The sequence below is a fragment of the Xyrauchen texanus genome, chromosome 24 (assembly GCF_025860055.1).
Source record: "Xyrauchen texanus isolate HMW12.3.18 chromosome 24, RBS_HiC_50CHRs, whole genome shotgun sequence".
Lineage (NCBI taxonomy): Eukaryota > Metazoa > Chordata > Actinopteri > Cypriniformes > Catostomidae > Xyrauchen > Xyrauchen texanus.
This window is the reverse complement of record NC_068299.1, coordinates 7,743,360-7,887,538: the sequence shown is the minus strand read 5'-3', so window position 1 is coordinate 7,887,538 and position 144,179 is coordinate 7,743,360. Positions and strand designations below refer to the sequence as shown.

Here is a 144,179-nt window from a genome sequence, read left to right as displayed (position 1 = left end):
TGTAACATTTGTTCATTCAAAGTGGAAAATGCCCTTTTGCATCACTACTTACTTTATGAATGTACAAAAATATGTACCTGTCTGTTATGTGCCATTGCATGTGTGGCGCTCACTGTTGTGGCATTAAGTATAAACAGAGTTGGGCCATGTATTAAAAGTCTTGGCCTTCAGTGTGATTCATGCCATAAGGAAAACACAGTTTCACAATGAATAACATTGTCATGAGCGTCATATATTATGTCGCAGCTAACTAATAATAACAACTGACATTTTAAAAACACGTCCACGCACGAAAGCCAGAACTTGAAATGACACTTAATGCTCAAGCAAAACTAATTTTAACTGCATGACTGTTTTGTGAAATGAACGTCTCTCGAACAGACATTCAAAAATCATAATTTTCCATATGAATCTACCAAGGAGGTCTTGGTAAATGTATTAATGCATTCAGTTCCCAGATATTTTGAACTGCAACGCTCCTGTTAGCTTAGCAGGGGTTTGACTCTCATTAGAGATGTCTCCTAGCAACCCAACTGATAAACAATACTGCAGCGCTAGCATTTGTGCTTCAGGTGTACGATTATCAAAAGAGATTATAATGTTTTATACACCTGTTTCTGCAGGCGTTTGTTAAACAAGCTTTAATATCATGTAACAAACAAACTCATTTATCGATATTAATTAATAAACTGAATGTTTATCACTTTCTTTGTATATGTCCCGGAGTGTCGACATTTGTTTGAGTGACATCATGCCCCTGCATCTCGGCGAAATCGGAATTGAGAATTTCTGCACGAGCCTACAAATTGTAATTCTGATTTGAATATGCATTTCATTGCACTTTTCCGAGTAGGAAGTTTTAAAATCTGACTTTCTGAGTTGAATGGAACGCAGCACTACTTTTCAAAACTTGATCAGACACTGAATGCTCAACCAAGCCTAATTTACACTTAGAAAACACCTGAATGCAATAAGCACTTACCAATTTACTTGAAGTGAAAATCAGTCCTGCTTTCCAGTTTAATTAATCAGTCATCATGCAGAATATTTTGTGTTTTTAAATCCATAAGGATATCTGTCTCAATGATGATTGTGGCATCAATGAATACATTCTGACTGGATAAACTTTTCATTTCTCTCTATTTGTTTGTAGATTAATCAAGAGTGGAAAGTGATTAAAAATACATAGGAAAAAGGTAATTGATAATGAAATGATGAAAAATATGTATTTATTTATTTAATGTTAGGCAAGCAGAGAAGGCTTTGCTGGAACTCAGAATTCACCACTGAGTATAAACAATATAGAGAGAATTCGGCATAGCCAACGAAAAACAAATGCTATGACAGGATGTGCCCTTGAATCTGCTGATTCATGTAAAGCTATATAAAAACATTTTTTATTTTTTTATTTCTTAGCAGTCATGTTTATAGTTTCCAATGCCATTTTGCTAACTTTGGAAAGTAAAACTTTTACAAAGGTCATATAATGTTTAGCTGTCATCAACAGGCCCAGCCGGAACATACAGATTTGTTTCCCCATTCTGCGCTGTTTGGTACAGAACTAATGAAACATGGACAAAAATCTTTCACAAAAACACATTTATTGATTATGGAGACTAGTCACTATACAATGGATCATTGTATACAATGAGCAGAAAACTAAGAGTACAGGTAGCTGAATGAAACCTGAAAAGGTATATTTATTCACAGTTAACATCAGTTGTTGACATTGACATAACATTACTGTAACATCCACTACAGAACAGTAACAAGAGTTTTACATCATGTTGTAGTTGCTGGAATGATTTAGTATCACTTTTCCAGTTATATCTATCCTGGCTGGCCGAGTGATTTTAAACAATATGTTGGACAAACTGGAGAAGACACATATGTCATCCCTGAGGGTACAGAAAATTACATATAAGAGCTTAAACTCTCAACTGCTCCATAAGAAAAGTTCATAATAGCACCAAAAGTAAACTTAGAACTATGAAGTAAAATCAATTTATGCACCATGAATAATAAAAGCATACAGTGACATTATGTAAGTAATAAATAGAAGCACTTGTAAAAGGTAAATGGTTCAAGAGTATGCTAGAGTTATGTGGCAGGAGTAACTGTACACAATGTAGGGATGGGTTACTGTGATCTTAAAAATGGCATTAAAAAAGTAGTGTTGATATTAAAGGAAAGGGAAAGGGCATAAAACCAATCTGGACAAATAAAAGTTTTGATAAAAATCAACAGATTACTATTTAAACAGATTGATGAAGAAATATACTCTAACATGAGAATTTGGGATTAACAGTATAGGAACAAATTATGGATCAGTTCATAATATGCACAATAACTTCTGTTATACATGTCGTTTACTGTGCAAATAATTGCATATATAAATAAATCCTAAACACATACAGGATGAAAATTATAATGTTATTTTCACTATTTATTGGCAAAGAATGCAACAAGTGTTCACAACTTTTAGAATATATTCAATACTCTAACTCAAGAGACAACTTTTGGTTTGCCAAAGTTAGATTTTAATTAATCTTAAAATACTGCAGTAAGAACTGTATATGGTGATTGGCATTAAAATGACAGTCATCATATAGTTTTCCCAGCATCTAGTAAAAAAAAATCAAATTATATTTTTCAGGACAATTGTTGCAACATTGTAATAACCTTTAAATAATAATTATAATAATAAGTACAAGCTAGAATGAGCAACAAAAACCATTCAACCACAATTCAAATCGGCAATACGTTTAATTAATATATAAACAGTAAACCATTTAAAAAGCGTTTATTTATACTACCAGTTATGAAACTAATAAATCGCTCACCCAGAAAATGTGTTGAACAATGTATTAAATAAATTAATCTTCAGCATATACAACATCCTTTGTTATCCTTTAGGATTGAGGAAAATCACTGACAAATTAAGAAATGGTCTATCGAAAAAGGCAAGCAAGTACAAATACCTGAACATGTCAGTAAACAAACAAACACACACAAGTGTTGATACATGGTAGTGACTCACTTATTTCTACCAGAATACTGACAGTCCATCAATAAAGTGCTTAACTCAATTAAAATAACTGAAATTAGATATAACACTCAAAAATTAACAGAAAAAAACAACCAAACAAACAAACACACGTCATTTGGATCTTACTATAATCACATTGGTAATATCAAAGTCTTTTCACTCAGAACACACCAATCTTCAATATGCTTTGGTAAGTATAATTCAAATTAGTTACAAATTCAACATTTATACTGAGGCATTAGTTATATAACAACTTGTCAGGAAATAAATATATGGGTACATGTATGAAAAATGTGTTATTTTCTAATGCTAGTTTCAAGGTCATCAGAACAAAAAAAAAATTCAATTACATGATAAACTCACAACAATTCCCTTTCAAGAAAAACATAATTTAGTAAAATAAAAACAATGCCCCTAACAGTTAATCAGCGGATAATAACACATATTATTTCAGTTGATTTACAAAAAGCTGTTAGACTAACACCATGTCCTAACCAGGCTTGATACGTCAATTTCTGTTCACGATGAACACAAAACGATTTCACAGTTATGAGGAGAGGATAACTTGATTATGGACCAATCAGATTTCACTGTGGGCGGGGCTACACTGTGTGATGCTGCAGACCACATGACTGAAAAAACGATTACCATAAGACTCGTGGTCATGGCTGGTTAGGACAAAAACTTAGATTTACATAGAAGAGAAAGATTTTATCTCTCATTAGCTTATCAAACATTTTTGTGGCCTGGTTAGGACACATGTAAATTCAATGCCGTAGAGCCAACCAGCGGTTTGAAATCTCTTCCACAGTGGTGCTACTGGTCGACCGTTCTGAGATCAGTTAGGAAAATCTTTCTTTTTCAACCAGTTTATTGTCCAATAAGCGGCATTTCAAGAACCATTTAAAGGGTTCATTCACTCAAAAATGAAAATTCTGTTATTTACCCTAATATTGTTCAGCCTCAGTCAACATTCACTGACATAGTATTGGCAAAAGATACAATGAAAGTGAATGGTGACTGAGGTTGTCAATGCCTAACATCTCCTTTTGTAAGGAAAAATAAATCATACAGTAAATGTTTGGAACAAGATGAGAGTGAGTAAATGATGACAGAAATTTCATTTTTGGGTAAACTATTGCTTTAAGATCCTCTCACCTCTTTTTAATAGGTTCAAATAAAGTTGTTACTGATTTGACGCTGATGCTCAAACATATCTTCAGTTTCAGCGCTATAGGAGTCACCTGTGAAGGCAGAATATATCAGACAGGGAATGTAGAGTATTGGCATGCTTGAGCATGTATGCTTATTGTAGTTGATTTATTGTTATAAGGATAATACCTGCATGGCAGCCATACATATACACTCTGTGTCCATCATATCTGCACCGGCAACGCATGGCATTGTTCATAAAGTCTGATTCAGCCATGTCCAGGGACGGATTTACCTCAACCTGACAAAATACACAAAAATGTATATGAGCCATTCTCTAGTGGTCCATAAACTAAGATCTAATCTAAGCTAATGCAACATCCACACAGAGAGACCTTTGGTTTATTTAACTACTCAAGTTAAAGCTAAAGGGTGTAATTATCGTGCCAATAGTGTCAACAAATAGAACTTCAAAAATCGTGGTAATTTCATGACAAGGATGTGGATCTTATAAGGAAATCTAATGCAATAATTTTGCTCATCAAACTATTTTACAAATTGGGTCCACCTAACCAGCCTCCCATGTTAAAGTTATGTAATAGCAATATAATCATTTATTAGTATGAAAAGTTGCTGTTTATGCAGAATATAAGGGTTAAAAATATGTCTTTGAGAGAGCTACCTTATTCTATGAAAATTTTAAAAATCACTGGAGCAGATGTCGTTATTATTATTGTTTTGTTTTTGCATTTTTAATGACAGTGTGCAACTTTACCTCTGGACAGTGGAGTTCTGGGTCTGTCTGACCATATGTTTAAGCGAGAAAGTGCCTGTTGGGAGTGAATTCCTCTGAAACTAATTGACCATGTCTAATAGAGGGGGATACAGCATGCTGTACTCTTCCAGCAGGAAATGCTTAGCATTGGGTTATTTTTGGTAATTGAAATAGCTCAAGCAAAGGGCAGCATATTCTCCTGGATTATGAAGTAGCCCATATAGTGGTCCCAAAAATTATGTTTAAAATGACAAATGTTAGATTTACTGTTTAAAGGTGTCCCATAAGGGAATACGGGACCAAAATACGGGACATCCTAGTTAATAAAGGACAGTTGGCAATCCTAAGTTGGACTATAATGAAAGATTTTAGACTTGACTTTGACTCTACGTCAGAGCCTTGCAAATTGGTCTGTCAATTAGTTTGATCATTTGTAATAATTTTCAAGTGCCAATTCTTAAGCTTAAAATCCCAAACACTTTTTTGGGGCCACTGAAGATGGATCATTTACACAGAAATCTGCCCCAGTGCTGAATGACAGCACTGTGTCTTTGCTCGGATGGGTTGGCATGAGCTAGCTGGCATGTTGACATTGCGCTATATGGAGACATAGAGGATCAGCAGGAAACTCTGACCTTTAAGTATCGCCATGGCTCCCTGCTGTGCCATACATAGCTGCAGCCTGATGCCGTTTTGTAATATGCATCTGCCAAGCATGCCTAAAATACATGCAAATCTATCATGTCGAGCAAATAAATCTTGAAAATGGTCAAGGCACATAGGTACACTGTAATTAAAACAAAGCTTCACATCAGCCTATATTTTACAACTGGGATGTATAAATAGCCTCTTGATTGGCCCATAAAGCGGCTCTTTGATAGGCTGCTTCAAGATGTGAAACGCAGCTGCGGAAGTGTCCCTTGAGTTTGCAGTGCCCAAAGTGATTTGGAAGATTAACACCTTCCAAAGTTAATGACAGAGAAAAAATGGCTAAACAGCATCCTGAAAGGAATATCTACTCTTTAGAGAGTTACAGCATTATTAGATGTTATTTAAGGAATTGCGATAAATGCTTTGTGCTGTGACTACCATGAAGGTGGCAAAATTGACATCTTCTATAGTTCAGACACTCTATATGGTTAAAAAGTATGTGGACACCTGACCTCGACACACCCATATGTGATGGCTAAAGGAATATTCTGGGTTCAAATCAAATTAAGCTCAATCAACAGCATTTGTGGCATAATGTTAAATACCACAAAAAAACCCTCCTTTTCTTTAAAAAAAAGCAAAAATCTTGGTTGCAGTGAATTTTTCACTGATTAAATTTTAATATGATTAAAATACAAGATGTAAACAATATGCATGTAAACATGATTTTAGTGTGATAAAATCACTTACCAGCCATTTCTATGTAAAGTCATAGCCAATTTTGCAATTTCGTTGTCATGACAATGTAATGTCATCAAACCTTAAACCCTAAAATTACAGTAAATATTACAATTTAAACAACTTTAATTAGTGTAAGTGCTTTTATAATATTAAAAGCTTCACATCGCTGCCTTTAAACCCGCTAAAAATTGGCCCATTGACTTTCATTGCAAGTACCTCATTGTAAAATAAATTTTTGAGGGACAAGTCAAAATAAATGTTTCTGGTAATCAACATTATTGCTGATTAAGCTTAACTTGTATTGAACCCAGAATATTCATTTAAGCATTTATTTTCAAGTGAATTAATAGGAAGTTGGTACAGTATAACAGCTTACACTTTTCTAGGAAGGCTTTCCACTAGATGTTGGAATGTGTGGGGACTGTAAAATTGTTAAAGGCGTTTCAGTGGTATTTTGCTCTAAGTTTGTGCAGGCAAGTTCTTCCACACAAGACAGTGTTGCATTGAAGGTTTTTTTATGCTCCATTCTACTGAAAATGTTTTTCTAAGGAGATTGCATGTCATTATTCTTGATTGTATGCACCGGTTAGTAACTGAAATGCCAAACCCACAGTATGCCATAGTTTTGGCCATATAGTGTATTTCGAATCACCTCATAAAAAATAAAACAAACACCTGCATGATGTAGTCTCCAGGTCTAACATCAGTGATGTCTATCCACTGGCAGTCGATATCATGGCGGTACGTGTCCCAGCAACCCACCGAAATCCCTTGATCTCCATAATTGTAACATGAAAAGCGTTTGTGAAGTCCTGATAAAAAAGACATATGGTTCAGTGTATTTGAACTCAAATCATGGATGTCTAAGTCTTTACATATTGTAACTGGTCATTTACCATCAGGACAGTAAGAGTCCTCTAGACAGAAACTGGCTTTGTGTCCTTCAGCCACCCGACTTCCGTTGAGGGTCAGGAGGTCATAATGTGTAAACACTTCAATGCTGTGATAATGCCTGAATAAACAATATTACAATCAATTAATGTTCATAATTCAGATAAAGTTATTTAATTAATTAGTGATTACTAATGTAAGCATCACTATTAATATTGTGTGTAACTCACCACACCGTTGGTGTCACTGATACAAGTTATGCCTCAAATTGTGGCTTGTTTAGGAGACATGTGCTATCAGACTTATGATTACCACTTGGTGGATGGTAAAATGGGGGAAAACATCCTTTAAAGTCTATTGCTATACTCAACCTGATCCTATACTTAGACTCAAGCCACATATAGGGATCATAAAATCATTGTGATTGAGGGTGGACTCTTTTGACTTGGGCCGGTAAGCAACCACCAAGAGCATACTAGCAAATGCATAGCCAGCAACATGCTAAAAAACACTCAGAATACCTTTGCAACCGCATAGCAACACCTTGACAATGTACTGCCCAGTTTTGCACAGGCAAGCACCACTTACATTTTCTATGCAATAAGTAAAAATTTAGTTCAGAGATGTCATATTTCATGCTGGCTGGTGAACATGAGAAGAACAGAAGATCACTATGGACCGCTGCCTAATGACCTCACTGCTCCTACATGAAGGTGTTGGCTGCCATGGTGACGCCCTGTGCCGGAAGTTGTTGTTATGCTGACGAGGTTACGCTTGCAGGCCTGTTTACTTAGCTCATGTGAATGGACGGCTTTCAAACACCAACCTCGTTGGTGTTGTTTTAAGAGATTAATAAAACAGATTGGCCCCTGAACACGCAGATCCCACATTTCTCCACAACTGCTCACCTTGTTCCCACAGAATGGCTTAGCAATCATATTCAGAAAACACGTAAAGGGAGTGGAGGTGGTCAAAGCAGCTAATTAATTTAGGGAGACGAAAGCAAGATTTCTGACAAGGCATGACATGTTTCATAAACAGGGGTCTATGTTCCATTTTTTGCATAATAAAATGACTGACTGGAGTGAATGTGTCTAAAGAAATTTAAGTACTAATTCCACAAATATTCTAATATTTTTGAATGGAGGTGGAATGTCTGGGTCATTCCTGTTGTGTGTAGTACCTTTTGAATTATAACAAAATAAATATGCTGTGGAAGCTCAGGTACTTAAAGGAATAGTTCACCCAAAAATGAAAATTATCTCATGATTTACTCACCCTCATGCAATCCCAGATGTGTATAACTTTCTTTCTTCTGCAGAACACAAATTAAGATTTTTAGAAGAATATTTAAACTCTGTAGGTCCATACAATGCAAGTGAATGGGTGACAAAATTTAGAAGCTCCAAAAATTACATACAGGTAGTTTAAAAGTAATCCATATGACTCCAGTGGTTAAATCCATATTTTCTGGACGGTCAAGTGGCGCCATGCAGGAGTCGGGCGTGTGGGTGGTGGGCTCTATGCACTTTGTTAGTTTTTGATGCGTTTTGTGTCATGGGCGGGTGGGATTCGGTGCACCCTGTTACATGGCTATTCAGTGGGGGCGGTGTGTCAAGGAGTTCGAGCTCCTCAGGCTCTGGAGACATTGGGAGATGCTTGAGTGCTCGGGCTGGTGCCCCGGGCTGGGTCGTGGACAGGAGACTCAGTTTGGGCAGTCCTAGGAGTGGGGAGGGCCGAGATATGGTGGGGTTCCTGGACGGGCTTGTCCCAGGTCTGCTCGGTGTGGCAGGCCATGGGCTGGGGGTCAAGCGGGATCACGAGGTTCCGGCTCAGGGATCTGCTGGGGGGGACGGGTCCTGATCAATTCTGGTCAGGTTTCAGGGATCATCTGATGGAGATCTTGTGTTACATGGGGTGGGGGGCTTTCTTGGATGAGCCACGGCATTTTATGGTTCCCAGACTTTGCGGGTTTGGCGGAAGGGAGGCGTGGTCGATTCGGGAAGTGTGGGGGACTCTTGCATCAGCGGAGGGTCGCTTTAGCACTGATGTTCCCGGTCGGGTTGAGAATGGGTACCAAGGATGGCCATAAAACATTTGCATGCCCGCAGCAAGCATTGTCCTTTATAAAGTCAATGACTAAGTCATTGTGTGATGCAGCCGGGCAGACATGGCTCGCTGGACATTCGCTTGACTGTCCGAGGAAACTTGGCACCTTTTTTTTTTTTTTTTTGTTGGTCTGCCTAGCTGCTGGAGTTTGTTTGGTGGTATAACACTCCTTCGGGACATTATGTGGATGAATCTGCATGTTCGTTGTGCTTATGCCTCCTATTGGGTTGAGTCTATTTTATGGAATATTTCTTGCAAATCATTAGAGTGATTAGGGCATGTGTTAAACTCATGTAACAGCCAGCTCATTGAACATTCGTTTGACTGTCTGAGGAAACTGAATGGACTTTTTATTTTTAATGCTGGTTCCGATGGTGGCTGGAATTTGTTTTGTGGAGGCGGTGCACCTTTGGGACGGTTATGTGGATCGATCTGCACCTTCTGTGTGCTTCATATTGGCTGGAGTTGTTCTATAGATTGTTTTCTGTTGTGTGGTTCTATCTCGCAGAATTTGTGTAGAGTCGTCGGACTTAGGCAGTCTGGCTGCAGGGTTGTCGTGGGACCTGATTGAAATGGAGATAAAGTGCTGTTTTGTCACGGACGATGTAGTTTTAGCTGTTCAGGGCAAGACGGTTGTGTTTTGGATTGGGGATGGGGCAGGGAAGCTTTTGGCAGGATGTGTGGAGTGGGGGGTTTCTGCCATTCCCTCAGTGAAATCTGCTGGTGGTGGGATGTTTGCCTCGGCCATTGATATTAATGGTGCTTTTAAAGAGTTCTGTCTTGATTTTTGTGGTTCTGCGTCTTCGTCTGCTGGTGAGGACTTTGGAGACTTTGTAGAGCCGATTTGGAGCTGTGGCACGGGCCCGGATTGGTCTGATTTTTGTGGGGGACAAGGATCCGGGTGGGTTTTGTTCGGGGCAACAGGTCTTCTGGTGGCAATGGGCCGGTGTTTTGGCAGGTGGTCGGGCTCCGATCTCTGCAGTCTTGCTTTGTGCCGGGAAGCCATTTGGTGTGGTGGAATGGGATTGTCTTTTTGGAATTTTGGAGATGTGTGGATTTGGGGGTACATTTTTTGGATGGATTGGGCTGCTGTTGGTCTGGGTCCAGGGCTTTGGCTCTGGCAGCATGCTGCCCAGTGTTGGCTTTCCAGCCGGGCACTATCCAGTGGCCCAAACAAACAAATTTGTCTGGTTTGGTTGGATATGATTTTGACCCCTTGATGGGGGGTTCAAGAGAGTTGGTGACATGGCGAGGTCCTTCATTTGGAGTGGTGGGCATCCTAGATTTAATTTTAGTGGCCTTGGTGGCTTGTATGGGAGTGGAGTGTTGAGATCTTTTGGGAATTTGGTTAGGCATTTTGGGATTCCCGGATCTCAGTTCTGTTGGTATTTGCAGCTGTGCCACCTGCTCTGTATTGTTTTTGGGGGTGGCACACGTGCTCTGGGTGAGGTGATTGCTGCTTTTGGAAAAGGTTGTGAGTTATCGGTGTGTTGCTCCCTGCTGGTTAGGAGTCTACAGGACAGAGCTTCGACTTCTCTCAAGAGATTTTGGGAGGGGGATTTGGATTTGGTGTTGGAGGAGGGAGTGTGGGCTAGGATTCTAAAAAATGTCAGGTATGGGTCTGGAGATGCCAGACTGTGTTTTGGGTAATGGGGTGGTCATAGATTTGGGGGATAAGCATATAAAAAATTGGGATCTGACCAGTATCATGATTGGCAGACAAATTATTTTAAGGGGATGGAAGTCGGTAGGAGTGCCATAATTTCCGGAGTGGTGTGCGGAGATTGGGAGGGTGGCAGCTTTCGAGGAGGTGGCAAGTAGAAGGCTGGGGTTTGGGGGCTTGTTTGTTAAGAAATGGGGTAATTATTTAGCGTTATTGGAGGACTCTCGGGGAGGGGATGGGGAGCGAGAAGTTTAGTTTAATGATGTGTGTTTATTATAATTTTTTTTTTTTGTGTATTATATGTGACCACAGGGGTGTTCCTTGGGGGTAAGGGTGGGGTTGATGATTGGGGAGAGATATTAGTAGGGGTTAAAAGTTCAATGTTGATTCGATGTGTATGTGTTGTGTTTTTCTCTGTTGTGTATTTTTTGAGTCAATACAGATTTTAATTTGAAAAAAATCCATATTTTCTGAAGCGATATGAAAGGTGATTTTTGATAGAAATTATTCTTCCTGTCCAGTAGGGGGCATATGCATAATAACACAAGAAGAAGAGAGTGAAAGTTAAAGTGGAGGCTTATTGAGCAGGGAGAATTTATAGTAAAATTGGACTTAAATATTGATCTGTTTCTCACCCACACTTATCAAAACACTTCTGGAAACTTTGATTTAACCACTAGAATGATATGGATAACTTGTATGCTGACTTGTGTTATTTGGAGCTTCAAAATTCTGGCACCCATTCACTAGCATGGTATGGACCAAAAGAGTTGAGAAATGCTTCTAAAAATATTAATTTGTGTTCTTCTGAAGAAAGAAAGTCACACACATCTGGGATGGCATCAGGGTGAGTAAATGATGAGAGAACATAAATTTTTGGGTGCACTATTCTTTTAAACTTTATTCATTATAACTTATTTGCACAATGGCAAGATACTTAACAGGATAACTAACAGGATTGAAATAAAAAGCTAAAGTTAGCCATAGCACAGTGAGGAATTGACAAATAGGGTGTCCTCTTTAATTATTTTTTAACTATCTTTTGAATTTTTGACAGTATCATACAGATTTCTTTAATGTTATAAAATAGGATGAAATGTGGGGGCTATAAATGGATAACCAATTAAAACAGTACCCTACCCCATTTTAGTTTAATTTTCTTTGAACTATTTAGATTACAGAAAGGAAAAATTAAGAATCACCAGTTATAGTTCCTAATAAACTGCCAGTTTTTCATTTTAATTCTTGTTATATAATTATTAATTATTTTTCATTCCAGCAAAAAGAAAAATCTCACCTATGGCACTGGTGCCAGGTCCAGGACTCTCTTGATGCACGGGGACGGAAGTCGGCTCTGCCCAAGTTCATTATACGGGAGGAGAAACGCAGAAGACGACGGTGACCATGCGGCCAGTTCATACGGCTGGCAGAAGAGGAGAGACAGTTCTCCTCATGTGCACAGGTGAGTAAATGCAGAGGTCTGTCTTCAAGGTAAGCGCTCTCCTGCACGAGCTGAGCATCCAACACCAGGTCAGGTGCCGCTAAAGATAGGATGTTGGTTTATTCATTTTGATCTTTTAGTGCAGATAAAACTTTAATGTGCATCAGATGGAATCATTCAAATCACATACTTTCTGAACAGGTGACGCCAGCTGCTTTAGCCCCGCCTCCACGTGGACAGTGGACGTAACGATTACGACGACACTGCTGGATGGAGATTTCTGTTCCAACACAGTGAGTGCCACTCAACAACACTTCCTCTGCTGCAGGGTCCCCTTGCCAATAATATGTGTCCTATACACAGGCCCAAGCATATGTAATAAGCACTCACTTTTTTACACTGCAATGAGCCATAATGTCCAGATCAGATTTTTATGATTATAACAAGTAGTTTGTGTTAGTTTGTGTACAGACAGGATTGTTTTCTTTACTACTGTACATTGTAGTAATGGTAATGAGATGTCTTTACAATACAGTAATGAGAATTAGGGAGAAATATACAGTACTTACTTGCCATGAAAATAATGTAACAATTCTTAGTGGTCCTTAAATAGATGTAATTTTCTAGTGTTTTTTTTTTTTAATATTTGTTTTCTTTTTAATATATATATATATATATATATATATATATATATATATATATATATATATATATATATATATATATATATATATATATATATATATATATTTTTTTTATTAAGTATTCAACTATTGATATTTTGAATTTGTTGTCTACTTAAATTTTTTTAGTTAAAAAAATGTGCACAAAAAATACCAAAGGTACCTGTCATTCTGTCTGAAAATGCACAGTTTACCGTTAACATATCCCACCCCTTCACCTCTACAAAACAACTATTGTATAAAACTAATGTTGCCCAGAAATATCATGTGCCCAAAACATTCACAGGTAGCTCTCAAACACACTCAGGAGGCAACCAAAGCAAATAAAACAAGAGACATATTAAGGCGGTGTTCCTGGAAAACACAACATTCTACAGAAGTCTCACCTGATGGGCACGAGCGGCAAACCCAAAGCCCAGCTGCCTGCACAATACCATGGCTTCATTTAATCCCCAGTTCTCACTGCAAACCGTCCCCCATCGCTTTCTGCCCCCCACCTCCATAAGCACCTCCACACGACCCTCACCTGGATCCCTGCCCCCTGCCAACCGCACCTGAAACACAAACACGGTTACAGAAGAGAAAACCAAACATACAATGGCACCAAAATGTACTTGTGCTCCTTTGGACAATTAAGTCTGAATGATATTGCATTAGATAGTGAAATATGGTGACAATCAAGTGGTATCTGCAAACATATGATGCTAGACCTTTTGTAATGAATATACAGAGCATAATACTAATTGATCAAATATTTTATAATTCTAATACATTTGCATACATTTTAAAGTGTGTCTTAAGTCTATTTTGGGGCCTGTATACAGTCTATGACTGACTGATTAGAACTATTCCATAGGAATTATGCTGTATCTGTAGAGGTTGTTGAAAGTAAAGTGTTGGGGAGTAGTTAACAAGAAGTACTTAACTACATTTTTCAGTAGCTTGACAGCAGTTAAGCTATTTTAATAGTGCAGCTTTTCCAGTAACAAGCTGCATTTTCAGTAGTTTGGAGCTGTAGCGTCACTAAATGCTACATTTGTTACATAGTACTGTATTGTAAATGGAGGAATGAAGCCAAGGGAGTAATCAAACATAATCAACTCAATTGTCCAATCTCTCATATGTAGCTCTGGGAAAACAAAATAATTTAACTAAATCAGTTATTTCGGTCATGTAAATGAACCCAATTTCTTTTTATTTAGTGTTTGGAACTCTAATTCATTTAACTGAGTCCGATAGTTTCCAATAGTTTCGGTACCCTAAGATCGGCGACTGTATGCCGACGCGCTGACCTGCAGCATTCTTATCATTGTTTGCAGTGGTTTCAATGGGTTTACCTTTCCACCTGGCACAATTGAAAGCATGTTGTATCAGCTGCAAGGGAGAATAGGGTTCACAGCCAGGCAGTAACAACGTTTGAATAATCAATGACGAGTATGATTCGGAGGTTTCACTTTTCCCTCTAACATTCCATTTTTACTCCACTAATGGTTAAGGTAATGTTTGGATTTGGGTTGGGGGATAGAATATATATATATTATTAGAATATATATATTATGTGTGTGTGTGTTTGTTTGTTTCGAAATTTCGGTCACCGTATACCGATTTTGCCAAAAGAAAAGTCGGTCTACTCTTTCCGTTTTCTCTGTGAGATCAGGTTGGCCATGCATAGCCTTATTTTTAAAGTTAAATATTTAGTGCTCTGCTGTTTATCACTACATTTATATTCTAGGTATTTTCTAGTTTATTAGTGTATATTTATAAATGTATGCTCAATTTAATAATGTCACCCTATTTGTTAAACTCTTACGAAATTTAACAATGGTTTTTCAGCGAGTGCTGACGCTGAATACGATCCCTGGAGTCATGAGTTCGAAACCAGGGTGTGCTGAGTGACTCAAACCAGATCTCCTAAGCAACCAAATTAGCCCGGTTGCTAGGGAGGGTAGAGTCACTTGGGATAACCTCCTCGTGGTCATGATTAAGTGGTTCTCGCTCTCAATGGGATGTGTGGTAAGTCGCGCGTGGATCACGGAGAGTAGCATGAGCCTCCACATGCTGTGAGTCTCCACTATGTCATGCACAGTGAGCCACTTAAGACTTGTCCTCTGCCAGCCAGATTAAGGTGAGTAACTGTGCCACCACAAGGGCATACTAAGTAGAGGAAATTGGGCATTCCAAAATTGGGGAGAAAAGGGGATTAAAATAAATAAATAAATATAAAAAACTATGTTACTGTAGTAGTACTGTAGTAAATATAACTGTAGTAACCATGGTTAATTTTTTTATTACAATAGTTTTACTACAAATACCAGACATTTTCACTTAGGGGTGTACTCACTTTTGTTGCCAGCGGTTTATACATTAATGGCTGTGTGTTGAGTTATTTTGAGGGGACAGCAAATTTACACTGTTATACAAGCTGTACACTCACTTTTCATTGTAGCAAAGTGTCATTTCTTCAGTGTTGTCACATGAAAAGATATAATCAAATATTTACAAAAATGTGAGGGGTGTACTCACTTTTGTGAGATACTGTGTATATATATATATATATATATATATATATATATATATATATATATATATATATATATATATATACACACACACACACACACTCACCTAAAGGATTATTAGGAACACCTGTTCAATTTCTCATTAATGCAATTATCTAATCAACCAATCACATGGCAGTTTCTTCAATGCATTTAGGGGTGTGGTCCTGGTCAAGACAATCTCCTGAACTCCAAACTGAATGTCAGAATGGGAAAGAAAGGTGATTTAAGCAATTTTGAGCGTGGCATGGTTGTTGGTGCCAGACGGGCCGGTCTGAGTATTTCACAATCTGCTCAGTTACTGGGATTTTCACGCACAACCATTTCTAGGGTTTACAAAGAATGGTGTGAAAAGGGAAAAAACATCCAGTATGCGGCAGTCCTGTGGGCAAAAATGCCTTGCTGATGCTAGAGGTCAGAGGAGAATGGGCCGACTGATTCAAGCTGATAGAAGAGCAACTTTGCCTGAAATAACCACTCGTTACAACCGAGGTATGCAGCAAAGCATTTGTGAAGCCACAACACGCACAACCTTGAGGCGGATTGGCTACAACAGCAGAAGACCCCACCGGGTACCACTCATCTCCACTACAAATAGGAAAAAGAGGCTACAATTTGCAAGAGCTCACCAAAATTGGACAGTTGAAGACTGGAAAAATGTTGCCTGGTCTGATGAGTCTCGATTTCTGTTGAGACATTCAGATGGTAGAGTCAGAATTTGGCGTAAACAGAATGAGAACATGGATCCATCATGCCTTGTTACCACTGTGCAGGCTGGTGGTGGTGGTGTAATGGTGTGGGGGATGTTTTCTTGGCACACTTTAGGCCCCTTAGTGCCAATTGGGCATCGTTTAAATGCCACGGCCTACCTGAGCATTGTTTCTGACCATGTCCATCCCCTGATGGCTAATTCCAGCAGGATAATGCACCATGTCACAAAGCTCGAATCATTTCAAATTGGTTTCTTGAACATGACAATGAGTTCACTGTACTAAAATGGCCCCCACAATCACCAGATCTCAACCCAATAGAGCATCTTTGGGATGTGGTGGAACGGGAGCTTCGTGCCCTGGATGTGCATCCCACAAATCTCCATCAACTGCAAGATGCTATCCTATCAATATGCTTTCAGCACCTTGTTGAACGTAGAATTAAGGCAGTTCTGAAGGCGAAAGGGGGTCAAATACAGTATTAGTATGGTGTTCCTAATAATCCTTTAGGTGAGTATATATATATATATATATAATTATTATTATTATTATTATTATTATTGTTCAAGAAGCTTCAATGTAGACAGTTACTTAAGGTTAGTAGCTTTGAGTGTAGCAAACTACTTCGTTATGAGTAACTTGTAGCTTTGAAAGTGCTACAACACTAGAAAGTGCATGTGTATTTGTCACAGCATTTAGAATTACACCAGAATAGCAGGTGGTCTTTTGCTCACCGTGGTCTCCAAGCCTGTCTTAGGGACATTGCATTTAACAGAAGCATCCCTGTTGTGTTTGAATTTCCAGGGAGGGACTTCCTGGAAAAAACAATCTAAAATGGAACGCTCTGTGCCTGTGCACTGCACTGAGTTCATATGGATCAGCCCTGTACCTGTAAAACAAACATAAAGACAATGTCAAAGGGGCTTCCCAAGTTAAAAGTCTTCAAAACAAAAACAAAATCTACTCTGCCTGTTTGAGTACTTTACATCTTGGGTACCATAAAATACACTAGACACTTTTTAAATGACCCTGAGCTTACTAGACCCTTGAAAATATTTCTGACTGATCCAACTTTAGTAACTGTTCCTGACTGATTATACTGTGAATTCGGCAACAGTAGGTCCAAAGTTTCCAAAGTTGTTGAACTTATGAGGACGTATGAGCTGCAGTTTCCAGGTGTAATGTCCACAGAAGGGTGCCAAAAGCAAGTTTTTAAGCAAGCAATGCAGTCAACAGGAAGGCATATTTTGTCAACCATACTCCCTAATCAAACCCAATTTCAAAACCCACCCATCCTGTAAAATACACCCCTGGAGGGCTATCCCGTATTTTCAACTTTGAAGGTGGCAGCATTATCGTGCTCATCGTTGATTAGGTGAACGCGATTACTTCCTGGCTTCAATGGGACAAAAAGCTGGTGTTTCTATGGCTGCTTGCGCAACATGCTATCAGTTGCCTCGCAGGAAAAGGTAATTGCATTTGGTATTGATGCAATAATGTGTGATGGGAAATGTTGCATGTCAGTAACTCGGTAGAATGGGGATGATGTCAGGGTACCGTCACATTCGATAGCATCATGATATTTTCTTGTGTGATCATTTTGTCTGTCCAGCATATTGTCAGAAAAAGGTGAAAGTGGTTTCTACATAAATCACTCTGGTGTTTAATGTGAAAGCAGAATTCCTCTCCTCTTATGGTCAGACAGCTATGTGGGCCACACATGAGTCTGATTAGAATCAGAGGTGTGCATTGTGTGCATGAAATCACTGTCATCACTGTCTTGGAGTTCACTGGAGATAAGGAGAGCACAACTTTCTAACAGCTGTCACAGATCATTTCCCTCTTTGTTTCTTTGTACTGTAAAGACATTGCTTCGATTCACTCTCATTTGGCTGTGAAAACTGATGGCAACACGTGAGCAGTGTGCTAAACATTCTGCTATTAATGTGAAATCCACTTCACCCAGCATAAATAAACCAGATCAGCTTTCTTCCTATCTGACGTACATTCTAGGGAAACTCAGAGTAAATTAAGTCGAAAGCTGCTTGAACTACATGCTGTGGAAAAACAGTGATTATGTGCTATTACAGTGCATTTGGCTAAGTTTAGTGCATAAAGTCTTACTGATTAAAAAGACCATTTTCTACCACTGAAACCTAGACCAACTGTTTAGTTTCTGAAACAAAAATGTTAGCCACTGCAGACAAACACAGCACCCTTTTTGGCCCCAGTTCTCAGAAGCAGATCGGGAAACCCTGAGAGTTAATGTGCTTACATTTCCTCCTCATAGAGAAAATTACATATAATCAAGGACATAAGCAGAAGATTAGGGGGGACCAAAATTAACATTTTAAGAATAAGTCATTGGAAAACCTATTGATCGGCCACTGATCTGAATACTGGATAGGACGTGTACCCCTCAATGTCTATGGTGGTTAGAGAGAATAGAATATTATATTATAAATAAATAATATTATATTTTTAATATATATTTATATATTTTTATAAATAAAATGGAAATACACATTTGTTTGAGACTGAAAAGAAAAACAAAACTATTGTTCCTTTAAGTCCACCAACTGACGTTGATGATATGATTATCAAAAAGCAAAACTTTTAATCATTGTGCCATTTGCTTCCGTATAAAAAAATCTTAATCATGTCAAATCTTAATCAAGTGAAATCAGAAGAAATTAAGTAGAGTTTATGACTATCACAAGTTTAAAAGGCAAGTAAGTAACAGAGAAATTGAAGTTTAAGTATTCCAAAAGTGGCTAATGGAAAGGGAGTGTTTTTGGGAACAGTTTCACTAGACTGTGGTTTTTGGCAAATGGACATTTTCTTCTCTCTAAAATTAAACAACATATACTGTATATCCTGCATTAATAGTGTTTTTCTTTCATGGGATGACTATAATCCCTATTTTAGGAGCGGATTAAATGACTATATATGTAATATTTCATTCAGCCAAGTGCAATGTCAGCATCAGTTTGAAGACAGAGGGCAAGCTTTGGAAACAGAGTCTGCACTCTGGATCTTTATATTGTATGTTGGTAGAAATTTGCTTCTATATACATTCTCAAAGAGCGTGACTTGAAATGCCTTGTCTATTGAGCTTCACTGAGGTGAAGCCAGATTTTCCTCAGTGATACAGCATTTAAGCACATCTCAAGACAAGAAGTCATCTGACTTTCATCTTACTGGGAGGTCAGGCTTAGAGGATGCTTCAAAAGAATGTTGTATTGGCCCTTAAAAAAGATCTGCATTGTCGTACAGAACACGTGCCAAATGCATGATCAGACTGGATAAATCATAGCTGCTTCTGAATTCACAGACTTTTAGAGTATGTACTGAATTTCATAAAGAACTTACTTCAAGTCCATTAATGAATCACATTCGTTAAGTACACAGGTGTCATTTGACTCATATATTCTTTGACCTACGACATACTACCAACAACTGCGAAAATAACTGTATTTAATTTGTGAAACAAAATGGAACCACGATAAACCACTTTCTTGGCTTCTTTAGCAACTAAATTTTGAAAGAGATGCCCAAAACATAGTTCTGTATATTGATTTTGACGATTCCTCTGGTCACGTGGCTTTATGGGATAGCAAATGAATCTCAGCAGATGCAGTAGGTCGTCTGGGTATTGTTTGCCTACTGTATCTACCTTTTTGGCAATCCTGCTTTTTACATATTTTATATACTGCATTTTGCATGCTGTGTAACAGGGAAGTATGCATGTTCGCACATGGAGCAATATCTTAACAGTAAATTCACAGAGGATGTAAATAGTGCCTCCCTAAACAGGCTTGTGAATTCATATGTTTTTAATGGCAGTGCAATGAATGCTGTACAGACACCATTAATCAGGATCACGTCTAAATGTGGTGACCAAAGACGGGTGCATGTCAACAGACTTCCTATTTTAACTTTCTGTCTGAAACAGTCCGGCTCTTTTCTGTAAACGAAATGCTATTCGTATGCTTTTCCCACTCAAAATCAGTTTTTGTGGCCTTGGCTGTACCAGGAAAATTATACATGACAATAAAATGACTAAAGACTTCTATATTATGGAAGGGTGGAAGCTTTGATCTTAAGTATTCCTACCACTTCTACAATCAAACTACTGGATCTAAATAACAACTAATGGAAACACTTTACACAGTATTCACTGATAAACTGAATGGTAATTTCAGCTGATGAAAGTAGGCACCTTCTGTTTGACAGCTGCTGCCTCCAAAAATATGAACCAGATTTTCTTCAATAGAAGAAGTTTTTTTTTTAACCTCAAAAGACAACCTCGATAGTGGTTCTCAACTGGTGGATTGTTACTAATGATAAAAAGATCACCCCTTCAGTGCCCTCTGGAGTGAGTTATTTTTGCACGTGACTCTGCACAGCCAGTAGAGGTGGGTGTAGGGGAGTATTTTTTATATATATTGTAATTTAATTTTTTATTTCTTGTCATAAGAAAATACTATGTATAATATAGTAAACATGTGAACAAATGTGTTATGTCTAATGTACTGTATTTGTTTAATTTATTTCATTTTTAAATATGTAAAAACAAATAACAACAAATCATATCAGCAGTCCGGTTTGCCTATATGCACTGCACTTTGCTGCGTGTATTGGATAATCATGCTTAATCAGCATGTTTGCACTGTGAGTTTTAAACTGTTATCGTGGTGCTTTTATGATAGTTTGGCGGTCTGTTTCAGAAAACAAACATATTATATGCCAGAAAAGACTGTTTGAGTTGCTGTTTGTGTGAATTAAAACCACATCTGCACCTAATAAGTAGACATGGCTGTGTGCATGGGAAGATCGCATTTTTATATGATGGCTGTGCATATACAAGCTGTGAACTGTTATCGTGGTATTTATCATTGGATGTATTTATATAAAATAAACGTATTCTGTGGTTTTAAAGACTGTATGAGTAACTTTTTGAGCGAATATAAATTACAGACTCTATGATGGCGAGAAAGCTGATTTGAATCTGGCAGCTTGTAATGTAGCTGGCTGTTGCAGAAATACATATGTGTGACACTACATATGTGGGGCCCATTATTAAGTGTTGGCATGTATGAAAGGGTTAATCGGCTGATATTTTGATAGTTTTGGTATTGGCTTATAACGTCTCAGTTACATGAAGTGTAACCCTGGTTACCTGAGTAGGAACAAGATGCAGAATAATTGCATTGGGACACACCCTGAGTGTCACATGGTCTGATGGCAGTGTGTTATACAATCACGGCAATTTATTGGCACTTATGCAATGCCCCTAGGGAGCTACATCCCGGGCAGATTTTTTGTCCTTCAATTAATGATTTTTTTCATTCTTGTTCCAGCAATTCACATCGAAGTGAGGATTATTAATCCTACCTTTTGACTAGCGAACATATAAGGACGTCATTTCTACAGCGTAAATTTTAGAGCAATTTTAATGTGTTTTTTTCCAAACATTACAAGGGTCCGATGGGGACATCTGTGCATTTTGAGGCTCGCAATCAAAATGTCCCAATGCGAGCGAATATGCAGCTCGAGTTCCTACGAAAGGAAAACATGTATGTGTAAAGGGAGCCAGCTGGTACATGAGCGGGTTGAGCAGGACCGATTACAGTGGTGCCGTGACCCGGATGGGAGTGAGGTTTAAGGGGTTGAGTGTAATGGGAGCCAGCTGATACGTGCTAGCTGTGTGGTATGTATAAACCTCACTCCCCAGGCGCACTATTTTTCACACCTTTGAAAAAAAAAAAAAAACGGTAGCTTTATTTTACAGTACTGTTCTAGATTTTCGTACTATATAATACAACAAATTTAGTAATTACTAGGGATGTGCCCAAAGCAGAATACCTTATTTGGAAAGGCATGAATAATGACTTAAAATCGAATAATGGATTAATCCGAATTATATACAAAAATATATACAGTATGTATCCAAGAGGCACAATAATAAAGCGACATTAAAAAAACACATAAAAACTTACAAAGATTTATGAATCTGTGCATCCAATATTTCTAAAGTGTAAGCCTTATGAATGAAAATGTGCAGGTTGTGATTTCAGATTGGATGGGCGCTCCAATCTGAACTCCATTTGTGGTCTCTGTTAATTGTGCGCATTTGGAGCTTATCAAGTGTATAACTAAGATATGACATTATATACACTTTCCACTTCTTGAAATATCTGTTAATGTATCACACATTTCACACGGAACGATGTTAAATTCCTGACCTTAAGTGATGATTTCCCGTCGGAGCTCGTCTATTCGTATTTTAATGTTGACCACATTTATGTCTACCTCTTTATCAAAAAAAAAAAAAATGCTCCATAACGGTTTAAATGCTCCTGTGGTGATTGGGGCATGGCCGAGTGATGTCTGTGGAGAGCAAGGCCACGAAAGGAGAAACAGTAAGGATTGGCACCTGTGGGAAATTATCTCTAACAGCTGTCTGTGATTGCAGTGAGAGCTGAGAGGGATATAAAAGAGCAGTCCATTCTGCCGGAGGGGAGAGAGAGACACACAGCAGAGTGCTCTTTGTGTTTTGTGTTGTGCTGAAAAGCAAACTTTGTGTTAGATGAGAAAGTGTGTAAAATAAAAGACTTGTGTTGAACATTTACCTGGCCCTCGCTTCCTCCTTGAGAAGAAAGTCAGAGAACTTGTCACGGCTCCATAAATTATTCATTTATTAGGATTATTCCTCCTTATGTAAAACAAAGAAATAGCCTCTGTCTTTTTTTATTCTTCTTTAAACCGTGCTACCTCTGGTAAGGTGCTATATAAATGAACACTATTATTATTATTACTACTATTTAACTAAATAATGGTGTCTTATCATAAAACAACCTGATAGATTTACGGGACTTTCACCTGTTTGTAGGCTATATCGATTTTATTTTTATTACTTTTAATGTTTGTATTTATTACTCATTGCAAATATGTGTGATGAAATTTCACATTTTGCTTGACACATCTTGCCTCCAGAATAATGTTGTTATACATGCACAGACAAACGTAAATTCAGTTTCATGCAGATATTAATATCAGAAATACCAGTAAAAAGCACAGTTAACAACATATTCCACAGTTAATGTAGCCTACGAATGCAGCTTCATCTGGTAAGAAAAAAAGAATAAATATAATAATTCTTAAATAATTGTTGTATAATAATAATAATCATAAGATTATTATTATTATTATTATTATTATTAGGCTATTATTATGAAAATTTGTATTTTATTAATAGAAACTATAAATGTAAGAGTTACATTTAAAAATGGACATTTAATTTAGTAATGACGCACTTCCGGTATAAGCCTGTCCACACCTGGTTCTATCCGAATACAGAGATAGATACAGATAATTTTGTCATATTAACAGATACAGATAAATATAGATAATGGCTTTGCTGCACACCCCTAGTAATTACTAGGTACTTACACTGAATCTAACCTGAGCCTTAACCCATATTAATTACATGTAGTTACCTAATATTATTCAGTACTTTATTGGGTAAGTACACTGTAAGTATACTGAAAGTACACGTACTGTAAAATAAAGTGCAACCAAAAACCCATATCGGTCAACCACTAGTTGTAACATAAAAATTGGTCTTGACAGTAGGGAGAATACTCTATGCTAAATGCAAATAATAAAATGCAACTAACCATATAATCAGTGTTGTATAAAGTATCCATTTGTCATTCTTGGGTAAAAGTAAAGATACCTTCATGGAAATTGACTTAAGATAAAGTAGCTCATGAGAAAACGACTTAAGTACAAGTATTAAAGTAACTGATATTAAATTAACTTAAATATCAAAATGCATGTAAACTGCATAAATTACAGAACAGTTCATTAAACCCATGGCAACTTATTTGATTGGTGGTGCTCATCATTTACTCACCCATATATAGTTATACAATTGTATAACTAAAGAGTCAGTTTTCCTATTCAGCCCATGAACAGGCATATACAGTTCATGGTAATAGTAATACATTTTAATTTTGGTTTTAAGAATGTTTACCTGAATTTGATAAAACTAGTCCTGAAGAAAAACTAGTTGAGAGAAACTGAACTCCTGCATATGCATTTGATACCTAAAATGCAGCTCCTGAATTTCAAGTCTTTATACTCTCATTCGGGTCATTACTGGTGCAGTACAGCCCATTTCTGAAAATACAGTAATTTACATTGTAACAACAATGTAAATGCTTAAAAGTCTTTGGCCTCACCTTGACCTGCTTCATTGGAGCAACAAAGGATCACAGGTCAGTTCAAAACCTCCCACAGAAGTCAAAACTGACCCCTTAAATCATCATTAGCCATAAATCAACTTTTTATCCTTTCACTTTTTTTGCATCAATATTTTGTTTTTACCTGACAAAACCACCATCTATGAATTACACCTCATCTGCACTACAGTAGCTGTTTCATCAGCGCAAGATCAGGAAGCCTTCAATAAACTGCTACTCTCATTGTTTCTCTTTGGCAGTGTAATTATCCCATACTGTCAGAGTGGGCATGTGCAGCTATGAATACTGGTCAGTGGAGAGCCTCATCTCTCTCTCAGCCAAAGTAAACTCACATTCAGTGTGTATTTGAACTGAACTGTGAACACAGAATGTACAGGGAAAGTTCCTCTGCTTAAAGCATTGTCACAGCCACAGAATGCATGTTTTGCACCTGGAGAGTGTGTGAAAAAAGATAATCATATGACAAAAGCAGGGATGTAGAAAAAATTATAACTGAGGGGGACATGTCCCCCCACTTTTAGAAACAACTAAACCCCAGGGTCATTCCTACAAAACTTTTGAAAAATAAAACACTTTAACGAATATCTTCATGTTTCATCATTAAAGGGACATGTTAAAGGTTTTATATTAAACTATTTTATATATTTATATATTTATATTTTCAAGCCAGTTCTCTCCTCCTCCTTTCCCTTTAAAGCCCTTTACAGTGTATTAGTCATACTGTTCAAGCTAAATGACCAAAAATAAATAAATTCAGATGTCCATCTAGTTAAATGGGCTGCATTAGCGTGTAAAATAACAGGATGGACATTCAGTCGATAAATTAGCCACCATATGGACTGTAATTGATATCTAACAAACCTATTTTGAAACTTACATTGAATCATTTTAATGTACAAACAGAGTTACAAACTTCAAATAACTAAAAATAATTTTGCAGAACGGCTGATGTTCACCTCCACACTTGAGTGTGGATGTTTTCCTTTATTTTAAGATGTCATTTCATATATCTTCAATGAAATTTAATTGTATCATGACATAACAGTGTGGACAATAAATCAAGAAACTCACAAAAAACCCTCCACTATCAGTGATAGAATAGAAATCCAATGATTTAGCACAAATTTTGTCAAAGATGTTTGACGTGCAGTTTTTGGGACGAGGAAATGACACAGTGCAATAGTTGAAAAGTATTTCAGTTATTCAAAATGTAACGTTTAAGCCAACAAAAGTGTGAAACTTTTTAAATAAAGTAATCGGGTGAAATTAAACAATGTAAATACCACATTATAAATGCCACCGAATCTTATGTCATCCTATACATCAGAGGTGCTCATTAGATCAATCGCAAGAGAACCATTGGTCCAGCTCGATAACAGGTCAAAAGGGAAAGAAGACAGAGAGAATATGTATAGAGAATTGTCAAATTTCACTACCAACTATGCATATACTGTAGCGTATTTGTGTACGATAGATCTTTTTATAATAACATGAAAAAGATCTCATTCCATAGACCTGGTATGCATCTAAACAATGAAATTGTTATTGTAATTGATATTTGATACCAACATTAAGACATTTTTTGTTGTTGTTTTTATTTGATTCTTTGGTTCTGGCTGATTGGAACAATGTTTAAAATGTTTGACAGTCATTAAATGATATGATATTTATTTTGTTTAATATGAACTTTTTAATTAATATGTTGCTTCTACATTTTAGTTCTAATTTTGAAAGTTCTGTCATAAAAAACGCTGATGTTTCTTTAAAGTTCAGCTGATATGTTTTCTTTCAAATTATTTAGCATATTCTTAAAAACATAAAACCTTTTCTAAAAATGTTTTTTTAAAACTGTCATATTGTAAAGAGAGGCTGTTCCTACGTTCTTGGATAAAATCATTTAAAACATCTATGTCAGCTTGTGTATTCAGCTGCATACAAGCATATCCAAGAGATAAGCATGCCTTCCAAATGCTTCTCTTGAATCTCCTGGATATCTTCAGTGTGGCAAACTCAGCATGAACTTAATCATCTGCATTGTTATGTCACCTTCTTCTCAAAAATGAATATGCTTTTATTGAAATTGAATGGTGTTTTTGTCCTTTTGGTGCATAACAGCAGTGGTCAAAATGTATCTCTATGAACGGCCTATAAGCTATCAATAGTCTTTAAAAATACTCCCTTTGTATTTAGTGGAATAAATAACAGTATCCGGGTTTGGAGCACCATAACTGTGAGAAGATAATCACAGAATATACTTTTTTGGGTGAACTATACCTTTAAGTTCAAACTATCTCTCACCTTGACCCATGTACGCCCCAGTAAGAGCCTCTTTGGCAGTGCCAAATCCCAGCTCTCTACACACCACGCTGGCTGAGATACGGTCCCACAGGTGGTCAACCACAGTTCCCCACTTTCCCTCACGCAGAACCTCGACTCTGCCCTCCCCTAGACGTGGCCCTGCCTTCAAACGCACAGACAGCTATAAGAGAAGAAATCACAAACAGGCAAGTTTTAAAGGTTATAATGATTTCATCACTGCACTTCATGGCTTGTCAACTTAAATTTGGAGGCCTAAATATCTTTCAAAATATCTTTTGGGATAAAATGTATATATTAGACTGAATCTTTATTAATAGGCAGATGCTATTTGCACCCTGGTGCAAATAATGGTAGATTACACCCATATTTAAATGCTAACATACATTATATGGGCATCACTACAGTGTGTTTATTGTGTTTATTTAGAGTACCAGAGACACAATACATTAACCCCTACCCATAAACCTAACCTAAACCTTAAATCAGAAAAAAAAAGGTTCATTTTTGGGTGGGGGGAGGGGGGTACATTTACCATAACCACAAAATTAACCATGGTTACTATATACCACCATATTACTCTGCATGGTTAATTGCATTAAAATTATGGTTTCTGCCAAAAACATGGTTGCTACAATATTAGTAGGCATAATACAGTGATGCAATCTACACACAAGCGATGCCGAGCTTTGGGATCAAGAGCAAGAGACAGACACTGCCTCCAGATCAAACTCTTCCCTGCACTCCTCGACATTCACCGTGACCAAATCACTGCGATGAAATCAACATTTATATACATTTTTATCTATTAGTTTAAGAAGTATTAAAGGAAATATTAACAGTGGAAACAGGAAATCGAATGGGAAAAAGAGTGGGATAAAACATGGATTCGAACCGAGGTTGCAAGGATAAGAGTACACACACCCCATGACACCTATTGTTTAGTTTGTCATATATTTTTGTGGTTCCACAATATTGTTGGGGTGCAAATAGCTGCACTGTGTGCTATACACTGATGATATTTATAGCAGGGTGCAAACCTCACAAAAAAAAAATCTAAAATACATAAATTGTTCTCTTTTTGTGTTTTAAGTGTTACCTTCACAGGGTGAGGGGCCTGGGGTTGCCCAGAGGACATACGAGCAAACTGGGGTCCTGGTACACAGCGGGCCACAGCATGACGTCCATTCATACAGGGGGTGGGGCTTCGGTGGATTGACAGCTGGGCATGACACTCAGCCAGACTGGGCTCTGTGCCCAGACAATGAATTTTTTCAACCCAGAATCCCTTCTTTTTAGCCATTTGACTCAATCTAGGAGACAAAGAGAGTCAGCAAGAGTCAGTGTAGGTCACACCTTTAAGATTGTTAGTACTTCAAGAAATACACTATACACCATTTATGTAACATAAACACTAATGTATATTTAGCTGGTGGGTTGTAAAGAAACAACACAGGATACAAAAATAATTTTGGGCGGTTTTATTCTGATGGCTGTTTCTATAAAAGGAAAAAGACAGCAGTCAGTAGGGCCATATATAAAAAAGAATAAAGAAAATAATAAAAAAAAAATGAAATATGATGCAATGACATACAAAAAATTAAACACAAAAATGAAATATGGTTCAACGATTTGCAAGTCCAGTTAGAGACCAGTTCCTACATGTGCAGAAAATGTGCTCAAAAGTCACACATGCTATCCATATGCATCCCAGAAATTCTTAAATTATCAACAAAACTGGGAGCTCTCTTGTGCAATACATGTTCTCACGTCCTAACCAGCACTTATACAACACAAGAGTGTACTGGAAAGCGAGTGTCGCAAAACTCTGGTTATTAAAGGGGCTCCAATTTATGACTAGTGAAATTACATGCAGTTTATCCATTGGCTACATATAAGTATGGAAGGAGAAATATACTTGTGTGCCCCATCGATCAGAGTCACCTATTCCATAGTTTTTATTATTACATAAATGAACTGAAAGAAAGGGGAACTGATTTTACCTGGTAGTTGAATCCTTGACTTTTTTATCCCATATTTTTCTGTAAAAGAAGAAGTGAACAGCATTTTTAAAAAGTTGAAAAAAATACACTTTATTAAGCTATTCACCCAGACAAACTTGCAAAAATAATATTACATTGGTAATGGTATTAATATAAATGTACATAAATTACAACATGAGGTCTTGTCTTAAGTAGTGAGAATAAAAACTTGTTGTTCCAGGTCTTGAGTGGCTCATTATCATCTTTATTTCAGGATAAATCAACAGTCAAAAACGTTATGTATACACTCTGAAAATATTTATTGTGAGGCTTGATTGAGTTTAAATGTGACAGAGTTAAAAAATAGCATTGCTATTATGCTATAATAAAAATGTATTGCACAGACATAAACATCAAAGCACATACTGTACACAAATGTTTTAAATTTAATCGACCACTAAATGGCTTTCCAAAATATTGATTCTATAAACAGATTTTTTCACTGGCATGAACTCACAGCTGACTGGAGCACTGAGGAAAGCAAGAGAAAGAAAGAGAGAGAGAGAGATCCATCTGTCCACGAGAGCATCTACAGCTAATGCACTTGTAAACATAGTGACACATTATATTTTCACAGTCTTCATCATTTGCCTAAGTAAGTGTGTGTAATTTGTTCTGATGCTAAATAACTTTTTTCAATCACATCTTAAGGTTGTTAGACAACTAAGTAAGCCATTAGTAGGTTGATTTCCCAAAAGGTATAAACACTGTGGCTCTGATATCAAAACATTGCAATTTTTGTTTGAGCCCAGTTGCCCAGCACATTAATTGAGCTGGGAGGATTCAGGAAACCTGCTTGAAAACAGTTCTTATTTTTGCAGTTGCATTTGGTGCCATTAGTGCCACATGCTTCACCTTTAAATAAGGACTAAAATGAAATACAAAATTGAAAGTGTAAATGAAATTTATAAAATAGAATGAGCATTTTCTTCTCTCCTGATTTGTCTAAAGAAATGAAACTGAAGGAAGTATAGTCAACAGAAAAGATACCAAAACCAAATGTTGTGTGGGATTTCCAGTTTAATTGCCTAAATATTCACAATGTTTCTACCATATGACACTCTGTACCTCTCTAGTAACTCTCTACCACTTCAGAACTCCAGTATTTTTGTCATATTTTTGGTATCTAAGCATCCTTAAAACAAGAAAAAACATTATTGAGAATCAGAATGATTTTAATATATTTCGTTTTCTTTAAAAAAATAAATAAAAAAAAAACATAATTACGTAGGGTTTATCCATAAAGAAAAAACTACTTGCCCTTTTTTCCCTACCCAATTGGAAAATAGTTTTTCCTTCTTATCAGCATACCCCCAACCCCCCAACCCCCCAATATATTTTTGGATTTTGCTTCTACACATCCTTAAAACAAGCTGACAAGTTGAATATTTGTATCAGTTTTATACACTTTTATACAGATGGCTTGAAGAAATGGTCAGAAAGATGGGCAGAAGTGTCCATAACTGCTTTTTAGTTTTTTTAAGTTTGTTCTGACAGTACCTGAAAATACTAAATACCCACCTGCTCATGTAATTAGACCTAGAGTTCCACTCTTGGTTTTCTGCTGAACCAAGAAAATGTAATGATAGAAAAGGCTGGTCTGTGTGGAGACAACAATCATGCCACTGTTTTAAGCATTAGTCATTACACAAATATCCACAGTCTTTTTTCTCTTACAGTAGATCTCAGTCAACATCCTGGTTAAGCATTTATTTAAGCAACGAGGGGACCAACAAGGATGTTGATCCAAGAAAAACATTTACTACGTGCTAATCACGGTTAGCATTTCACATCATATCTGCTACTTATTGCATATTTGTATCATTGCTGGAATGCTGTATTGACCCATTAGCAGTGAGGAACGGAACTATTCACATTTATAAAAAAAGAAAATGTATAACATTATATATAAAATGTATTTTAAATATAATAATTACTATTACTATTTCCTATATTTTATGCTCATCATATACTCTGATTATAGCCAAATCTGTTGTCTTTGATTAGAAGAAAAACTATCTTGTCTGCTCTTGTACAATTTATGTGAAACAAAATCTCTCACACCAGACCAGACCACACAAAACATGTCAGTAAGTGTTGCTCCAACATCTTAAACTTGATCAGATTTGATGAGTAATGTGCTCCACTTTCATTGGACTAAAAATAAGAAGTTTATACCCTGCCAATAAATGGCATTGTGGTTTGCAAATATCACAGCACAAAACCCATAAATATTATGGAGGATGATTGTTCTTTCTATTGGTAGTCTTGATTGAAGCACTGCTTAGTGCAAACAGATTCTAAGAAGTTAAATTACTATACAACATTTTTCAGACATTAGTCTTAAGAGAATTGAGCCTGATTGTAGCTTAAATCTTAAAATTTCCTTGGTGACACAGACAGAGTGTGTCCTGCTGACATAGCAGCCAAGGGGGTGCAGCTATAATTGTAATCTTTCCTTCCCTTAGTCGCCAGAAATGTGGAAATCTTCTGAGAGGCCCAAAATTTTATTAAAGCATCTTCAGTGGAGGATCCAGCAGAGTGCATGAGTGGGCGCAAGAGGAATCATTCTTAAGTACATCTGCCAAGTCTGATGCTCTGTGGAGCCTTTACAATATGCATGTATGTCATGGTGAGGTCAGGTGCTGGGCGAGCTCACTGATGAGAAGGAGACAAATGGAGATTCCCTGGATAGTAAGCCACAAAAGCCGTGGCCAGCTATAAAAGCTCTCATTTAGTTCAAACATCATCTTCATGTCACTGTTTGTGGCATGTATTTGAATCATGCATAAGCAAAAGCTTGCAGCTGCACCTGTGACCTCAAGATTAGAGTAGAAACCCTGAGATAACATTAACCTGTCATCAGTCTTATCTGCTGGGTGAGAAAGTATTTTTTCAAATAAGCTAGAGTCCTGTCAATTCAAATGGCCACAAAAAGAAGTTGCACTAGGCTCAAGCACATTTACCCAGACACACAATTCTGGTACGGTAGACAAAGATCACAGAGCAGAGAATGAGCAAGAGCCACGTATAACACGTATAGCGCACGCTCCAAAACAAACTAAAACTAAAAAAGCTTGAGGACCGTAGACCCATAAAATTAAGGTGGTGCTTTTTATAACAAGCACATGGTTCAGCATGCCAGCATACCCTAAACTCGTTCAGATGGTGGGAGTAAAATAGCTGTGCTGTGAGTGTGGTTACTCAAATATACCTCTGAACCGCAGCCTCCACTAAGAGGAGCAAAATAAGGCAAAGATGAAAAGGAAGTGACAAATTAAACAGAAAAGAAAGTAGTAGCCCTTTCTATTCATTTACTATATCTAGGGTGGCCAGACTTCCCATTTTCCCCAGGACAGTCCCGTATTTAAGCGCTTTTTCTAGTGTCTAGACTTATTCTGAAAAATGTTTGTTTTGTCACGTATTTCCCCTCTCCTAACATTTCTCTATTGCCTATGTGGATTTCTCAGTCACGTGAGTATTCTTATCAAAGGAATCCAAGGATACGGCTTGTAAAACCAATAAAATCACACCATGTTATTTGAAGTACATGACTGGATTAAACTGTCCAATCTTAATCCCCTATCGATAGACGTCCAGTTAGTGAACTGATTGAAGAGTCAGTTTGAAAGAGCAGAGAGATGAAATTGCAGCTGGAAAAATGTAAGGGAAACATGTCTGTACATTTAAAGAGGATCTTCAAAAAGAGTGCACATTTCTAAAAAAGGAGTCACAGGCAGAGCCTAGTAAAGTGCAGCGTTGTATAAAGTATCCATTTGTCATACCTCAGTAAAAGTTAAGATACCTACATGGAAATTGACTCCAGTAAAAGTTAAAGTAGTTCATGAGAAAACGACTTAAGTAAAATTAAGTAATGTATCAAAAGTACAAGTAAATTGCTTAAATTAAGGAACAGTTCATTAAACCCATTGCAACTTATTTGATTGGTGGTGCTCATCATTTACTCACCCTCAGTCATGCCATTCCAGATGTGTATAACTTTCTTTCATCTACAGAACACATACAAAGATTTTCTGAAGAATATTTCAGCTCTATAGGTCAATTCAATGCAAGTGAATGGTGGACAGATATTTCAAGCTACAAAAAGCACATTAAGGGAGAATAAAGTTATCTATACTACTACAGTGGTTAAATCCATGTCCTCTGAAGCAATTTAGTTGGTTCTGGGTGAAAACAAACCAAATTGTAACTCATTTTCACTGTATATCTTGCCATTGCAATCTCCAGGCATGAAAATGATTTCAAGCTTTACTTCACTTTCTAGTGCTTGACGTATGCGCAGAGCCCTAGATGGCGCTATAGGAAGTATAATCGAGCTTGAAATCATGATCGTGCCTAGAGATTGCAATGTCAAGATTTATAGTCGAAAAAGGAGTAATATTTTGGTCTATTCTCACCCAAAACCAATTGGATCTGTTCAGAAGACATTGGTGAAACCACTGGAGTCTTATGGATTACTCTTATGCTGCATTTATGTGCTTTTTGGAGCTTTAAAGGTCTGGCCACCATTCACTTACATTTAATTGACCTTCATAACAGCGATATTCTTCTGAAAAACTTTTCTTGTTCGTGTTCTGCAGAATTTGTTTTTAAGTCATACACATCTTGGATCAAATGAGGGTGAGAAATTATGAGCAAATTTTCATTTTTAAATGAACTATCCCTTTAATGGCACATTCAAGTCACATCAGAAAAATCATATTTATGGGATGAGTGTAAATAAACACCACAGTCCATAAAAATTGGAACATTAAAGGAGGGCGCTGAGTCATATTAGTGACCAGAACAGAGTCTTGTGGGGGTGGGCTCACCCAGAACACCCTGAAAACTGCATAGCAATGTGCTGAAATGCAGTAGGGATGGACAATACCACTTATTTTCTTTTCGATCTGATACCAAGTACTTTTAAGCCAGTATCGATACCAATACTGATACCTCTAATAAATTACATGTTTACTAATTCTTTGGATAAAATTAGTAACTTTATATATATATATATATATATATATATATATATATATATATATATATATATATATATATATATACACTTATAGGCCTAATCAGATAAAATGATTATGCTGCTTTGTTTACCTTTTAAAAATTAGTAAGTATAAGCAACATATAAAACCACAAAATTAACCATAGATATTATTATATGGCTACTATTACTAAAACCAAGTTACAATATGGACACTACAGTAATGCTGTATTAAAACCATGGTTTCTTGTATCAAAACATTGCTTACTGCCAAAAAAAAAAAAACATGGTTAATATAGATGTGGTTACTAGTCATTGTTAATACAATATCACTACAGTAAATCCATGGGTAGTTTTCATAAGGGTATCATTTATTAATGAGGATTAAATATAATTATCAATGTTTTAACAACTCTGAATTTAAATAAGCCTGTAAAAATAGTCACACATGCCCATTATAATACATGTCACGTGTAGCATCTGGACCAATCAGACATACAATTATTCATTATTTAATGAATAAGCCAAAAGATGTCTCAAGACTGTATCAAGCAAAGGTCCAAGTAGTTATGTCTGCTCCCCCACTGATCATTATCAAGCCTTTACACAGTCTTTGCTGCCACTGGACCAGCAAAGAGTGGACCCCCAGTGACATTCCAAGTGGGGGAAGTAAGCTGCATGCTAGAAAAACGAATGCAGAAACATTGATTCACTTCTTTCCCACATAAGAAATGGACTCAAAGCCCAGAACGACAGAATTTTCTTCATTAAAATATAGACAAACTGTCAATAATTTCACATGTATATCCCCAGGACATTGTGTATAGGATCATTACACTTTTAAAGATATTTTGACTGTGGTATATTTTGATAAATAATCTCATCCCTGTTTCAAAAAGATTTTTCTTCAAAGCTACTGTATATGTGTAGTATGATTGTCAATAAGCCATCAGAATACTATTACTCCAATAAGAGAATTTATCACAATTCTCTTATTAAAGCTAATTCCCTACAGTAGAAATTGTGAGCTGAAACAATGAGACATTGTATTACGATCTAGTTATTTGTCATTTATCTAAATTACAACGGTTGTCAAACGCGACTGATTCCATCAAAAATGTCCTTATGTAGTAATGTAGAAATAGGACCATTTAATTTAATTCCTAGCTCACACATACTGTTTCCCCTACAAATAATGGTAATATACATGACACTTTAACCCGTGCAGTGTATATTTATCATACCAAATTCGCTACATACATTGATGTAAGAATTTGGGTACATTAACTGATTACTGTTTATTTGTGCATTGTGGAACACACTGTCATTCATCGATGAAACTGTTTTCATTACTGTTGACCCAGAACACAAATCAATGGTGTTGGTTGCTATGGTGACAAAGGTTCATGGGAAGTCCTAAAGAGACTCTTCCGGGGCTGTTTGCTGCACATGCGCACCCTGCCGATGCCATATTGTAAACACAGTACAGCTAAGCTAATAGCATAACACAACAGTTTAGCAGTTTTTTGTCTTCCCCAGATGAGACAGACGACGGAACACATAATCTGGCGAGCGCTTATTTTGTGATTTTGATTCAGATTCGTGATTCTCAAACGAATCATTCAGACCACGTTTTGAATCTATTTTGTTCAGTTCAAAGGAATAACATTTAATAGATTCGACTCAAATGGTTATTTCAATGAATCACACATCACTATCTCTGATCTGCATGTATTATTGCACATACAGCTGTTCCGCACCGACATTGCATTGCTCATACAAAAAAGCATGTGGATGCTGCTAAAAGTAAGTGTGCTACACCAAGTGTTAGCAATATTTTTTGTGAATCATTGTTCAGAATCTGACAAGGTGCATGAAAGTGAAGGACTTTTTTCTTTTCATTCTGTTGTGCACGGCCATAGTTTTCGGTCGGCTGACTGCAATGCGAAATTGATCAAGAAATTGTACGATCCGAAATGTTCTCATGTTTTCTCTCTCTTGGTCCAGCTCTTTAAAGAATACTACACATTTTCAATGGTCTGTTGGCCACAGATGATGTTGTCCTCTTTATTGTTAGTAAGCACTCTTAATACAACCTTATAATTTGGGCACAATCTGAATAATTGGTTAAGAGTTAATGATTAATCGTTGCAATAATCAATTAATAGTTCAATAATCATTCTAATAATCATCCGATTAATCGATCATCTAAATAATTGTTAGTTGCAGCCCTAAAGTGCACACAGAGAAAAACTGCTGCCAGCAAAAAGTACAAAGTGATAACAGTTATAGATGCGGATGCACCCTCTACTTCACACTGATCTGCGCGCCTACGTAAGGACATCAATTTCATTTTTGCTGGGAGGGGGCTGTATAATTTTCCACAAGCAGAAATCTGGTCATCCAGCTATATCTAATTCAAACCAGATAGATAGATAGATAGATAGATAGATAGATAGATAGATAGATAGATAGATAGATAGATAGATAGATAGATAGATAGATAGATAGATAGATAGATAGATAGATAGATAGATAGATAGACCCAACAACTAACAGCGAAACATGACATAGATAGATAGATAGATAGATAGATAGATAGATAGATAGATAGATAGATAGATAGATAGATAGATAGATAGATAGATAGATAGATAGATAGATAGATAGATAGATAGATAGATAGATAGATAGACCCAACAACTAACAGCGAAACATGACATAGATAGATAGATAGATAGATAGATAGATAGATAGATAGATAGATAGATAGATAGATAGATAGATAGATAGATAGATAGATAGATAGATAGATAGATAGATAGATAGATAGATAGATAGATAGATAGATAGACCCAACAACTAACAGCGAAACATGACATAGATAGATAGATAGATAGATAGATAGATAGATAGATAGATAGATAGATAGATAGATAGATAGATAGATAGATAGATAGATAGATCCAACAACTAACAGCGAAACATGACATAGATAGATAGATAGATAGATAGATAGATAGATAGATAGATAGATAGATAGATAGATAGATAGATAGATAGATAGACCCAACAACTAACAGCGAAACATGACATAGATAGACAGACAGACAGACAGACAGACAGACCAAACAACGATAGATAGATAGACAGACAGACAGACAGACAGACAGACAGACAGACAGACAGACCAAACAACAAAACATAGATAGATAGATAGATAGATAGATAGATAGATAGATAGATAGATAGATAGATAGATAGATAGATAGATAGATAGATAGATAGATAGATAGATAGATAGATAGATAGACCAAACAACGATAGATAGATAGACAGATAGATAGACAGACAGACAGACAGACCAAACAACAAAACATAGATAGATAGATAGATAGATAGATAGATAGATAGATAGATAGATAGATAGATAGATAGATAGATAGATAGATAGATAGATAGATAGACCCAACAACTAACAGCGAAACATGACATAGATAGATAGATAGATAGATAGATAGATAGATAGATAGATAGATAGATAGATAGATAGATAGATAGATAGATAGATAGATAGATAGATAGATAGATAGATAGATAGATAGACAGACCAAACAACGATAGATAGATAGACAGACAGACAGACAGACAGACAGACAGACAGACAGACAGACAGACAGACAGACCAAACAACAAAACATAGATAGATAGATAGATAGATAGATAGATAGATAGATAGATAGATAGATAGATAGATAGATAGATAGATAGATAGATAGATCCAACAACTAACAGCGAAACATGACATAGATAGATAGATAGATAGATAGATAGACAGACAGACAGACAGACAGACAGACAGACAGACAGACCAAACAATGATAGATAGACAGACAGACAGACAGACAGACAGACAGACCAAACAACAAAACATAGATAGATAGATAGATAGATAGATAGATAGATAGATAGATAGATAGATAGATAGATAGATAGATAGATAGATAGATAGATAGATAGATAGATAGACCCAACAACTAACAGCGAAACATGACATAGATAGATAGATAGATAGATAGATAGATAGATAGATAGATAGACAGACAGACAGACAGACAGACCAAACAACGATAGATAGATAGATTGATTGATTGATTGATTGATAGATAGATAGATAGATAGATAGATAGATAGATAGATAGATAGATAGATAGATAGATAGATAGATAGATAGATAGATAGATAGATAGATAGATAGATAGATAGATAGATAGATAGATAGATAGATAGATAGATAGATAGATAGATAGATAAATAGATAGATAGATAGATAGATAGATAGATAGACCCAACAACTAACAGCGAAACATGACATAGATAGATAGATAGATAGATAGATAGATAGATAGATAGATAGACAGACAGACAGACAGACAGACAGACCAAACAACGATAGATAGATAGATAGATAGATAGATAGATAGATAGATAGATAGATAGATAGATAGATAGATAGATAGATAGATAGACAGACAGACAGACAGACAGACAGACAGACAGACAGACAGATCAAACAACAAAACATAGATAGATAGATAGATAGATAGATAGATAGATAGATAGATAGATAGATAGATAGATAGATAGATAGATAGATAGATAGATAGATAGATAGATAGATAGATAGATAGATAGACAGACAGACAGACAGACAGACAGCAATCTGCTCTTTACCTATTTAAAAGATGCATGTACATATCATGCAGTTGTTGATTGTGCTCCTTAGGTGACCAAGATAACATTACAAGTTGGTTTGGAATACTATTTTTAGGGAAAATATTCTGTGAGGTGGCAGGACAATGTCAAGGGTGGTAATGTCGATAAAACCATTTAACAAGATGAAACTCTCTCCAACAACAGAAACTTTGAAGGTTTTAAACTGATGTCTCTCTACAATAACAATCAGCAGAAATACTAGACTTTTCACTTAGACCTAACCATGTGAGAATAAACTGTTCATTTCGGTAAAGCTGTGGTCCAGATAGCATCAGTAGGTTTGAAAGACCTTTTAATCATTGCTTAAGTGCTCAGGTTTGTGAAAGGTGCCTGTAGAAAAGAGATAAGGGAAACAGAAATGCTATTCCAGCAAATAGAGTAGGTCAATCTTTCACTTTCTCCCTCATACAGAGAAAAATATCTTTCTGTTCTTAGGTATGAACTTTTACATACACTGTACTGAAGATATGATTCTGGTGAATGTCATGCTCATAAAATCTGGTATGGTCAACAAACAATCTCCAAAAAAAGTCTAAGAATGAGATGAGTCACTGAAGAACAGGTACCCCATTCTTTATATTTGCACACTGATTTCAATAAAAACAATGAGTATGGAGTGTTATTTTCATCCATTTAAACATCCCTCTAGCAAGTGTAAAGGAGTAGCTAGTAAAAAGCTGGTGTTTGTAGGGATTGCAGCACCATATTTTGGAATGATGATATGCCAATACTCATGTCTTGTATTGTTGTATCATCTGTTTCAGTTTGATCCATCCCTAAACAGCATGTAAATACAAACAAATATATTTACAATGGAATTACAGACACGTTTAGTCTAAGTGTGCAGTTCTTGGCCAGAATAAGCTGCAGAGTGGAATAAACTTCATGGCACAAATCAAAAGTCTATCTACAGGTGCATCCCAAACCGCACACTTCTGAACAATTCTACATCATTTTGTAGTGTAAGTAGTGCGAGTAGTATATTTACACTGAAAATGCAACAAAAAGAAGTTCACTGTAAGTACTCAGATGATGCACATTTTCAACCGTTAAAACGGAGTGTTATTTAACACGTTAATTCAGTGCGATTCATTTTATTAAAAATAACGCGTTAAAAAATTTACGAGATTAATCTCAATGCCCCCGGACCGTAATAAGGAAGATTCCTGAGAAATGCAAGCTTGTAGTACTACCCGTTTACTCCAGAGGGCAGTAAGTTCAGCCGTATGGCAACGCGCAGTTTATACAGTGAACAAAACAACCCTTCAGCAGGCAGCACAACACAAACGTGCGTTACGTTCGTGCGTTCAAAACACTTGATGGAGTGCAAATTCAAACTATGGGATCTCAAGATTTGTTCTAAGTATTAAACTATATTTAACTTGACACAGTGACCTAAAAATTGTATGTTTATGTTGCAATGCACCCGAGACGATACACAAGCATCTGACGCTGGTTCCTTTAAACAATAAATCTCGAACTGATTGACAAATTCACTTGTGAAATGGATTGCTGTATATTTACAGTATATTAATAATTTTTTTTATTTAAAGATAACCATGTATAATTGTTTCATCATTATATATTGAATTATTGTTATATGAGGGTCTTTCTCAGCAAATATTTGTATATGCGATTAAATGAAATCAATCAGGACACGATCTAATTAATTTGATTACACATTTTAATCGATTGACAGCCCTACTTCATACACAAATTCATACACTACACGGTTAAGTGCATAGTATATTTTGTAAGTGCATAGTGTACAGTAGTGTGTTATTTGGGACACAGCTTACATGAGAATAGGACACCCTATTCTTTGTACTAACTCAAATAATTACTCCAAATGTTAGCCAATAACAGGCAATTAGTGCATAATTTTGTGTTTCAAGATAATATTTCAGGACTAAACTACAGAAACCAATCCCAAGGTACACATTGCAATATTCAGTAGAAGAGCAAGACTCACTTGTAGATGTTCATGTTGGGCTGCTCTGCATCAGGAAAGCCGAGCATCCCACATATGACTCTGCTGCTGTTCAAACTCCAACCTTTATCACACACCTGCCTCCATCTCCCAGCATGCTTAACTACAACCACACCTTCTGTGACAAGGGTGCGCCTCTTTGTAAACATCAAGATCGGTCGGAGACGGACATCTTCAATTCTCACCTTACTGGCAGACTAGAGGATCAGAATAAGAATGCCAGAAATGTATGTTAACAAAATAATGATTCTAAATGTCAGGATCAACCATCCATTGACCAATTGTACTGTTAACTACATTTATATACATACACATCCGAGAGGGACATAAGAGTATCTCTAGATGGACCTGAAGATCGGGATTTCTTAATAATTAAATCTTACTGGTCAGGGTAAGGATTAGGTTTTTAACACTGATGGCCCTAATCAACAGATTACAACCAGGATTGGTACTGGTTTTCTTCTACAAAATAAAAATGAGGTTTGGATTTAGATTTAAAAACTGAATTGGGGAGTTGGGATCAGGGTCAGATTGGAAGTTGTGGGGCCATTGTTAGGGTAGCTTGGGTTAGGTTAGGGTTAGATATAGGGATAGAGGTTTTGATTTAGAAGTTTAGGACTGTGATTAAGGAGAAGAAATTAAGACCAATGTTCAGGATTATTTGTAAGGGTTAGTGTCAGGTGTTGGGGCTCAGAGATCAGGTTTAGAAAATAGGTATTAGAGTTGGGGTTTTAAGGTTAGAGGTTGTTGGATATGGTCGGCCATAAACATAGCGTTGTAATCTGAAATATTATTTTGAACATAACATAAAATACAATGCAACGTGTGGTAGTCGTAAACATATGGTTAAGTTTACTGCACTCACATCCACTGCTTACCGGATTATGAAACTGGTGTCTGGAGAACTGATCCAATCTTGTTTGATCCTGTGAATGCCTATTGCCTTGTCTGAGATGTGCAGCTGACCTTGAACTGGAGTAAATGTCCTGCCAATGGTTCGAGTTGACAGCGTTTGGTCTGAGAGCGATAGTGTGCCCTCTTCTGGAGACTCCAGGATGCACTTGGTCCAACCTTCTCTCTGGACTGCAGACCACCCCCAGGTCCTCCGAGTGCGTGCAGTCATGAACGCCCCACCCGTTGGACTTACAGTCTTTTAGGGTTTTCTCTGTTCCCTCACACCTCACATTATCCATCCAAATGTGGCCTGTGACAGATGTTGAACATTACAAAAATGCACTTAAAATGCTGTCATCATTTTCTGACCCTCCAGTATGACATACTATATTCTGTGGAACACAAAAAAAGGATCTTGGAGAGAATGTTAGTATACTTGCATTGCATTTTCAATGAAAGTGAATGGTGAATGAGGCTAACATTCTGCATAACATTTTCTGCTGTTTTCTAGAGAAGAAAGAATGTCACACAGGTTTAAAATGATACGAGGGTGAGTGAATGATGATAGATTTTCATTTTTGAACTATTCCTGTAAATGATGAAATGTTTATGTAAAGTATATATCTGTTGAGGGAAATAAAATCAAAGCAGTTATCACCAGCACCATAAATACACATTTTTCCAAGCCGAAGTCTGCAGGCTTCATGTATATTATACAAATTAATAGGGACATGGGAAAGAAGTGTCACCATCAAAAGATTACAGCATAGCTCACGTGAAGTTGTCTGAAGGGTTTAAGTTTTAATATCAGTGTTGTCTTGCCAACTGAGTGTTATACATGCTTCGGTTTAGTGGCTGTCTTTATAGCCGTCTTAAAGTGAAATTATAGGGAGGGATTTGGGCAATGTAAAGAACAGTAGCTCAGTGCACTTGCACTGCTGAGAAGCAGTTATTTAAACAGCAATCTACTTTAGACACAAGTGCACTCAAGACTTTCACATAATCCACAGATAAATGTGAAAATAATAAATGCCTTTGAACCTCAGCTGTACAGACAGCAATCAGTTTAAAACACTAAAAGGATTAGTTTACCAAAATTTTAATTAGGTTATTATTCACTCTCATATAATTGCAAGTCTAGTATGCAGTAACTGTTTTCCATAGAACACAAAAGTAGATTTTTTAAGAACTGTGCAGCTCTTGCCATTCACTGGCAGTTCATAGTGATCACATCTGTCAAGTTCCAAAAAGGACAAAAATAAAACCGTCTATAAAAGCATCATAAAAGTAGTCCAGGTGCTACAGTATATTCCACATTTTCTGAAGCCATACGATAGCTTTGTGTGAGGAACAGTCCAAAATTAAGTCATTAAACACTGATAATCTTCTCCTGCACTATAGCACAAGTATAACCTTCATCCAGATTAAAAAATTACAAGATAATGTCATTGATACATTATCTTGTAATTTGATGCAATGTGAAGCATAGTAACTATTGCTGAATGATGTACGTGTAATTTGTCTTTACATGTAATGTCTGTACACATTTTCTGGATAGAGCTAAATGTGGCAATGGAGAAGATTATCAATGAATGACAACTTAAATTTCGGCCTGTTCATCGCACAAACCTTAGAATACAACTACACACAAGTAAAATGGGCTACTTTGTTAACCTTACTGGGGGTTTTGTCATTTTTGGAGCTTGAAAGCTATGGTCACTATGAACTGTCATTGTATGGCCACGTAAGTTCTTTTAAATAAATCTTCAGTGTGTAAATAATGACACATTAAATACAATAATGTCACATAATTACGATTTTTGTGTAAATAAAGGAAAAAAAACCTTTTTTTTGGGGGGGGGTGAACTTTCCCTTGGGTGACTTGCAATGGAGAAATTCACTCACCCTCTCCCTCTCCATAAGTCGCACTGTGCGCCCATGTTATGCCACTTTGGAAACCCAGTTCTCTGCAAACCACATTGGCGAGTTTAATGTCGATATTGTCGTCGCATACGGTTCCCCACGTCCCGTTGTGCAGGACTTCAACGCGTCCCTCGTTCTCTTTGTGGCCGATACCTGCCAGGCGCACCTTGGCAGCGGGAGCGCGCGCTGACCGGCGGCGTGATTCGGCGCACGCGGCCGCGCAAAGGAAGAAGAGAAGCAGTAAGAGCGCGCACTCTAGACAAACGGCCCGAATCATCACTGCGCACAGGTGAGGCTTCTGGAACATAAAACAAGAGGGACCCATGTTACCAAAAGAACTAAGGAATAGGAGGGCGCAGATTTAGTCAAAAATGTCATGCCTAATACTTAATCTTTCTTCCACTATAAACAGTCAAACTTTGAGTGAGTAGGTTGAGGGTTTTTTGATCCTTAGGATTTGTAATGTCCATAACTTTAAGAAAACGTGAGAAATTTTAGCAGAGCAGTAAACAGCTCAATTAAAAGTGGATAAAAACATTTAATCCAATATAGATTTATACAAATCTGTTGAAAACAGAACAGGATATATGTGCACTATTTAATTCAGACAGTTGTTATGGATTCAATTAGAAGAAAAATTGCGTTTGCAAATGACCACAATACCTACATTTGAAAAAAAAGATTATTAATTATATTAATTATTATATAAATTATATTATATTAATATTTAAAGTTTTGATTAAAAGTTAACTTGAAATAAGGCAATGGCAATTAAGAGCGACTAGGGTCTATTTGGACATAAATAGCAACAAGAAAGAGATTTTTAATAATATTATCCAAACAACAAACTAAGAACTATAATTACAGCAACACTTGTGTTCATATAATATTAGGTTTACCAACAGATTGTATGCAAAACCTATTTATCGTATATGATACAAATTGCAAAAGTAACAGTATTTCACCTCAATTTTAATTTATAAATCAATGATTAAAACCCACTAAAAAAACAAAACAAAAAACACTACGACCCCTAGGTGAAAAAAGGAAAGAGAGATCATATTCATTCACATGGTGAGAAACCCAAGCAGATGAACCAATGTGTTAAAAGTCAAAATTTCACTCACCTGGCAGCCACACGTCAGTCACAGACTGGAGGAAAATGAATGCAAGAAAGAGTTGAACATGCATGTCTCTCTCTCCCTCCTTTACTCCATCACTTCTATATCCCTCCCACAGATGTCTTTATCTCAAAGTGTTTCCCATCTTTTCCTTTTCAACATAACTTTTAAATAAAATCAGTTACTATTGAGAAAAAAATGCTTTCAGTAGGTGTTGAGAAAAGGGACAAAAACATATGAAAACAGGAGCTAATTAATGTTATTTAAAAGTAAAATATTTACTCATTTAAAAATGTTGTTCTTGTTTAACACATCTATTTGCTCCTAAATGAGTAACAAAACAAGTTGCTTATGGACAAAGATGTACACTGTCACTACTAGAACCAATATAATTTAACCTTTTTAAATATTTAACAACAAAATAAACTCGTTTTGATGAATTTACAGATCCTACCAGGTGTGCCTGTGCAATGTTTGCAATTCTTTGTTTGCTTCTTGGGTAAAAGAGACTCATCAAATGTAATTATGGTTTGTTCATTTATATTTTCATAAAAGAAAGCCAAAGCATTTTAATTTTTGAAATAACAAATGTTTTTTTTTTTTATACAGTTTTTTATGACAGTGCATCTTAATATTTTTGTAACGTGACCTGCAGGTAGATCTTGTGTCCTGAATAACTCCATTTGTCAGAATTCCAAGTAAGTAAAAGAAGCTGCATAACCACATAGTAGATGTGTCTTCAGTGAAGCAACCACAAACCTCACTCCCAAAAAAGCAAGACATCCTTCTCCTTTAACCACAGTAAGGATTGTCTTAAACATCTCAATACACCTCATCTATAGTCTAATATAGAAATATTCATTGGTTATTCTGATAAAACAAACAGAACAGCTCCTTGTTTTTATTTGTGCATTTTTAAAATGTTTGCATGTCTGAGCGCTTTATGAGAGAATGTTTGTTACAGAATTAGCACATTCTGTGATAGTGCATTTCATATTTAAAAAACCTCAAAAGAACCATTTTAGAAGCACAGACATATTTAGCAATCACATCCCAATCACATAGCTATGTGCACCTCAACAATTATCGTAACTCAAATGCACCAATTTAGGAACAAACAAGTGAACAATTATACATTTGTTGGGGAAAAAAGTGTCCTGCCAACTTAAGAAATATTTAACAATTTCCTTAATTGCCTAATCTAAGTTTAAATTTGGCTGTCAATTGAAAACTAGCAATTTAGTTGTTTTTGTGCCAAGGGTGCGGTTTTATTTAATGCAGACCTCCTGTTGAGTATACCAAGATAGGAAAGAGGGTGACCTGTTAGAGTTAGCTAATCAAAGAGACATCTTGCCTAGAGTCTAGTCTAGAATCACTAGATTAGAGTTGATAATACAAGATAGAAACTTTTGATGGTTCCTCAGCAAGTGTGTCATGTGCTTTCACTGATATACTGTAGATATCGAGTCCTTACTGTGTGTGTGGGGGGCATATTTATGTGGTTTACAAGGACAATTATTTAGTTTGCAAACTGGTAATTACAAGGGTATTATGCTATAAATGTGGTTTATGAGGACATTTCTAGTGTCCCCATAATTTAAATAGCTTAAAAAACATATTAAATTATGTTTTAGTGAAAATGTAAAAATGCAGAAAGTTTTTTGTGAGGGTTAGGTTTAGGGATAGGGGATAGAATCTATAGTTTGTACACTATAAAAATCATTATGTCTATGGAGAGTCCTCATAAGGAAAGTCACACCAACACGTATGTGTGTGTGTGTGTGGACATATGGTTTATGAGGAAAATGTAAAAATGCAGAACGTTTTTTTGTGAGGGTTCGATTTAGGGGTTGTGTTAGGGTTAGGGGATAGAATCTATAGTTTGTACAGTATAAAAATCATTATGTCTATGGAAAGTCCTCCTAATGATAGGTAGACCAATGTGTGTGTGTGTGTAGGGAAAGCATTGGCTCTTAACAGACGCTGCTGTGGTGCTGCCTCCAGCTCTGTAATTACCCGCGAGACCCGGTTCTGCCCTTAGCCAAAATTTGCGGTGCCATGAAATAAATATATGCTCTTCAACAATAAACAACTGCCTTTTCAAATTATAGCACCTCCTCTGGTTTACCCCCACCGTTTCATAACCATTATGGAACAGCCTCGCACATCCAAGAAGGGCAACACATTCTGAGAAAATACTGCTATGGGTTTCACAAAGCACAACATAAATCACTCATTTTATTTTACTTAAACATACTATGACGCAAAGTCTGTAATGCGATGTCAGCTATTTCAATTATTTTATTTGTTGTCAAGGAATTTTAGGAGAAACATCCAAGACAAATGTTACTTAACCTAAGTTGTTTAAAGTAACTTAACTCTAAACAGGTGTTCTGTTTTCTGGGGGAAACAAGCATTTTAAAGTCTGGGGTGAGGAGCAATGAGTGAGTGAGACAAATTTCTGAGAACATTTTTGAAAAAGCAAAGGGGTTACAGTTAAGGGTTGCTTAACTGTAACCCCTATTCCCTGAAAAAGCGGAACGAGATTTAGCGCTTTGTGAATGTCTTTAGGAGTGACCAGCTGTGTGCTGTGTGTGCAACACATCAATGAAGTTGATTCGAATTTATAGCCTCTGCCGGTGACATCATCAGGATGCGCCGGTACAGGGGCTATAAATAGATGCGCCACAGGGGCATCGTCGGGTATTTTGTCTGAAGAGCAGTCCTGGGGCATCCTCAGTGCGACAATGAAGCGCAGCATCTCGTTCTGCTTTTTCAGGGAACAGGGGTTACAGTTAAGTAACCCAAGACGTTCCCTATCAAAAGCTACACTTTGATGCTGTGCTGATTTAGCGCTTTGGGAATGAGAATACCCACGCCGCCGCACTGCGGATGTCTGGACCACATATGGTTGTGTAGTTGTGCTCTCAAGAGCGCGAGAGGTCTCAGACATGAGCTTGTGATGTTGACTCAAGGACATAAGAGTGGCATGAACATCCAAACTATAAAATCGTATGAATGTGTGTGGAGAGGACCAGCCTGCCCCATTACAAACATGCTGCAGAGGGACACCTCTAAACAAGGCTTTAGAGGAGGCGACCCCTCTAGTAGAGTGAGCCCTGATCCCTACTGGTGCAGCTTGACCATGCGCCTCGTAGGCCAGGGCAATAGCATCCCTCACCCCTCACCCAATGCGACATCGTCTGCTTGGTGGCGGCCTCCCCCTTGATACGGACCCCATGACAAACGAATAGTTTTATTTATTTGTTTATTTTACAGGGACAGTGCTCATTAATTAACAGTAAAATAACTGTAAATGAGCCAGAGTTAGCTCAACAGGCTAATTTTCATCTGTTGTCCCTGGCCAGTTATCATGAAGGCAACCTAAAATCAAGATATATAAAACATAAAATGACTTTTACAGTCCACAAATAATAACAACATAGAAAAATAGTGATAAGACAGATACAACACACAACAATAAGTAACAAGCAACAGCAGCACACAAACATGTGCACATATCTGATTATCAATTAGCCAGTTCTTAAGCTGACCGGTAAATGAACGATAAGTGTTTGTTTCTCTTATCAGCCTTGGCAATAGATTCCACTGTTTAGTTGCTGTTACAGAGAAAGCTGACTGACTAAAGGCACTTTTTTGAGTGGGAATGATACAGTCCCCTCTTGTGATACCTCTGGTGACATGAGTGCCTGCTCTCTGCGTAACAAATCTCTTCAGTGGAGGTGGGGCCGTGCTATGCAATATCTTATAAACTAGACAAAGATTACTGTAAGTGATCAAATTTTCCCAAATCAATAGTCTATGGGTATTTAAGATTTGACAGGTGTGAAAACTATTAGGTTTCTGAACTAAAACTTTAAGAGTATGTTTATAAAGACTTTCAAGTGACTTGCCCTGTCTTATGCCACTAGAGGTTCAAAGGGGGTCTCAACCAGACCCTCAAGGACTATTGCTAAGTCCCATAAAGGGATCCTGGTCCTAGTCAATTTCATTGATGTGTTGCACACATATTCACAGCTGGTCACTCATAAAGACATTCCCAAAGCGCTAAATCAGCGCAGCCTCAAAGTGTAGCTTTTGATAGGGAACAGTAGGTTGACTTCTTTAGCTAAAATCTGTGTGTGCGTACTGAAATGAAACACTTCCACCCCATTGGCCAAAGCAATAACTGTTGTTGGGCATATGGGCCCATGTGAGCTCCAGTTTCCGAGTGAAATGTCCACGGAGGGGCGCCAACAGCGAGTTGTGAAGAAAGTTGTTTTCAGCTGTACAAGCTCTAATACAGTGAAGAGGAGTGCACAGTTTATGAACCTTTTTAGGGTTAAAGTTGTGATGAACCTATCCACAATCCATTTTACTTCAACAATCTGACGTATTTTCCAAAAATGTGAATTCAACATGAACAAATTGTAGGGCAAGACTTGATTTTATCAATAGATGATCGATGGGATTGTGAAACGTGGTCTCTATATAACAGTGGTGGGAGGGGAAGGGTTTAAAGGATTTCTGAAGCCTGCCAGAAAGAAGTTATTTTAGGGGTACAGCAGGTTATTGCATTTTGATAAAAGATTACCATTACTTTTTTGGGGGGGGAAATGTGCATTGATGAAACATGCACAATAAGACCAGCAACATGCATTTTAATAAATAGGGTGAATTTTAGTAAAAGGAAATAAAGCAAGTAGAGTCAATTTTGGATTTCATGTTAACTTTAAACAAGCAAACTCTTGAGCTATGAAAGAGCAAAGAGGCTGTGACTTAACATTTTAATTATTTCTTTGCTTTATATGAATAAAGTGTCAATAGTGTCAAGTTGAGTGCAGAAAAACACAAGCCAGTTTCAGTAAGAAACCCCACACATACAGTATAGAATTTACTGAAATAGCCTGACTGGAGTCATGGTGGCCTCTACTGTGTTATCAATAGACTTTTATAAACAATACAAGAGGCCACAAAACCACTGGATCTAGTCCATAATAGCAGGCTGGTGGCATACATGCTGTAGGTGGCATAAGTCCTTTCTCTAGTCAAAATGGATGGTTGCTCTTTGATACAGCATAATTTTCCCACCCATCCCTAACTCACATACTCAATGAGCCTTGTGCTTTTCATATGGCACGCTTTATGCACCAACCACAGGTCACTTTCATGTGCCATTGATGACAGAGAAGAACTTTCAACATATGAAGATCATCACCAGTTATCTTGAGGGCAGAGGGAACAACTGATGCTCTTAAACTGTAATAGGTTTAAATGTAACTAATATTTGCAGTGTATTACAATAAAAGTTTCATTCATGGAGCAAATCATTTGGTTTGAATTGGCACCTTGTGTGCAAGAATTCCCCCTAGTGTTGGCAGCCATATATACTTGGATGTGGAGTTTATAATCTAAGGAAAATGGGCATGGAATCAGACTTTTTTTGGAATGGCATGCTGGTATAACGCCTGCACAATTTTGTAGTATGCAAAGAATGCAAATTCTTTATAAAAGAAACACCCGGATGACAAACTGAATTTGCCAAAATGTGCAGTATAAAACAAAAGCACACTGTGCTCCAGAAGCAATATCAACTGCTTTCTGATCAAATCAAGTTACAATTGTAAACAAAATTGTATTAAAAAAACAACTTTGTGGAAATAAATAAAGACAGCTGACTGCCATTTGCTGAACTAAACATGCAGCATACTAAGGTAATGTGACATCAATGTAGAACATGACTTTTTGAAACGTTTATCGTTACATAATGATACGCATAAAAACGTAACTAAACATAACTGGACTAACTAGCAGACCAATTAATCACATCTGAAAAGTTACTCTGGTCATCCTGAAATAACAGTGTTCTGAAAATCCAAAGCCTGCGAAAGGGTTTGCTGGGCAAATAAGTCAAATACAAACTGTTAAAGAACAGGTTTATAGTCACTTTTGAAAAATATCTTAGTAATACTTTACAATAAGGTTCTTATTATATTTGTTAAATACATTAGTTAAAATTAGCAAACAATACTTTTAAAGCATTTATTAAGCTTAGTTAATATTAATTTATATAGTTCTTAAATAACAAAATTGTATGTCAACATTTGTTAATGCACTATGAACTAATATGAACAATTGTATTTTTATTAACATTAGCAAAGAATAAGAATAAAAAAATTATATTGTTCACTATACCTAATGCATTAACTAATGTTAACGAACGAAACCTTATTGTAAACAGGGGCAGAGCCAAGAGTTTTTCACAGGGGTGGCCAGCGATCAGTCTGTGGTGGCACAGAAATTTTAGGGCAGTATATGTTTTGTGCTCAAAAGCGGCAATTGCATGTGGGGTGGCCAATGGGTAGTCCATGGTAGCCATGGTGAAAACACTCTCTACAACTACATACTTTGGACAACGAAAACGGAAAACGTTTTCAACCAAAAACCTATTAGTGTGGACGTGGCCTTAGTGAACCCAAATCTACATGTAAAAAAATAAAAATAATAATTTCACACCCCCAAGGTGACAAAAGCCCATTAAAACTGAGATTTCAAAAATGTAATCACAATTGTGTTTCACAATGCAGAGCTAAAAAAGAATTACAAAGAAAACTTTAACAGAATATGGAAGAGAGCAAAAAGTTTGCTTCAATCCATATTCCAAAATGCAAAATTAAGAATTTAACACATTCAAGCAAAATGACACAAAGGGTCCTCTCCATAGGCAATAAATGTAATGTAATTTAATGCATGGTTGAAGTAAGTGCGTTTTCTGCACCACAGCAGTGAGGAATTATTGGTGTTGTCAGACTCCAAACAAAATAATAATACAAATAATTAATATGAAAATACATGCATTTCCATAAAGCTGAAAAGAAGAATCAAAGATCTCTGCTTTATGCATCAATTCCAAATTAACGAAGCACACACATAAAAAGTGAAATTTCTCTGGACATATTACCGTTCTCTTAAAGTAAAAGACTTAAGCAGTATTATTTAGTTATCCCTTAATTCGTAGCCTAAACTAAAAGTCACCTCGTTAACGGGAAATCTCAGTTTAAATATTACAGGTATGCATTTGGCAGACGCGTTTATCCAAAGCGACTTACATATCTTACCAACATGTGGGAATCGACCTTGATCTTGATAGTTCAAACTTGAACGCACTGCAAATCGCTTTGGATAAAAGCACCTACCAAATGCATACACGAAAGTGTCAAATATTAATGCTTAAAAAAACTTGTCTGATAGGGTAAGGGTAGACAGGTAAATTATTGTTTCTAGGGCAATCTGTCTCAAAAAGCCAAAAGATTTCACCTTCAATGCCCTAAATGGGGAGCAATACAACTAAAAGCACAAGTGTGACTATCGACTGCATAAAACCAAAGCAGTCGTATCTAAAAACTGAGAGGGGACATGTCCAAAATAGTGTAATGTACATTTGTAAATAATAGCAGATATGTTTGTCTGTGGTACACTAGATAACATTAGTGTTTCTTTGGTTAAGTGTGTGCCATAAAACAGTGCAACAGAAACCAACTTTCTTTCTCCACATACGGAGGTCATCAAAGATTTTTCAAATGCTTTTTAAAATAAAAATAAAAAAAGAGCATTGTTTGCAAAAATCCTCATTATCTTGACTGTACTAATAGAAACAAAGATTTGCACACTATTTTACAAGAAAGGGGGAATGATGTGGAAGACTAAAGGCCAGTATTAATCAATTTCCCTCTCTTCCGTTAAACCCCCCAACAGACATGTAAAATACAAGCCACCTAGTTCAATTTTGTGCTGATGACAGAAAAGTGTCAAAGCCAGGGCATGAGTTTCAATAGCTTCCACCTTCGTCTGAGCGCTTGCATGATATAGAAACACCAATATCTGCATTTTATGCAGCAGAATGACAACTTTTATGGCTGAAATCTGTTTGTGAAAAAAATACTTCTAAAAAATAAACGTAAATAATATCTAAATGGTGCTGACATACCATTAGAAAATACCTTTAACATACAAAATAGAATATCCTTAAAGCTATAAGAAAAATACCACAGATGATGTAGCTCATTAATACATGCTGCAACATGATTCTGACTTGCTGTAATAAACATAAGATCAAACTTCTATGAAAAAAACATACACATGCTGATCAGCCAAGGAACGGAGCATTCTGCCTCAAGAAATGCTGCGTTCTTCTGCCGAGGAACACTACATGTAGTTTAAGTTTCATTTACCAAAGTTCATCATCTGATGTTGTGGTAAAGTGCAAGATTGTGAAAAACAGAAGGAAAAGTGAAAATGACTTTAAATTATTTGAAAGGCTCTAACCCTTTGCAATACTGATATGCCCTCAAAGGTCTTGCAGTTGGGGCAGCTCTAGAGAATTTAGGATCACAGCTGAAGTTCAATTAAAAATGACAACAAACCTAGAGAATGAAAAGCTGGAGTGTGTGTGAGATGGTGGAATTTGAGATGAATGATATTAAGTTAAACACACGGCTTGATTTAACTTTCCAAGATTGAAGTTCAATACTTTCTTCAACTCTCTCTCTCAACATAAAATCCAAAGATGGCATATTATTCTTTGGTATGATTCTCTGATCCTCATTTCTAGGGATTTTGAGTTTTTAACATCAGAATGCAGAATAAAATTCAATCATTCAGATCGAAACTCAAATGTCAGACCAGACTCCTCTTTGGCTTGATAGTGTTGGCACAGGAAAAGAGAAGAGAACATACAATAAGAGAGGCCAAAAACCTCAGCAGCCAGTAATGCGGTGTAGCGATGCTTTGGCGCTCTGCACCACCCAAACCTAACCTCATAAGAGACACTTTTCCCAGGAAGAAACCCCGTCTGATTTGCTTTATCCCCCCCCCCCCCGTGAGATTCAGAGTCTGACAGTGAACTCATAATGCTGCAAGAAAGAACTGTCGCAAGACTCTGATCCACAATCCTGGTCCTGACCTACAGAATATCAAAGTGAAGATAACAGTCCCCTACAGTCATGCAGGCATCTTCCAGAGTGAGACAGAAGGGGAGGCTAGCGTGCACTCAAGGTTGCCAGTCTTTGCCTCTGTGGTCAGGAATGTGCTTGTAGTGACACCTATCTCCAAAATGACAGCCAGTGGTCCTCCAGAAATAACACTCATCTCCGTTGATAGTACCTCTTCGTCTAGGCCTGAAAGTAATCCAAAGTTACATATAAAAAAGTAAATGTCTAAATGTCATTCAATATCGATACTTCGATTATTGATGGCATGTTATTTTAGTTTTTGAGGCATCTATAGGTTAAAGGGATAGTTCACCCAAAAATGAAAATTATCTTCACCAGAACACATTTGAAGAAAAATAGAAATATATCTTAGCTCAGTATGTCCTTTCTCCAAAAATCACAGACAGTCAGCATAAACATAATTGAAATGAAGCTAGCGGTTAAAGTCTTCTGAAGTGCCACGATAGCTTTTAGTGCAAAAAAGATCAATATGCAAGCACTTCGTTTTTAACTCTAAATCACACTTCCGGTTAAGAGAGGTATGTACGTGTGACGTAATCGCATTGGCATTTGAAACACGTGAGAACTGACACACATGCAAGACCAGCGCTGTTTACAAGTGAGGAGGAGGAACGCTGTACAGTAGCTTGATCGGTTTTGGTTTAGATCTGTATTTATCAGTTTCTTTACTCACAATGGTGTGTTTGTGCTTATCCTGGATGTCTCAACCGAGAGGAGAACATGAGATTACATCAGTATCATGGCAATGCGAATACATCACACAAGAGAACGCTTGGACTCCACCCTCTCCTGAAGCCTAATGGAAGCAATGGTTTATAGTTAAATATGGTTTATGGTTAAATATTCAACTTTTATTCGCACCAAAAGTGATCGTAAAGCTTTAGAAGACATTAATTTAACCGCTGTTGTCGTATCAATGATGGTTTTGCTGACTGTCTGTGATTTTTGGAGCTTCAAATGAGAAATCTCCATTCACTTGCATTTTTCTTCAAAAGTGTTCTGGTGAAGAAATAAAGTCATACACACCTGGGGTGTGTAAATGAGAGAATTTTCATTTTTGGGTGAACTATCCCTTTAAAATTGGCCAACATTTTTACAGTCAACAGGCCTTTCTTTTAATGTAGTCTGGTGTTATAGCTTTGGGAGACCACAAGGGGGTGACATTTACGTAATATCAAATTATCATCACCTCTGTCACCCATATATTTGGGCAGGTGGTGTTTTGCATAGTGATTTGTTGTGGGTAATGTTATGTTACATTTACATTTATGCATTTGGCAGACGCTTTTATCCAAAAGCGACTGCCAAATGCACTTATTACAGGGACAATCCCCCTGGAGCAACCTGGAGTTAAGTGCCTTACTCAAGGGCCCAACAGTGGCATCTTGGTGGTGCTGGGGCTTGAACCCCCAACCTTCTGGTCAGTAACCCTGTGCCTCAACCACTGAGCCACCACTGCCCCCGTTATGTTATGGTTGATGGAGCATGCCAGTATCCCATATGAACAGATATCATGGCGAATGGCAGGTATGTGCAGTGAAAGAGCTTACAAATTGTGTTGTTTGTTTATAATTGCCGATATGCAGTCACTTGATGTGGTGAGTCCCTTTTCTGAAACATGTATGTTTACATGCAGTTATAAATGAGCTACAGTGGGTTTTTGCATAGTCGAGCTACGTTCTTTATTTGTCTCTCCAAGCACACAATGTGTTATCAAATAATATACCTGTACCTTTTGTGTTGTTTTTAATGTCCATGTTAATACAACCCTGCGTCTTTCGAAGCCCAATTGTGGTCCGATTAATGTGTATACATGCTGGATGAAGCCGAATGACAGTCGCATTATCTAGATCTGTTAGTCTGACATGTAAATCATGCAAAACTAAAGCATGTACATTATGGATTTCAATTGATTAAAAATGTTTAATCAAATTAATTACATGATGTGCCGATAAAGGGTCAAATTTATAAATATTTACAGAGAAAGGCCACCAAATAAAGATAATTAAACATAATATAATAATTTAAAAAAATTACAAATATAATAGATTTTAATTATTACAATTCAGACCATTTTTACATACAGTATATTGTGGCAGCAGACAAGTAACATTTCTACAATATATAACTGTACTCATGCATCAGACGGACACTTTTGGAGTGTCCCACTTTGGTGCACCACGTTTCACTAGTTTTCAGCATCTCTTGTCATAAGCGTTGTGTTTTTAGAATGCTGTGTCAAGTTAAATATAGTAGTTTGAAACGCTGAAACACGCATCTCAGAATCCCTGCATTCTGTTGTGATCGGTCCAGCTTTCTTTCAACGCAAACGTGCATCTGTGGAAAGTTGTGCTGCCTGTTGCTCTCGTTGATTTGACAAGAAGTGTTGCCTGTACAGCTGGAGCTGACTGCCCCCTACTGCCACATCAAGCTTGAATTGTTCCAATGGTACATACGGATCGGGAGGCAGGATTATCTGCGTAATTTTTTTAACCCTTTGTTTTTCATATAATTAAATTGCACTAAAATAATGTGTTAAATCGACAGCCCTAGTTTACATACATTTTAAAATTAAGTCTGACTGATGCTTGCATGGGGTTCCTCTTTCAACGCAAGTCTGGGATTTTTTTTTTTGTTTACCCGTTTTAACATTCAAAGATCCAAAAATCCAAAAAGATCCCCAAGTCTGGTCACTTGGAAAAGTATTGCTCTCCTTAACAAGCCACATGATTTTGAGGCATCATTCATGTCCATTCCACAAATGGTGCAGGAGGAGTAACGTGCAAAAGTGTAATACATAGGATTAGGAATTAGAACAATCCCCTAAAGTAAAGTATGAGCAATAGTAATGCTTGTATTAGCAAGCACCATTTATTAGTTCATTTCCCAGTTCTTTATTAATAGCACAGAATTTAAATTACCCAGCAGCTCCTGCTGGTTGTTGAGTGGCAGGTGTTGGCAGGGCTCTCTGAATCCGTCTATCTGGATATCGAACCACTAGACGGGTATTCTCAATAAGGTGTCCCTGAGAACAAACAAAGTATTATACATTTGGTGAATTATATAATACTAATTATGACCGACAGACAGGCAGACATCACTCACGTTGAGTTTCTCCATTGCACGGGAGGCCATGTTAGCATTCTTAAAGTTTACAAAGGCACAGAAACGTTCATGCAGAACCCGAATGCTGTCAATTTCTCCATAACTGGTGAAAAAATGTCAAATGTTAGCACAAGAACATGAAAAATACAGGAAGAACATTCCAACTGTTTTATTGTATGCAGACATGGCTTGCACATCAGATCTCACATTTTGAAAAGGTCCTGCAGATGCTTCTCTGTCAGTTCTGTGGTTACGTTACCCACCCAGAGGGAACTGCAAGGACTTCATAGGAAGATCGAGAGAAAGACATATGGAGAGATAGAATGAGAGGGACACAAGATACTGTTCTCAGAGACACTATGCAAAATGCAAAGCCTGAAATGTAAATCAGCTATAAAATGACTCACCCTAGCTGAAGTAAGGCACAATCCTGATTTGATACTGCAAAATAACCATTTAAACATAACAACAACAATGACAAATTAGAGATAAGAATTAAACTAATCTGGTAATTATATCTATCAAAATTCATGTCTCTGAACAAGGAGATGGGAATTAAGCAATAGTGCCCTCAAGTGGCTGACATAATAAATAAGGAGAGGAAATGAAAAAGAAGTTACCCCTGGCTGCAACAACAGCCTGCACTGTCTTGTATTTCTCCAACAATTGTATACTCTGTTCCTCATCATATCCTACATCCTAATATAGAAATAAAGAAAAATATTTATCAATTACAGGCCTGAAAATGCTCTGTTTAAACGTGTATTCTGCTTTATTTACATTAGATGTGCGGTCATTATCTTTAAATGAGGGAAAACTGTTTTGCTTCTTAGGAAGTTCACTTAAAATGATGAAAGTGAAATTGAAGATATCGGCTGAGTGTGCAGTACTGTCCAGACTCTAAGTATTTTTAGCCTTTGTCTCAGACATGTTCTTTTTTTCATGAGAGATCCTGTTCTTTCATTTACCGTAAGTTGTTGCACTTTACAGTAAAGGAGGTCATTGACGGCTTCTTCGCAATCTCTGTCCAGATTTAGCACCTGCTCCATGGCTTTCTCAGCTTCACTGTACCTCTGTCACACACAAGAATTCATAAAATAACAAAAACACACTTAGGTTTGGGCAACACACACACACACACACACACACACACACACACACACACACACACACACACACACACACACACACACACACACACACACACACACACACACACACACACACACACACACACACACACACACACAACACACACAACACAGTACTATAAAAAGCTTAATTTGGTAGATATTTTAGAGAATCGTAAGGAGCCAAGTCTACGTCATTTCAAAATAAGAGCTGTATTTCAGGCTTGTTTCTAGTTGTGTTATGCATTATTATTGGGATTTTGGTTGCACAATAAACTGTATCTGGGATTTTATTCATTTTGGACTTAGGTAGCCTCTGTGCCTATGCCCGTCATAGTAAGAAAATACATTTTGTTTAACATTCTATAAATCCCTGAGTAGCTCAGCAAGTAAAGACGCTGACTGCCACACCTGGAGTTGCAAGTTCGAATCCAGGGCGTGCCGAGTGACTCCAGTCAGGATTCCTAAGCAACCAATTGGCCCAGTTGCTAGGGTGGTTTGAGTCACATTGGGTTAACCTCCTCATAATCGCCATAATGTGGTTCTCACTCTCGGTGGGGTGCGTGGTGAGTTGTGGGTGGATGCCGTGGAGAATAGCATGAAGCTAGTTCTCCACAGTAACGCGCTCAACGAGCCACGTGATAAGTTGCACGGATTGATAGTCTCAGATACAGAGGCAACTGAGATTCGTCCACCACCCGGATTGAGGTGGTCACTACACCACCACGAGGACTTAAGAGCGCATTGGGAATTCCAAATTGGGGAGAAAAAGGGGAGATAAAAAAATAAATTCTACAAATCAGTTTTAAAACTATCGGCCAATTAATCGGTTATCTACACTTTTCACCACCTTAGATATAGGTAACGCAAAATCTACTATCGGTCGAACTCTTGTTATTAGACTAGTTTTGTGATGCTTCCTTGACTTGCGTTTATGAGTGTTAAGACAAAGATGTTTTGATATTGCATCTAATTTAAACTTCAGTAGCAACTAACTGTAAGTGTGATTCATTTTTGCGAATCAGTGCTGTGAATTGAATATAAACACATATTCGATGATTCGTTTACAGAAATCAAAAATCTTATTTTTCATTTGTTTTAGTAAAACAGTACATTGTTAGGTGCATTTAAATAATAAAGATCAAATATTATTATGGAGTTCAATTAGTGAAAAAAAAGTGCCTTGTTTATTTTTAACTAGATTTATTTGCTGTATTTTAATTGCATTAATCAAATTGATTCCTCAGAGTAAATGAAACAAAATTTAATTAGAGAAATTATTAATATCAAAATTTAAATTAAACTATATTGCCCACCTCTAAACATACCAGTGAATGCATAACCATTCAATACACAGAAAGGAATAGAAGAAGAAAAAAACCTTTTTGATTATTCGGGTCTTACCTTAAGCCCCATAAGTGCACTTCCCCTACGGTAATAGCCTTTGGGCCAATCAGGAGCCATCTGGATGGACTTCTCAGCATCCGCTAAGGCCAAAGGGTAATGCTCCAAACAACAGTAACAGTAGGAGCGATTCCCAAAAAACCTTCCATGCCCAATTCAAAGAGGATTAGTAAAACAAACAAAGCAAAACTCCAAATGTATCAAATATTAAATGGAAGAGTCACCTGTGGTCTTCTGGATCACATTTGATGGCCTCTGTAAACAGACTAAGAGCAAGCGAGTACTGGCCCTCCTGAACAAATCGGATCCCTTTTTCTGGCGTGAAGAGAAAGAAAGACTCAGATATTGAGGAGACCAATTTAGAGGACTGCATATGTACAGAATAATGTTGCAGAATAGCATTGACTAAACCCATGAAATTATGTGATACGGTGTGAAAGTGGAAAAGCATGCATTTTACTGTGAAACTTTGTAAAGTCAGTTAAAGAAATACTGCCATGCAAAGACAAAATGCAGTAATTGATGGTTGGTTGCTATGGTTTTTTTCAATGGCCGAGGCTGATACCGATATCTAGAGAGCAGGATGGCTAATATAAATGCTGATAAACATAATACTATTTAACAGCAGCAAATCAGATGTACACAACATGTTTTAGCAAAAGTTACTCTAATGTGCATATATATACTTGAAAAGAAAAAACCTTGAAAACAGAAAGTGTTGACAAACCACTGACAAAGTCACTGTTTTTGGCCAATGCAGATAATCGAAAAATATCAGCCGATTAATTGGCTTGGCTGATACATTCATCTATTACTAGAAATTTTGTTATAACGGAGTTGACCAAAATCATGTCTTTTAATCGGAACTATGATCTCTCCTGTGTCTCCTGGGTTTGGCTCAACTACACTCAGATATACGTACATATCTAATCAATACATTACTATGTTTTTTTTTTACAAACAAATGAAAAACTTTTTTTTAGTTTTAGTATAAGTGCAGTTATCAAGGAAATTATCATTCTAGTGCAGCAAAAAAATATTTATCTGTACTAAAATAACTGCTAATAGTTAACTAAAATAACAATAAAAATTCAAGTTTTGCACAAAGGTGAACAACTACTCAAACGTCATTGTCCTACTTTCGTTATATAGGAATGACCGGCCAGGATATTTTTTTAAATTTGGAACAACATGAGAGTGAGAAAATGTACATTTTTGATTAAACTACAGGTGAAACTCGAAAAATTAGAATATTGTGCAAAAGTTCATTAATTTCAGTAATTCAACTTAAAAGGTGAAACTAATATATTATATAGACTCATTACAAGCAAAGTAAGATATTTCAAGCCTTTATTTGATATAATTTTGATGATTATGGCTTACAGCTTATGAAAACCCCAAATTCAGAATCTCAGTGAAAAGGTTCAGTATTGTAGGCTCAAAGTGTCACACTCTAATCAGCTAATTAATCCAAAACACCTGCAAAGGGTTCCTGAGCCTTTAAATGGTCTCTCAGTCTGGTTCAGTTGAATTCACAATCATGTGGAAGACTGCTGACCTGACAGTTGTGCAGAAAACCATCATTGACACCCTCCACAAGGAGGGAAAGCCTCAAAAGGTAATTGCAAAAGAAGTTGGATGTTCTCAAAGTGCTGTATCAAAGCACATTAATAGAAAGTTAAGTGGAAGGGAAAAGTGTGGAAGAAAAAGTTGCACAAGCAGCAGGGATGACCGTGAGCCTGGAGAGGATTGTCAGGAAAAGGCCATTCAAATGTGTGGGGAGCTTCACAAGGAGTGGACTGAGGCTTCAAATGTCTTATTCCTCTTGTCAAGCCGCTCCTGAACAACAAACAACGTCAGAAGCGTCTTACCTGGGCTAAAGAAAAAAGAACTGGTCTGTTGCTCAGTGGTCCAAAGTCCTCTTTTCTGATGAGAGCAAATTTTGCATCTCATTTGGAAACCAAGGTCCCAGAGTCTGGAGGAAGAATGGAGAGGCACACAATCCAAGATGCTTGAAGTCCAGTGTGAAGTTTCCACAGTCTGTGTTGGTTTGGGGAGCCATGTCATCGGCTGGTGTTGGTCCACTGTGCTTTATTAAGTCCAGAGTCAACGCAGCCGCTCTACCGGGACATTTTAGAGCACTTCATGCTTCCTTCAGCAGACAAGCTTTATGGAGATGCTGACTTCATTTTCCAGCAGGACTTGGCACCTGCCAAAAGTACCAAAACCTGGTTCAATGACCATGGTATTACTGTGCTTGATTGGCCAGCAAACTCGCCTGACCTGAACCCCATAGAGAATCTATGGGGCAAAGCCAAGAGAAAGATGAGAGACATGAGACCAAACAATGCAGAAGAGCTGAAGGCCGCTATTGAAGCATCTTGGTCTTCCATAACACCTCAGCAGTGCCACAGGCTGATAGCATCCATGCCACGCCGCATTGAGGCAGTAATTAATGCAAAAGGGGCCCAAACCAAGTACTGAGTACATATGCATGATTATACTTTTCAGAGGGCCGACATTTCTGTATTTAAAATCCTTTTTTTATTGATTTCATGTAATATTCTAATTTTCTGAATTTGGGGTTTTCATAAGCTGTAATAATCAATAATCATAAAAATTATATCAAATAAAGGCTTGAAATATCTTACTTTGCTTGTAATGAGTCTATATAATATATTAGTTTCACCTTTTAAGTTGAATTACTGAAATTAATGAACTTTTGCACAATATTCAAATTTTTCGAGTTTCACCTGTATACCTTTAAAAACTGTCTAGTCTGACTGGAAACACATTGATGTGTCTGTGTGTGTGTGTCAGAGAGATAGAGATTTACACACCTACTAGTAAGGCACTTCTTTTAGTTACAGCATCTGCTAAACCAATGTCCTGCTAAAAGAAATGACATATTATTGATATAATTTGTTATTTTCAACAAACAGTAATCTTTAAGTACTGCATCTGTAGCATGCTCATGCATACCAATTCTATTATTTTGACCATTCTTTAGTTTGTAACAGTGAATGGAACACATCTGAAGCAACACCATGAATAAACATTTCACTTATGCAAACATTACACCATTTCGAAACCATACCACTTCAATTTTACCTGTTGCTAACAAAGAACTTTGTTACTGTGAACTGAGCACATTCTTGTAGTGCCATCAGCCAATCAGCTTTGTCAGGGCATCATATTTCCTGTGGCTCCAGAGCGATCAGTCACATGTCATTTACGGCTCAGATGATTGGCTCAAAATCTGTGTGCCCAAAAACTGAGTACCCAGAAATAAGGTCCCAGGGTCTGCAACTATACACTGAACTTTAAACCTTAAAGGGATAGATCACCCAGAATTGGCAATAAACACAATAAGAGATGATCTGCAGTGTTATAATTTTTTCTGTGCAATGAAATTACATGGTGACTGAGAATGACCAGAACTGGGTCAACTATCCTTTCAAGTGCATGCTACCACCATATGTATATTTGTATTGTTATATCTCTGGTCAGGAACTGGGTGAAAGCAAACAGGCAATTTATCATGACTGGGGATAATACAAACTGAAGGAATAAAACTTGCCATATACGACTAAAGTCACTCCACCTCTAGATTTATGAACAAAGTTAATACCTAAGAATCCCAACGCCCAGTTTCGGCAGTCATGGGCTCCACCTTTACAACACAAGAAAGCGAGCCTCTTATAGGTAACAAACTGCAGACCACAGAATAAACACTCACTTCTCCTGTCCTGCTCTCGTTTTCTTTGTTCTCTTTTGACTTTTGAGCTCCTTTACTCTTGGCTTTAGGACGGATGTGACTGACAGCATTGGCAACAAAAGCACTGTTTACATCCCACTCTGGTTCCTGAAAAAAATAAGCAAATAGAGTGAATTTAATGTTATCTATTTAAAGGAAATGTTCACCAGAAAGTAATTATTTGCTCACCCTCATGTCGTTCCAAACCTGTATGCTGTTATCTTTTTTCTATGGAACACAAAAGGAGAATTTATTAATAAATCTCCATGTAGCTCCACATCCATTAAATATTCATTGCGACCAGGGGCTGTCAAGATCCAAACAGGACAATAATAAAATAAAATAGAAACACAATAAAAGTACTTTATTAAAATTCTTCTGAAACCATATAAATATTCCTCAAATAAAGCGCAATTTGGTTACAAGACACAGAAGAACAATTTGTTGATGTTTGACATCATTAACATCCAACTTGTGGCACAGAGTGATTTTGAATTTTGACATACAAAACTATTGTATTGCTTCAGAAGATTTGAAATACAGCATATAGTAGTCATACAGCCTACTTTTATGGTGTTTTTTTTTTGTTGTTGCAATTTTCAAGATGACATGAGGATAAGTAAATAATGATAGTATTGTTATTTCTCAGTCAACTGTTCCTTTTAAGAAATAAAACATCCAAGAAGTAAACAGTGGAAGTCCTTCAGCTCTCACTGTTTGGTTGTGCGGGTTTCTGTACCTCCTCAGTAGAGCGAGTCACCGGCTGCCAGTTGCTTTTGTTTCCTGAAGCCAGTGGAAGTCCAGCATGACTTCTACTCTGAGGAGCCACTGGCATCTCTTCTACCTTTGAAAGGCTGATCTCTTCCACCTCCTCTGGGTCAGAATCCTCCGACTCCTCGAGTTCAGATTCAGCTCCGGCATTCTTCTCCCCCTGAAAGACAAATCACCTTTTTAAAAGTGTATTTGGCTGAGCTACAATTCTATTCTTGAGTTATTATGCAACAAAATAAAACAGATAACAAAACACAGAGATGGAGATGTGATCCGATTTGTTCAGGAGGGCCAGTACTCGCTTGCTCTTAGTCTGTTTACAGAGGCCATCAAATGTGATCCAGAAGACCACAGGTGACTCTTCCATTTAATGTTTGATTTGAATGAAACCTGATACATTTAGAGTTTTGCTTTGTTTGTTATACTGATGGAAAAGTAAAAATCAAAAATGGCTCTGTTTCAAAATGTAGAGAGTCACCTACATAGAGAAACATTGCTTAAAACATAGTTTTGAGTATTTCAATACCAAATAGTATTAGTGTAATCTATGGATGTGCACGAGAGGTCCATTAATCGAGTACTCATTCAGCATTAAATATGTGACTAGTAAAAACACTACTCATACATTGTGATTTGACTTTCCTTTTGCCTTTGTCTGCCATGGGCAACAATAAAACTTGAAATTCTAAGTTTCAACTAATCGATTAATCGCTTTTTTACTCAGTACTCAAGTTACAAAATTACTCGAAATTCCATCCCTAGTACAATCTATTTAAAAATGTCTTCTGATTAGTCCATTGCTTTAAAACTGACATTGATGTGATGTGGTGAATCATCTGCCTTCTTAACAATGCATTAATCACAGAAATACAGCAAGTTTAAAGAGGTTTAAAACAAAAATATTAAAAACAGCAAAGATGAAACGCATCCTGTCTACCGCTTATACCATCCTCAGTGGAAAACCAGTTTCACAACCAGTTTAAATTTACCTGCTCAGTGCATTCATCCTTTTTAACCCGCTCCAGTTTCTTACGCTGCCGTTGACGCTGAAATAATACGTAAATATAAATAAATGTTTTTAGCAGTAACTTATGTATTTAATAAAGTCTGGCTTCTTTAGGGCTCTGTTCACTACAAAGCACAACAAGAACAAACAACAATAGTTTGCCCTTAATATAAACTGTGGGTTAAAGGTTGTTGATTCTTGTGTTTAGTGTGCTAAAGTTTATCTCTGCATGTCAAAGAGCTCCGCTTACCTTCCTCTTGGCTTTTCGCCTCTCAGCTTTCCGTCTGGCCTTCTCCTCCTCGCTGAGACCCTCCTCACCGATTAACACATCCTGTACCACACACACACATACACAAGCACAAATAAAACAGGGATTTTAAGCGATTTTTAGTAAATATGGTTTTAAAAAAAAAAATCAAATTTGGTTGTTTGGCTTTAAAATACTTGAACTACAGTGGACAAGTCATATGGGCCAATTTTAAGATACGTTAACAGTACTTTTGCATCTTTTTTGAAGCTTGAACGCTAAAGTCCCCATTTATTGTAAACGCACTGAAAAGAGCAACCAGTACATTCTTTGACATTTCTTCTTTTATGTTTCAAGGAAGTACAGGTTTGGAATGGCATGAGGTTAAGTTAATCATGACTGAAATGTCCTTTTTGGCTGAACAAAACATTTAAGAATTGAATTGTACTTGTTTGAGAAAGCTTGCTTTAACTGTGGGTGCTAAAAACAAGCTTAAAAGGGTTACAAAACAACTGCAGAAAAACTTTGGCTTCTATAAACTCATAGGCAGATTGATCATGTATAAATGGATCAAAACAAACACACCAGTGTAACTCTTCCTATGAGCACTCAAATCTAAATCAAGACCCACATTCTTAAAAAAGGACACAAAAACCCACAGGGTAACCACATGTCTTACACTGACTAATGCAAAATGTTGCTGGAAGAATGAACACTATCATGGAGAGATAAGACAAAATTTCAAACTTTCTGCATGATTGAGAAACATTCACACAGAAAATAAAACACTGAGTTCCTTTGAACAAAAAAGCAACTGCAAAGAACAAGCTGGGACTATCTCTGCTTGGGGCACAGCAATCTGACCCTGACCCAACATACACTCACCTAAAGGATTATTAGGAACACCTGTTCAATTTCTCATTAATGCAATTATCTAATCAACCAATCACATGGCAGTTGCTTCAATGCATTTAGGGGTGTGGTCCTGGTCAAGACAATCTCCTGAACTCCAAACTGAATGTCAGAATGGGAAAGAAAGGTGATTTAAGCAATTTTGAGCGTGGCATGGTTGTTGGTGCCAGACGGGCCGGTCTGAGTATTTCACAATCTGCTCAGTTACTGGGATTTTCACGCACAACCATTTCTAGGGTTTACAAAGAATTGTGTGAAAAGGGAAAAACATCCAGTGTGCGGCAGTCCTGTGGGCTGAAAATGCCTTGTTGATGCTAGAGGTCAGAGGAGAATGGGCCGACTGATTCAAGCTGATAGAAGAGCAACTTTGCCTGAAATAACCACTCGTTACAACCGAGGTATGCAGCAAAGCATTTGTGAAGCCACAACACGCACAACCTTGAGGCGGATGGGCTACAACAGCAGAAGACCCCACCGGTACCACTCATCTCCACTACAAATAGGAAAAAGAGGCTACAATTTGCAAGAGCTCACCAAAATTGGACAGTTGAAGACTGGAAAAATGTTGCCTGGTCGGATGAGCCTCGATTTCTGTTGAGACATTCAGATGGTAGAGTCAGAATTTGGCGTAAACAGAATGAGAACATGGATCCATCATGCCTTGTTACCACTGTGCATGCTGGTGGTGGTGGTGTAATGGTGTGGGGGATGTTTTCTTGGCACACTTTAGGCCCCTTAGTGCCAATTGGGCATCGTTTAAATGCCACGGCCTACCTGAGCATTGTTTCTGACCATGTCCATCCCTTTATGGCCACCATGTACCCATCCTCTGATGGCTTCTTCCAGCAGGATAATGCACCATGTCACAAAGCTCGAATAATTTCAAATTGGTTTCTTGAACATGACAATGAGTTCACTGTACTAAAATGGCCCCCACAATCACCAGATCTCAACCCAATAGAGCATCTTTGGGATGTGGTGGAACGGGAGCTTCGTGCCCTGGATGTGCATCCCACAAATCTTCATCAACTGCAAGATGCTATCCTATCAATATGAGCAAACATTTCTAAAGAATGCTTTCAGCACCTTGTTGAATCAATGCCACGTAGAATTAAGGCAGTTCTGAAGGCGAAAGGGGATCAAACACAGTATTAGTATGGTGTTCCTAATAATCCTTTAGGTGAGTGTATATGTTAAGGCATCGCCAGAAAATACAGTTCATGGCTTCATGCAACAACAGAAAACACAAACACCAGAAGTGATTTTGTAAAGAGAAATTGGCCAAGATACTATGGTATATTTTCAATATTAATCTTAGAAATAAAAGTATTAACAAGCATATATAAGTTAGAGAGAAAAGCAGATGTATGGTACATGCTCAGCCAATATTCAAGAGCAAAAACCAGACACTCATTAAGGCAAGATGATCATTATGTTATTATTACATTATTTTGTTTTTTTAGAACGTACAATTTCTAAAAAATAAAATGTACTTTTTAAAAAATTATATAGGTTGCTAGGATTCCACCATTAGAAAGAAGTCAGATGACCTATGAAATAATTGTGGCAAGCAGAAATGATGTAAAATACAAGCCCGTTGGTTGAAGATAACCAGGTTGAGTGATTTATAGACTAAGGGGAGAAAACAGAAATGTTTAAAGCTGAGAGTTTGAAACTGTGAAGGCAGAATGGAGAGCTGGCCTTCTCAGGTGTATTGGTTGCTCAATAAACGTTTACCTTTGGCATCTGGAACCCCCTGACTCTGAGAGATTTCTTGCAAAGAGGGAAAGAATCTTCAACATTTTCCACAACAATACCTACAGTGGCCCACTTTTTTTTTTTAGCCATTTATGCAATTACGTTTAACCAAATCTTCTTAAGCTCATTTTAAGTGTATGTATGAACTAAGTCCCTCTTAGTTCACACAGGTGCCCTGCAGAGCAACCACAGGTATAATGATTCACATTACCTATGGACATGTTCCATAGTTTGACAACCAGTGAGTGTTCAAATACTTTGTTTTAATTTTGACAATCTTTCTCTAATCTTTTTTCATTATTTTACACTCAACACAGTTCGTTTTGTGTGGCGAGTCAGATCAGCAGAAGCAGGAATAGCCAAGTTGGTTTGCCTGCAGTTCTTCCTATAAGCCATAGTAGCTAAATTATCTGAATCACATCATTGTGTACATTTTCTGACAATAATTTACCATGTTCCATCAGTTAGACATAGGAACAGATTTTCTAAAGATATATCAGGATTTTGCTGATATATTGAGCTGAAGGAGGAAAATAACAACTGATCTTTTACCTGTGAGAGTGTGTCTTCATTCTGCTCAGGAATGGCACCTGTGTCCATCTCCTCTGGCATCTCATCATTGGAGCCTGTGGAAAGGATGGAGAAACACTAGGAATATCAAAAATATAGATTATTGATCTGCAATTTATTTTCTCTATGCATTTTTAAGGCATCAATATACTGTATTTAACTGAGCCAACATTTATTTTAGAAACCTATTTGTGTGCTTTCCAATGAATTGTCAGTTGGCCTTCCATTTCATGTGGTCTGGCGTAATCGTAGCTATGGGAGACCACAAGGGGGTGATATAACATTTTCTGTACTTGATACTGAGGGATGCGGCGATGCAGTGCAGGTGGCAATCCAAAGTTGTGAATCTAGTCACCATACACACAAAAGTTACCAAGGTACTTCTTCAAGAATGAAAGTGATGATGATGAGTTTATAGGTTAATGTATTAAACTGGTGCAGCTGCACAAACTGAACGATTCGAAATGGCGGAGATTTAAGAGAATTAAAATGGAAAATTACACAAGTGGCGCTTCAGAATATTAAGTGGCCTGCGGAGTCATAGCTGGGCGGCACCGTGTGTACCTTCATGGAAAATCATTTCTTCAAATTTCATAACGTGTCATGTCATCCGTCAGATGCGTCCAGTATTTGACCCCTTTAATTCACCCTGTCGTTCACACTTTACCAAAGTTGTGTTGAGAAATACTTTGTGACACAAAGAATATTGTGCAAGCCCTATTTATATCTGAAAAAATTTCAATATACTGTAGATCAATAATCATCTGGAAATTGTTCTTATTTTCGATGCGTGAAATACATCCATTAACAGACTCCATTAAAGTCCAGTTTAAGCTAACTAAAGCAGTCCAGCGGTGGACAACCATTCGCTCACTTTTTTAGGAGTCAAATATATTGTATTTAATGATGCAGGAATGAGAATCAACTCAAGCCACTCTTTTCTGTTAAAGCATGTGGACAAATCCCAACATTTCTAATTTCCCATAGTTCATTAGTTGATGTTCCACACAAAAATATAAATGTCACAACTTTTTGTGACTTTCCAACATTCAAAGGGAGAACAATCATGGAAGCCATACAGTAGAATTTCCAATAAAAAGGACATAAAAGTGAGTTCTGAATGGCGATTAGTTTTAAGCCCCACATCTATCAAGTATTTAAAATAAATAAAGCATATGCGAATAAACACTTCAAAATGGAATGCACCCTTTAATTCTTATAAACTTCAAAATGGATAGATTTTCCATCAGGGTGCAAGAAACTCCAAATCTTGGATAACATGAGTTAATCGGCAAAAAGAAAAACATACTCCCCAATAATCAACAAACATGGGAACTAAAGCCATACACTGCTGCAATTCAGTTGTCAGTTAGACCAAAGTTCCCTTGTAATTATAAATTTAGACCTTGCCGACATTCCTCTAAGCTTCAGGGCCGCACATAAACTCAACACCACAAAATATTCTGCAATAATTGAGCCTGATAGTGAGTAGTCACTCTTTCAGTGAAGATCACCCAACAGCGATGATCTTGGAATCTGCCATCAGCTAATCTTAGCTTTTAATATTTTAGACTACCTTTATTTTCTTATATTTGATTACTAACTGCTCAGTGATAGTTTTATCCTTAATTAAGCCCTGGCCTTTGAGGAATACACTTCACAATCTGCATCCTTAAGCATCAAAATCTAAAGCATGTCAAAATATTTCCATTTGAGGATACATTGTCTGTCCTAATATACAGGTGAAACTCGAAAAATTAGAATATCGTGCAAAAGTTCATTAATTTCAGTAATTCAACTTAAAAGGTGAAACTAATATATTATATAGACTCATTACAAGCAAAGTAAGATATTTCAAGCCTTTATTTGATATAATTTTGATGATTATGGCTTACAGCTTATGAAAACCCCAAATTCAGAATCTCAAAAAATTAGAATATTACATGAAATCAATAAAAAAAAAGGATTTTAAATACAGAAATGTCGGCCCTCTGAAAAGTATAATCATGCATATGTACTCAGTAATTGGTTTGGGCCCCTATTGCATTAATTACTGCCTCAATGCGGCGTGGCATGGATGCTATCAGCCTGTGGCACTGCTGAGGTGTTATGGAAGACCAAGATGCTTCAATAGCGGCCTTCAGCTCTTCTGCATTGTTTGGTCTCATGTCTCTCATCTTTCTCTTGGCAATGCCCCATAGATTCTCTATGGGGTTCAGATCAGGCGAGTTTGCTGGCCAATCAAGCACAGTAATACCATGGCCATTGAACCAGGTTTTGGTACTTTTGGCAGTGTGGGCAGGTGCCAAGTCCTGCTTGAAAATGAAGTCAGCATCTCCATAAAGCTTGTCTGCTGAAGGAAGCATGAAGTGCTCTAAAATGTCCCGGTAGACGGCTGCGTTGACTCTGGACTTAATAAAGCACAGTGGACCAACACCAGCCGATGACATGGCTCCCCAAACCAACACAGACTGTGGAAACTTCACACTGGACTTCAAGCATCTTGGATTGTGTGCCTCTCCATTCTTCCTCCAGACTCTGGGACCTTGGTTTCCAAATGAGATGCAAAATTTGCTCTCATCAGAAAAGAGGACTTTGGACCACTGAGCAACAGACCAGTTCTTTTTTTCTTTAGCCCAGGTAAGACGTTTGACATTTGAAGCCCATGTCCAGGACCCGTCTGTGTGTGGTGGCTCTTGATGCAGTAACTCCAGCCTCAGTCCACTCCTTGTGAAGCTCCCCCACACATTTGAATGGCCTTTTCCTGACAAACCTCTCCAGGCTACGGTCATCCCTGCTGCTTGTGCACCTTTTTCTTTCACACTTTTCCCTTCCACTTAACTTTCTATTAATGTGCTTTGATACAGCACTTTGAGAACATCCAACTTCTTTTGCAATTACCTTTTGAGGCTTTCCCTCCTTGTGGAGGGTGTCATTGATGGTTTTCTGCACAACTGTCAGGTCAGCAGTCTTCCCCATGATTGTGAATTCAACTGAACCAGACTGGGAGACCATTTAAAGGCTCAGGAACCCTTTGCAGGTGTTTAGCTGATTAGAGTGTGACACTTTGAGCCTACAATACTGAACCTTTTCACAATATTCTAATTTTCTGAGATTCTGAATTTGGGGTTTTCATAAGCTGTAAGCCATAATCATCAAAATTATATCAAATAAAGGCTTGAAATATCTTACTTTGCTTGTAATGAGTCTATATAATATATTAGTTTCACCTTTTAAGTTGAATTACTGAAATTAATTAACTTTTGCACGATATTCTAATTTTTCGAGTTTCACCTGTACATTTTTCACACTGAGTTCAATACACATTGAGCTCAATTGACAGCATTTATGGCTTAATGTTGATTACTACAAAAAATTATTTTCTCTCATAAAACCAAAAACCGAGGTTTCAGTGAGGCACTTCTAACAGAAGTGAATGGGGCAACTTTTTGGAGATTTTAAAGGCAGTAATTTGAAGCTTATAAGTTATAAAAGCACACATTAATGCTTCTGTTAAAACTCATGCATTATTTGAGCTGTAAATTGTAATTTTTACAGTCATTTTAGGGTTTTACGGGTTGTTGACGTTACATCGTCATGGCAACAATGTCATAACATTGGTTATAACTTTACACAGAAAAGGTTAGTATGCAATTGTAACGACGATGAGGTAGTGGCCACGCCCTCGAAAATCATGCATATTATTTATGTATTGTGACAATAATTTTGAAATAGTGAGTATTTTAAAGGTACAGTTCACCCAAAAATGAAAATGATTTAATCCTTTATTCACCCTCATGATATTCCAGGTGTGTATAACTTACTTTCTTCATCTGAACACATTTCATCTCCATCTGTATCATGGCACCACGAATACCTCACACGAGAGACCACGTGAACTCCCTCTTGTGAAGCTTACCGGAAGTTAAAAAATGAAAAGTTAAATACTTAAAAAAATTTATAGCTTTAGAAGACATTAATTTAACCGCTGGAGTCGTATAGATCACTATCTGTGATTGTCACCATACACTGTCAGCCCCATTCACTTCCATTGTAAGTGCCTCACTGTATCCTTGACTTTTGCTTTTTTTTTAAGGAAAAGGAGGGAAGAGTAAACAATTTTTTCTGCGGTACTCAACATTATGCCACAAATGCTGTCGATTGAACCCAGAATATTCCTTTAAAAAGTAAAATGTGTTACATGAAGCTGAGAGTACTATTGGCAGCTAAAAATTATAATCAAATTAGCCAAAATAGTTAAGTGAACATGCAAAGAATGTGAAATGTGTAGAACTTTGTGATTTGATGTCTAAATTCTGCAAGAAATGGGGGAGGGGGGTGTTCAGCATTGCTAAGCCAAACATTGACATTCATTGACAGAAAGACAATGGATTTTATGACTCTTTAGGAGGTTGTTACATGATTGCTTGTTCCAGAAGGGAAGATTGCATTAGACGCTCTGAAAACCACAATTTCCCCATCTTCAACCACTCCCATTAACTATTATAGCATTCTTAATAACCTACAAGAGTTCAAATACAACACATAGACGAACAGTTCGCCTTCAGTCAGAAACCACAGCCAAACAAACACCATGAATCTCAATCATATGCAGATAAGAGCAAAATCTACACTTTGTTTTGTCTAAGAGAGCAGACAGTGATCTGCGATGAGAGTTTGTCTTGTGGTTTCAGAGAAGTGATGCACTAGCCATCACACTTCCCTTTAAATGTCTCGTCTCAAAATGTAGTGATCTTGTGACAATGGCAATCCGCAAAAACGGATTTCTCTTGGTAACGTACAAACAAAGCCAGGGGCCCAAGGCAAGTCACGTCTTCCTTGGATAATGCAAACTATTCCATGCAAATTATCCCAAGTGCTAGTATTTTCAATCCATCAGGTCAGTATGCGGTATCCATTTGGTTAAAACAGTAGCAACAATCTCGTTTTGTAATACAGATTACACAAAGCAGATACTTGAGTAACAGAATGCAACAGCAGAAGTCAATTGTGCATTTTTGGGGAATGTTACAATGTAAACAAAATTGTTTATCTAGTACTCAGTCAACCTCCCACATGAAAAAAAGATCTCTGAATCCTTTAGCATAACTGTAGATAGCATGACTGTAGATAGGCAAAGATGCAAACAGGGTTCCCACACTTTTTGACCAATGAATTTCCATGAGTTCACATGAGTCATTTGTGATTGCTGGATAAGGTCTTTTAAAGATCAAAAAGATACATTTATATCCAATGAAACATATTAGCAAAGAGCAAAACTAATATATATATATATATATATATATATATATATATATATATATATATATATATATATTTATTATTACATATTAAAATAAGATTTTATTAAACTCCATGACTTTTCCAGGCCTGAAAATCACACTATCAAAATCTGTTTGTGTATATTTACATTTTACCGCAGTACAACCCAACATTATAAACAACATAAACAAACTATTACTACTTCATATTATAAAAGGGAGTGGCAACATTTGCCAAAAAAAATTTAAAAAATTTGACAATGCACCAAAAAATATGGCAATCAATGGTTCACTTCGAAATAAAGGTTCCAAAGTTATATGAGCCTTTTAAAGAACTTAACCTTTTCTAGTTCTGCAGACAATCATCTATGTGCAGGAGCTTTAAAGGTGCACTCAGTATTTGTTTTTTGTGGTTATTAGATTTTATCTCCTAAAGACATGAATTGTGATTTTGCATATGTAGGAAATCACAACTACTCCATTCATATCAATAACCTTATAAAAGCGGTTTTATTTTACATGGAGAGGGTCCGTACATGTGGGCTGCCACGTTATAATCACATGACCAGCTGAATACTACTCGCTTAATCTCAGTAACCGTTATTTGACACTTTCACAAATTGATTAAATTAATTATTGCTGACTGTGAATACTACATTTCTACAACTGAAAATGAAAACTATTGATTTTAAATGATGCTGCATCCAAGCAGCTAGGTGTCAGTCCAAGATGACACAAAAACAAAAAATACTGAGTGCACTTTTAAAGAACCCAGAAAATAATATGTTGATATGAAGAATATCATCACCATTAATTTTTTTTTTTATCAAAAATGGTTTATGGCAAGAAAAGATTGTTATGCATAACATAACATAAGGTGCAGCAAAGAATCACTGAAGAACCATTATTTTTATGAGTGTATGAAAACGGCAACATCTGCCAGGAGACAAAAGAAAAGAGAGCATTAAAGAGATAGTTCACCCAAAAATAAAAATTCTCTCATCATTTACACACCATCATGCCATTCCAGATGTGTATGACTTTCTTTCTTCTGAACAAAGATTTTTAGAAGAACATCTCAGCTCTGCAGGTCCATAAATTGCAAGAGAATGGGAGACAGATCTTTGAAGCTCCAAAAAGGAGACAGATTCAGCATAAAATTTATCCATAAAACTCCAGTGGTTTATCCATATATTTTGAAGTGATCCAGTTGGTTTTGGGTGAGAACAGACAAAATATATCACCTTCTTCACTGTACATCTTGCCATTGCAGTCTCTAGGCACAATCATGATTTCAAGTTCGAGTACACTTAGTAATTCCTAATGCTTGAAGCATGCCCTTTGTACAAAGATGCTATGGTTTGATCCTGGGGGGCAGCACATGCCCTAACCCCACCCTCACCCTAACCAAATGGAGCCTGTAAGACAGAGGAGCCTGCCAGGACCAACGGATGACACCTTTCTCCCATCGCGGTGCAGAGCATTAGATGCCACTATAGGAATTGTAATCAAGCTTGAAATCACGATCGCCAAGGAGACTGCTGTCAATATGTACAGTGAAAAAGGAGTTACATTTTGGTCTGTTCTCACCCAAGACAAACTGGATCACTTCAGAAGACACAGATTTAACCACTGGAGTTTGATGGATTGTGCTGACAATCTGCTTAGCTTCAAAAGCCTGGCCACCATTTACTTGCATTGTACGGACCTACAGAGCTGAATTATTCTTCTAAAAATCATCCTTTGTGCTCTGCAGAAGAAAGAACTTCATGCCATCTGGGAAGGCATAAAGGTGAATAAATGATGAGATAATTTTCATTTTGGGGTAAACTATACCTTTAAATTAATTAAGGATAATTCTGAAAAGGTTTGGCTTAAAATCTATATTCTTAAGAAAAACAAACTTACACTGGAGCTCAACAGTTGTTACATCCACGTTTAAAGTGCCTCTGTGATTTTCAGGTCTGCTGTGATTCTTCAGTGTTTGGATCAAGTTAAACTAATTCCGTTCTTAAATAATAAACTACATCTAAAAGCGTCTGGTTAGTGTATGTGTTCCTTTAACTTTTTTACATACATTTAAAACTTTTTTAATGTAGAATTAATCTGGAATCTGATACAGTGTAGCAAAAAGCTGGAATTCATAACTCTTCTTTTATTAAAACTTTATGTTGACTATACAGAAATGTATACAACTTTGGCTATACAAACATATATGAATGCTATCTGAATGAAAACATCCGATACATGTAGCCTATAATATAAACCAGCATTTGCATAATTGACATTCCGATTTCTTGATGTGTGTTTTACGGCCCTGATTCATGGAAAAATAACTTTGTAACTCAGAGAGAGAAACAAAGTTTCCATGCAGTTAAACTCACCGCTGAGCCCCAGAAACCGGCAAAAATCCAAACGGAACTTCATCAGTCCGACCATCCAGCATTCTTTCTCTCACTCCAGAACATATGCTTGTAAATAGCGTTAAAATACCGACTGAACCGTCATTTTCAAAATTTATGGAGATAGATGAGTGCCGTTTCTCTTCCTGGGCGTCGCGTTAGGCAGGCGGGTGTGTGGAGTGGAGCTGCAATCAAGCGCCTCCCTGAATGAACGTCTTAGGGGCGTTCACACCGAAAATGTCCTTGCGCAAAACAACAAAACAAGAACAGAGCAGAACGCTGGTGCCTCGAGACGTGTTTTTATCGGTTGAAGTTCTTTTTAACCATCGAATTGTCTTGGTTCATTCTGACCCTGGACAGGTAAAGAATAGGCTATAAAATGTCGTATCCTAGTTTTTGGTTGGCAACGTTGCGACTTTATTAATCCCATCAAAACCAACAAAAGTGCCTACACTAATTAATAATTTGTGCATTTTGCATGGTTTTCAAAACAGGACTAAAATAACCCTAAGTACAAAATGAGGGTGCAGTTTCTAGACAACATGATGGTTAACACAGCGTCTGAAAAACTTGAGACTCAAGTGGGTGGACACAAAACGCGTTCAGTGCGTTTTTTGTTTTCAGCGACTTGCACAGGAGTGCCGCTATACGACATGTCAAGGTAAAAACCGACTTTAAATGTTAAAAACGCATCTTGAGACACCTGCATTTTGACATTTCTATGTCAACCTTACCACGCAGTTACGCTTTCGGTGTAACGGCCCCTTAAACGTCAGCAGGGGCCCTAGCGCGGAGACATTGGCCTGCTTATCTCTCTAGGCATAGAGTCTGACCAATTTAACATTATTTTATAAATCAATCATTTATAGATTTGTATCCAAGTCTAGTATTGAATGAATTCTATGTTTTGCTGTATAATCATGAGTTTATTGAGAGTTGATATCGGCTATACATTGAAGAATATATGCATGCTAGAAGTCATTCATTATTATTTTATGCAATTTTGATTGAATCCTTAAATAAACATTTATTAAAGAAAAACAAAATGTCAATTATGCAAATGCAGGTTTATAATTTAGGCTAAATGTAACTGCAGTAGGCTAATTATCCAGATTGTATTCATTTGTAGATGGTAAATGTTTTCCAAAGTTGAAAATGTATACAAAAATTCAGTTTACTACAAATAAAATCTAAATAAGAATAATGAACTCCATTTGAACTCTACATTCAAAATTAATGAAAACTGTATGATGCTTTAATGATGCTTTTATCTAAAAGGTCTTAAAACTGAGGAATCAGCACAACAGTATTTAATAACCAACAACCTAACAGAACTACTTCGATAGAACAAAAATGTATTCAGTTATTTGATAGCAAAACAATGTCAGATTGTTTAGTGAGAATGTTCAGTGTGGTTGCAGGTTACACAACAAGTAGAGGATGGATTCAATCAACATTACTTTTTTCATGTTTTTACATTCCAAATTTTGCAAACACTTTGTAATGGCAGTGAAAAAAATAGGGAATTCAGCACAACATTTTGGGAGTGTTTCAAAGGCTAAGTGATACAATCACTCTCTCAATCAATCTCTTTTTTCATTAAAATATTCCAGTTGCACACTGAAAAGTAACATTCCCAGCTGAAGGCCATAAACATGTGGACAAGATCACCGTCGCTTTAAATCTGCCAGGACCGTGAGAGCTGCATTACAGCCAGCTGCACCCATAACACCACCACCTGCAAGACAAACTCAGATAAACACGGGAGAACACAGAGGACAACGTGCACTTCAAACTCAACATTCACCAGACCTGGATTCATGAAACGTGATATTGCATCAATGGCCAATACACACAGTTAGATTAAAAGCAACCTAGCTTTTATTTATTTAGGCACACACCTGGATGGCTGCCACTGCCACATAAGTACAGTCCTTTGACTGATGAACGATAATCTGCAACAGAGGGCAAAGGTCTCACCAGGTAAAGCTGATCCAAAGACATTGAGCCATGAAATATATTCTGTGGGAAAAACAAACAAACATGTAATTAATATTTGGAATGATCTGACAACAAAGAAATAACAATTAACTTCCGAATACACAATTTAAAGATATGATTATTTATTTGATTACGTCCGATTGTTAAATTAACAACTACTAATTTCTGACATTTAATATATGTCGGTTAGAATAAAACATTTTGAAATGGCTTTATACATATATACTTAAGTTAAATGTTAATACCCCTCCAGTAAGACCGAAGATCTTCTCAAGATCAGGAGGGGTCAAGATATCTTTGCCCACTACAGACTTTTTAAATCCAGGTGCGTATCGCTCTACCCAGTCGAATACTGCAAGACAGAAAACAAAGAATCAATTTCAACAACAAGCTTATTAATACAAGGCATTAACTACTAATAAAGCATAGTTTGTAAGTACATTTAGTATATACTGTGCAGTAGTAAGTAGTAAGCTAGTATTCCTTTCCAAATAGCCCTTAAAAAAGCTACCGAGACCTTTTACATACATTCCTGCCTTGTAGTACCTTTGTCTGCCAACAACATACAAATTAGGTACTATATATAGACTGCATACCTGTGTCTGCAAAACTCTCCCTGTCCTTATTATTCCAAGCTCGGCCTCCATCCAGCAAAAAGGGGGTAAACTGAGTGAAGAGAGACACCACATGGCAACCTGGGGGTGCTAGAGTCGGATCCAGCACTGAGGGAATAGTCATTTCCAACATAGGCCTGAAAAAATCCATATATGGATAGCAGATGCATAACATGTCCATTTAGGTTCAAATGTACATATATGAATAAGAGAAAAGATCTTGCAAAATGCATTATTTATTTATTTTTGAATATGCATGATGAAACTGTGAAAAGTGCAAGTGAATTAAAAGCCAGACCAAAAAGATCAGACTTTTTTCGAGAAAAACTGTTTTTTCGAATAAATAATGATTTTTTTACCTTTATTCAATTCAGTGTGCAGACACAAGTTTGACAGAAGTTTGAATACAATAATATTCTCTTCTTTACATATATAAATAAAAGTGCATATCTTAGGTCCTGTAAGTGGTCTAGTTTTTCTAAGTATAGGTCTCTGTGGAACAATAATGGATGTTTCCCAATCTTTGGGTGTTTTCAAACCGGGATGGGTGTTTTTCAACTATCCAATGAAAGTAGAGAATCTCAATGTTGTAGACAAATCCTGTAAAGCAGTTTGAAAACGCCCACTGATTGGTAAACGCCCATGTTTGTTCTGCAGAGACACAAGTCTCAGTTTTATTGCCCTTTTTAATCACCTTTTTACCTTTAATAGTTCATTTAAAATGGTTCTGCAGTTGACAACTGAATTTTTAAAAGTATAAACATTCCATGTAATCTCTCATCTAGTTTCAGGTAATGCATTATAATTATAAAAGAATTAGCAAAATGCACATTAAAACTCCAGTTATGTCCTGGTAACTTTTGACTCTAACTTTAAATCGGCCAAAAACAATTATTAATGTTGTATTTGGTCAAAATGCCTATTAAATAATCAACAATGAACAAATTAATAAGTAAAAGAATTGTATTACATGTTTATGATACTTTATATTTTACATAGTTTATATTTAAGCAATGTCAGTGTTTTTTTGGGTGATTACTTGGGTGTTGCTAGGGCATTACTAAATGGTTGCAAGATTACTGGACCAAGTCTTGGACTTGGACCTATTCAATGGAAATCGATGGGATTTTTCACTCTTTTTCCATCTGCCAGGCAAACATTTATATTCTGAAATAAACGTTTTTTTTTTAATAAAAAACATGATTCTGTTTTTGTTTCAAACAGATACAATTAGCAAGTATTCTAAATATCATCTGTTGCGTCAAAATAAAGTTTATTGTATATCTAATGCTATATAAAGAATAGTACAACCATTGAAATATAGGCGTCACTCTTCCAGATGAAAAGCTGTTTTAAAAAAGCATGTGCTTAGTGTGAAAAACAAGCCAATAAACCTTATTCACAGCAGCGTCATCTTTGACCAGAGATGAAAACAAGCCTGTGAGGAATAGACTGACCATCTCATTAATGGCTTATAGAAACAAAGCTGTATAAAGCTCCTAGATCTCATCTGATTTTCCATAACTTATGTTGTCTGGAATTTTCTGTCTACTAAATGTTCTTGGAAAGATATTTTTCAATCTTTTGTCAGAGGAATTATCCAAAAACACTTCAAACAACAGTATATCCAATTGAAGAGACGGTTTGTCTATACCTCACAGTCTCATTGTCATTCCCGTCAAAAATAAAAGATTGCTGTGAATAAGGTCTGTGGCAATGGTCATATTTATCATCAAAAGGGAGGTGTGTTGTATATCTACTGTATACTACTTTGTCTTTTTTGACCTGAACAAAATGGTTGTTTGGAATTTTCTCCAAAACAGAAGGGTTAAAACAGTTTGGGATTGAGCATGTCACACCATAGGAAATGTCAACTTTCCAAAAGCATTTCATGTCAACTACCTGTATTCTAGTCACAAATGGTCAGTGCTAATCTATAACCATCACCATAAACCCTGACACTGAGCAACAGATGTGCCACCTGTAAAACTCATGACTTGCAATCAGATATCCTGATGCTTTGATGTGTGTAATGTGCAAATATTAGCTCTTCCATTATGAGCAACACTGAGGGTTCTGCCAACCTGGACGATGGGCGTCCCTGCTGGCCTTCCCTATAGGCTTCTTCTAGTAGCTCCACACTCTCACAGTTCAGATGGATTGAACATTGATGATGTGGACCTGGTTTTCCATCCGCACTGTTCGGAGCGGCCAAGAAATTAGGCAGCCTGTCAACAGCCACTGTTCTTGCAGAGGACATAGACAGACATTATGAAAACCAATCAATAACTAGAGGAAAGAGAGCAATCAAACATAAACAGCATTAAATATAGTGCTTGCAAAGCAGCATTGAGTTAACTGTCAAGTGTAAATTAACTGTTTAATGTACAGACAGTACAAAACGTTTTGTAGATATTTTCAACCTTTGGTGTGCCAGACCAGTCTCATGGCAAATCAAAATACTAGTACAAGATGGAGAAATCATAGGAGTTGGGTCGTACAAAAATAGACCAAAAAAACAGATCAATGAACAATGTTATAATGATTTTTCCTAAAATTAAACTCTAACCTAAACCGAACCATCAAGACTAACCCCTTACCCAGACCCTAAACCTAAACCATGATTTTAATAGGAAAATAACTTTTGTGTACCAGGGAAGAAAGAAAATATCAAGGTTTGGAGCGAGATGATGGAGGCGACATTTATCAGTCATTTGTATTGCATAAATACTTTAAATATGGAATGTGTAACCAAATTGGTTCACAGACATATCCATTCTTAAAATAAAGTACTGAATAGGAGGTTAGCTAAAAATGTGATGCCTGTATTCTATCAATTTGATGATTGTTGATTGGTTGGTCTAAATGACGTAACTTTTCATTCAAGTCGTACAATATCTTACAATTTCGCAATCTAATTTTGTTTTTGCAAACTTTATAATTTTTGAGAAATGTAAGATAAAATTTAAAAATCTCCCATTAACTTACATGCAACCTTGAATCCAATAAACAATACGATGAGCTTAACAGAATGGAGGCATTTTTAAAATAAATAAATTTTTAACTTGACACGTCTTAAAAATGCTGCGCTCATGGTGCTAGACATGTTGTAACGGCCTAAACCATCTGTCTAGTATGTTAATTAGCGCAGAGGGACGCAACAATGCTTCCTGTTTGAATGGACCCATAGAATGTTTGCCATTCAAACCATAACCGACATTTATGCTTTTTGTTTTGAAGTTTTGTTATGAATCTAGTACACAACCGATCAACTTAGACAAAAGAAATGCTCTGATGCAACATTTGATTTACACTGAACCAAAATCTAAAACCTAAGCTTATCTGAAACTTTAATGCTATTCTTTTGTTGCTTTGCAAGCACTGGTGTTTCCATCAGGATATAAGTTCAATTAAATGAAGCATTAAATTATCTGTAATCATACCGTTAATCTTGGTAACAGGAGAAGTGTAATCAATCTGATCTACAGCTCTGATGAATGACTCTGACAGGGCATCCTACACCGGACATAAATATTCAAAAATGTCATTAACATTTAAAGGTATATTCCAGGTTCAATACAAGTTAAGCTCAATCAACAGCATTTATGGCACAATATTGATTACCATCATAATTTATTTTGACTTGCCCTTTTTCTTAAAAAAAAAAAAAAAAATCTGGATTACAGTGAGGCACTTACAATGGAAGTGAATGAGGCCAATCGGTAAACTGTAAAATCCTCACTGTTTCAAATATATCGCTACATGACATAAATTTGTGTAAACATGATTTTAGTGTGATACAATTGCGTAATAACCTTTTCTGTGTAAAGTTATTGCCAATTTTATAACTTTGTTGCCATGATGATGTAATGTCAACAAACCCTAAAATGACTGTAAAAATTGCAATATAAACAACTTTACAGCTCAAATAATACATGAGTTTAAACAGAAGAATTAATGTAAGTGCTTTTAGAAAATTATAAGCTTCACATTTCTGTGTTTAATCCCTCCAAAAATTGGCCCCATTCACTTCCATTGTTAGTGCCTCACTGTAATCTTGGTTTTTGATTTTTTTTTAAAGAAAAGGAGGAACAAGTCAAAATAATTTTTTGTGGTAATCAGCATTATGCCATAAATGCTAATGATTGAGCTTAACTTGTATTGAACCTGGAACATTCCTTAAAGCATATTGGTCATTAATTTTTCCACTTTTTTTGTTATTAAGGTACCATATAAATAGCAATTTCTGTCCATTTGTCAAAACTGAACCCATTAATTTGACTATTTATAATCCTGCAGCATATGGAAACACATAACACATGTACACAAAGACAGTGTGTGCAGTTAAAAAATAGGGTCACTCCTTGAGTAAACATGGATAAAATGACTCAAGACCACAATAGCAGTTTGGAATTGGATGACATTAGTTGACAGCATTGAATGACATAGAAATGTACCATTAGTCTAATCATGTGGTCACAACCATATAAACATAATGCTTTAAAGTAAATGCACTTAATGCCCAGAACAATAAAAACTAAATCCAGAATTGAGTGTCTCTAACACATACTGAATGGGCGTACCTGTGGGGTGAGCTGTTTGAAGGTGACATAAGGAGTGGCATTGGACAAAACCACTTTACTACGGACTTCAGTTCCATCTTTCAGCACAATACCCCTGACAGATCCATCCTGATCAATAAGAACTTGCCCAACATCCTAAAAGCACGCAGGAAGTCAACAGATCACACAATGTGGCACAACCTGTTCTTTGCAATTAATGTGATAAGCACAGACCAATGAGTACTAACTCTCTCTGTAAAGATATCTGCTCCAAGAGAACGTGCAGAGCGGGCGACTGATTGAGAAACACCGCCCATTCCACCCTCCACGTAACCCCAGGCTCCTTTCTCCTTCTCCAGCTCACCCATGACATGATGCAGAAGGACATATCTACAAGGTATAAATCACCATTTAACATATCCACAACAACAATCGCCATATTCTGAATTAATACAGATATTTAGGCCATATTAATGTCAATGTACCCTCACCCACTTCCAGGGTTATTAGGGCTTGTGTTTGCCCCAATCACAGAGTCAGTGGCTAACGTGGCTCTCAATGGCTCCGATTCAAACCAGCGATTGAGCACCTGCAGGGAAAACAATGATTTTCAAACAGAAATTTTGACAAAGACTACAGTTACTGTTCTACTGCTGTATTAATGTCATAAGCATGGTCCGTTTCATTTAAATAATCAAGTCTTATTTTCTGGCATCCTCGCTTCAGATTTGTTGGTGTGTTACTTTTGACATGGTCACAATGGCAACATCTTTAAACTCGGGATGACCAATTCATTTTCTTTCAAGGCCACATGGTGTAACTTTATAACTAGGGATGCACCGATGTATCGGCCACCGAAATGCTGATATGAAAAAAAACAATGGTCTATTTATAATAAAACAACAGTTAGTTTCGGTCCTTGAATCTGACAGGACAAGACCGATTCCGTGAGTACTGATGTCTCAGAACATCAGCACTCGGACGCTGCATAGTTTGTATCACTCTGCTTGTGTTCGTCCCATTCTAAACTAAAGTGTATGATGTGTAAAAGAGCTACAGTATGTGTGTCTTTTTATTTTTCCCTGTGACATTAAAGATTTGAGCCAGCAGGTGGCAACAAAATATCATTTTTATATGTTATGAGCCAGTTAAGATTGACATGCATTGAGTGAGTGCACGTCAGTCAGCGACCGGTTGCTTTAATGTCATCGCCATTGTCACTCACTCCATGATCGATCAGACTACTTCAACACTTCTACAGCTGGGAAATACAGTTAAACTAACAGCTTCAGCAATATCCCATTATCTTCTGCAAGATGACTAACACTACTGCTTGGGACTGGAGTCATGACAGATGCAGGTAGAAGCACAAGCTCAACACACACACACACACATCCTTGTTTCTCCAAATGACTTGCCGTCAGACTCGTTACTAGTTTTAAAGTGATTTTTTAAATTAGTAATAGATAGTAATAGTAATTAGTAATATCTTTTGAGCTAGCAACGGCAGATCCTGAACCATGGCATAAGAAAGTAGTTCATTGCACATATGTATTTGTGTAACATAATATTAATAGCATGTATGTATATGACATAATATTAACATGAAATGTTCTATCATACGTAGGTTCTATTGTTTAGAACTGCAAAAATGTTAATAAATAACTGTTGTTATCTTTTTTTTGTCTTTATCTAGAACACTGGTTTGGAATAATATACAGATTTTGCTGTTTTGGAAGGAAATTCGTCAGGACATTACTAATTTAAAAAACAGCACCATCACTATTTGAAAACAAAAGTAATTTTTTATTCAATCTAGACAGGCCCCATTTCCAGCAGCCATCACTCCAACACCTTATCCTTGAGTAATCATGATAAATTGCTAATTTTGTACTAAAAATCACTTGCCATTATATCAAACACAGTTCAAAACTGTTGTTGTTATTTTTTTGAGTTGCCACAGTATGCAATAGCAAAATTGGCAAAAAAGAAACAGCTGGACAACTGGCTCTAACAAGGGCAGAAAGAGATGTGGAAGGTCAGATACAACTAAGCAAGAGAATAAGTACATCAGAGTCTCTAGTTTGAGAAGTAGATGCCTCACATGTCCTCAGCTGATAACTTCATTGAATTCTACCCGCTCAACACCAGTTTCATGTACAACAGTAAAGAGAAGACTCAGCAGTGCAGACCTTATGGGAAGAATTGCAAAGAAAACAAAAGAAAAATGTTACAGTGGGCAAAGAAACACAGACATTGGACAACAGATAATTGGAAAAGAGTGTTATGGATCTTAACCCCATTGAGATTTTGGGGGATCAGCTAGTCTGTAAGGTGAGTGAGAAGTGCCCGACAAGACAGTCACATCTATGTCAAGTGCTACAGGAAGTGTGGGGTGAAATGTCACCTGAGTGTCTGGACAAACTGACAGCTAAAATGCCAAGGATCTGCAAAGCTGTCATTGGTGCATGTGGAGGATTTTTTTTTATGAGAACTCTTTGAAGTAGTTTAAGAAGTTCTGAAGTATTTTTTCAAATTGTAATAGTAATTTATAACTTTATTAATGTCCTGACTGTACATTGTGATCAGTTGAATAACACTTTGGTGAATAAAAGTACTAATTTATTTCCATAAGAGTAATAAATACAATGTATAATATATATATATATATACACACACACACACACACACACACACACACACACACATTGTAATTATTTTTCATTGTGTCTCTCTTAACGGTTTTCCTTGTTCAATGGAAATACCCCTTTACACATTTTCAGGTATACAGGTGAAACTCGAAAAATTAGAATATCGTGCAAAAGTTCATTAATTTCAGTAATTCAACTTAAAAGGTGAAACTAATATATTATATAGACTCATTACAAGCAAAGTAAGATATTTCAAGCCTTTATTTGATATAATTTTGATGATTATGGCTTACAGCTTATGAAAACCCCAAATTCAGAATCTCAGAAAATTAGAATATTACATGAAATCAATAAAACAAATTAAAAAAAGGATTTTAAATACAGAAATGTCGGCCCTCTGAAAAGTATAATCATGCATATGTACTCAGTACTTGGTTTGGGCCCCTTTTGCATTAATTACTGCCTCAATGCGGCGTGGCATGGATGCTATCAGCCTGTGGCACTGCTGAGGTGTTATGGAAGACCAAGATGCTTCAATAGCGGCCTTCAGCTCTTCTGCATTGTTTGGTCTCATGTCTCTCATCTTTCTCATGGCAATGCCCCATAGATTCTCTATGGGGTTCAGGTCAGGCGAGTTTGCTGGCCAATCAAGCACAGTAATACCAATGGTCATTGAACCAGGTTTTGGTACTTTTGGCAGTGTGGGCAGGTGCCAAGTCCTGCTGGAAAATGAAGTCAGCACCTCCATAAAGCTTGTCTGCTGAAGGAAGCATGAAGTGCTCTAAAATGTCCCGGTAGACGGCTGCATTGACTCTGGACTTAATAAAGCACAGTGGACCAACACCAGCCGATGACATGGCTCCCCAAACCAACACAGACTGTGGAAACTTCACACTGGACTTCAAGCATCTTGGATTGTGTGCCTCTCCATTCTTCCTCCAGACTCTGGGACCTTTGGTTTCCAAATGAGATGCAAAATTTGCTCTCATCAGAAAAGAGGACTTTGGACCACTGAGCAACAGACCAGTTCTTTTTTCTGTAGCCCAGGTAAGACGTTTGACATTTGAAGCCCATGTCCAGGAACCGTCTGTGTGTGGTGGCTCTTGATGCAGTAACTCCAGCCTCAGTCCACTCCTTGTGAAGCTCCCCCACACATTTGAATGGCCTTTTCCTGACAATCCTCTCCAGGCTACGGTCATCCCTGCTGCTTGTGCACCTTTTTCTTCCACACTTTTCCCTTCCACTTAACTTTCTATTAATGTGCTTTGATACAGCACTTTGAGAACATCCAACTTCTTTTGCAATTACCTTTTGAGGCTTTCCCTCCTTGTGGAGGGTGTCAATGATGGTTTTCTGCACAACTGTCAGGTCAGCAGTCTTCCCCATGATTGTGAATTCAACTGAACCAGACTGAGAGACCATTTAAAGGCTCAGGAACCCTTTGCAGGTGTTTAGCTGATTAGAGTGTGACACTTTGAGCCTACAATACTGAACCTTTTCACAATATTCTAGTTTTCTGAGATTCTGAATTTGGGGTTTTCATAAGCTGTAAGCCATAATCATCAAAATTATATCAAATAAAGGCTTGAAATATCTTACTTTGCTTGTAATGAGTCTATATAATATATTAGTTTCACCTTTTAAGTTGAATTACTGAAATTAATGAACTTTTGCACGATATTCTAATTTTTCGAGTTTCACCTGTAATTCTTAAGCAAAACAGTGATCTGAAGTCAAAAGAAGGTGAATGATTGACAAAATATTAGTATCATCCAATAGTTTTTGAATAAAATCGGCATTACATCAGACAAAAAATTTATTATCGGTGCATCCCTATTATTTACCTAAAAAATAGGTAAAACTTTTAACTGTTGGCAGCACTAAATGCTTCGAGATCCAAAAGTTAGCCATGATCTACAGTAAGTTGAAACCCTCTTTTGTGTGCCAAATTTCTCATTTTACTATCCATAAATTGAATGGAAATGGCAGTAAACTGAAGTGAAATTGACTTTTTCAAATAAACACATTTAAAGATTTCCATTTATTTTTCTTCTGTCAATGCAAGGATGCATAACCCACCTTCATAACTGGAGCCGTAATAAGTTCATAGAAGTCTGGTATATTCTTTCCCAACTTCATCCCTTTAAACACAGAAACACATGGATAACACATCAGTTTTATTAAATTCCTAGATTTATAAGGCTCTCTGGCTTAAAACAGCATTTCAGCAGCTGAAAAGTTGAGGCAACTCTGGTTTATAGTGTCTTATATAACTATAAAGCATCATTACCAGACTTCACCAAAGGTTTTAAGCTCTTTAGGGCAGATAATCTCTTTCTCAAAGAGCCCTGAGTCACTCCTGGGATGTCTACAGGTGGAGCATCTAAAAGAGGGTGGATGGCACAGGCCAGTCTTTCCAAATGGTTCAGAAAATCAGGATAGACCTTAGAGACAAACGTTTGGACACAATTAACATAATTTAAGTTTCTCATATATTGCAAACCTTTTGATATATAGGTTTATGCTTAAATTGTGTTAATGTTGAATCAAACCAGATAGTAAAGGTTAAGCCACCAACAAGTGTCCAGCATACATTGGAACTCCAAGAATATATCTCTATATCTCATAAAGCTGGTTCAGAGTATGAATGTGCAAAACTGTAATCTAGGCAAACTGTAGATAATCTGAAGGATCTAAAATGTATGATAGTTTTAATGTAACTATCTTCTAAAGGTCACTTCATAATATCCACACTTCAAATTGTGTTAAATAATAGCTTTGGTGACTACTATTATTCTAAAATTTGAAAATCCTAAAAAATAAAGAATCTGTGGGTGTGTACAAGCATTGACAAGTAGTGTAGATGAACAAAAATAACATATACATATCTAACTCATTATCAGAGCTGGAAGTTGAGGGATGTGTGAGCAGGTTTTACAGTAGTTTGCCTCTAGTGTAACATGCATTTTCATGAATGTAACTTTGTAAAAATGAAAGTCCTCTTGACATTGACATAGAACCTTGGCATCTTTCTCTGAGAATTTGCCAATCTCTTGCTGGTTCTTTGCCATGTCAGATCCAAGCAGTAAAGAGCGTGGTGGCCCCCCTCCCACACCCTCCTCCAATATGGGGGTAAATGAATAGGGGTCCCTCATGTACACCTTCAGGCCATGTTTCTGCACAGAAACACCAAAGAAACTGCTGTCATCTTAGCTTGAGAGAAAAAAAGCATTGAATCAGTCTGTCACTTGTATCCTTGTCAGTTCTGTATAAAAAAACATAGCTGAGCTGTTTGATTTAAAGTGAAGTGTGCTAAATTCAATATAAAGATTCAAGTTGATCCTGAATATTTTCTTAATGTATCTACACACCTTGAGCTCCAGATCCTGGTAGATGTGTGGACGCAGTAAGCTGAGCAGATAGGAGGCCCTGGAAAAGTGGAACCCTGGACCAAACAAACATAAACATATTTCCGACGTCATGCAAACTTCAGTGATTCACAGCAGAGTTTTTATCATTCAACTTAAAGATCAATCTACAAGCTAACCAGAGAATACCTAAAATGTTTGGAGAATTTTAAAAATATCACAGCTGATATAATAGTAATAAAAAAATTGATTAAACTTCCCATGCTAGTTTCCTAGCAATAGCTGGTCTCCGAGCCTGGTCAGTTCAAGTGTGGTTCGTGATTTTAGAGGGGTTATGGGCTGGTCAGTTTGTACTTGTCAGCTTGTCAAGCATCCCAGGGAATCCAGCTAGACCAGCTAAGACCAGCAAACTGCCTTGGGCTTGTTTAGATGCCCCCCAAAGGTACTATGTAAAATTAATCTTTGGCTGGTCTTTAATGCATTAAAATTCCTGCAGCTCATCTTGTAGAGCAAGGCATTAGTAACAACAAAATCATGGGTTTGATTCCCATGGAACACACAGAAAAATGTTTGCATTGAATGCAATGCACTGTAAGTCACTTTGGATAAAAAAATGTCGGCTAAATGCATAAATATAAATGTAAATCAAGTAATCCTGTTCTGTGTGATAAACTCGCACCTGGAACAATCTGTTCAGATACAGCTGCTCCTCCAAGCACATGTCTCCGTTCCAGTACTGCTGTTTTCAGCCCACCCTTCTGCAGATATGCTGACTGTGTGAATCACACCAGAAAGTTTCTTTACATGAAAAAACTGTTATGCAAATATTGGCAAACCACATTAACTGAGAACTTGTTTGGTGTGTACTTACAGCAATAAGACCATTATGCCCTGAATGAAAGGAAAGGAGTAAAACACATTTTTTATTTATAGAATAATAGAATAGATATTGAATGCACAGACACACAAAAAGTGTAACAATCTGTATGCTTTGTGTCCAGTTACTTAACATTCCTAATTTTCCTAGACTGAAAAGACAAACAGCCTATGTGACACAAATATATTCCTCCAGAGGGCGCGCGGTGGCTCAGAAAGCTGAATCCCCCATTGAGCCCCAATAAAATCTGTGATGTTTTTGTTTTGTTTTTCTCACTGGAGACATTTGTACACATGAAATTGTAATCGCTTAAATATATTTGATACAATTATAGACACCTGACATACAAGTACAAAGTCACCCCTGTCTCTATGATCCTATTTAAAAAGATTAAATCATTAACCAATAATCACAAACGTGATTAGTCCATTCACAGCAGCGCTGAGAAAAGTTACATTTACCACATGACAATACAGTGCGGCTTCAGAAGCGGTCTGATCAATAATTTACACCTAAATAAAACTAATAACAAACTTTAAAAGAGTAAACACAGTGCGGAATTAAAATATAAAAACTACTATTTAGACCCATCGGATCTGACCAGTCAGAAAAAAGTTTGGGCCCCTAAGCCCTGCCCATTAAAGTACACGAGCTTGCCTCTGGAAACGGTTCTACTCTGTTAGATTCAGGCCGTGCATGTGTAACCTACCTGCACCGATAATAACGGCGTCATATTGAGGTTTGAGAGCAGTGCTGTGGGTGCAGCGCCGTGTCACTGAGATAAACCTGCTGTGCGCTCGAACTGTTCGAACAGCCGCAGCCATGACGAGTCCAGACAGCCCGCAAACCCAAAGCTCAAACTCCACAACTCCTCCACGCTCGCTTGAACTGAGCTCCCAAGTCCAAGTGTGAAAAACTGTGAAAAACTCCCCTCCCCCTCAAATGAAAACACTTTTACTGTACTATTCAAGTGCAATTTGTTAGTGTATTTTTGTTCCTTAATTTGTTTACAAAAATATTATAATCTATTTTTTAGATTTAGCCATTTCAATTTCATAACAAAATTCCATCAAATTGAAATGTGTAATGTTTAACAAACTTAAATAAAGCGTAAAATGTTCAGATTTTTAAATTTTATTTTATACAATTGCACTCAATTCAATTTGAAGGAATTGTGTAATGAAATTGAAATGCATAAATCTTAAAATTACTATTTTGTTGAAAATGTAATTTCACTAGCAATAAAGTAGCGTGGTACCACCACTCAATAATAGCCTAATAATAATATTAATAATAAGCAAAATATTTACACATTTTAATTTCATAACAATATTCCATAAAATTGAATGAACCTTTAATGAAAAAAAAATAAAATAAAAAATAAATATATATATATATATATATATATATATATATATATATATATATATATATATATATATATATATATATATATATATATATATATAGGCCTATATATATATATATATACGTTTTTTTTTTTTTTTTTTAAATTAACGTGTTTTATCTCTATCTTTATGTGCCTTTACTTAAGAACAAAAATGCCAGGAGTTATTACTTAACTTAAGTGTTTATCATTAGCTATACAGTAGTTATCTTGACTTATACTCTCAGATTTCTAGACAAAGGGCTTGAGGTTCAGAAAGTCATTGATGGGGGATGCTTACTGAAAATCTTCAATAATTGACTTTGTACCTGAAGTCTGGACAAAAGACAAAATGTAATGTAGAAATGGAGACTTGTCATATATTTAGAGAGAACCTCAAACTATTTAAATATATATATATATATATATATATATATATATATATATATATATATATATATATATATATATATATATATATATTATTCTTCTGTAAAGTAAATTCACCTTTTGGCTATCAAACTTTGTAGTTCAATTGTCACTGTAAAAACTGTGAAAAGTTATAGCCAAGCACAACAACAAACAGTGAACAATTTCTAAAGATTTACCAATATGGTTAAAATTACATCCATTCTGACCTTTAAAGCACACAGTGTGTGTTATTCTGTGCTGTCTTGCCTAAAAACTACTGATCACAAGACAGATGATCTCACACCAAAGCCACAAAGCCTCATTGTCCTTTAAGAGATGATTGATTTTACGTGACAACATGCTAATGTAAAAAAGAAAACTGAACATGATGAAGAACTAAGATAGAGTTAAACAGATGTGACCTGTCTGTGCTACTGTAAAGTTGTTTACAGTATCCTTTATATTTGTGGACATTTCCATTCCCTACAATGTAGAATTCTTGTCTTGTTCTCTGACAAATAAAAATGTAGTCTCAATAGAAACCAGAGCTTTGCTTGCTTAACTAAGAATTGGAATGCAAACAGAATATTTCATTACTCAGAATCTAGAACAGCAAAGAAAGAATGAGATGAGAGAGGTCATTTAAAATCCATTTGGTTTGTGAGCCCAATGATTTCTCTCTTATGGCCATGTGTCACTGTCACAATCGATTTGATTTGAGTTATTGCATTAATTTGGATTTAACAGGAAGTTGATTCGCAAGCATGTAAAAGACATTCCAAATTTGAGGAAAATCTTAAATAGTCAAATGTAGTAGCATAGTTTTTTTTATGCATTGTATTTCTATATTGTATTGTATTTCTAGGTTAACATAATTTTTTAATCTGTAATCACACACACACACACACACACACACACACACATATATATATATATATATATATATATATATATATATATATATATATATATATATGTTTTCTTTTTTTTTTTTACATTATTTATTTATTTGATTAACTTATTTGTTTTTGCATGTCATTCTGACTTCGACCACTAAGAGGAGTAGTAGTTTAAGAAAACATGAACCGAAGTTTTTACTGAAGCCATTCTTTTTTACCAGTAGGTGGCAGCAGAGACTTCTGGTTATTATAATAGAGATCTCATCCTTAAATTAAGAACAGGCCATCCTTAAACATTTAAAAAGTTATGGTGTTGGATATCTGAAGTTTAGTTTTAAACGGTAGATTTTCACAAAATTTTTTTTTTTATTACAGTAACTTCCACCATTATAATAAAGCCCACAATGAACTTACCAGTAGGCTACCATGAAAATTCAACTTGCTAAACTAAATAAATTTGATTTAGATTGAATTCAATTTACTAAGATAAGCCTAATAATATATAACCTAAATGTATCTTTGTGATGCAAATGTGTATTAACGTATTCATTAAAGATTTAATGCATGGCCATTTTTACAGATGTTTTATCACCGTTGATGGGATTGATTCCCTGAGTGAGATTCCAAATTTCAGTGTCAGATTCATGAGCCTTTGTTATAATCGATTAAAAATGCAACAATTCACGAACCACTGACTATAAGTGACCTGTGGTAATTCAAAACCTTTAGAATAATGCCTCTTTCCATTATAAGACATATCAAATAAAGTTGCTTCAAAGCACTGGCATCAGAAGAACACTTAAGAAATGTCTCTTCTGCTAAGAGAAACCATCTTGACTGAAGAGCCTATATCTGAAGAGATCATAAGTGCTTCTCTCTCAATGCTAAATATGATAAGAGATGATGAATCAATGTCATACTGATTGGACTGCAGACGGCTTTTAGAGACACATTCTAAAAACAGGGGGTTTGTGGCTTTATGCATTTCAATCAAGTAACAGAAGGCAAGCAAACCTTAGGCCTTAAATGAATTACAAACTCAATTTCAGTCTACATGATGTGTAATTGCTGTGACACAGTATACAATATCCTTTAACGTCTATTTGTTTTGCTTATGCTGTGAAAAACAACTCCTATTGATTGAAAAACTCAATAGGAAAGATATAAAGAAGCTTCCTATTAGACAATCTAGGGTTTCCCGACACCTCTATCAGGGCATGTCGTCAATTATGGTCAGGAGAGAAAGATCACTATAAAGGCACGCCAATTTGGCTTTCCTTGAAAGAACGCATCTGGACAACATGCAGTCAACGTTAATTTGATCAAGGCCAGGGAATTTTGTTCTTGTAAGCGTAAATTAACACTTATTTCCCTTCGTCTGCAGAAATTCTACACCATGGTCTCACAGTCTGGCCTAAACTGGCAGCAGAAAGCAAAAATGAAATTATCTGAAAATGGTCCTGCTTAAATGATAATTACTGCTGTTCATTATTGAGCAACCTGGTTAATTTGCCTTCCAAAAGAAGATTTTAAACTTGAGTAAAGATAAACAATAAAGTCTTCAAAAATCCACTTAGACTCAAAAAAGTTATTTTAATGTTTACGCATTTCAATTTAATATCAAAATTCCATCTATTGAATAGAGTAAATCATATATAATATCATTATTATTACATACAATGTTGTGAAAAAGTATTTGCTCCCATCCTGGTTTCTTCTGTTTTGTGTAGGCTATACCTCATACAGAATTTAAATACAGCTTTTAAATGGTAATGTTATATATTTAAGCAAAAAAGTTATCCGATGCCAACTGGGCCTGTGTGAAAAAGCATTTGCCCTTAGTTACTAAATCCCAAAAGCTATGCAACTGCATTCATAATTGGGTTCGGCTGGACTAGACACACTCAGGCCTGATTACTGCCAGCCCTGTTCAATCAAATCAACACCTAAATATACAATTTTCAGCAGCATGAAGTTGGCTAAAAGGTCTCACCCAGTAGCACACTATGCCAAGGTTGAAAGAAATTCCAGAAATTACGAGGAAAAAGGTGATTGAAATAAATCAATCTGGGGAGGGTTACAAAGCTATTTCAAAGGCTCTGGGACTCCAAAGAACCACAGTGAGAGCCATTATCTTCAAATGGAGAAAACATGGCACAGTAATGAACCTTCCCAGAAGTGGCCGACCTTCCAAAATTCCTCCAAGAGCATAGCAACGACTCATCCAGGAAGTCACAAAAAAGCCAAGGACAACATCCAAGGAACTGCAGGCCTCTCTTGCATCAATAAAGGTCACTGTTCATGACTCTACTATCAGAAAGACACTGGCCAAAAATGCCATCCAAGGAAGAGTGGTGAGGCGAAAACAAATGCTAACCCAGAAGAACATTAAGGCTTGTCTGAATTTTGCCAAAACACACGTTGATGATCCTCAACTTTTGGGAGAATGTTCTGTGGACTGATGACTCAAAAGTGGAACAGTTAAGAAGACAGGGGTCCCGTTACATCTGGCGTAAATCAAACACAGAATTCCAATAAAAGAACATCATATATACGGTCAAGCATGGTGGTGGTAATGTGATGGTGTGGGGATGCTTTGCTGCTTCAGGGCTAGGGCAACTCTGCAGTAATTGAGGGAAACATGAATTCTGCTCTCTATCAGAAAATCCTATAGGAGAACATCCAGTCATTAGTCTGTGAGTTGAAGCTCAAGCGCAGCTGGATTATGCCGCAAGACAATGATCCAACGCATAGGAGTTGGTCCACCTCTGAATGGCTCAAAATAAACTAATTTAAAGTTTTGGAGTGGCCTAGTCAAAGTCCTGACTTCAACCCAATAGAAATGCTGTGGGAAGACCTTAAACGGTCAGTTCATTATCAAAAATCCTCCAATGTGGCTGAAGTAAAGCAGTTCGGCAAAGAAGAGTGCAACAATGCGAAAAACTGAAGCGTTTGGTTGCACTTGATGCTGCTAAAGGTGGCACAACCAGCAATTACATTTAAGAGGACAGTTTGTTTTTCACATGGGTGATATGGGTGTTGGATAACTTTTTGCTTCAATAAAATATATCTATATATATATATATATATATATATATATATATATATATATATATATATATATATATATATATATAATTATTTGCCCCCTTCCTGATTTGACCAACATCAGTCCTGATCATAACTACGAAATATTCATTAATTTTCAGGATTTTATCCCTTTAAATGCAAGTTTGTTTACATAAAATGCCACTGTTTTTTTTACACACACAAAACACATTAAAAAAAAACAACACACCCACACAATTTTAGTTGCATCATTTATTCAATTTGCCTGTAGAGCTCTATAACACAGCAAACAACAAATAGGAAAAAAGCATGTATTTGCTCCATATGCTAAACATGAGGAAACATTTTATAAAATATTAAAAAGTATTTTTTTTAAGCCAGTGCTCTGGAATGAAAGCATAATATCATAGAATTCATTATTTTATGCTTTAATGGCACTGGGATCAAATATTGCAATTTTAATGGGTTTCAATTGGGACGTTTTTGTCCTTAAGGTCCTGAGTGTAACTATTTTGTTTACACAGTGTATTATAGATACTGAGGTTGAAATATCAAACCCCCCAATACATAGGCTACTTTTTTTCTAAATGTATGCCATTGACATTAACACAGCTAAAAGTATCTAAAAACAAAAATGAAAAAGACAAAAACGTCCAAAAAAATTTCGCAAAAGGGTTAATCAAGCGTGTCCAAACATTTTACTGATAGGCCAATAATAAATTAAACTAATACTGCGTTCCATTCAACTCGGAAAGTCGGACTTTCCAACTTTCTACTGGGAAAAGTGCAGATTTCGCTGAGATGTAGTTGCGTGACGTCACACATTCACGTCTGCATCCAGGAAGATGTACAAAATAAGTGATAAACATTCACTTGTATTAAATAATATCGATAGATGAGCCAAAGTTCCAACATTACGTGATATTATAGTGTGTTTAACAAACGTTAACAGAGTAGCAGGTGTTCAAAATATTGGTAACTATACTCTCGTTTGTTAATCGTACACCTGTAGCACAAAAGCTAGAGTTGCAACATTGTTTATCAGTTGGTTACTATGAGACATTTCTAGTGACAGTCAAACACCTGATAGGCTAACAGGAGTGTTGCCGTTTTGTTTCCTTAACGTCATCTTCTGAGCATCTGGCAATAGAATTACTTTATGGTTGGCTTACACGCAGCTCTCTCTTTACACCTGGACAGTAAAATTTGTAAAGATATTGATAGAATGCTTTTTGACTTCATCTGGAAAAATTGTATACGTTATATCAAAAGCAGTGTTGTTATGAATAATTATGAATCTGGTGGGCTCAACGTTTTGGACTTCAATACTCTAAACAATACTTTTAAGATTAATTGGGCTAAGCATTTTCTTAAAAACCCTGTCTCGATTTGGAATTTTATTCCCACATATATTCTCTCGCTTTGGTGGTCTGAGCTTTATGTTTAACTGTAACTACAATGTGGACAAACTCCCAAACTGGCCAACTTTCACAAGCAGGTCCTTTTAGCATGGTCTCTCATTATAAGCACAATTTCTCACCTCACAGGTATCTAATTTGGAATAACAGAGATATTTTATATAAAAACAAGTCACTCTTTTTTGAGAATTGGGTACTCAATCAGATTCTGCTGGTGGGTCAGCTATTTGATGGAGAGGGGCGACTTTTCTCTTATAGAGAGTTTTTATTAACATATAATTATTTGATGCCATTCCATCAGGCACAATCATGCTTTTTAGGAATACTGGCAGACCTCCGCCTTCTGTCTCCCTCCCCGATGTGGCTGAATCACCAGTTGGAAAAATCTGTTTTTCTCAACCTCCTCGAAAGAATAAGAACATTCGTGCTTTGCTTCAGAAAGAAATTGTCTCTATTCCAAATGTTAATTTTTATTGGAACCGATTGGTAAATGACATTGATTGGAAAAAGGTTTGGATGATTCCTCACAGATACCTGATTTTGCACCTCTTTTGGCATTGCTCACACACCAGGACATTTTGGCAAAACTTCAGCAGATTCATTATTGACCATATTTATAAAAACTTTGCCTTATTGTGGGAGAATGTTATATTTTGCTTTTATAGAAGGCAAAGTAAAGAAAATATGTATTTCATTATAAATGTATTAATTCTGTTGGCAAACTTTCACATTCATAAATGTAAATTCAGCACTAAAAAAAACTAATTTTGTACTTTTTCTCCAGTTGTACATTATTTTAATTTGATTTCTGGCTCCAACAACAAAAAGGCAGTTAAAACTGTCAACATATGGTTGTCTTTTTCGTTATAATGACCTATAAGCTTCCCCTGGCAAAACTCTTGTATTTTGTTTACTTATTATGTTTGAAAATTGTTATGTATATTTTGATAAGTCACTTGTGATTTGTATCCTTTTTTTTTTTTGGCAATAAAGATGACTTAAAAAAAAATACAAAATAAAAAATGACTATGGTTGGAGGAGATATCAAATATGAATATCCCACATCCGATTTTAATGGAGTTAAAATTAGCAGTTGACCTTCAATCCTAAGGCAATGGCCACCACTGCACTGATAAACTATTTATCTAGTCCATACTCCCTAGTTATAAACAACTAACCAGCCAACTGTGCTTGTTATTGAAGCTGGATGCGGCTGCTATATCAGAAACGAAACTAATGTCAAGTTTCCATTTAAATAACGACTGCGCGCGTTCTGGTTTGAGCGACACGTGCTTCGTCCAATCAGCGCGCTGATCAGAGCTAGAGGGCGTTTCCGTATCCCTCGCGGGCTGCGGCCTGCTCTATCGGTCACCTCCTGCTGCGCAGTTCTAGCTGAACAAGATACGTCCTCTCCCCGTTGCGCAGACGGGAGAGACCCGCACTGAAATCGTCAACATCGAGCGTGGAACGCATTGATATTAGAGGACCGAGCACGGGTGTTCGGCTGCTAATGGAAGCGGATGGTTTTGTGCGCAGGCGGCGGATGACAGCGGACACATCGGGCGGGGAAGCCACAGTGGCTGGCACTTCTGCGGGCGCGGAGATCCACTTGCTCGGCGGGAGATTCTGGGGAGTTTCGGATGGTCGCATCGGGACGTTGGCACCTCGGATAGCAGCAGAACCCGAGCTACACGTTGGACATTTCTATGGCTCCCAGGAGGCAAATGATATTTCGGAACCGGACTATGAGGGTCTCCCTCAGGGTGCCTCCACCAGCACTCACATGTTAGCTGGAGCAGTCGCAGGAATTATGGAGCATTGCTTGATGTTTCCTATTGATTGTGTCAAGGTAACTAAATGCAACACATCTAAACTTTAGTAGTAAGTCACAATTCTTGTAACATGACCGATAAGACAAGCAGGCCAGCTTGGGGATCCAACTAGCTGGTAAGGTCGAGTTGTCTCCCATGTGTGTGTGAACTCAAGACTATATAGTTTTGTGCCTACTCTGTTCGCAGATATTTACGAAAGATATACTGTTGCACCTTTTATTCCAGTTATTAATTCTAATAGTACTTTGCAGCTGTACTGTAATCTCTCACTCATCCAGATCTTTCTGGTCTAAGTAATAACTAATGTCACAGACATGTAATTCCACAGTCTGCCACACTTTTGGGTTCTGGAACTGCTGGTTAGCTTATGTATTTATGTTGTAATGTGATTGTATCATAGGGGCCTCAGTGTATTATGTTTGCAGTACCTGCTATCTGTGAAACTCAGGTGTCATTATGAAATACGGGTACTAGAATGGAAGGTCACATGTGGCTTCCTCTGATTCGAAACCACGTGACCTTTTTGACGTTCCGCAGGGAGGGACAGTGCGCATGCGTGTGCAGGGCACTGTAGTTTTCCTGCAATCTTTACTCTGACAGATTAGAACATGTTTTTTAGCGTTGATAGTTTTGTTTTCTGTCTACATATGTTTCTGTTTAAAAAAAAAATGTCTCTTTAATAAGCTATACATTTCTTTGTTTGTTTCAAATTGTGGGCTTATAAATAGTAAATCACCTTCCTAAAATAATGCCCTACGTCATTTTTTCAGGTTTTTCAGACATTTTACCAGAGGTGGCCAGCATCACAAGGAGATGATTTAGGCCAAAAAAAAAATATTTTTTGTCAAAAATTACTTGGGCCATTATTTTAGGAAGGTGACGATATGCGTTTTTAATGGCCAATATATTGACAACAGGGTGGCCGATGTAATGGTGATAAAATTATATCACAATTTGATAGTAAATTACATGAATTTGCAAAAAAAAATTTACTAGATTTTATTTATTATTGTTTTTACTTTGGGATGCACCGATATATAAACTTTGGCCAATACGATGACCGATAATTCACATTATTTTGAGGCCGATAACCAATATATTTGTCAATAAATCGAAATGTACATATTAATCTATACTGTGTGCTTCTGATTACAAAAAGAAAATGGTTACCTTAAAAAGACATGTCCAAAGAACTGCAGAAAACAAGGAAACATCTAGATTCTTTTCCCATAATAATTGACCAAATGTAGCCTACTTTGTAACAGTTTCATAAATACATTTTACATACCTGTGGCCAATGTACTTTTATTTATATATATATATATATATATATATATATATATATATATATATATATATATATATATATATATATATATATATATATATATATACAATTTGGAATGCCCAATATATCCAATGTGCTCTTAAGTCCTTGTGGTGGCATACTTGTACTAAAAAAATCCTGTTGTTTTTACAAACAAAATTTGGCAGCTGTGGTTGCCAGAATAATTCTGTAAAAAAATACAGTTAAATGTAAACCACTTTACATAACAATCTGTACATTTTACAGTTTAATGGTTGTAATTTACATGCTGGCACTGTAAAAAAAAAAAAAACAATTCTGTTAAATTTCTAGTAAAAAAATAAAATTATCATGCCTTCTTAAACTGTAAAAATCTGTTGTTTACTTTATAATAATATTTCGCTTAATATTTTAGATATTTGTTAATCACCGTAGTGACTACAGAATAGCACATGATGACATGAAGTTCATCAATAGTGCCTCTTCCAGGAGCAATGACCAATAAACACAGAGACAGTGCTCAGTATCACTCACACAAACACTAAACACCATCATGGTAACACATGTGAGATTTAAATAATGCAGAAAACATTGACTAAACTACATCAAATATAACACAGAACACCTCAGTGACTTTTAAAATATATTAAAACATTTTACTGTATATTTTACAGTTAATATTTGTTAATCAATTATTATTTTATTTCTGTAGCATTTTTACACTATATTACTGTTAAAATTACTGACATTTTTTACAGTGTAACGACTCTCCTCAATCCGGGTGGCAGAAAATTAATCTCAGTTGCCTCTGCGTCTGAAACCGCCAATCCCCACATCTTATCACATGGCTTGTTGAGTGCGTTACCATGGAGACATGCAGTAGTGCGTGTGGAAGCTTTATGCTATTCTCCACGGCATCCACGCACAACTCACCACATGCCCCACCAAGAGCGACAACCATATTATAGCATCCACAAGGAGGTTTACCACTAGTGTCCCTAGCAAATGGGCCAATTTGGTTGCTTAGGAGACACTCAGCACGCCCTGGATTCAAACTTGCGACTCCAGGGTTGGTAGTCATCGTCTTTACTCGCTGAGCTACCCAGGCCCCTGGCTAGGATTTTATCGGCTTAATATGTCGGCCTAATTTTCTTATCGGACTGATAACAATAACTTTAAAAATGCACATTTATCGCCCAACACCGATATGGCTGCCGATATATTGCACATCCCTATTTTTACTCTTAAAACTTTGCCCTTTGTAAAAATGGAAAATAAATATTAATATTTATTATTTAGTTAGATGGTAGAAAGCAGCAGCTTCTGGTTTGTTTGGTAATCTAGGGCTGGGCGATTATGGCTACACAAATTATTTACAATTTTTTTTGTGAATGAACAGGGTGTAGAAAAACTTCAACTTCACTCACATTTTGGAACCCAGTTGAATGTTGTTAGAATACAAGAAGAATTAATCTGTGGAATTTTTAGATTTGTTTAATAAATTATAGCGGTACATTTGTTTGAAATTGCATGGAGGAATGAACTTTGCTTTCTCAATGCACAGGAACCACTTTAAAAGCTGAAACGGCCGGGATAGCCTTCTATGTCTATTGAGATACACGTATTGCTATCTATAATACACGCTTTACAGGAAGAAATATAAGTGCTCCACAGGAATTCGTGTTTCACAAGAAGAAATAGCTGGATTTGCGCATGTTTTGTGTGGTTCGTGCATTAAATCTTTGAAAGAAATTCAGTCGTTTTCTGTAAACAATATTTTAGCTATTTGCAGACGATATATGATAGAAGTTGTATTGCTGTCATTAGACAAGACAGTTAATAGTTACAGGGAAGTGTTGAAGAGAGATGAAGAGCTCATGCATTTCATTCTCCATACACATCATGACCTCATGCACATCTGCTCAGTCATGGAGACTTTGTTGCACACTGGTCGATTATTGTGGTATCAAGATGGCACTTAACAGCAAAAAAAAAATAAAATTTAAAAGAGTTCAGAATGGCATGCTACTCTTGCTATTCTTACTACTTCTGCCATATCTGTAGTAGTCTTGCATCTGTATGCAATTCCGAACTCAGCCAGTCATTCAGATGGCTCAGATAGACATTTGCTGATATTCAATAATAAGGTATACCGTGATAATTAACATGCACAATATTGTTATCGTGAGCAATTCAAAATACAGGGAAAATTTCTTGATAACTCATAAAACAAATTGTTTATCAATAAATTTAATGGAAATAATTTTGATTGATTTCCATCAATAAATCAACATTCCCAACACTCTTACATCTCTTAAAGTAGGAAGACATACCAAATAACCAAACTCTAAAATTCATGTTTCTTTTTCAAATAAACTTTTCAATCAAAATGTTACCATAGTCGGTACTTGTTCATTTGTAACAAAAATAAAACCTAATAAATTAAATAAATGCAAAATATAAGCATTGGACTCTTGAAAGAAATGTCTTCTTTGTGATCTTTTAAAAAGTACAAAACAAGTAACTAAATCTTGTAATTAAGAACAACAGTAAAGTTTATTTATCTTTCATGCTGTTTTTGTTATTCAATACAATACAGTGACAAAATCGTAGATCATGATAAATGCTTTAGCAGTTATCGTGATATGAAAATTTGATACTGTCACATCCCACATCTCAGATGGCTTCTTCACGTGCAAAGTAGGTGGTACTCGGCACCGTTGCTACTTTCAAAACTAACTGGAAAACATATTGGCTGATATATCGATCGACCACTAATATTTGTTTATGCATTAGAAACATATATTTCTTTTTTAAAGTAATGTTGTGTAGTAAAATATTGTACATGATTTCTTAAGTTTTTAATTTGCAATAATAGCTGGAAACTATACTTTATGATTAATTAGTTAGCTATAATGTAATGCAACGAAACCCGTGAATCATACACTTTTGGGGAGAAACAATGACAGATGGTGCAAAACATTACTGATTTGTGTCATGAATTGTAGACTATTACAAGTTATTTTCATAATTGAAACAAAACCTCATCAGTGTTAGTCAATTAAATTACATTACCATTCTTCATGTCCCTCGTAGCCCTGCATGGTATACAAAGTACCATAAACTGTGAATGAATGTCTATCTGATACAATCACTATACCGTGGTATGCCGACTCTTAATGGTCAGTATAATATGGGTTGCTAACACTGGACAGTAATCGGATTGCATTTCTAACCCATCACCATTGTGGGACTGAAAGTGAAGGTGGTGCACTGGAAGTTGCAGTTGAGTTTGTGGATGCACAGATTGGGGTGCCATTGGGAAACAAAACTCTAAGGAAGTATTGCTGCAAGTGTTCAGCTGTTCTTGTCAGGATGTGAATTGAAGGGTTCTTGTGAGATAAAAATACATTTCTTTTTGTCTTTCACAGCTGTTCCCTTTTAAATGGCTCCGTCTTCTGTAGATCTTGTACAGAATGGACTCCGATCGTTTTAGAAAACTCAGGCCCATTTGACAACAGTAATAGGCCTTGAAGTGTAATTCATTTAAACACAAACTCTGTGTGGACTGTCAATGTGGAGGGCACAGAGTCTTGTAAATGGTTTCTCTTAACCTTTGAATAGTTGATATAAAGATAAGAAGTTGAAGCAGGGCCTTTTCCCTTAAATTGTCACGTCAAGTAATGTTTCTGTCTTTTTTTCTTTTCATTTTGGAAAACATGGAAAATCAACTGCAGGGTTTGCAACATGAGCATATGAGTGATTAGGTAAGATAAATATAATTGTAGAGTATTATGTTTACATTTTAGTTAAAGGCTAAGTTAAAATCCCTGTGCACACAGTGTGGCACATTGCTCCTGATGAGAGCTAATTTATGCAGAATGACAATGAAATGCAGAATATTGAAGTAACCGCACCATAATGCTGTCAATAATTAGAAGAGTTGTCATAATTTGTGTTCTCAGGCCATCTTACATCAGAGTTCCCACGGTTATTGTCAGGAAATTTTAAAATGATGATTTTCAGGCCTTCAAACTTAATAAAATCTTAAAAAGTCATGGATTTTATGTGTTGTTGTAAAAAATATTTATTCTAATTATGCTTTGAGTGTAGGGCTGCACAATTAATCGTAAAAGTAATCGCGATTACGATTTACTTTTTACGCTGTAGAACAAGAGCGTAAAGCACTTTATAATTATTTTGGATTCATTGCATATTGCACCGCTCACTTTAAACATAGATGTTAAATACACTGCAAATGAGCAACTCAACAAAACTAAAACAATCCCGTTCTAATTAAGGCACAGACGCGGTATAAATAATTTTACACCATAGCATCACTGAGCTCATGTTGAAATGCAGATCTCAATCAGTGTAAACCTGCAGTGAATGACAGCAGTTATTGTAATGGGGGAGTTTGTCACGTTGCTCGATTTCTGTGTACAATTTATTAAAAATGTAATAACAGTTCTGTTTTGTCATGTTAATAAGTAGGCCAATGTGAATTTGATTTGTACAAAATAGCAATAAAATAATTCAGCTTAACTATTCTAAGTGTGTTTTTTAGGTGTAGCCAACATAAAGAATATGGCATGAATAGCATATTTCAGGAATCACCGTCATTGTTGTCGCATCTACTCTAATAAGACCCATTTGCCACGCAGTTGGTATTGGTAGATTTAACATTTTCATGAATCGCACAAACTCCAATCGCAAATGATTGTTTCTAATTTCCAAAGTGCAACCATTATTAAAGCCTGACCGATATGGGATTTTTACTTATGTATACTTATGTACATATGATTTTTATTTATTTATTTATTTTTTTTCGTTTTATTTTTTATACATTTGCAAAGATTTCAAACAAACTTCTTTCACATTCCTTGCTGCCAGGAAGGTGGAGGAGGGGTACTTGTATGGGCTGCTATTATTAAAGATGAGGTAGTTGGAACTTTTTGAGATGAAGTTGGACTGAAAATCAACTCTCAAACCAACTGCCAGTTTCTGGAAATTACTTGCTTCAAGCAGTGGTACAGGAAGAAGTACTCAGCATTCAAGAAGGCCATGATTTTTATGCAGGACAATGCTCCACTACATGCATCCAAGTACTCCACTGCTTGGCTAGCCAGCAAGGGCCTCAAAGATGCCCAAATAATGACTTGGCCCCCTTCCTCACCTGACTTAAATCCTACTGAGAACTTGAGAGATTTACAAACGTGAGATTTACAGTGAGGGATGAAAATACACCTCTTTGAACAGCTTTTGGGAGGCTGTGGTTGCTGCTTCAGCGAAAGTTGATCAAGAAACTGACAGACTCCATGGATGGAAGGCTCATGGCAGTTATTGAAATGGGTGGCTATATTGGCCTCAGAATATTTTTGAAAGGCCAAAAATATTATTTAATTGTCGTTTTTGTCACTTATTTGTTGCACCTACTCTAAAAATTGAGAATAAGCAATTGAATTGGGAGAAATTATTTTTGTAATTTAGTTGCCTAATAATTGTTCACACTAATAGTTGCCTAATAATTGTGCACTTATATTCCCCTGAGAATGACAAATCACAAACAGATGTGATAAACATGATTGACATGGTTGTCAGGGACAGAGTTAACGTTATATTAGTTATATTGAAAAGGGAAAATTATGGGGTAATTGTTTATTAACATTCCAGTATGTATTTCACAAACTAGTTAGCAATTTACCGAGAAGACACCGCTTAACTCTTCACCGCTTAACTCTTCACCGCTTAACTCTTCACCGCTTAACTCTTCACCGCTTAACTCTTCACCGCTTAACTCTGCAGCGCTTAACTCTGCACCGCTTAACTCTGCACTGAAGTTCAAAAACAGTCATTTTACCAGTTTGTTATTTCTCAATAGAAATGCAATAATTCATTTCAGATCAAATCTTCTAATAGAAAGAGAAAAGACTAGTTCTCTGTTTTATTTTACAAACCTCTTCCTCTTAGATGTTTTAGTTCCGCATGACAGGGTAGTGAGGAACACATTTATTAGCAAATCTCACTCTTTCCTCATGCATAATAAAAAAGTAGTCTTCTTAAAGGAATCATTTTAATCAAGCAACCGTAGCTGGCAGCTTAAGCTTAACCACATTACAGCTGTTGTTGTTCTGAATTATTCTAAACCAATATTTTCAACTTCTCAGACCATGTAGATAACCTTACCAATTTAAATATGGCTTTTACAACGATCTTGATTAGGTTTAAGGCCACAGTGTAATTCTGGAAATGCAATTATTATTACAGGGACAATCCCCCCGGAACAACCTGGAGTTAAGGACACAATGGTAGTGGCCATGGGGTTAGAACCTGTGACCTTCTGATTAACAGCCCTGTGCTTTAGCCACTACGCACATACTGAATTGCATCCACACATGATGACCCTTTGTGATTTTGATCTGATAGTTGCAAAATGTAGATCCAAGATATCACATCTTTTCAACAAGCCAGTGTGTTTCTGGGTTTGCAAACAACTTGTACTGCCATTGCACGAACATTTTTATTTTACAACATATTTGTTGGGCCGTTGTGTACATGAATGCAAAAGCAAATCAGAGAGGTGTTTAAATTGTCATATCAGTAATGATTTATACGGTGTATAGTTTATTCAAAATGTGAATACAAATATTTTTCATTCTCAAACTTGAGAACTTGTATTTATGAATTGATATATGTACCAATACTTGACACAAACAGATGAGACACAGTTTGTTTTATATGGTTAGAAAAATATTGAAAAATGTAGAAGTTAATTTCTAACCCTGATTAAAACATTTGTTTTTGTTTCAGACCCGCATGCAGAGCCTGCAGCCTGAACCGGCCGCTCGCTACCGTAATGTGATGGACGCTCTGCGGCGCATTGTGAGGACAGAGGGCATCTGGAGGCCAATCAGAGGCCTGAATGTGACAGCTGTAGGGGCAGGGCCAGCCCACGCACTTTACTTTGCCTGCTATGAAAGGCTGAAAAAGGTCCTCAGCGATGTCATCCATCCAGGAGCAAACAGTCATTTGGCGAACGGTACCAGTTTCCCGCCATGAGCAAAGCTATATTTTCTCCCAGGCGCACACACACACAATTAATTTGCCGTTTTGGAGTGAAAGTTCAAAACAGGAATGAATTTCTACAGAGGACAGCCAGCAGTTATGTGTATTAAGCTGAGATTTCTTAATTTTTTATATATTTAAATATTATAAATAAAATAAAACTTATTAGATAATTTTTTTTTTCAGTTTTAAACGTTTCTGAAGCTAAGCCATAGTTTGTGGCTGTCCACATTTTGGAACAAGTTATTTGGCAGTGGTTATTTCAGTTCAGTTATTTGTAAGCAATATGCATTACTCAAACATAGGCCCATGTCATCTCGACGGGCTCCTTTAAAACAGCCTTCTACGGAAGTCCCAATATAACTAAACAATTCCCCTATCCTGTGTCACGAAAGCAGCTATGAAGATGAGCTATGAATAAGAGAGATCATGTTTCAACTTTGAAAAGAGTTGGATTGAAAAAACTGCTAAAATTGTTTTAGAATAGGGCTGTCAATCAATAAAAATCTTTAATCAAATTAATTACATGGTGTCCCGATTAATTAATCGTATATACAAATATGTGCTGAGAAAGCGTTACATGCATACATTTTTTTTAACCGGTTATTTTTTATCAAATTAATCACACCGTATTAACGCGTTAAATCGACAGCCATATTTTAGAATGAGAAAAAATTTATGAGAAAAATAAGCTGTTTGAATGTAAATCAGATCTTATTTAATAGAAGTGTGACTTTTGGGATGTTGACTATGCTGTGTTCACACAGGCAGAAAAATCTGACTGTCGTTTAGGTTGTAATTAGGTCTGAACAGGACAAAAACACATAAAATCAGATTTTTACAAGCCTGACTGAACCATGTTTGTACGTGGTTTGGAATCCGAATAAAATAAATTTTTTGTTAATGCCTCTTAGTCTGAACAGTCAGATCAGATTTCATGTGTTTTTTCGCCATTCGTTATGCACAATGGTTTGTTTCGTCAGGTTTTGCAACGAGAAGACATATACTGCTTTCCAAAAGGCGTAAATGCAGGGGCAGGTTTTACCATTTCTGTGGCTCCAAGAGACCGACCATCCCAGGGCCCCCATTTAAAAAAATTTGCTTAAAAAAATGACATTTATTTTTAATCATAATTTTTTAATTCATCCTATAAGCCTTTGTAACCAAGTACATTTAAAATATTTAACATACTATATATACATACTAACTATAATTTAACAGAAAATAGATTACATAGAAAACAATGGAAAACAGAGCAGATGCACGCAAAAATACTTTCGTTGTGAACGGCCCCCAACTCATCAATTTCGCACATATCTATGCGAGTGAAAGAGTGTGGGCGAAACAAGTTTGGAAGGCCTGTATATTTTTTCATAAATTACAAACCCTAACCCAAAGTCCTAATGACCAGAACCCGGCGGCATCATGAACTGCTCTGAGAGTGAATCCATGTGTGGCATAGGGATGATCGTCATTAAATGGAACGCACCACTCATGTATATGTTACAGGGCAGCCAAAGCAGCGTAAATCTATTTTACAATAACACAGACGTTTGGCTTTATCTACCCAAAGCAATGTGCTAAGGTACGGTAACACACCAGCAGTAAGCTACCACAACGCGAAAAGGTATTGAATATCTCATGAGAATTTGGAACTCTGGAGCATTTTGAGTGTTTCAATGGAGGATACAGATCCTCTTCAAGAGACTTGCTGTCCGACACTTTTATGCTTCTGTATGGGACACAAAGCCTCCAAAACTAGACGTTTCGTTGCATGCTAAAATACAGGACGATAGTCATCTCGAATGGTATAATTTCAGACAAAAATACTTGACGTCCCGACTAAAGCAAGGCCCTAGAGGCACCCTAGCTGTAACAGCATTGCATATGCCACCTCTCTTGTTTGGATTTGAGAAAAAGTCAGATTTTTCTGCAGCGTGAACAAAGATATTCCTTAAATACTTCCTGGTAGAGACTAGCACTTTATTTACCCATTTATTTTAGAATTTATTTACAGAGATCTTGGTAGTAGTTTTAAGTCAAAAGTTGGGTATTTGAGTGGTCTGAAACAGAGTCAAGTGCACAATCACATGCAGTATTAGGTATGTATAATTTGTTAAATGCACATGTCAGATCATGCTGTAAGGGTGGGTAGGGTTTGACTGAACTCAGCACAGCAGAGCTTATGGTGAAACTGATTGTTGGTGTTGCTTTGCAGTGTCTCTTTTCTTTCTGTTTTCTCCAGGTCAGGGTGAAAAGGGGTAAGTGACTGCTGGTATATTAACTGTTACCAGTAATGTTCATATTGTTTAACAAGAATATATCACATGGCTTGGACCACAAATCAATTAGGCCCATTTATTTTCTTTTAGGAAAACATTGAAGATCGAGAAACAACAGCGGTTTGTGCAACTTACTGTATAACACAATGACACGAGCAAAGTAAATCCCAGTTTTCTGAACAAAAGACTCTTTCTCTCGTCACTGTTCATTCCTCTTAGTTAATACCAGTTAAAACAGTCAATCCCTAATCTCTCTGTTAAATCAGATGGGAATTTTGGTTGCTGTCTCCACTACTGCTCTGGCCCAAGGCTTTGGATATCTGAGTGTTGTGTTTTGCATCCATTGATTCTCCTCTCTGTGTGTTTGCACTCTGTTTTGTTGTTAATTTTTGAGGGTATGTGTTACAGGGGCAGCTGGATGTGTTGCCACATTGCTTCATGATGCTGCCATGAATCCATCTGAAGGTATATCTGCCTTACTCTCACTTCCTGTAAACATGAAATAAATGGATACTTAGGAATTATTTTCTTTGGTACAGACAGCAGTGCTGGGAAATATTCTAAATATAATTTCAAATTTCTGTTTTTTAACACCTGACAGGATATTGAAATGGAATGTCAAAAGGAATTAATGGGTTAGCAATTCAAAGAATTTACATAGTTTCAAAACGGAGGAATTCCATGAGTTCAAATTGTTCCAACGAAACATATAATTACATCATTAATGTAAAATAATCCTAGTTCAAGTTAAATTAAATTAAAAGATTAAATTGATCAAACAATATTTTAATTTTGACATATACTGTAGATCGACAAAATGTCCACCACATTGTTTCACAGAGCATTCAAATTTGGATTAAATTAGAGCATTCTGAGAATTTCAACCACAATGTTTATAAAATTAAACTTAATTTATGAAAGTGATAGATCACTCAAAAAATGAAAAAAATATTTTTTTTTTTCAGCAGAACACAAACTAAGTTTTTTTAGAAAAATATATCCGCTCAGTTGGTCCATACAATGCAAGTGAATCAGACCTTTATAGCTTCAAAAATCACATGAAGGAAAGATAAAACTAATACATATGACCAGTATTTAAATCCATATCAAGTAATAGAATGTAAATCTGAATATAAGTGATTGAGAAACAGAACAATGGTAAATGGTCTGCACTTATATAGTGCCTTTTTTAACCTTAGAGTTTACCAAAGCGCTTTACACAGTGTCCCATTCACACACACATTCACACACCAATGTCGGCAGAGCTGCCATGCAAGGCGCTAGCCTGCCATTGGGAGCAACTTGGGGTTCAGTGTCTTGCCCAAGGACACTTCAGCAACCCTGCGATTAGCGGCTGACCCACTCTACCACCTGAGCCACAGCTGCCCCAATACATAGAATAGAACCATATTTAAAAAAAAATAATAATAATTCTCTAAATCTCCACTTTAACTCTCGCTTTCAGATTTGTAAGTGAAACTAAACAGGCACCACATGTGACTTTCAGATGTAAGACTGAAAGTGGAGATTTATTGTAAAAAAAAAAAAAAAAAAAGGACTTAAATTATGATCTGTTTTTCACCCACACTCACCGTATTGCTTCTGAAGATATTGATTTAAACACTGGAGTCTTATGATACATACTGTTGGAGCTACAAAGGTCTGATCACCATTCACTTGCATTGTATGGACCTACAGATCCAAGATATTCCTCTAAATATACTTTTTTGTGTTTTTCTGAAGAAAGTCATACACATCAGGGATGAGGGTGAGTAAATTATGAGAAAATTGACATTTTTGGGTGAACTATCCCTTTAAATATTGTGAAAAATGTATACAAATTTTAAATGTATAACAAAAGGACAGAAGTTGTGTAATTAAATTAGATTTCTGCATCCTGATTTCTCCATTTCACTTTAAATTTAAATAGGAATTTATTTTGAATTTGAAAGTTATGACTATCCTGTTGCACACGGTCGGACAGTTCACTGTGCACTTCCAGCCAAGAGGTGGCAGCAAAGAGTTGTCCAATTTCCTTCCAGTGCATCCCATAAGACAGCCTTGTGGAAGCAGATTAACCTTGCTTCACGTAACAGCTGTGCAATGTTGAAACGGTAGTATTAGCTGAAAATCCCTATGGCCTGAGTCTCGATCTGACTGTAGTGTTCGTTTCTGCACTCTTGAGGCTCATTGTTAATCAGCTCAGGTGCCAGACTGAGGCCTTGTAAGGACACCTGTCATGTCTATTCCCCGCTGACTGCTTGACTGTAGGTCAGACTGGAGGCTTATTTGATCTAGTTATGTCCGGATGAATGAACCAACACAGTCTTTAACGTTTCTGCTTTGATGGGCATATTGTATTTCAGTCATGACCTGATGCCTTGGTCAGTGTGTTTGCCACCTGCAAAATCCTGCATTTCATTCAATGCATTTCATTTTTCCATCCTCGATGTTCACAAGGTCCTTTGATGTTAAATGTTAAGGAAGCCACTGATTACAAAAAATCGATTTTAAGCATATTTTGTATTGTGCTGAGTTTTGTATTTAGCAAGCTGTAGTATTCAATAATGTAATATTTTTGTTTTCCATTGCCAAAACTGGTGATACTGTTCAGAGTGTCAGCTTCTGTTAAGGGGGCCAATGATGTGATGCTACTTCACAAGTTACAAAAGTGCTATTCAAGTTACTTCAAGGAATATTCCCTGTTCAATACTAGTTAAGCTCAGTCAGAAGCATTTGTTGCATAATGTTGATTACCACAAACATTTATTTTTACTCGTCCCACCTTTTTGTTTTTTTGAGGTTACAGTGAGGCACCTACAATGGAAGTGAATAGGGCCAAATTTGGAGGGTTTATAAGCAGAAATGTGAAGCTTCTAATTTTATAAAAGCACTTACATTCATGCTTCTGTTAAATCTCCTGTATTATTTGACCTGTAAAGTTGTTCAAATTGTTATTTGTACAGGCATTTTAGGGTCTTAGGGTTTGTTGACATTGTCATGGCAACAACATTGAAAAATTGGCTATAACTTTACACAAAAGGTTAAGTGATTGTATCACATTAAAATCATGTTAACACATTCTGTTTATGTCTTGTAGCTATTCTTTTGTTACAGTGAGAATTTTAGCATTTACGTATTGGCCCCCATTCACTTCCATTTAAATGCCTCACTGTAAACCAGATTTTCGCCTTTTTTAAAGACAAGGAGGGTCAAGTCTATTTATTTTTGTGGTAATCAACATTATGCCACAAATGTTGTTGATTGAGCTTAACTCATACTGAACATGGATTATTTCAAACATTTAACGTTATTTACACCTACTATGATAAACACATTTTCCATTTCTGAGTTCAAATTTTGATATTTTTAATGGAGATTAAGTTTGGAGACAGTACAAATTAATCATAAACTCCCATTAAAAGCTAAACTTGTTGAAGAAGGAAATGTTAGCATAAGTAGTTTGAAATACTATTTTATTATGATTTCTTAAAGAAAAGAAAAAAAGCATATTGTTTTAAAATAGTTTGAATAACATTTGTCCACTGAAGCAAAGTCAGGTGTTGTAACCAACATGCACAAAGCCATTCTGGTATCATGTGACAAAAAAAAAAAAAAAAAAATATATATATATATATATATATACACACACACACACACACACACACACACAGTTGAAGTCAGAAGTTTACATACACCATAGCCAAATACATTTAAACTCAGTTTGTCAAAATTCCTGACATTTAATCATAGAAAACATTCCCTGTCTTAGGTCAGTCAGGATAACTACTTTATTTTAAGAATGTGAAATGGCAGAATAAAAGTAGAGAGAATAATTTATTTCAGTTTTATTTCTTTCATCACATTCCCAGTGGGTCAGAAGTTTACATACACTTTTTAATATTTGGTGGCATTGCCTTTAAATTGTTTAACTTGTGTCAAACCTTTTGGGTAGCCTTCCACAAGCTTCTCACAATAAATTGCTGGAATTTTGTCCCATTCATCCAGACAGAACCGATGTAACTGAGTCAGGTTTACCTTGACTTTGTTGTCCTTAAGCCATTTTGCCACAACTTTGGAGTTCTGATTGGTATCATTGTCCATTTGGTAGACCCATTTGCAACCATCTTTAACTTCATGGCTGATGTCTTGAGATGTTGCTTCAATATTTCCACATAATTTTCCTTCCTCATGATGCCATCAATTTTGTGAAGTGCACCAGTCCCTCCTGCATCAAAGCATTCCCACATGCTTCACGGTTTGGATGGTGTTCTTCGGCTTGCAAGTCTCCAAACATAACAATGGTCATTATGTCCAAAAAGTTCCAGATTTGTTTCATCAGACCAGAGGAAATATCTCCAGAATGTATGATGTTTGTCCCCAAGTGCATATTCAAACTTTAGTCTGGCTTTTTTATGGTGGTTTTGGAGCATTGGCTTCTTTCTGGCTGAGCAGCCTTTCAGGTTATGTCGATATAGGACATGTTTTACTGTGGATATAGATACTTGTCTACCTGTTTCCTCCAGCATCTTCACAAGGTCCTTTGCTTTTGTTCTGGGTTTGATTTGCACTTTTCGCACCAAACTACGTTCATCTATAGGAGACAGAATGCGTCTCCTTCCTGAGCAGTATGATGGCAGCGTGGTCACATGTTGTTTATACTTGCGTACTATTGTTTGTACAGATGAACGTAGTACCTTCAGGCATTTGGAAATTGCTATCAAGGATGAACCAGACTTGTGTAGCTCCACAATTTTGGAGGTCTTTGCTGATTTCGTTTGATTTTCCGATGGTGTTATGGGAAGAGGCATTGCGTTTGAAGGTAGGCCTTAAAATACATCCACTGGTATATCTCCAGTGCAGTACACCTCCTATCAGAAGCTAATTGGCTTATTTTTCTAAATCTAAGCTGCTTAAAGGAACAGTTAACTTAGTGTATGTAAACTTCTGACCCACTGTTAATAGTGAAGAAATCTGTCTGTAAACAAATGTTGGAATAAAAAACTTGTGCCATGCACAAAGTAGATGTCCTAAACAACTTGCCAAAACTATAGGTTGCTAATATGAAATCTGTGGAGTGGTTAAAAAATTAGTTTTAATGACTTCAACCTAAGTGTATGTAGGGCTGTGACGGTATGGGATTTTGTCTTACCGCGGTAAAGAAGCAACAAATCTCGCGGTTTGGCGGTTAACGCATGTAGCTTGTAAATGACAATGGGAATGAATAATTTTAAAGCAGTATTCTTTATTAACAAATAAACAAATTAACATTTATATTAAACTGTAAATAATAATTAACTATTAATTAGGCTAAACTAAAACAACCTTTTTAATAATTATAAAGCAGTTTTCTTTATTATTGACAGCAAATTAACATTTATATTAAATTGTAAATATTAATAATTAACTATTAATTAGGCTAAACATAAACAACCTTTTTAAGTGCAAAATAAAATAGTCTGAACAAGTGTTCGGCTGTTGGGCCGCTGAATCGTCAATTCCTGCTGCTTTATTTTTCGGTCTTCAGGTTTCGTGACAGGAAAACCAACATGTTAACCTTGTCTGGTTTCAGCGAGTATCTTAACGGAGTAACAATGTTGCCAGCCGCACTGAATACACGCTCCGAAGGAGTGCTCGTTGCGCATATAGTCATATATTTTCTGGCAACTTTCGATAGAAGAGGGAATCGAGCCTGATTATCCCGCCACCAGGCAAGCGGATCAGAGTGCAGATCGAGGGCGTCCTCCTGCAAATACCTTGCGACTTCAGTGTCTGCACGGATTCTTTTTGGGACCGGATTGGAGGATTGTGCTTTTCTCTTTCCAAGCAGGTCCGCAAGATTCATTTTTTTTTTTTTGGAGGAGGTGAAGATGATGGCGCACTTCCTCCTTCTCCCTCTCCAGCCGCAGCGGTACTCATGGCACCTTCTCCATCCCCGACATCACGCTGCTCTTCTGGCATTGCCAGCATCTCCTCCAAGAGCGCATCTTTAACGTCATCTCCGGGGTTGATGTCCTTGTATCTTGGGTCAATGAATGAGGCCTTTGCCAATAGTTGCTATGTTGCAGGTGCATTATATTTGTCTTTCAAGACTCCAACCATTTTTCTTTTCAGGTTGCACGTCAACTCCGTGTCTTCATCGGTTGGGAGCAAACTATCCTCGGTTAATAACTGTAGGACTGGTTTAAAAGAGGACGCTGTAACTGTCTTCTCGGAAGACAGCGCATCTGTAAAATCCGCGACCTTCTTCAGCGCTGCATTAACGGATTCGAGGACTTCGATGTCCTGCCACGTCGGTATCAAATGCTGGCTGCGCCGGTCATCCATCAACACCCTCCTAATGGCTGGGACTTGCTCGAGAACGCGCGCAATCATTTTCTGCTTAGTGCCCCACCTGGTAGGACAATCCTGTGAATACATTAAAAATTGTAATCCCCAATTAGGCTATGTTTTTTTTGTCCTGTGCAATAAAATGTATTTATTTATACATCGTGCCACTATTTATACACATGTGTATTTTTGCCATCTGTTGTGTTTTATCTTACGGAGCTCCGCACATTACATGGAGGAAAAAACTAGGCTAAATCGTACGCACGATTTATAAATAGAGGGAACAAAGTAGTAAATCGTCCGCACGATTTTGCAAATTGAGGGAACGAAATAGTAAATTGTGCGCATGATTTAAAAACGAGGGAACGAATTAGTAGGATAGCCTAAATCGTGCGCACAATTTAGCCTACTTTTGTTTTCTTGCACAATGTGCAGGGCTCGTATATCTGGAGCTGCTCCAGATTGATATAAGCAAATATTAATGTGTTTATTGTTCATATCACACACCATATGCACTCCTGTAACTTTCAGCAGAAAAAGAAAAAAAAGTGCGGTGATGACCTCACACCGCGGTAGGCATCTCATTAACGCGATATTGCGGTGATGCGGTTATGGTCACACCCCTAAGTGGATGTAAACTACTCACTCTCAAATATTTTGAATTTTTTATAAAAATAAAAGAGATATTTTCCTTAAGGTCAAATGGATTAATGCTCAAATATTTGTAAAGAAAAAAATACTTTTAAAATATGCTTAAAAGTGTTCTCTCGTGAAATCCTGGTGCAAGGAAATAATTTTAATACATTTTACTTGATGGTTACACCACTTGACATTTTAAAAGTCATTACTTTTTATTTGTATTTATTTCTTATTTTTTTAAATGCTTTAAAGAAAATGTGTGCCAACACAGAGACAAAGATTACTATGAACTTGACACATGTTTTTAACTAGATTTTTAAAAGATTTCTCATTTTATCACACTGGACAGCCTTATTTGTCAACAAGTGATCAACTGATACAGATTTTTTTATAGAGAGCATGATCACCAATATATAATTTAAAATGTACTCAAAATTGCCCATTAGAGGAATAGCTCACCTGAAAATTAAAATTCTCTCATTTACTCACCTTTATGCCATCCCAGATGTGTATGAATTTTTCATCAGCAGAACACAAATTAAGATTTTTAGAAGAATTTCTCAGCTCTTTTGGTCCAGACAATGCAAATGAATGGGTGCCAAAATGTAGAATCTTCAAAAATCACTGAAGTCAGCATAAAAGTGGTTAAATCAATATATTCAGAAGCAATATGATAGATGTCGTTGAGAAAAAGATCACATTCACTTTCTTCTTGTGTTTTTGGTGATTCACGTTCTTCATGTATTCCGCCCTCTACTGTGCAGGGAGAAGAATTTCAAGCAAAAAAAAAAAAAAGGACTTGAATATTGATCTTTTTCTCAATGACACCCACACCTATCATATCACTTCTGAAGATATGGAGTCATATGGATTAATTTTATGAAACATGTTGGCACCCATTTACTTGCATTGTATGGACCAAAAGAGCTGAAGTATTCTTCTAAAAATAATAATTTGTGCTCTGCAGAAGAAAGTAAGTCATACACATCTGGGATGGAATGAAGGTGAGTAAATGATGAGAGAAATTTCATTTTTAGGTGAAATATCCCTTTAATCCTCTTGGCTGATATATTGGTCTATCACTGTTTATTTTATTTTTTTTATAATAATTAAAAAAAAAGTTCAAAGAAATGTTGCATTTCTGCTACTGTGAGCCTCAGAGGGTTAATGTTCTCCCTCCTCTTCTCTTTTGTTTCCTTTCCAACTGCGATGACCTTCCTCCACCACTCTGTTTGTGTCCCGGGTTACCCTTCAGTGGTGAAGCAGAGGATGCAGATGTACAACTCGCCCTACCGTGGCGTTCTGGACTGTGTACGCTGTGTGTGGCAGCGGGAGGGGGCGTTGGCCTTTTATCGCAGTTACACCACGCAGCTCACCATGAACGTGCCATTCCAGGCACTGCACTTCATGACCTACGAATACCTGCAAGAATTGCTCAACCCCCAAAGACATTACAAACCCTCCTCCCACATGGTGTCCGGCGCGCTGGCGGGGGCCATTGCCGCCGCCGCGACCACACCACTGGACGTTTGCAAGACGCTGCTGAACACACAGGAGTCTCTGGCACTTAACCCTGTCAGCCAGAGCAGAAGACAAATCTCAGGCCTTGGCCATGCCTTCCGGACTGTCTACAGGCTTGGCGGCCTGCCTGCTTACTTCAAAGGTGTGCAGGCGAGGGTCATATACCAGATGCCCTCCACTGCCATCAGCTGGTCCGTGTATGAGTTCTTCAAGTACGTTATCACCAAACACCAGCACGAGAAGCGCAGGACCCAGAGGGACGGAGAGAAGTAGCCGCCCACGAACAGGCAGCAGCTGGTCTATCCTTGACTTTTTCTCTCGCCTCCGTTGCTCGCAGAACCACCACACAAGCACTCAAGCTGCAAAAGGACTGATTACTATATAATGATACGCACATATTGAGTCCAATCACTCATGTCTGTTTACTTCCTTTCAGTGAGCATTTAAATGGATAGATCACCTAAAAATAATTAACTCATGTTTTTCCAAATCCATATTACTCTTTCTTCCATGGAACTAAAAAGAAAATGATATCCTCAGTTACCATTCACTTGCATTGTATGGATAAAAGATGCAATGAAAGTGTCTGAAGCTGACATTCTTTTTATCATCTTCTTTTGTGGTCCATGGATGAAGGAAAGTGATGTGGGTTTGGAATGAATTGAGCACGAGTGAATTATAACAGTTTTAATTTTTGGCCGAAGTATCCCTTTAATAAAACTGATGCTTCCATTTGTAAATCAGTTAATAATCGTGACCTAAGTTCTCACTGTGACAGCTGAGATTTTTGTTCATGGCATCATCAAAGACAAAAAAGTACATTGCACTATTTTATCAGTCAGCCCACAATACATGTTTGTGATTCTTTAAATCCCACAAGGGGGCGTCAGAGGCCTCATCAGTGAGTGAAGTGAAAATATGTTAATGAGGGGGAGGTCCAGTAAATATCTGGGTTGGAGTTTATAGTCTTTAGACTTATAGAATCTCTCCATTCATAATAATATCTGAACATACATAAGAGCAAATCTGACTTTTATTTTTCTAATTGCCAGCAAAAATACATACGCACAATTGGTAACATGTTTACAAGACATGGTAACACTTTACAATAAGTTTCTATGTGTTAACATATGTTAATCCATCATGAAATTGTTTTTTTTGTCACTGCTTTAATTTACAAATAAACGATTGTTTAATTGTTAGTTTATTTTAGTCCTTAATGCATTAAAGGGATAGTTCACCCAAAAAGGAAAATTATCTCATCATTTACTCACCCTCATGCCATCCCAGATGTGTGACTTTCTTTCATCTGCTGAACACAAATTATTATTTTAGAAGAAAATTATTTGGAGATTCAAAATGTAGTCATATCATCAGCAATTGGGATTTTGAACATTAAAAGCATTGACAGAATGTAGACCTGTACAGTAATGTATTGCCATCTCTGGGTGAAAAGCACTAAAGATATAAAAGATATCTATAATTGTTTTTTTTTTAATTATTATTTGGTGGTGACATTTCATCAGCACTGATGGAAAATGATCCTGCATTTAATCCAAAGTCTGTTGTGAGGTGATTGCCCCTCCACAACTGCTAGAATTGTCTTGAGGTCTCGTAGAGGATGACACATTGATCCAGAGAACCACTTTGGAAATACAATCAGTCCTTTATGGCCATTATAATTTCCCATATAGTGTTAACCAATAAACAATGCCATAGACATGCAGATCACATGACCTGACTGTCATTTAATTTAGATTTCATACACTGAGGTCCTACTAAGAGATGTAATTAAATTAATGTGATTTGATTTTAGCAGTGTATTGATGCACACTAGGATTTATTTTGGTTTGCCCTTGACTTGAGCTCTACTGTACATATAAGAGTTTTGGCTGAAATGCACCTGCCAGTTGAACGTATATGAAATCAGTCATTGAAAGATGGCCACAAGACTTAAACATTACATGTGTAAACATGAGACTAGTGTGATAAAATGGCTTCTTGCAATCTTTCATGACTATTTAAATCCTGTAAGCCTGGTAACTTTTGCATAAGCGCAATGATATGAGAAAGTAACTGAAAAATCTACAGACAGGAATTATGTTAACACACAACCAGAAGTTCATCCACCAGGAAGAGTAGTCCCACCACTAGATAGATCAAGATTTAGGCAACTTTTCAGCTTAACAAGAAATTATACTGAAAAATTTATAATCAAAAATGCAAGTTGCACATTTCTGCATTTAAACCCTTTAGAATGCCTTGCCTTATACACTTCCATTGTTAGTGCAACCTGATATTTGTTTGTTTGCAAACTGAGGGATAAGTCAAAATTATATTTTTCAGTAATGTGCACATGTTTTGAACCCTGAGCGTTCCTTCAAGGCTTTTCTAAATGTTATTTTATAGTCTCATTCTTCCTGGGATTCTCACACAGTCACATATACCATTTGAAAAGCGATCCCGCTCTGTAGATGCAAGATTTTGACTGTTGATGTTGGAATTCCTCTGCCAGTGTCCTTGGGAATGAAGGAGCAGCACCTCTAAGCTGTGAGAGTTGAAAGATCTCTGTTGTTGGCAAGTTCAGTGTTTGGTCTAGGACACAGGTGCACACGTGACCTTTGACTTGAAGTTTCCGAACAGTTGCCATGGGTGTGCATGGTGGAGCTCCCACTTTACCTGGCTTAAAAGGTCTTGACGAGAGGGTTAAATGTTTTTTCTTTTAATTGTTGTTTTAAATACAACCAAAACCTTATGTGAGCAGTCTATAAAGTTGCCCCAGAAAGTATCTGGACACTTAGGCCACATTTACAATGCATCAATGTCCTTGCATTGGATAACTAAGTAGCATTTGCAAACAAGTGATGCTAGACCTGTTTATTCAGAATTAACTTTTCTTAGCCATTTTAGCTGACACTCCACATTCATCTATGGATATGTTCCACTAAGCTAGACAACCACAAAGTATCCACATACATTTTGTCCAAATTTAAAAATGTATGCATGTTGTTTTATAATTTAAAACCTGTCTTCATGAAATGTTTTGCTGGAGAGGTGTGCTTGTGCTATTTAAAAAAATCCAAAATAAATGCCACTTTGTTCAATTATTTTGTTAATTGAGTGCACTTTTAAGTGTTATTAAGTGTCCAAATACTTTTTGGGGTCTCTGTATTATCCAAATGTGAAGAGCTGCTACTGTGATTTTGTTTTGTTTTTCTCACAAACCTATGTGCCAAAATGATGTCATAATGATGTAACGGGTAAGTAACAGAATGCCGCTGATTATTTGGTTCCAAAATTCCACCCTTTTGTCCAATGGTCGGAGAGAGAGCAGATGCCAGATAAAGAACCATCAGTGTTGCTCCTGAGAGCCGCAGGCTCCGCCAGCTGAACATGAACTTTACTGTCAGCCTGCCAGGTGGAAGAGCTGGACTGTAATCGAGCCGTTCATGGGCGTCAATGTAAGTAGAGGAGGCCTGATTCAAATGTGCTAGACAAGAAAGGAAAAAAAGTGAGATAATCCAGATACAATATCATTCCTCGCTTCAATTTAGCCCTAAACCAAAGAGGATTAAACAGGGTGTTCTTGCAGCTCTTGCACTGTGTGTTGTTTGTGCTCTTGTGTATCTAAGCTCAGGATGCTAAGGTGTTGTTTTCTTTAGTCTGTCATTTCTGAGCACTTATTCGATTTGAATACAAACCTGACATGGAAATTAGGTCTGGAGTGCACCTTAAGCCACTGTGGACACAGGTCTAGTGTCAGTCCTACCTTGTGGGTTCATGTCCTTCAACTGACATTGTATTTAAAACTGCTGAGCGATTCCGGAGAGAACATTCCAGAATGTGGAATCGTTTGCTTTGGAAAGAACATTGCAATATTTGTACCAAAGTTAGTTGTTATTTTCCTTTTTTTTTATAGTAATACAGGATTTAACGCTTATTGCAAGCAATGAATCAGTTGGTACATTGTGTTTCACTGTAAAAGAGCACAACAAAATTTTGAGATCTTAGGGGATTTTGTTATCAGTTTCTTTTAAAGTCTGTAGTCAGCAGGTGCAAGAGTATTTATATACAGTTTTCCAGTACACACAGACAGATGTACATCTGTTCAAACAGGGAGTGTTAATAAGCACTCTTTGAATGTCTGAGAGTGTGTGACGAGGTGATTCACCCCACCCTGGCGTTCGTTTATTTCTCTCCTCCCATCCGTGTCGTGGGTGGCTCGTACAAGCTTGCCTACAATGGCGCTGATGAGCTTCCTCTGCAGAGTCTGCAGGGGATTAGCAAGAGACGTTTGTAATTCCAGAGCCACTGTGTGATCGGCCCTGCACAGTTCTTTAAGGACTCAGGGATGGTAAATGGGATATTTGTGTAGAATTAGGAGATGTTATTGTTATTTTTGAGCATGTGCCCAAGTGATGTTTGATCAGCTGAGACAGAGACAGACGTAGAGTAGTTCCTAAGTGGGACAATGTGAGAAAGTGTGTGTTGCTTTAGTGGTTGGACTGCTGACAGACTGCTGAGTGTTTGCTTTTTGTACTTATTCTAATAAGGGCCCTTGCAGTCTGCTGGAGGACGAGTCTCTTGAGAACAGAGGTGCGCAATTTCTGCTCCACTAGCATCAAACGGAATTGCTTAAATAATGGCTGTTCTCTTAAGACTCAGTTCACTTAACATTGCGTGCTAACGCATACGGGGAAGTTGTCTTTCCACACGACTTAGTTGAAACCTCTACATTATGTGCATCCGCTTCCGAATGGTGAGCGCCGCATTATATCATGTTATGAACATACCAAATTGCCCTCTGTCCCATTACGCGGACACATGGCGAGCTCTTACTGGCATTCTGACTGGGTGCTAAAAAACTATTGAACATGGTTATACGATCCAATTTGCACATCGGCCAACCCGTTTCAACTGTGTTCTGTCTTCCACGGTTCTGTCCGAAGACGTGCCAGTGTATGAGCTGAAATACACAATTTTCTCGCAAAGAACACGGTAGAGGTTGTTTCATATGAATTAATAAGCCTGCTGTCCCACTGTGTGAATGTGTGGCAAGTCCTCACTGGCATGTCAGATCTGGTGTTTACAACAATTGAGCACAATCTGTGGTCTGACCACATGATATACCAGTGTTGCGTGCACAGACTGCGACACAAACAGCGGGATTGACAGCCATTAATACGGCAGGCTTCTGTCCATTCTAGTTCTGAGATGCTTGAATCGCGTGCTCGCAAAGAACCCATTCAAAATATTAACTCAGAAACAGATCTTATCGCACATCTGTCCTCAGGACTGATTTGCGTCAATAGATCTGAAGGACGCTTACTTCATATACAAATTGCACTGCGTTACAGGCGGCTTTTTAGAATCGTGTTCGAGGGAACTGCGTATGAATTTAAAATCCTTCATTTCAATCTGTCTCTGGCTCCTCGCACGTTTATGAAATGTATCGATGCGGCGCTCGCCCCATTGAGAATTAACGGTGTGTGTATTTTTAATTACCACAGTGATTGTTTATTACTAGCAATCAGTGGCACTACTGAGCAAACACAGAGACTTGCTGCTTTGCATATGAAAAATCTGGTCTAATGTCAACTGGTAAAAAGCACACTTTCCCCAGCCAATACATCTCCTTTTTAGGAGTTAATGCGTGCACACCTGATGAACGAGCCTGTACAGACCATTGTGTCTGTTTCAGTTCAAATTGAAAAAAAAAGAAGAAAAATATTACCACTGATTTCATTTTCCGATGCATTGCAGTAACTCTCCACTGTCTGGCTGCTCTAGCACCATGGACAGCTCCAGCCTTCTACCAACAAGGTGTTATACTGGGTCAAGTTTTCAGAAATAAAGTGCTGAAAGTGCTTGGGGCGTGGTGTGTAATGGAGGTCCGACTTGCAACACCTGGAAACAGGTGCGAAACATCCGTGACATGTCAACCGCCTAGAGCTACTGGCTGCCTTTCTAGCTTTGAGAGCTTTTCCGATATTGTGAATACCAACATTCTGATTTGTTCAGACAAAACAACAGTAGTGGAGTATATATGCTGCCATGACATGCTGGCCCATGTATGGCCGGCGAAACGCAAGTATGCGCATCCCCCAGGGTGTCTCCTTCATTCTGTCATCAGTAAAGTTCGAGTGGACATGGAAACAGTTCTGATAATTGTGCCAAAAATGTTTCTGAAAATATAGAGATGTTATTGTCACGAATCCCGCTCCCTCGCTCCGCCCCCTCGAGCTTCCACGCTTGTTCCGCCCCCTCGAGCTCGCAGCTGTTTTGTCCTCGAGCTCGCGCTGCTTTGCTCCCTCAAGCTTCCACTGTTTTGCTCCTACGAGCTCTCATGCTCGTTAGCAGGTCTCCCTCCTCGGGCTCACATGCCCGCTCCCAATCGCCAGAACATTATGTACACCTGCACTCGTCTCAATCTCCACATTAGTTTCACCTGTACTCGTCTCATCACCTTTCGTTGTTTACACCTGCACTTTCCCCTATATATATCACTGCCCTTTCGTCTCACGCCTGTTGGTTATTGTATTTAGTTTCCTGTGTCTTTGCCCCCCGCTAGTCTCATCTAGTTTTGAACTCCTCTTAGCTTGCCAGCTCCCCTTGTTCCCCTGTCTTTTGCTCCCCACTAGTCCCGTCTAGTTACTCTGATCCTGTTTCCCGGCTTCGACCCCCCCCACTCTCGTTGACCACTCTCTCCCGGATTTGCCCCTTTACTCCACTTTGATTCCCCGGCTTTTGACCCTACGCTTCCCTCAACAACTCTTCTCTGGATTTACCCTGTTTGTACTTTTGTCTGCACTGCTATTAATAAAAGCAGTTTCCTCCGGCATTGTGCATTTACGCAGCTCACTAGAGCGGATGTTTTCAGTGCACTCTGCGAAGGATCTACCGTTGGGAGTCATGATCGCGCGCTCACAGCCCAGGGACAGCAGGTACGTGCGATTTTTTTCACCCTGTTCTACCTGTGTCTGTCCCTGCGCCCGTTTATGCTCCCAGCGTATTTCTGAGTGCCGTGAGCCTTCAACCCCCTGAGAGGTTTGACGGCTCTTCGGGCGCTTACCAAGAGTTGGTTATGCAGGGCAACGGTTATAGAACGAATAGCCGTGCCCTTAACATTATGGACCCAGCGGCCCAACTCTTGGATTTGCGTCAGGGGAGTCAACCCTTGGAGGCTTATGTTGTGGATTTTTGTGCCCTGGCTAACCAGGTGAATTTTGATGAGGTGGCTCTGAAAGACATTTTTCAATATGGACTGAATGAGCCAGCCTCATCATTCATGCCTGGTGGTCGCTGCTCTCTCAACCTGGCTCAGTTTATTGACCTCGCCCTACTGTACGCTGGTTCCTCGTTTACTGTGGGGGAGGCAGAAACTGAACCAGCGTTCCACACCACGGCCCCAGTCTCGCAGCCTACCACGGCCCCCGTCTCGAAGCCTACCACGGCCCCCGTCTCGAAGCCTTACATGGCCCTAGTCCCGAAGCCTGACACGGCCCTAGTCCTGAAGCCTTACACGACCCTAGCCCCGAAGCCTGACACGGCCCTAGCCCCGAAGCCTTACACGGCCCTAGTCCTGAAGCCTTTCACGGCCCTAGTCCCGAAGCCTGACACGGCCCCAGTCCCGAGGCCTGTCACGGCCCCAGTCCCGAAGCCTGTCACGGCCCAAGTCCCGAAGCCTGTCACGGCCCCAGTCCCGAAGCCTGTCACGGCCCTAGTCCCGAAGCCTTACACGGCCCTAGTCCCGAAGCCTTACACGGCCCTAGTCCCGAAGCCTGACACGGCCCTAGTCCCGAAGCCTTACACAGCCCTAGTCCCGAAGCCTGACACGGCCCCAGTCCCGAAGCCTGACACGGCCCCAGTCCCAAAGCCTGTCACGGCCCCAGTCCCGAAGCCCGACACGGCCCCATTCCCGAGGCCCGTCATGGCCCCAGCCTCGAAGCCTGGCACGGCCAGCGAGTCAACGCCCATGCCCGCCACGGCCAACGAGCCAGCGCCCATGCCGCCACGGCCAACGAGCCAGCGCCCATGCCCGCCACGGCCAACGAGCCAGCGCCCATGCCCGCCACGGCCAACGAGCCAGCGTCCATGCCCGCCATGGCCAACGAGCCAGCGCCCATGTCTGCCACGGTCAGCGAGCCAGAGCCTGTAGCCTCGAGCCAGCATCCCCTGTTGGCCGAAGACGTCAGAGAAGGAAGAGGGTCCGCCTCTCAGGCCTCCTACGACTCTACCCCCCGAGACTACAGAGCCTGCCAGGTCGTCGCCTCGGGGACCTCCCACGGCGCCACCTCCCTTGGCTCCACCTCCAGAGCCTTCCAGGCCTACCTCGCTAGAGCCTCCCACGGCGCCACCGTCATGGGCTCCACCTCCAGAGCCTTCCAGGCCTCCACCTCCAGAGCCTTCCAGACCTACCCCCCTAAAGCCTCCCTTGGCTCCACCTCCAGAGCCTTCCAGGCCTTCGCTCCTAAAGCCTCCTTCGGCTCCACCTCCAGAGCCTTCCAGGCCTTCGCCCCTAAAGCCTCCTTCGGCTCCACCTCCAGAGCCTTCCAGAACCCCACCTCCAGAGCCGCCTACAGTGCCGCCTCTGACGGCACCGCCTTTCACGGCTCAGCCCGGACTTCCTGACCCCCTTCCTGTCCTGTGGCCTCTTCCCTGGCCTCCGGACCCTATTCCTGTCCGGTGGTCACCTTCCAGACCCCCGGACCCAGTCCCTGTCCTCCAGTTGCCTTCCAGACCCCCTGACCCAGTCTTTGCCCTATGGCTGCCCCCTAGATCTCCCGACCACCCGCCTGTCCGCTATGTTCCCCCTGACCTTGCCTGAAACTGGCCATTGACCCCATGGACTGTCTCATTTCCCTCTGTGCCCCTTGGACTGCCCTCAATTTTGTTTATGTGTTTTGTGGGTTGTCTGTTCAGGGTTTTTTGTTTGTTGGGATCGTCCAGCACCACTTCCCAGAGGTCGCGCCTCACGCAACCGAAGCGGCCGTCAGGAGCCGTCCGTTTTAGAGGGGGAGTACTGTCACGAACCCCGCTCCCTCACTCCGCCCCTCGAGCTTCCACGCTCGTTCCGCTCGAGCTCGCACGGTCGTTTTGCTCTCAAGCTCGCGCTCGTTTTGCTCCCTCGAGCTCGCACGCTCGTTTTGCTCCCTCGAGCTTCCACGCTCGTTTTGCTCCTACGAGCTCTCATGCTCGTTAGCAGGTCTCCCTCCTCGGGCTCACATGCCCGCTCCCAATCGCCAGAACATTATGTACACCTGCACTCGTCTCAATCTCCACATTAGTTTCACCTGTACTCGTCTCATCACCTTTCATTGTTTACACCTGCACTTTCCCCTATATATATCACTGCCCTTTCGTCTCACGCCTTTTGGTTATTGTATTTAGTTTCCTGTGTCTTTGCCCCCCGCTAGTCTCATCTAGTTTTGAACTCCTCTTGTCCTCCTCTTAGCTTGCCAGTTCCCCTTGTTCCCCTGTCTTTTGCTCCCCACTAGTCCCGTCTAGTTACTCTGATCCTGTTTCCGGCTTCGACCCCCCACTCTCGTTGACCACTCTCTCCCGGATTTGCCCCTTTACTCCACTTTGATTCCCCGGCTTTTGACCCTACGCTTCCCTCGACAACTCTTCTATGGATTTACCCTGTTTGTACTTTTGCCTGCACTGCTATTAATAAAAGCAGTTTCCTCCGACATTGTGACTGTCTCATCTTGTGTGTGTGTGCGGGTTACAGTTATACAGCTCGCCTTGGGAAATACAGCTGAGGCCTCCTATCTCAGGCACAAGGCACAATCTGGCATCCCCAGCCCAAGCTGTGGAACTAGTGTTAATTTCATCAGCTAATTTTTTATTTAGTCTTAGTCTTTGTCCTGTGTCAAATGTCCTTGTTAGTTTATCATATTTAGTCAACTTTATCCTGTCCTGTCCTATCCTACTCTTATTTATTTATTTTTTTGTCTAAAAGTCTGGGCATTTTAGTCTTATCTTAGTCAAAGAAAACCCTTAGTATTTTAGTCTAGTTTTTTGACAGATGCAACATCAAGAAATCCAAGTGTTGCACTATAAGTAAATCACTGCTTTTAACTTAATAAAACAAACCCTGAGTATCCAGAAAAAGAACAATTTACTCAATCAAAACTAAGTGGTATTATACTCACAAAGTAATTTATGCCGGAATATTACTGCAGACACTGTTTTGAGGTATGTTTTTGTATTTTTTACAAGATATTCAAATTCATTATGGTTCCAAATCAAATTAATTTTGATGGTGATGTTAAAGGGGTCATGACATGGTTTTTTTTATTGTATTATTATGTTCCCTTAGGTGCAATTATAGTATTAATATATTTTTTTTTAAGAAAAACTTTTAAAATCTAGTGATTTATGACCTTTTCCCACCCTGTTTCTCATCCTCTGATTCAAACAGTCTGTTTTGGGGGCGTTTTCCATTTCAGACTTCAGTGTTAACGCCCACTGTTATGATTGGCTAACGTCAGTGCCTATGTATCAATTATTGACGCCTCCAGCCAGAACAATATGCAAGTAAACTAAGTAAAAACACTGTGATTATTCATAATGAATGAAATTGCGCTTTAAAAAGTAGTTTAAAGTTTAAAATAGATTACTTACAGTTTGCGTCGTCGTTGTTCCCAGAATAGTCGGCACGGACTTATCTTTGAGCAACAGTTTTCTGGCAAAGCCAGCATCATATTGAGATTTGTTCTCAAAACAGTCATCCTTAAAATGACTGGGACGTCCGCAAAAAATAAACTGCATCCATTTTTCCCTGACGTCTGGATCTTTCGGCAGCTTATTCAGAGGTTTTGTTTGACCACAGCCAGGAACAGCACATCTGTGTGGCATCGTAATTTTCCTGTGCACAAGTAGTCTCTGTCAGAGCTCGCTGTCCATCGACTGAACACTTGTGAGGCGCACGGCGATATGAAATGAGCGTAGTTGTCTTGCGCTTAAAGCGTAGTTATCTTGTGCTGGAGGCGGTCATATGCAAACGCTGGTACATCACTTCTAACCGACACGTCACTTCTAACCATGAATCCAGAACGAGCTGTATTTTGAGCTTGATTAAATAAATGATTCGTTTAGAATGGGGAGGACGTCTTAAAATATTAAACTTGCAGGACGTTTTAATGATACAAAGACCTCTTATATACCAAAAGATCAAGGCAAATTTGGTTTCTCATGTCATGACCCCTTTTTAATGACAAGTAAACAGCATTGTCACCAAATACATAAGTCATTGGTCTATACTCAATCCTACTCTTAACTTTGCCTCTCATTTTCAGCTCCTTCACTACAATTTGCTAGCCTATGAGTTCGGTTTAGCTATAAAACACAGCTTACATAATGTAACACTACCGCCTTGTCCTAATATAGCTTATTAAGTTGCCTCTTATAGTTGTTACTAGTTGTCTTAATATAGCTTAAAAAACAACCAAACTACCACCAAGATGTTAATCTACCTCAATTTCTTTGTGGTAAGCCTTCATATCATCATCTCTTTCTCCCAAGTCCAACTGTTGCTTTTATTATTTAATGAACATTAGCTTTCTGTAAACTAATTGAAAGGTACTTTCTTAGTGCTTGCTTAGTTTTAATATGCCGTGCGCAGCACAGAAATGGAAACTGCTGCTCCTGCCATCCAATGAATAGGATATTTGGATGGTAATTTATAAAAGAAAAAAAAAAAACAGACTATAATATTTTGTCTCATCTTTTTTTCCGACGAAAATAAAGACAGATTTTGGTAAGATAAAAATGTTTAAACTACAATTTAGTCTCATCTTTTTTCGTCAACAATATTGCATGTATATAGTCACAGTTAGTGTTTAATGACATCAGTGCCATCTCGTCATTGTCTCATGTTAGTCATGGAACAAAAAGGTCAACGAACATTTTTCATCATAGTTTTCATTAACGAAATTAACACTATGTGGAACTTGCATGTGTGGCCCCTGAACGGAGCACACTAAACGCTTCAGAACTGACGCATTTAGTCATGAACACCATTTTACAGGCCAGAGCACCATCCACTTTGGTCCTAAAAGCACTCGCAGGGCCCCACTTCGAGACATTGCACTCTGTTGATTTGCGCATGCTCTCCATTAAGAACGCACTACTGCGTGCTCTGGCCTCATGACTTACATGCACTATCAATTGACAATTTTCAAAAGCCACTCTCAAACCCAGAAAAGGCTATGTGCCTAAGGTTCTAACCATCCCCTTCAGAGCACAGGTGGTTGACCTTCAAACTTTCTTCCCTCCATTTATTTTGGATGAGGAACAATCCTTGCATTTGTTATGCCCTGTGTGGGCGCTACACTCATACGTTGACCACAGCTGCCAATTCAGACTCTCTGATCAGCTCTTTTTGTGCTATGGAGGATGCACGAAAGGAATGTCCATCTTCAAGCAAAGACTTTCTCACTGGACTGTTGATGTGATTGCCCTGGCTTATGAGTCGCAGGGTACGATCTGCCCAATTGGTGTAAAAGCACACTCAACTAGAGGCATGGCCTCCTCATGGGCATATACGAATGGTGTGTCTTTAAAAGACATATGTTTTGCAGCAGGATGGTCTTCTCAATACACATGCGGAAGGTTTTAAAACCTAGATGTAACGTCTCTCTCTTCGCAAGTCCTCTCTGTTTAGAGTGCTTGCTAAACATATAATTATGCCACTCCCCTTAAATACGGGCTCCCCATCATTTTACACAACTGCCTGCATCAGGCCTTTGTAATTTACCATAAAGTCATAAGCACTTTCATCATAAATAAACTCCCTTCCCGACTGGGTTTGTGAAGGGGTTAATTCATACTATATGACTATAGTTCATATATTCATTCTGAGTGCTACTCTCCTGGCCCAACATGAGGGTCACTCACTTGCGTCATTCTCACGTCGGTCGCCGTCCAACGGGACTGCGGCGTCATCTTTCGTCTCCGGAAGTTTATGTTGTGTAGTGCGCATGATGAGATTCTGTTCCCCATATGCATTAGCATGCAATGTCTCGTTCCCTTCATCTCAGGGAACCGAGGTTACGTATATAACCGAGACGTTTTAGAACAGATTTCCCTAAAACCCATTTTCCATTGGTTGGATTAACAGGTTGTCATGCCTCAAACTCACACCCATGGTTTAGCTATTGTTGCTATGTCGACACTTAGGCCTCATTTAAAATAAATGTCAGTGAATTACATGAATATCAAGCCAAGTGGCATCTGATGCTAGACATTTTCTTGGAACTATACCTCACTTCACATACATTTTTTAACCAACTGGCCATTTAACCCAAGGACCTTTTAGTAGATATATAAAGTCAGTTCTCCCTCAAGTCTACATTGACATTTATGCATTTGGCTGACGCTTAGTCCAAAGCAGTTTACAATACTTATTAAGCATTTATTAAACTTAATGTCAATTAAAACATACTCAAAAATATTTTTAAAATCAAAAGTTGGATTTGATAATTAGTAATGATTTTATATTTTGTTATGCAATGCAATGTATTATTAAATGTACATAAACACTTTTTGAGGAAATCAACCTATCAATGGCTTATAGTTGTCTCTGCACATTAAGCTGGGATAAAAGTATTTTAACATTTGAAAAATTACACATGCACTCTTTAATATATGGGCTTGAGATGGGGCCTGATATTAAGCTGACTCTCCCAGTTTTTCAACTGTAGTTGGCAACTGTCTCCAAAACAACAACCAGAGCTGCCTGTGCCATTTAAATGATCTCAGCAGCCACTCCAATTGCAACAACCTCTACCAAAAGCAAGGAAAGGTTTTCCAGCCGTGATTTATACTAATTGGTCTTGTGCTGTGCCATTACGGATGTTTGCACATTAGTTGATCCCTGACACCTGATCGTGACTGGAAGACCACTTGACTGTGAACTTTAACGTAGACAGCTCCTAAGAGATCTCCTCCTCTGTGTCTCTGTTAACGCACACAACCTTCCCTAATCTAAACTATTTAGTCTGGCAGTGAAATTCTCTTGGTGTAAGCTCTATAATGCACAGAATGGCTGGTCTTTGGAGGCTGGAGCTTTCTTATTCCAGATCATACACAATTTTTAGCATTAAAGGAGCCTATAGTGGGGTTCAATGGGGAGAACCTAGACAGATTTATTATTATTTTTAGTATTATTATCTAAACCAGGACATTTCTGGATTTTGAAATATTTGAAACATAGAATGGTAATGTACTATGTAAAATGAAGAATTTATTTATATTCTGCATTATATTTATGTCCTTCTGCACTACTGTATTTCCAGGTCACTAACCAAATGTAAGCAAATATGTGACATTGACCTTGTACAAATGTCAGATTTCCATGCTTTCCATGCCATTGAAGCAGACAAGATGCTCTTTGGGGCATTGTCCAGTCATGCTGGGACAACATGGGTCATCAGGTTTTGAGTTCATGCAGCTCGATTGCATTCTGTAATTAAAGCAAAAGGTGGGCATGCAAAATACTAAGACATTCTGAAATGGTTCTAATTTTTAAATTGTTATACCTATATTATAATTTATATTTGTATCTATATTACTAAGTGTACTTAGTAACTTAGAGTACACTTTAAGCCTAATGATTCCAATACCGTATTCACTTGTAGTCATGATAACTACTGTGAAAATCTTTTTTGTTGGGTGGTGTTTCTGGTAGGACAGTCAGGTAGGAATTGGATAATTAATACCTCTTTTTAAGCACTAATCGACCACAAAACCCTCTAGTCTTGTTTTTAGTTATGGCACCACTTAGCAGTCATGGTGAAAAGCTTATGATTAATCAGAAAGGCACACTCACAGTTTTGACAGCAGTAACTGGCAGGCCTGCAGGCTTTAAGGAAGCTCTTGTGTTTACCCAGTTTTCCATCACAGATCTGCTTTCATACCCACACACAACTCCATTTGTTTTCATTCCCAGCTGCTGACACCTCCCCTCTCCAATCCATCTCTCTTTTCTGACGAACACCTAGGAACTCTTTCCTTTCTCTTTTGCAGGGGTAATAGAGTGTTGAAAGTCACCAATGCTGATGAAACAGACTGACTTATGCCCGTTGGCCTGAAGGAAAAAAAGAAAGAAGGAAAATTTCAAGCTGCAATCTACTTCTATTCAGTACTGTGCACCAAATAGGCTATACAGCAGATAAGCACAATGGCCTTGTAGAAGGCTCATTGGAAGAAACAGTACTTGGATATGTGTCACCTTGACTTATACTAATATAATTAAATGACACTGAGCCTAGACACATTAGTGTTTTTTCATCAGAATATCAGCCAATTTACATGTCCCATTCATCACTATTTTATTTGTATAAATTATATAGAACTTAAAATACAACTAAGTCTGCCCTACCGAATTATTTACATTCTGATTATGTTGTTACATTTCTGACCATTTAAAATAATGGATTAATTTATCTGTCATCATATTTTTATTTGGAGTAACATCATAAAAGTCTTTGTGACCACATGGTTCAAATGGAAGTAAGTTTCTCTTGTAGTCTTTATCGTTATGTAAATTGGGGGGGATATGCAGTGACCAGTCTTTGGGACAAGAACAAAAACAGAATGTGTTTTTGTGTAGGCAAAAATTTGTCATTTTTGCACTGTCCTTCAGCCCTTTAATGTTCAACTCAGAAACACACACACACACACACATACAAATAACATTTTATGGATTTTTAAAGGAATGTTGCACTCAAAGGTTATTATTAGTAGTAGAGTATTAGTATTATTTTGGTCATTTACTCACCCCCACGCTTTCCAAAACACAAAAGTACAATCCCCAAGCATCTATTTTCTTTACAAAATTGAAAGTGATTTCAAATTCTAAGCTACAAAAAAGAAGACAAAAGACAAAAACACCAAAATAAACAAAAACCAAGTCCATATGACTGGTGTTATATTTTTGCGTCTTTTAAAATAATATGATCATTTTGTGTATGGACTTGTTGTGTATGGACATATCACGTCACAGACGAGATCTAATGGTGTTTGGCATCAATGGAGCAGGGGTCCAAGATGACGATGGAGTAGGTAGGCACGTTTTGGTGTCCTTTTCAGGTAATTTGAGGTGGTGTAGTTGATTCACACTTGTGGCACTTAATAATACAACCTACACTGGCATCAGTATTGCATGGGTCTAACAAAAAAGACAGAATGGCAAGTTCTGGACAGCATGTCTCAGAAGGCTCCCGCAGGGGAAATTCCAGGTGCTAGCTCCAGCGATGCTGACCTCACGCAGATGGATGCTCCAACAGAAAGTGAAACGCCAATGTGGCATGATTAAAGTCCACATTTAGAACCAGAAGCCAGTGCCTTTCCTCTTCCCAATATGCCTCAAAAACGTTACCAAATAAAACGAAACGTGAAGAAAGTGATTGAAATGCGTACATACTATCTGCTATATGTGAACTTTCTGCTAAACACGATGAACCCTTCAAAAAGATTGCCACGATTGAAACGACAACAGCAAGCGACTTCTAAACAAATTGAAACTCTATCCTCTATGGTTCACTAACTTGTATTGGATGTTGCTCAAAGAGGAACTGAAAACGAATCGGTTACTTAACGTAACCTCGGTTCTCTCTAGAAGAGGGAACGAGTATTGCGTAAGCTAGCTTACGCTACGGGAAAGATTCATCTTTTCTGAGATATTGAAGCCAAAAAATGATCCTTAATTTTGTATCCATTGTCAGCGCAGTGCAGCATCTGCATACCTTGAGCGGGCTATCTAGCGAGCTCATTGGTTGCTTTGCGGCAACTGCTGCAGCCTATAGACGAACTTGAGTGAACTTGCGTCCAATGACAGGCGCCCGCGCCGTCACTGTATCAAAAGCTGGTGGCCCGTGGCCCAAGCCCGGCGAGACGCGCGGGTGTTTAGCCAATGCTGAAGCGGGCGCATGCACAGTAAACCCAGCTGAAGTACTGCTGCGGCTGAGGCCATATAACCTAGCATTCTCTGAAATTTTTTTCAGAGGCGTGAGGCTGTTCATCTGAAAGGACGCGGCTAGTCGCTGAACACGGTGCATGCGCTGTGTAGATAAGCGAGCCGTCATCGCCATGGAGTCTAGTTCTATTCCAAGGAAGGAAATTGCCTGACTGGGCTGTAGTGAGCTCTTGGTCCAATTGACTGCAAGACCCAGACTGTTCAGATGACTGAGGAGAACTGTCCTGTGAGACAGAATCTCCGTATGTGACTGTGCCAAAATCAGCCAATCGTCCAAATAGTTCAGAATTCGCAAGCCCTGACTCCGCAGGGGTGCGAGCGCCGCATCCATGCACTTCGTGAAAGTACGGGGTGCTAAAGACAGGCCGAACAGAAGGACGGTGTATTGATAAACCTGGCCGTCGGCTGAATCTCAAGAATGGCCTGTGACGGGGATTTATCTGAATCTGAAAGTAGGCATCTTTCAGATCGAGAGAAATAAACCAGTCCCCTAGGCACATGCGCGAGGAGTTTCCTGATTGTAAGCATTTTGAACGGTCTTTTTGCGAGCACCTTGTTCAAAACCCTGAGATCTAATATTGGTCTGAGGCCGCCGTCTTTCTTGGGGACAAGAAAATAACGGCTGTAAAACCCCGACTCGCTCAGAGAAGGTGGCACTCTCTCTATAGCCCTTTTGCACAGAAGGTTTGCTATTTCTGAACGAATCTCGGTCACAGTCAGCGCGGCCATGCACTTCCCTAGGGCTTGAGCTGCAGCTTTGGTGGCGCGAAGGGCGAGATCCGTCGCGCTCCTTAGATTTGAAACAGCCTCTGGGTGCCTGCCTTTCTCATCCCACTCTCGAAGAAGGTCCGCTTGGAGGATCTGTAAAACGGACATGGAATGCAGAGCAGATGCGGCTTGGCCGGCGGCGGCATAGGCGCGGCCAACACAGGCGGAAGTAGTTCTGCAGGCCTTAGACGGGAGCACTGGCTTAGACCGCCATCTCGCGGAGGGTGGGCAAAGGTGTGCTGCTACCGAATACTTGACCGGGGGGATGGAAGAGTAGCCCCCCTCTGTGGCGCCGTCCACCGAAGCAAGAGAGGTGGAGACATGGGATCGGTTCCTGGCTGAGAGAGGCGCGTTCCAAGATTTATAGAGAGCTCGGCATGGAGTTCCGGCAGGAAGGGAGCTGCCCAGGCCGCGGGCGCCGTGCGGCGACGGCTCTGAAGAAAGCAGCTGTCGAGTCTGTTGGGAGCCTGCTCAGATGGCGGTGACCATTCGAGCCCAAGGCGGTCGACGGCCTGTGTGAGGAGGCGCGTTAGTTCTTCCTCGACTCCGGCGCAGGTCCTGCTGGATTCCTGGGCTGAGGAGGAGGCTTGGGAGCCTGACCACTCCTCGCTGTCCGAAGCCATGATGGAACAGCAGCCCTTATCCTCCGCCTCGTCATCCGAGATGGCAACAGTGCGGCCACTCGGCGGCAACTGCGCGTCCCGGGGGGCGGGGAGGGTGAAAGCGAGGCTCGAGGGAGAGGCTCCGGCGAGGTAGTCGCTTCTAACACCGGTTCCAGCAGCCTTTGGGAGCGGCGCTTCTTTCTGCGCGGCGAAACGAAAGGCGGCGCGGCGGCTTAGGTTTTGAGTGCTTCGAGTCGAGCCCGCAGGGTCGACATCGGAAGCTCCTCGCAGAGGTCGCATCCGCCGTCAGCGAGGGCGAGCACTGCATGTTCCAGTCCCAGGCAGAGAGCGCATATGAGGCATCTTTAAAAAGACGCTCGTTGCTCTTTTTGTGAAGTTCGCTGAGGAACTAGCTTGCTCTAAAAAGGATACGTCGCCGGATGGCGTAGCTCGCAGGACGGCTGAAGGTGGCGAAGACGGCCGGCTTCTTCGAGCGCTGTCCAAGCTTGCTAGATGCCCCTCGAACGGCGACGCGGCTTCTGCAGTTCAGAGATGCGAAGAGCTTCGCTGAATAGATGAAAATCAGGGTTCCAGCCTACGAACTTACACTTATATGCACTCTAGCCACGCCCATTCTGGCGGGCTTTGATACAGTGACGGCGCGGGCGCCTGTCATTGGACGCAAGTTCACTCAAGTTCGTCTATAGGCTGCAGCAGTTGCCGCAGAGCAACCAATGAGCTCGCTAGATAGCCCACTCAAGGTATGCAGATGCTGCACTGCGTTGACAATGGATACAAAATTAAGGATAATTTTTTGGCTTCAATATCTCAGAAAAGATGAATCTTTCCCGTAGCATAAGCTAGCTTACGCAATACGAGAGTACCTCTCGTAAGAGAATCATGGATGCCGAGTTACAGAGTCTAAGAGAAGAAAACAAGTCACTGGAAGCCGGTTTGTATGAATGCAGATGTTACAATTTGAGATGGCTTTTGAAACTATACATCATGAGAGAGAAAGAAGGGGAGGACGTCAGGAACGTTGCGATGGACATTCTTGGAAGAGTGGCTCCAGACATCCATGGCGGCTTCAACGAGGGTTTTGACATTGTCAATCTTTGGGTCAGAAAAGATAAGACGGGAAATCGAGAGCTATCATCATTTTGTTCTCAGTCCACCGCTTGCATGATGTTGCTTGGCCCACCGGCAGGAGATGCAGGCTTTTGGAAGATAACGGATTACGACACTCCAAGCCCCTGTCTCCGGAGTACAGAGCTGCGAGAGAGAAACTCTTGCCGCTTGTTAAAGCAGCAAGGGATAAGGGTAAGAAGGCATCCTTTTGCAACTGCATTGAGTTGACGGGAAGAAATACAATTACTCGGATGTCAAGTAACATAGATTTTTCTAGGCTCTTGTCATAGTTTTTCCACTGTCTCTATGGCTTTGATAGTAGTCTGTGATCTCTCTGGAAACTTAGCTACATATATATTAGTGTGGAACTAATTTAATAATTCTAGTTAATATGTTCAACTAATTAATCCTCCTTTTGAGACTTAATTGAGTATGGTTCCCTTTCATTGTTCTCCATGGTTATAAACTCTCCTATACAAAATCTTACATACCTTAGTTCATGATAGACACATTTTAGTTTTATTTCCTTCACATCCCTGAATTACACTATGAAAAAACTGAAGAACATTGGGGGGACTATGTGCTCTTGGGACCATGACCATACCTTGTACTGCTTTTTATTTTTTTATTTTTCAATCCCTCTATTGTCCAACTATTTTTTCACAGGGAAGATCCTGTTTGTTGGATTTGTTTGTCTTTAAGAGAAATATTGTATTTATTATCTAAGAGCCAATGTAATATTTTGTTTGCCATAGCGTTATATATGCCATAGCGTTATATATACCATAGCGGTGTTCTACCACAGTGTGTTTAAAATGTTTAGAGGCTAAACCCTTTGTTTTAGAGTTAAAGTTAATTTCCAAGTTTATTCACATTTGTAATTTAAATTTTTCTAACTGTTTTCTTGGCAAATTTTGGAAAAAGAATGTCTAGATTGACCCCCTAAATTTTCCTTGTGCCCTCCCAGTTGGACAGTGAAACAACCAATGGGGACTTTTCTGGTAAGATGAAGAGAGAACCTATTGCCCACCCTAAAAGCAAAGATGCCACCAAAGATCACATTCTAGTATTGCATCCTCTGGCCCTAATTGTTAGTGTTAGAAAAGATAACTATGTTGAATTGGCGGCACTCCAGTGCTTGATGAATCGACTGTAGATTTTAACATAATGCAGAATGACTCTGATTTAGAGCTGGGCAACACCATCAGTTGTGAACTACAGTACTGTGCAAAAGTCTTCGGCACATAAGATGTTTCACAAAAACATTTGTCTTAAGATGGTTATTCATATCTGCTACTATAGTGTGTCAATAGGCAATATAAATGTTATACTCCTAAACATTTCTTTTGCAAATAGAATAGAAGAACAGGGAGCCCTGCAACAGATGGCATGGCCCTCGCAGAGCCCCCCCACTGAACATCAGGTCAGACTGGGATTACACGAAGAGACAGAAGTAGTTGAGAGAGCCTAAATAAATAAAAGAACTGTGGGAAATTCTCCAAGAAGCTTGGAACATCCTATCTGCTGACAACCAAGAAAAACTGTGTCCAGGTAGGAGAATCGGTGCTGTTTTGAAGGCAAACTTTTCACACAAAATATTGATTTAGCTCTTTGTCTGTTTACTGGACTTTGTATTACTTTAATTGATTAATTAAAGAAATCCTCACTTTGAAAGTTTTCACAAGTGCCTAAATTTGCACAGTACTGTACCTACTCATGAGGAGGTAATGGCTGCCATCCATGTGAAAATTCAGGGCATATGTTGCATCACTGAGGAGATTCTTACTGCATAGACTCGCTTATGCAGATCTACTGCAAGGTTTGGATTAGTGGGGAGAATTCTGAGGATTGGAAAAGAGTCATTATACTCCCATTCAACAAAGGCAAAGTAATCTCCAGGTTCCAGGGAAAATCTTCACCTCTTTATTCTTGTCAAGTGTCAAGAACTGTTTCCTATGCAGACAACGAACAGAGCAAAGTGGCTTTACACCAGGCTGCACCATGCTGGATAGAATCTGTACCCTGAATCTGCTGACCCAGACCAGGAAAGAATTTCAACAGCCATTATGGATTGCATACGTGGATGGATCATATCATGGAATAAACTGTCCACCGTGGTTGTGCAGGAGTAACACTTGGCAATGAAACATTTTCTGATCTGAATTTGCAGATGATGTTGCCCTTCTTTTAGAGATGCTAGAAGTCCTTGACCTGTTCTTGGAGATTCTGGACGAGGAGGTATGCCAGCTGGGATTGGAAGTCAACTGGAATAAAGCCATGATCCAAAAACCTGCCCGTCATCTGTGCCTATTGCCGGAAACTAGGTGGAGGTCATCGAGTCCTTTACCTATTTGTGCTCGCTAACAGACAATACAGGATTATAGGAAAATTCTGATGAAAAGATGGTGCCGGTGTAATGTGTCTTCGGTTATTTTTATTCCAAGTCGTCTCGCCGCTTATAGTATATGACCGTCAAATTCTATTAAATCTCCAAATTTGTAAGGATGAGATGCCTAAACATGTTCAGAGAGGCCAACAATACTCTCCTCCTCCCCTTCTGGCATCTCTACCTGAATGTTTGCGCCACCTTCCGTGCTCTCTACCTGGGAAAAGACGCCGCAAAAGACGGGGAAGACGGGGAGGTGCTGCCGTTAAGCTCAAGCTCCTGGTGTTTTCAAACATGGAGGTCCATCCTTGTTTGGTCTTCTTAATTTTATCACCTGGTGTTCCTCAGATCCTGTATGCTCTTGGAATATACTCATTGTTCCGCCTACCTTTGATCAGCAGCCATTGTCGGTGGCCCCCAATTTCTCATGTCGGCTTTTAACGACTGATGCATATAACAGTTTTGAATTACAACTCCTGGTTCTGGGCTCTGTCAATCCCTTGGTGATTGTGCTGGTATACTGACCCCTGAAACCTCAGAAATACTTTTTTGTTTGGCCCATCCAACCCTCTGATGAAAGATTTCATTAGGCTTATTGACTCTTTTGATTTAGTCCAATTGGTGAAAGACTCTACTCATACACAGGGTCATACACTCGATCTTGTGTTAGATCATGGTTTTCCTGTTCTGGACATTGAGTTGGGTGAATACAGCTTCTCAAATCATAAACCTATATTATTTACTGCTCCTATCTCCTGCTGTCAAATCATACAAACCCACCTGTTTGACTCGGAGACTGTCCTCATTCACCAGTGCTACTTTCTCTTCAATGAAGCTGATCAAAGTGCAGAAGAGCTCCTGGGTTGTATTAATGATGTCTGCACTAACATCTTGGACATGGAAGCTCCTCTAAAGCCTAAACTCCATAAACCTACTGTAAGTCTATGCCTTGGTTAAATAATACCACCAAGGGTGGAAAGAGTACAAAAAAAATCATACTCAAGTATACAAGCATACTGTAAACCTCAAAAATGTTGTATGAGTAGAATAAAAGTAGCTGTCCTAAAAACTACTCAAGTAAGAGTAAAAGATTAGCTCATTTAAAAGTACTCATGAGTAGTGAGTATTGAGTACAGAGTTGCAAAACCTATGCCCCATTATAATGAACACTGTATGCCAACTTTTAAAATACCTCACTTATCTATGATAAACACTACATGAATATGATTCCAAAAAATATTAGGGAGACATGATAACAGAAATTGAAAGATTAAAAACTTATTTTCAATACACGGATCACCATTTTAAATCATAATGTATGAAACAATTACATTAAAATCAGTTTAAGTGAAGGGTCTAAATTTCCCTTAAAGCCGACAGAGAGATATTGTTGTGCATAAAACATGTTCAAACAATGCAAGGAATGCCAAAAAATGCTAAATAAGCAGGATCACTTTTCACATCATGTCCTGCATAATATGAGAGGTAGAGCAGGCATTTGAAAAGATGTGTGGTACAGGGACTACATCAAGCTTAAAAAGGAATAATTCACCCAAAAATGAAAATTCTCGCATCATTTACTCACCCTCAAGCCATCCTGGATGTGTATGACTTTATTTCTTCTGGAGAACACAAATTAAGATTGTGTGCTCTTCGGCTCTTTTGTTCCATACAATGAAAGTGAATCGGTGCTAAAATATTGAAGCTCCACAAATCACATAAATCAGCATAAAAGTAGTCTAATCCATGTACCACCAGTGGTTTAATCCATGTCTTCAGAAGCAATATGATAGATTATTTCCTTGTAAATGTTGTTTGATTAATAGCCTTCATATGATATATATCCTACTAGACAGTGCTCTATTCGGTTACATGTACACTTCAAGTCCAACATTATGAGGCAAATACGCTTTTTGTCCCACTGTTTAAAGTTCACTTTAGACATAAATGACTGCGCTTACATTAAATCCTCATCAAGACGGGCATTGGCGGAATTATAAATTGTATTTGATCATTTAGGTGTGTAACCGCATTAGCGCTCAAACATTAGCCGCCTGTCAATCAAACAACACGCAGCAACAGACATCAGGAAATAAAAAGTCAGTCTTTTATATTTCATCTAGATCAACCAACCAATGTTAATCTTGCTATCACAATTGTTGTAATGAACACCCCTGTTCCAGATGTAGATCTTATGCTAAATATAAAAATTTGTTCAAAAGTTTGAATAAGTCTATCACTGCTATGCAGATGATAAATCACATTTTTCTGCCTTTGAAGCATAAAAATGACTTAGACTCTCTCGTTGCTGATGTTAAGGCCTGGATGTCTTTATTTAAATGGGAGTTAAACTGAGAACATTGTGTTTGGCTCTTCAGAATCCCATAAAATTTCTCATTTCAATTTTGGTGTTATCCTCTTCAGTATAAACTTGTGTGAAAAATGTAGAGGTCTCAAATTAACTTGTTTTTATCAACTAAGAGTACTGGCTAAAGTGAAGTCCTTTCTGTCCATCAAGCACTTCGAAACAGCGATACTTTATCACCTCTAGACTGGACTGTTGTAATTCCCTATATTTGGGAATAAACAGTTCTACCATTTCTAGATTACAAATGGTTCAAAATGCAGCTGCAAGACTTTTAACGGGTGTCAGGAAACCTTAACATATTACTCCTGTTTATGTACTCTGTTTTAGTGTCTTCACATTGGCTGCCTGTCCATTCTAGAATTGATTTTAAAGAGCTCTTGCTTGTATTTAAATCCTTAAATGGCTGAGCCCCTGCCAACCTCTTCGATCTTTTGTGTGAACACCGCCCAGGAAGAGCTCTTAGGTCCACCAACCAGAGTTTAATAACTATTCCTAAGTCGAAGCTAAAATCTAGGGGTGATCAAGCACCTAAACTTTTGAACAGCTTACCGACTTCTATCAGAACTGCTCCAACTCTACATATTTTTAAATCTAAGTTAAAAATTAATCTTTCCTCTCTAGCCTACAACTTGTGATGTTCTCTGTTGTTTGTTATTTTATGTCTTTGGGTCTATATTGTTATTTTATTGTGGGTTTTATTGCATATTAAAAGTTCTTGCGAACACATTGTACAGCAGATTGGTCAACTGTTGTTGTTTTAAATTGTGCTTTATAAATTAAATTGATGAGGCTGATGATGATGATACAGAAAGTAGTGAACCTGAGGTCTCCAGGTGAATTGGCATCACTCGCCAGTGTTTTATATCACTGACAAGAAACATTTGTGCCCGGTTGCATGAAGTACCTTAAGTGTATTTTTTCTTTAAGATCACTCTAAAGTTTCCCTTAAACCTAAGGGTTTAAGTGTTACTTGAGGGTTTTATAGGTAATTTCGCACTTAAAAACAGTTAAGTATTGCATAAAGCCCTAAGTATTTATTAAGGTTAGGAAAACTTCACCTAAAGTATAGTTTAAGAGTTACAACGTTTCTAAAACTGAAGAAACGGCTACGTTTATACAACCAATTGAAGAGTATAGTATGCCAAGTTGAATTTTTCGTGATAGGGAGAACGCAGTTTAGACCATTTTAGCTATGAAAAACTGTTGCAATAGTACAGATTTGATGGAAATTGCTAACAAGCTGGAGGGTAATCTAAAAAGAAAATATTTTTTGGCAAAAATCATAAAGGGGCTGTGAAAACTAACAGGTGACATGTGACAATGCCATTTATGCGCTGCTTCAGAAGAGATCAGACAACAATTTGCACAATAATAATGATACTTAGAACCTTTATAATATGATTTATAATAAAATATAATTAAACTTTACAATAATTTAAAACGTCTTTATAAAATGTTTTTTTTATGATAATTTTAAAGTTCATGTATTTTCTATGTGGTAAACTTGCCCAAGTGTTGGTCGGGACATTTCCGATCTTCTGAAAGATGGTAGAGCCATTTTACGTCCAAGGTAACAGCTAAATTTAATTACAGTAAAAC

General features: G+C 37.8%; 3 protein-coding genes across 9 annotated transcripts; 1 reads left to right on the top strand and 2 right to left on the bottom strand.

Annotated features, from left to right (window-relative positions):
• Positions 1 to 1,615: 1,615 nt before the first annotated feature.
• loxl4 (lysyl oxidase-like 4) lies at positions 1,616 to 43,932 on the bottom strand. The gene is made up of 14 exons (XM_052090255.1): positions 43,619 to 43,932; positions 41,698 to 42,023; positions 40,802 to 41,016; positions 29,013 to 29,051; positions 28,109 to 28,322; positions 26,992 to 27,172; positions 17,158 to 17,312; positions 13,542 to 13,709; positions 12,663 to 12,825; positions 12,329 to 12,572; positions 7,265 to 7,380; positions 7,044 to 7,180; positions 4,391 to 4,502; positions 1,616 to 4,293 (listed from the first exon to the last, which is right to left on the bottom strand). Exons 1-14 carry the CDS (start codon positions 43,911 to 43,913, stop codon positions 4,223 to 4,225), a joined length of 2,436 nt encoding a protein of 811 aa, XP_051946215.1. The 5' UTR covers positions 43,914 to 43,932; the 3' UTR covers positions 1,616 to 4,222.
• A 9,696-nt stretch (positions 43,933 to 53,628) lies between these two features.
• Positions 53,629 to 91,086, bottom strand: LOC127618037 (pyridine nucleotide-disulfide oxidoreductase domain-containing protein 2-like). 7 transcript variants are annotated; one of them, XM_052090258.1, is made up of 18 exons: positions 76,095 to 77,772; positions 68,411 to 68,484; positions 66,635 to 66,691; positions 65,192 to 65,272; positions 64,925 to 64,981; positions 63,904 to 64,095; positions 63,354 to 63,392; positions 63,147 to 63,272; positions 62,248 to 62,299; positions 59,632 to 59,722; positions 59,408 to 59,549; positions 57,842 to 57,946; positions 57,494 to 57,572; positions 57,281 to 57,314; positions 57,081 to 57,155; positions 56,874 to 56,976; positions 56,690 to 56,793; positions 53,629 to 53,933 (listed from the first exon to the last, which is right to left on the bottom strand). In XM_052090258.1, the coding sequence occupies exons 1-18, from the start codon at positions 76,147 to 76,149 to the stop codon at positions 53,807 to 53,809; spliced, it is 1,593 nt and encodes a 530-aa protein (XP_051946218.1). In that variant the 5' UTR covers positions 76,150 to 77,772; the 3' UTR covers positions 53,629 to 53,806. The 7 variants fall into 7 exon arrangements, with proteins under 7 accessions (XP_051946218.1, XP_051946219.1, XP_051946220.1 ...); XM_052090259.1 differs by having other exon boundaries at positions 62,248 to 62,296; XM_052090257.1 differs by lacking the exons at positions 53,629 to 53,933; positions 56,690 to 56,793; positions 56,874 to 56,976; ... (10 more) ...; positions 64,925 to 64,981; positions 66,635 to 66,691 and adding exons at positions 78,014 to 78,134; positions 78,359 to 78,465; positions 78,710 to 78,864; ... (10 more) ...; positions 90,180 to 90,199; positions 90,895 to 91,086 and having other exon boundaries at positions 65,199 to 65,272; positions 76,095 to 77,850.
• Positions 91,087 to 98,714: 7,628 nt separating this feature from the next.
• On the top strand, positions 98,715 to 120,067 carry slc25a28 (solute carrier family 25 member 28). The gene is made up of 4 exons (XM_052090270.1): positions 98,715 to 99,218; positions 107,318 to 107,546; positions 110,263 to 110,319; positions 118,079 to 120,067. The coding sequence occupies exons 1-4, from the start codon at positions 98,880 to 98,882 to the stop codon at positions 118,615 to 118,617; spliced, it is 1,164 nt and encodes a 387-aa protein (XP_051946230.1). The 5' UTR covers positions 98,715 to 98,879; the 3' UTR covers positions 118,618 to 120,067.
• Positions 120,068 to 144,179: the final 24,112 nt, after the last annotated feature.

Bases quoted from the DNA above. Each gene is read 5' to 3' on its own strand.
- loxl4 (XM_052090255.1), bottom strand. From the start codon at position 43,913: ATGATTCGGGCCGTTTGTCTAGAGTGCGCGCTCTTACTGCTTCTCTTC. The intron at 41,017-41,697 runs GTAAGCAGTGGA...CTGATCCTCTAG, and splicing joins GACACCAGTTTCATAATCCG to TCTGCCAGTAAGGTGAGAAT. The intron at 13,710-17,157 runs GTGAGCAAAAGA...TTTGTGTTTCAG, and splicing joins AGACAGGCTTGGAGACCACG to GTGCGGTTGGCAGGGGGCAG.
- LOC127618037 (XM_052090257.1), bottom strand. From the start codon at position 91,009: ATGGCTGCGGCTGTTCGAACAGTTCGAGCGCACAGCAGGTTTATCTCA. The intron at 90,200-90,894 runs GTAGGTTACACA...CCTTTCATTCAG, and splicing joins CGCCGTTATTATCGGTGCAG to GGCATAATGGTCTTATTGCT. The intron at 82,244-83,310 runs GTACGCCCATTC...TGTCCGGTGTAG, and splicing joins TCAAACAGCTCACCCCACAG to GATGCCCTGTCAGAGTCATT.
- slc25a28 (XM_052090270.1), top strand. From the start codon at position 98,880: ATGGAAGCGGATGGTTTTGTGCGCAGGCGGCGGATGACAGCGGACACA. The intron at 99,219-107,317 runs GTAACTAAATGC...TTTTTGTTTCAG, and splicing joins TTCCTATTGATTGTGTCAAG to ACCCGCATGCAGAGCCTGCA. The intron at 110,320-118,078 runs GTATATCTGCCT...GTTACCCTTCAG, and splicing joins TGCCATGAATCCATCTGAAG to TGGTGAAGCAGAGGATGCAG.